Source organism: Magnolia sinica, chromosome 16, assembly GCF_029962835.1.
Source record: "Magnolia sinica isolate HGM2019 chromosome 16, MsV1, whole genome shotgun sequence".
Classification (NCBI taxonomy): domain Eukaryota; kingdom Viridiplantae; phylum Streptophyta; class Magnoliopsida; order Magnoliales; family Magnoliaceae; genus Magnolia; species Magnolia sinica.
The window spans coordinates 67,280,667-67,424,845 of record NC_080588.1 but is presented as its reverse complement, the minus strand read 5'-3'; the positions used below and the strand labels follow the sequence as shown (position 1 = coordinate 67,424,845).

Here is a 144,179-nt window from a genome sequence, read left to right as displayed (position 1 = left end):
CACTTGAAATTGGGAAATGTTTGAATTTTGGTCTCATGCACTAAAATGAACTAAAACGAGCTAAATAATCAAGGAAGAGTGCATATAAGACACATGCATCACTGTAGGCCCCACGAAGTTTACTATTGTGTCCGGTTGTCTCATGTCAACGTGGCAGGCACGTACGATACTTGACTAGCTCCCCCACAACTGTCGCCTAGGGAAAAACCTAGGCCTTTCAACGCGTGTATGCTGAATCAGGCTGCCAGTCGTCCATTTTTCTCAGACAGTGTGGCCCACCGAAAGATATACCTAGGATTATGATGTCGATCACTTACCATCCTTTGCATGTATTGCGTCCCTACTCATGGCTCAGACACCGCATTTTTCAACACTCAGTTCATGGGTTCCAATACTCATGTGGCGCGTGTGAATATGAGTGTATTTTTATTTTTTTATTTAAAAAAAAAAGAAACAAGGAAAAAAAGAAAAAAGAAAAGCCTTATGCTGTTATGCATGTAAAGAGGTTCTCGTTTTGGACGGAGATGCGTGTACGCGTGTACGTTGAACCAGAGCATCAGCCATCCATTTTTCTCCTGTGGCCCACTTGATGATTTCCACCAGATATTCTTTGCATATGTCGAGTGCAGCTTACCATCATTTGAGGCGTGTTAGGGAATCGTTTACACCATCTGATCTACCCCGGTCCTTAAAACACCCAACCTCTGTAGGGCCCTTCATGTTGTATATGTAAATCCAATCCGTCCATCGGGTGGAAAAATTTATTTTAACCGTTCACAAAAAATATCAGCCTGATAAAAGTTTTCAGGTATCCATATTAGTCATAACAATGTAAATTTCTCCTAGAGTTCACGCGGTGTGGATCGTATGAGTTTTGGATCAGTCTGATTTTTGCATTTCGATTCATCCTTTTGAATTAGACCTTATTAACGGATGTGATTAAAGATAAAAACTATGGTGACCATATATGGTTGGCATCCTATCCCCATTGTTCCCCTCGGCGTGTCCCACCTGAGTTTCATATCTGACTGACTTTCAACCCCAGAAACTAGAATCGAGGATAGAACGTCACGGACGGAATGGATTTTACATGGGCACCACAGATCTCAGGCTGCCCAAAACAGGAGTTGCATAGGATTCCGGTCTGGCGCGTTTTGCTGTTTCATTTTACAAAGGATGGCATTTGAGCGATTTTCAGCAAAACAATGGCCTGAGATGGGCATTAAGAATTTCAGGACGTGTTTGGAATTAGGAGAAAAGGAAAGGGTTTTTATGTGAGAAATCGTTTTCCCTTTGTTTTTCTTAATATGGTATGTGGAGAGCGAAACCAACGGAAGCGAGCTTTTCTCAGGAGAAACAAGGAAGGGTTAGTCGGCCTGGCGTGTCCCTTTCTACCGCCGACGCGCAGCCCGCGATTCGTAACATGCGGTCTCCACTCGTTATAATATGCGCTGCTCTTTTCTAACATGCGCGCATCTATACGGTCTCTCCCGTCCCCGCAACATGTGCGGATTAGGTGCTAAGGGTAACGCCTTAGTGGGTGTTTTCACCTTTATGTATGTTTTCTATATCCACGCCGTGCATTAGTTTTTACGTGTCATTTTAGAATATGGTGCCGAAATTATTGCAGATCTAAATCTCAAGTGGACCAGATCACAGGAAACAGTGGTCAATGAACGCCCATCATTAAAAACTCCCTAGGGTACATGTGTATTTTGTCATCTAAGCTGGTGATAAGGTCACTCGGTTCTGGATGAAGGGTAAAAAAAACAAATATAAGCTTTATACAGAACCTTTGTGGCCCCTGAGAATTTTTCAATGGTGACCATTCAATCCATATTGTGTGGTCTACGTGAGATTTGTATCTGTTTTGTTTTTGGGACTATAACATAAAATTACCTGTGAAAACTTATGGACGGCGTGGATATACAACACATACATCAAGGTGGGCTCCACGGTCAGGGAAACAACCACTAACGTGTTTTATCTGGGAAACACCTGATCCGCTCCCTTTTCCGCTAATATACGTCTCCGTGGAACGCTTCCGGACGCGAATTTCGTGCAACGACTGTTGTTGGGAGGCCATGCAACAGAAAGCTACTTGGGACCGAATGGTGTGCGTGTATTAAATCCACTCCGTCCGTCATTTTTTTCGGCTGGTGATAGGAAGTAAGGACAAAATTTAGGCCGATCCAGATCTCATATGGTCAACACCACAAGGGGACGGTGATGATGGCGATGCACACCTTTGAAACCTTTCTACGGCCCAGCGTGGTGTTTAGATGCCATCCCATCCGTTCATACTACGATTCCCAGCAGGATGAAAAGAAAAAGGGAAATACCAACCTGACCCGAAACGTCAGTGGACCCCAGATGGTTTCGATGGTAGATGTCCCCATCTCCTCTTTTCAATATGGTGTGGCCCATTTGAAACTTGGATCTGCCTTTTTTTTTGTAAGACGTTCTATCATGATTTGGCTCAGATGATGGACGGAGTGGATGTTATGGACACTCTACAGTGAGACCCACAGAGCCTGCCTACGGACAATTGTAAGAAATTCACGTCCAGCACGCCACGCTTTTCATGATGAGCATGCACCGGCCCACCGGGGATTACATAATCTTCTTCAACGGGATACTCGGACGCGGATTGCGTACTACCCCCGCCCGTCCCTAGCTCCGAACGGGCAGTTCTGTGGGGGGGCCCACCATTATGTATCCGTGCATCCAAGCCTTCTATCCCTTTTCTAAGATTATTTTAAGGCATCAAAACAAAAATGAGGCATATCCAGCGATTAAATGGATCACACAACAGATGACTCTTGTATTTAATGCAAGAGGTATTTAATGCTTTGTGCATTTTAATGCAGCCAAGTTTATTATTTGGTGTGGTACACTTGAGCGTTGGATCTGCCTCATTTTTGTATTTATACCTTAAAATAATTTGAGAAAAGGGATAGACGGCTTGGATGTACAGATACATCACAGTGGGCCAGCCCACAGAACTGCCCGTTCGGAGCTAGGGACGGGCGGGGGTAGTACGCAATCCGCGTCCGGTATACGCAACGTCGGCTCGGATTATTAGTTTGTGCGGGCGGGTAATGGTTCAGTGATCCGGACCGTCCGTCTTTTGGGCCGCACTCTGGATGGGCCTTGCCCTGAAGTTCTCCCTGATAGGACAATCCTAACCTGTATATAGATGGCTGAAAAGAGAAGAACGGTAACGGTCCACAGTCAACTGAAAAGGATGTTCAAGATTGATGGCTAGGATCTTCTATCTTGGAATGTTTTCTTCTCACGGTGGATCTACAGTGGGTCCAGCAGACCGATGGGCAAATGGCTGAACTTTCCGTGGGAGGCCTTACAAGATCCACAACCCGAGGATATGCATGTAGCCTCCATGGATCAATGATCCAAACCATTGGTCTATTAGGTCCCACCTTAGATGAGCCATCCATCCTCTACGATCTGCCAAACGAAAGATCCTAGCCACCAGTCAAGGACCTGACCTCTCGAACTGGAAGATCACGTGGCAACTGCGATCTCTGTGTACTTGGTTAGCAGCGCTATCAAGTAACTTTTGGGACACTCCACGATGATGGAACACAACAGATCAGTGGTCCAGATCACAGAATTACGTGCCCAACTTGGACAGACTGAAATCCAGAGCATTCGATCTTACATCCTGTCGCAAAGCATGCAAGCCCTCGACGGCAGGAGTTTGTTACGGGCAAATCCCATCACCATCTGATTTACGGTAATTAGAGGTGGACTCCACTTGCTTTAACCTCTCAGAAGCTGGTGATCAAGTGGGGCCCACATTATAGAACGGTCATCACTTGCTGTCGTGAAGAAAAAAAGGACATCACATGCTCTGCACAAGATGATATGTGTAGCGTCCGCAATCTTCTCGATGTGACAATTCTAAAACTTCGACCAATGGGCTGAAAATACACAATTATTAAGAAAATAAATACAACATTGGCCATGTTGAGTTATAAAGGGCCAACGAGCAGATGACTGAGATCTTCCCACGTGGGAATCTTTCGTGGCATGATCTTTTGTTGGTGGGCCCAGGAGATAAACGGCTTTGATCACCGGACCATGCGCTCCGCGGGAATAAATTCAAAGCTGGGGGATTTTACAGAGATGCTCCTTGGTGGATCGTACCATTTCCCCTTTTTTAAAGCTCTTTTGTACGGCCTCACTTCCTTACCGTCCTCGGTACTAGAAAAGCTCCGAAGGCCCAAATACGTTGTACGTGTGGTTTATCGATGCCACTTAACGGGACGCGGATTGCGTCCTACCTAGGGCTGAAAGTTGGGCAGGTTCGGTCGGGTTGGTGCTCAACCCTAGCATAACTCAAGTTTCTGTACCCCAACCCTAACCCAACTCAGCTCAACCCAACCTCTGGTTGGGAATTTTCAACCCAAGCCCATCCCAAACGGGCTCAGTTGGATTAGTCGGGTGGCCGATTGAATATATGATAATATTTTCATTATTACATTAATTTATTGTATTTTAGCATGCATCTTTTTCTTCTTTTTTTTTATATCTATAGTTTTATTAACTATATATAATAAAAAGCTTCATTTATTTTCCTAAACAAACAAGCTAAAATATAAAACAACTAGTTCTTTAAAAGTTATTTTGTGTAGCACATGATATATTTGAGAGAGAAAAATCCTGTATATCTTATTAGCTTGAGTCATCGGAAATAATGTAGACTAATGAGACCCAACAACACTAGAATTTCCTATGCCTTTAACACAAACGATCCACACTCAATTATAATTAATTAGTAACTTATATATTGATCAGGTCGGGTCGAGCAACCTAAGACCTCAAGTCGAGCTCGACCCAAGTTTTATCGGGTTGGTGTTTGTATAGCGCAAGCCCGACATCAGACTCAATACATTCTACCCGAGCCCAACCCAATGTTAGGTCCGTCACGAGTCGGTCGGGTTGAACCCACCCCACTTTCAACCCTAGTCCTACCCCACTTTCAACTCCATGGGGCCCACTATGATGTAATTGTTTTATTGACGCTGTTCATCTTTTTTATTAGATCATTTTAAGGTATGATAAAAAAAAAATGAGACAAGTCCACGTCTTAAGTAGACCACAAAGTGGGGATTGAATTTTCACCATTAAAAGCTTCTTAGGAGATGGAGAAGTTTCGGATCAAGTTGATATTTATGTTTTCACTTCATCCACGTCTACATGACCTTATGAATAGGTTGGATGGTGAAAAAACATTACGGTGGCCCTTAGAAAGATTTCAACAGTGAGTGTTATTATCATTGCAGCTTCCTTTGACGTGGTCCATTGGAGATGTGTACCCGCTTCATTTTTAAGATTATACTTTAAAATGATTCGAGAAAATCTATAAACAACGTGAATAAAACAATTATATCACTTTGGGCCCCACAGAGCCCTGCCCGGACGGATTATCGTCCGATCTAGGGTAGGACACAATCTGCGTCCCATTCAACGTAAACCATGCCATGGGAAACCGCAATGCTTACCCCTTTATAGTTGGGGTTATATCATTTGATATTACACGTGTGAAATGAATCCAACCATTTCAAACACTTCTACATCTTTTCTTACGGACCAACATGAATCCCATCGGCTATCCAAACATGACAATGCATAAATCCCATATAGTTATGAAATCACCGAGGTTATCCAAACATGACTTCTTCGCATCTATGCCTACTGCAAATACACAACAACCCCTTACATATGTGAATAATTGCTTTTATATAATTCCATACCGTGTAATCCTGTTGAATTCGACCTACCAAACATGCCCTTAAAGGGGAGCCATTTGGATGCATCCGAGGTCAATTGATCCATAACTATAGTGCCCACTATGATGTATGTGCATTACATACATTTTGAAAACTAGTTGTAGATAATAAAAAATGAAGCTGATCCAAATCTAATGTGGACTATATTATAGGAAACAATTGTGATTGAATTCACATCATTAAAAACTTTACTGGACCACTTGAATGGTTATTTGCTATCCAACTTGTTCATAAGGTCATAGAGACTTGGATAAAGAGACTACACAAATATCAGCTTGATCCAAAACTTTTGCAATTTATGAAAAGTTTTTAGTAGTCAATTACCACTACTTCTTGTATTATGATCTACCTGATATTCAGATTTGCTTCATTTTTTAGACCATGCCCTAAAATGAGTTTTCAAAATGGATGGATGGCATGGATATATGGTGCATTTATTAGGGTCAGCTCCATGACCAAGAATCCCACCCGCATCCACTCTATGAACAAGTTGGATGGCAAATATTCAACAGTGGGTCCAACAAAGATTTCAAGGTTGGGTATCATTGTCCTCGATGGTGGTGCGATTTGCGGAGGTGGATTAGGTGTGGCTTAGGCCTCACCGAGAGCGAAGTTTGAGTTTGAAATGCCATCTTTATTCTATGTCATCTATTTCGTTCATCCATTTTTCCATATGATTTCAGGGTATGATCCAAAAAAATGAATTAGATTTAAATACCTAGTGGATCATATGATAAAATAGTGATAATTGAATGGCTCGCCATTGAAAACTTCCTAGTGCCCTTCGTAACATTTCATGTGTTATTCTCCATCCTACTCATTGATAGGGTCACACAAACCTAAACAAAGATAAAAAGAAAAAAAGAAAAAAAACTACTTGATCATAAACTTTTGTAGCCGACGGTAAGTTTTTAGTGGCCAATTACACTGTTTTCTATGGCATGGTCAACTTTAAATTTCCATTTGTTTCATTTTAGTAGGCTTATGCCTTAAAATATGACAAGACGGATGGACAATGCAGATATAAGATACACACATCAAGGTGGGCCCCACAGTGAGGGCCACAACATATTGAGTGAGGCTAGGCTGCCCCCAATCAGATCTCCATTTTACTTTACTTTTATGTTTGTCTCATTTTTTGACTCGTGTCTTAAAAAGAACGTATAGAATAGATGGATAGGATTGAGTAAATACATCGTGACAGGCTTGCAGAGCGCCAAGGTTGGTGGTGGTGGAGTCACTATCAAATCTGAGTCCGGCATTGACAAGTAACTGATTTACTACAATACCTGCAACCCAGTACATTCCCAGTGGCAGCACATGGCCCAAGCTCTATTAGGTCATCATGATTGTAGGGTTTAGGGTTTAGAATTCAGGGTTTTTGCACGAACTATTCATTTATGTTTATCAGCTCATTTCAGGCATGAGCTCAAAACAAGGTAGATTCAAAGCTCGTGAACCACACCATAGAAAAAGTGAAAATGATGATGGCCGACTCTTGAAATTTTTCCAAAGGCTACATGAGTACATCACGAAGCGCTCAAGGAGGTTTCGACAACCTGCATTATTGTTTCCACTATTTCCTGAGGTGTGGTCCATGGAGCTTTAGGTCAGCCTCATTTTTTGAGTTTTTGGGCTTGCAACTAATTAAAATAAGCTAACATGGATGGATGGCGTAAATAGAAAAAACATACATAACGGTAAGCCCCATAGAACCATGCATTTGAGTTTTCAATTTTGAATGGGTTAGTCACATGGAGCATCATCGTGGAATGAGAATCGTTGATGTCTTCTCTCTACCACGACAGCTCACTAAAGGGTTAGGATTCTTCCATTAAGGGGGAATTTGTGTCCATCAATTATCCTCAGAGGAGCCCATGATCAAATCCGGACCATTGAATTGTGGCCAGCTTGCCCCACACTATCACTTTTTGGGGTATTATGCAATGTTGGGCCCACTTTGTACTAGTGGGTCCATGGTTAATTGATAGGAAAACATTAGCACAAAGAGACTCGTCACTTCAGGATGACCCATGCACCAAAAATCTCTAGATTCAAATTCAATATTATCTTCCCCACCAACATCCCACTCGTCTGTGACATCTGAGTCATAAAAAAAGGCAGGCCCAACAAGAAGATCACGCGGCATAAAAGTCAGGTCAATTGGATCATTAGACTGGCAACGTTGTTTGAATCAATAGAAAATCAATGGTTTGACTCAACATGTAACAGCGGCTGATCACTTAATAACAATCTATTGGAAAAAGAACAAACTAGTACATACTGAAGGATAGAGGAAAAAGATAACGAAACAATTAGATTTATCAAGTTCAAGGCTTGACTTAAGTAATTAATTTCTTAAAATAGCTTTATTGCTATTTTTCTCTTAAAATAGCTTTATTGTTATTTTTCTAGTGGTTCCAGCAAGTGTAAACAAAAAAAATCTATAAATTATCTTAAGGATATAATGGATTTTCAATCTAAATTTTAACACGAATTTTTGTATATTTAAGTATTGAACTAATCTCTAATTTTGACATCAATATGTTTTTAAAACATTCATGAAAACATAACAAAATCTTATATTCAAGAATGTTACACAGTAAATAATTTTACCTGAAAAATAAATAATACATCTTCTAAATTATAGTGTCCACGGTTTATCACAATTGAAGGATCATATAATTATTCCCAAAGAGATGCTTTTACGTATCTTTAAGACATAACTCATACCAATTGATATCAAATAATTTTCTTCCATGAAATGGTATAACTTTGTCTTACGACAGTTATTTATGTATTGTTTTAGACATAAACAGTTATTTCAACCGCATAAATTTGTAGCTACATGTCATAATTATCATAATTGTTGCCATGTGTGTGTGAAAGGTTTTCATAATTAATATATTTATTTATTTATTAAAAATAATTTTTTATTATAAAAGCATAACACAGACTTTTCATGGTGAAGCCTGCATTTCTGCCGCAAGGACATCTTACGTAAATTGTATGTTCGGGGAAAGGGTGATGCAGCGCCGTATGTCCTGGTTCCTCTGCGAGCTGCTGATACAGCTCTTTTTATTTTTTTTCTATTACTCCTACAGGCAGCATGTGTAGAATATCCGGACCGTGAAAACGGTGGGCCGCACCATGAAGATCAGCTGGGACCACTCATTATCAGGAACAACATCAAAATCAATGAACAGCTGATGGTACGACTTTCCTGGTGTGGTCCACTCAATGAGTTGATCAGCTTGATTTTATCATCATTTGATAATCATAGTCGGCCCACCTTTTAGAGGGAGTGGATTTTCTACACATTGCCTGTTGGCAGAAGATACATATGCACTGTATTCCTGTTCTCAGCCAGTTCTCTGCCATGTGGGAGATTTTTTGGAGCATTCGCCACTCAAAGCGAACCTTGTAAAATCAACGGTCTGGATCATAAGGAGTTGGGCCTCAGTCGTACACGCTGAAAACGAAATGACACCGTACAATCTCTGGCGCTAGGGCTGTACCCTGCTGCAAAACAGAATCGTGCAAGATGCATGTATTAGCTTGGATATAGGCCGTGCCGAGCACGTGAATTGTACATGCTACAACCTACCGAGGTGTGCAGATCACGTGAGAAAAGTTACACGAGCCAATTTCCAAAATCCCAGCCCCACGTGATCCCATCACCTGACAGAGTCCGCTCTACTGTAGACTTAACTCTACGACAGTTTGCATGTGGGTCGTTCAGGTTCGGACGAGTCACCCCAACACACCCGACTCAGGTCGACTCAGTCCGAGTCGTCGACTCTTGAGCCACTGGCTCTGACCATCTCGTGCTTATATTATCTCCATGACGATTGCTCACCATCTGACCATCGATCTGTTCTGATGTAGGCGTTGCTGGTTTTGTATACCATTGTTGCGTATACAGGCCATAAATCTTGTAAAGTTAAGATCATCCATCTGCAGTGGGATGCAACAAACCAACGGTCATGATTACTAGATTATCAGGTCCAGTTGTCAGACTGGAAGGTAGCTGTGCAAAGAGGCAGGTCACTGGTCATATAATTCCCTTGAGCACCGGAACTTGACCAGATCGGGACCCCAACTCAAGCCATACCCAGCACATACACATGAGAAATGTATGAGACACGTGTCAACAAGATTATTAGAACAGAACCTCTGAACTACCAAATGGTTAGAGAAAATGAGTTGAGATGGAAAACTCAATAATCAAGTTGAAACAGTTAAACCGATTTGGAAATAAGACTCATCAAGGGACTCACGAATCTCAACTGCAAGCACCAACTTCGACTTCGACTTCTGACGACAACCTCAATCCTGAATACTGACCTCAACTCGAAACGAAACATACAGAGAGAATCTCACACAATATATAAGCAAGACTACTTAACGAGATCTCAATCGAAGATTACGTCAATCAAAATATAATCGAAGAAATAGTTGAGAATGGATTCCGATTCCAATACGGGCCCATTTAGCATATCTCACAGATCTACTTGGATACGCAAGTTACTTGGCTAACCTATAAATACATCGCCCTCTTCAAAGAAAATGTACACATAATTATTCCAATTCTATTACGCCTGCTATGAGTCCATATTCTTGACTTAGGCATTGGAGGATCCCTGGCTAGCCCGGCGTCCCCAGTATCTCTTTGTTCTCCTTTAACTACTAAACAGCTCACAGGATGTAATGCATGATCGACCAAATTTGAGTAACAACAGTAGTGACAATAGGTTCAATTCAGGCCAAGTTAAGGTTCGCCTAAGCTTGGATTATTTACTAAACAGGCTAAACTTTCTGGCTCAAACCTAACTTGTGACCAATTTCACAATGACCCACGTAAATTTATCAAACCCAAGCCGAAACCAACCTGGTCTATTTTATTGTAATTGGGTCCAGCTTGACCAACCCACCTGAACCCAACACTATGATGCTTGTGTTTGAGAATGGGATATGTAGCTAAAGTTCCGTTAGTGTGGTCCACTTAGTAGAAGCATACAAATATACATATATCATGTGATGAGTTGTATGTATCTATTATTGTCTATTAATTTCCTTGATACTTTGGGTTGAGCCATCAAGCACAACCTGTTGTTAATAGCTGTATGGAGAATTTCAGTTGGGTAAGGTTTAACTCAAGCTTAATTTGTTTACTTGAACAGGTCACATTTTCTAACCTCAGCCTGATCCACTACCGATTTAGCTTCACGCAACCAATCTTAGAAGTAGGTTGGGCCAATAAACCTGTGAGTCGGTCCAACCCATTGCCACCCCTAAAAGTACTCAATTAAGTACATGTAGTATAGACATTTGTTTAATTAATTAATTAAGACTAGGCAAGGGGAACATTAGAAACCGATCTAACATCCAACCAAAGGATGCAGACTGGGTAGTGCCCCTACCTGTACGAGTATCCATTTAGGCACAACGGCGGGACGTGATTAGATTGCAGGCCACTATCAAAGATGGGCCCAATTGAGTATGTACTCTACCAAGCAATTTAAAACATGCTTTGTGTAGGTCTCGTATCCAGCAATTGCTTACCATCCAATCAAACCATGTCACATCATGCTTGTGTAGGCAATATCCAGTCCGTCTCCCAATCTTAAAATTTGAATACCCATTTTGGGTTTTGTGGGAATTATGATGGAAACTTTCATCTAGCAAGAAGTAGTTGCAATTAATTCTCCTTGGAATACTAATTGCACTCTTAAATCTTAGCCAATTTAAACATTAATATAATAAAAAAAATCTAAATATTATTTTTCTGAAAACCTACATGTAATTTTAATACTCAACCCGGACTTGGTCCATGGGTAAATGGGTCTAGTCAGGGTCCTCCTATTGGGCTGAAAGTCGGGCAGGGCTGGGTCAGGTTGGTGATCAACCCTAGCCCAACCCAAGGTTCCTATACCTCAATCATAACCCAACCCAACCTTGGGTTGGGAATTCTCCACCTAAGTCCAACGGGCTCAGTAAGGTAAGTCGGGTAGATATATGCTAATATTTTTATTATTACATTAGTCTATTATATTTTCAATATACGTCTTATTTTTTGTACCTATAATTTTATTAATTATATATGTAGTTATTTATCATAAGGAAGTTCATTTTTTCTAAACAAATTAACTAAAATATAAGACAACTACTCCTTTAAAAGTCATATAGTCTTATTGTGTATCAAGCAATCTATCTGGGAGAGAGAAGTCTTCTGGCGTATCTTGTTAGCTTGAGTCATCGAAAATGACGTGGACCAATGAAACCCGACAGCATTGGAATTTCATGTGCCTTCAATACAGACGATCCACACTCAGTTATAATTAATTTATAAAGAACTTATATATTGATCGGGTTCGGGTTGGGTTGGCCAACCCGGGACCTCAACCCGAGCCCAACCCAAGTTTTATCGGGTTGGTGTTTGTATGGCCTAAGCCCTAGACCAAACCCGATACATTTTGCCCAAGCCCAACCCAATGTTGGGTCAGTCGGGTTGAACCCGCCCAACTTTCAGCCCTACCTCCTGTACCAGCCCTGAGCCATAAAATGAATAAGGCCAAAATTCTAACCTGCTCATTAACCCATTTACCTTGCTAGATTGGAGGGACTATCATTTGAGAGGGGCCCAATCCAAGGCCAATCCACTCATTGGAGACACCAAGCTACACATGGACAGTGGAAGGTCGATTTCCATAATAACTAGCAAGTTTCACTGATAGAAAGAAAAAAGTGGAGGCCCACATTTACTTCACGGCCTAATACTAAATAAGAGGTTTGAAATTAATTCTTTATGGCCCACCTTTTCTCGACATGCAAGTTGACTAATCCGCTTGGTGCACAGCCTGATTTTTTACTGTGCCGTATGATCTTTATGCATGGGCCTTAAAATGGCTTAGATGCTGTGCACACATGGCATGCTGGCATGTGCATGTCACATAGGTGGATATAGCAGTGGCAATGGACTGGCTCAGACTAGAAATATGTTCAGTTTAACTAAATCTGTTGGACTTGGGTTGAACTAAATTGAACCGAACCGAACCGAACCGAACCCATATGGGTTATCAATGGAATGGGGTTAGTCCAGTTGACAGCCAAAGGTCCAAATAAAATAAACAAGAAAAGTATAGATAATTTTTTTAATGAAGGTATCCATTGTTTCGGATGGGTTGTGCATGAGCTTTCCTAAGTAGCAGTGAGCTTTGTCGCTTGACCAGTACGTCGAGCGATCGAAGTCGGCACCTACCAGTAGGCTGGTTGATCGAGTTTGTCTCCTAAAAATATCCATTCTTAAACTTGCATTGGGTCATTGTGGGTTAGGGTGGGTAGCCAAGCCCAACCAATGGGTCAGGTTGAATCGGGCTTAATGAATTTTTTAAGTGGGTTGTGTTGGGTTCGAGGATAATGGGTTGTGGGTCAGGTTTGGGCAAGAATTCGGAGGCCTTTGGCGTGGGGTATTAGATGGGATTAAGAGGGATGGAATTGCATTTGGTCTTGTGCAATTCCATCCAGCATTTGGAGAGGATGGGAAATGTTCGGATTACGTCGGATGGAATTGTATTTAGTCCCATGGAATTGCATTTGGTCCAGGATTTCCATAGATTTTGAAATCCACTTCACATGTGGGCCCCACATTAATGCTCGTGTTTATCCATGCCGTCCATCCATATACACTGTTTACACATGACATTTTGGTTATATATGTGTACAAGTGAATGACATTCGTTGTGAATTTGGTCCATTGATTACAATTCCATGGTCCGCCAAACATGATTTTGCTTAATCCTGAGTTTTTCCATAGCAAAAAATTTATCCCAAACATAGAATTTGATAGCTACAATGCCATGGTATTTCTAGACAAGCAATCATTGAACAATAATATGTTAATCCCATCTAATACCATTCAATTCCAACAGTGGTATTAAGTTGTATTAAATGGGATTGCATTACTAATCCCACTTTAAAATTTGGGATGGCATGTTTGGAAGGAGTGTGAGATGGGATTAAAATTAACTTTGTAGGCTTTGGAAAATGAGCCTTATGTTGGAAGGTGTGAAATGGGATTACTAATCCCACATATGATGGATTTTTGTTGCATCCACGTTCAATCCAAATGCAATTTGAAAGTAAATCATAGGATTTATTTTTTAAGGTATACATTCCAAACAAATCGTTAGAAAGCACGGGATAAACCCAATTCATAGACAATACCTTACACATACATTTATTGTAACTTTTACAATTCCATCCACTTTAATCCCACCTAATACAGCTGGCTAAACAGGTAACATGTATTGGACTTGGGCTGACCTTGACCTGCCTCAGAACCACATTAACACCAGCCATTTGATTTGTTGTCTTGTAAGATCTACCTAATCACTTATTGTAATAAACAAAATTGCAAATACTTGTTCTAGTACCAAATAGGGCTCGCCGGTTGAGCAGACCAGCCCATGGGCTATTTCATCTACATGCTGTGGCCCACTTAGATGATTGTCTTCGAACATGTCGGATTCTGAAGGGGCTGGCATGGCAAAACTCGTGATGATGAATTATTTTATTAGGAGTAGGCTCAAATTCATCATCATCAACTTCAACATTTAAGCCTTGTATCAACTAATTGGGGTCAATGATACAAATCTCATCCTACTATTCTACGGGGATCACATCTACAATTAAACTGCAAGCGATCAAGTTTTTTCTCACTACTTCCACCCTCGTCACTTTGGGCCCTCCTCTTTTATCTTTAATCCCTCAACTTGAACCAACTCACTCTTAACTAGTGCGGTTCTTGGTCTATCGTGCCAAACCATCTAAGTTTACTTTATCCGATCTTACGACACATTGGTGCTACTCTTAAGTTCTCTTGAACGTGTTCATTTCTAATTCTATCTTTTCTTGGCTTGTCACTCATCCATTTCAAAATCTCCATTTTAGCTGCACCATGAATGCAACGAAAGGTGTATATCTCTAAAACTAAAGCCACTGGGAAACCCCAACTATCCAATTGATGGCCATCAAATGCGTTGATGCAGAAATCTGTCTCACCCCCTCTGAGGTCAGAGAATTCACGACGAGCCCTGAATGCCTACCCAGGAGGAGGACAAAGGAGACCCTGGCTAGAGCAGGGGACCCTCCGATGCCAAAGTCAGGCTAGGAATCTGGGTCTAAGTGGTGTGGATGGGGGTTTTGATGAGAGATTTTACATACCTTCTAACGTAGATGAGATTCTTATTTATACCTCCTGGTTGGAGTGACTGTGTCCGTCATTCTCGACATGACTGGAGCCATTAGGCGTGAATGACGCGCATGTTGACATTGGCGGTTATCTCACGATTGTGCGCCAGAAACCACTTCTCACATACATTACTGGAGTTGATTCCTCAACATGATTGTAGATCACGTCCTCATCCGGGTCGACCCTAAAGTCTAGGCCTCACTTGTGATAGTCTGAGCTCACAGGTGTGCTTATACTAATAACTCATCGACAAGGGTTTGGTCGGAGGCAACAAGTGGAATGTGTAATGGCTTCTTTTGGGTTCCTGGCTGATGTGAAAGCTCTACAAAAGAACTTGGAAGCTAATTACAGATGGTTATGACTAGGTCGGGGTAGGCGAGCCACTACTGAGCCCTGGTTCGGCTCATTTACTTTTGGTGTTCGACCTGCTATGGTGAGCTCGCCCGACTGATCGGATCGGACTTTTCTCAATTGGGATCGGGATATACCTGTTTTGGTGAGGCTGCCCAATCGGTTAAGCTGAGTGTACTCCTATCAGGATCGGCTCAGATTTTCCCATAACAGAAGACCCCTACTTTCTGATTTCGAGCTCGAACTCAGGGAATAAATGTCTAGGGAAATGCTTTGTCGTGCCCCTCATGATAATGAGTCGGCAAAGTTGAAATGAATAGTTATAATCATGGCTCTCTATTATCAAGGCGTCATATCGCGGCAGCAGTTGTTTGGGTACAAGCTCGTGATTATCGTACATGTGGCGACGGTGAAACGACCTAGCTATATGTCCTAGAAAGGGAGGGGGGTGAATACGACTATGCCAAGTTAAAATAATAACAACGGAGTAAAAGAGTAAGATAGGCAAATAAAGAAAATCAATTCACAATGCTGAAATAAAAAACAGCCTTAATAATCAAGTATTGAGACGTTGATACACATGTTGTTCTAAGGATAACCTTACACTATAAAAACCAAGGGTTTATGGCAGGACAACCTTATTTGTATAACGTTCTTTGTATTAAGAACTCAAACTGAAAAGGAAATAAAAGAAATAACAAGAAATAAATTTTAAACTATTACAACATTCCCACAATGCTTGAAATGTAAATATTACAACATTCACATCTACACATACATCCCCCAAATCTGAATGATAAAAGATATAGAAATTAAACGAACATTCAAATCACATGTCACAAGAAATTATAGTGATTAGCCCGTGTGTACACCAACCGTTAAACAACAGCCACACAACTACTCCACTCCTAATATCCTCACATAAGGGATATCAGCGTTCACTATCAAAATAGGTTTCACAGGTTCACCTAAAACCTTTACAATTGTGTCTTTTAAATAGGTTTATACAATTCAAAAACCCCTCTTTCTGAGTTTTCTGGCTTTCCTCAAATAACCAGTACAATGAGATTTTTCTGGCGAATCCCAAAAGAAACCAAAAAGAATGTAAATTACGATAATGTAAAATACCTGAATTTCTCATTTTCTTTGAAGCAGCCCGGAAGAACCAATCGGAGTAGAAGTTCAAATATAGAAGTTTAATGTCCAATACTCACTTTAAAATGGTTATAGGTTCTAATTGATTTTAAATTAAACCAGTTGGGCTTAGCTTTATTTGATTTTGATTATAAGAAGACGGAATACAAAAATACATCTTTCAAATCAGATTGGAATGTAGAAACAAAATCAAATGCATAAGTTAACAAAAAGTGAATATTAAATATGCACAAAGTAGCTTAAAATGAACACAAACTTATCTCAGAGTGAAGCCTTGAATTTTCTTGAATTGAGTTATCATTCTTTAAAATTCGTGTTCTATTTATAAATGCAAAAACCTCATCTACGACTGGTCTTGAAAGCACTTCGACTGGTCGTAGAACCAACGACATTTTGAAATTCTGAGTGCTATCTGAAAAAACCGTTCTACGACTAGTCTTAGGATGTCCATGACTGGTCTTAGACCATCCACGACTGGTCGTAGCAGACTCAGGACTGGTCGTAGGAAATAAGGATTGGTTGTTGTTGTTCGAGTTGTAGAACCAGGACTGGTCATGGGACGAGTCGTGCACTGTTCCAGAACTAGTTTTAGAACAAACCAAAATTATATAAAAAGATTCAACTTGAATTATGTATACAAAATGACCTACCTTAAGGTCAAAGTAAGGTCTATCATACCTGGGACATGAAGTATGAACATTGAAACTTCATTTTATCAGAAGATGGTTGACCTTTGAACCTTATGAAGCTTGAGATCTTTACTTAATGTAGCTTGATCTTGAAATCTTCTAAAGCTTGGATTTGTCTTCTTAGGTTGTACTTCATTTTGAGTTGAACATCTTCTTTAGACTTGAACAAGCACTCTTCTTATTGATGTAGTTCTGAATATTAAAGCTTACATAAGATGACCAAGTACATGCCCTTGCATTTCTTGAAGTAGATCACCGTACTTGACTTGAAGCATTAATGTAGTGTCTTGAACATTTATATAACAACAAACTACATAAGACACGTATAGAGGTTTTGGCATAACAAAATTTGACAACCAAAGAAGCATGAGACTATAACAGTTATAGACGGTTAGGGATTCGAATTGCTGGGGCAAACGGGGTGTTGTCGCGTGGACGTCGAGAGGTGGAGAGCAGTCTGCACATTAAATGCTATTCAGTATGAGCGGCGCACGACTCAAAGGATGTGATCCCGAGCTAATGATTTGCCGCCACGTGTATCGTAAAGCTCAGTTTTCTGTCGCTTCAGCTTCAGCAACAGCTGTATGTCATGATTACAAATGGCAGACTAAGGCTATAAAACCCTGTTTCCATTTTCATTTGGATCTTCTTATTTCTACCTCTTAGAGAGTTTGTGTTGTTAGTCATCTTCCGAAGAGCGATTCCTTGTGAGTTCCTCCCTTCCCAATTTTTTTTCCAATTTCCTTTAGTCTTATTATGTCGAACGAATTGAACGAGGTTTGAGAAGTTCAGGCAGTTGGGAATGGCTCCGAGCTGAAGAGCACTGATTCTGGGCGCGAGGGCTTAGAGGGTCCATTCGAGGTAATACCCCTCCGACCTCCTACCAAGAAAACTGCAGGCCCAAAGGCAAAGGCTCATGCCAGAGGGACGAAGAGGATACCCCGCGATCTAGTCGGAAGGGCCAAGGTCAGGCCTTCAGGTGGCAGATCTGAAGTGGTCGTCCCTGGGGGTTTGGTTCTGGTCGAGTCTCAGATGGCTCGGATCCAAGCAAATTATCAGATTCCCGACTCCATACATATCAGAGTTCCTTCCCCTCTCGATGCCCTATGGGACCGGGCTGATGGGGACATCGCAATCTTCATATGTGCCCTCCAATGCGGGCTCCAGTTCTCGATCCACTCCTTTATGCTTGCGATGACCGCACGTCTGAAGCTGATGCCAGGTCAACTCGTCCCCAATGCATGGCGAACTATGATAACCTCCTACATCATTTGGCGTCAGCTCAGAAACCAAGAGTTGACGCTGGACAAATTCATGTCTATGTACCAGGCCAAGCACTACTCATTTGAGCCATGTTGGTATTACTTCTCGGTTAGGAGTCAATGCGCCCTAGGCCTCGTTGCTAGGCTCCTGTCTTCTAATAAGGATTGGAAGAACAAGTGGTTCTGGGCTTTGGGAGAATGGGAAGCACTTGCGTCCGAGCTCAGCAACCTACGGGTCAGAGTGCCCACTAAGTTCTTCAACCCAGGTTGAATCCCTTGAGATATATGCTTTGTTTTGGATTTCTGGTCCATTATTTTTGTTCTGATCTTAGTCTTCTATCTGCAGATTATCCGAAGGGTCCCCTTAAAGTCTCTTCATTCCTCCGAGCCCAAGTCGCCAGGGCCTGGGTGCTTAAGGAAGAGCAGTGCGTCTGGCACAATATCGTCAATCCGGACAACCTTCTCCAATTCGAGCTCTGTAGATTCAAGCCCTCCCCTGCTGCCTTGGGTGAGTTATGCGATCTTCTTATGCATATAGGTTTTTCTTGTGAGCACTCTTCTGAGCTGAGCCATTTTGTTCAGGTATGGCCGGAGCTTCAGGATCCAAGAGGAAGAGGGGGCCGCGTCCCCCCTCTTAGCGTGATATTGAGAGCTGAGCCTCATGTGAAAATCATGGCGAGGAAGAAGAAAGCTACCCCTACCGCGGCTGATCCTGTCGCCGCTCCTGCTCCCGCCCCCGAGATTCCTCCGACTACTCATCATCCGCCAGGGAAAGAGATGGAAGTGGTCGGAGAGACCGTTGCCGTATGCCCCTCTGGCGATAGGCCTTAGAGGGAAAACATAGAAGAAGCCGAGGGCCCTATTTTCACGCAAGTTGATGTGGACTTTTTGGTCGGTAGGATTGACACCTTGGCCAGAGGTGATGATGTGCTCGAGGCTGAACCTCAAGCTTCGGCTGTTAGCGGCGTTAGGGGAGCTGCTGAACTAGTTCCCCCTGTGGAATCGAAGTATATCTTCCAGGCTATCATATGTCTCTCCTGGTCGACTGGGTAGCAAAGCATGCACCCGAGACATCGATTGTGAACGCCCTAACCCGTCGGCCTGAATCGCTCGTCAACGACTTTGCACCAGTCTGTTACATGGTACGCTCTCACCTTTACTCGATTTTCTCGCTCTGTAGCATAACCACAAGTAAAACATCATCATCATCACATATCCACTAATATAATCATTTGAATACAATGATGAAAGGGAAATACATATATCAAAAATCAAAGGTCCAGAAGATAGTTGTACGCTCTAAGCTCAACGCTGCTACAACCTAACGCTACCTGCACGCATCTATCGTGCATAAGCTTATAGAAAGCTTAGAGAGTGGTGAAAGTGTGTGCATAAGATAAGTGCCAAGTATCCAATACAATGCTATAATAATATAATATCGAAAATATAGGCAAGATCATGAATCATACGATATCAGAGTAAGCAAAAATATTGACAAGATCATGAATCATACGATATCAGAGTAAGCGAAAATACTGATAAGATCATTAATCATACGATATCAAAGTATGCAATACAGAACGACTATACAAATGCGGAATAATAGAGAACTAAATATTAGATGCCTGATGATGCAATACAGTTTATAAATTCATCTAAGTTCGTTTAGGCTATATAAGTACAGAAAACATAACAACCCAAAATGCCATATACTTACGGATGCAATATGCGATGTGAATGAAATGACCAAGCTGGAGTGTGAGGTCAGGATGATAGTACGTAGTATCACAGGCTACGGGGTCCATCATAAGAGACTTCTATCCAAACTAGTCTCATACCTAAATTTGGATAGTGAGACTCAATATGGTAAACTCCTAATCTCAGGTTAGTCACGCGCCCAACCGAAATCCTGGCCATACGAAGGTACACGTAACAAATAGTTGCGCACCACCAGCCCGAGTGGATAGTGAATGGATGAGTATGCAATTCCTGCTCAATAAGTCCACATATCAGTACGGTTCCTCTCTGGGATCATCACCGAGGTCTAGTACACTCCACACTGACTGTCGCCTCCCTAGCCGCACAACCCAGCGAGCGGAATAGACCACATTATCTGTCTGATCAGTAGTCTGTCAATACCTACTCGGTTCGTCAATAGTGGACCCATTTGCGAGCTGGTCAAACTTAGCCTAACTTATAGCTCCCTCACTTGGGTGTATAAGGCCACACCTCCTTCCAACTGACTACGACATAGTAGGAGACGTGGCCTACTGGTATTCAGTACTCGGGCGCTCATGTTACACTTGGTCTAGACGTTGGAGCATCTCGTGGCCTCGGAAGTTTGGGGACTTTCACCCACGGACATCCAAAGTACTCGGATGCTCGAACCAAACATTTTTGATGTCCCATCTGGCCATCCACGACATGCTTGTGGAGGCCACAACCCTGATGTCGCTAGGGCGTATAATGATCATGCCACACATATGTGAGATGCATGAGTCACACTATCCAGTCATGCAACAATCCTATGTATACCGCGTGCTCATATGGGTAACTCCCATTAGTGAGTCCCATAAATAGTCTGCCCAATGGCATATGCTATGATCAGTCACTACTCATATCAAGCATACATATGATGCGTATGGGCATGAGTTATGGAATTATACTAAGCATGTTATAAGGTGCTGAACTATCCTTACAACGAAGATGGGCCTAGATGGCCTACACACAACAAGTATGGGCCTATCAATGGGCCCTAGGGAGAGTCATAATGTGGACATTTAACCAATATTATTCTTATAATGTAGAAAACAAATATCATATTGGGCCAAACCTAATAGTCCAAGGGTTTTAATGGTGGACGTTCAAACCCACTGTTTCTACAGTGTGGTCCACGTGATCCTAGGTTGGACGCATCACGATGTGGCCCGCCGTGATGTATTTGAGATCCAACCATTTCATAAGTTAACATAGTGATAGATGAAGTGAAAACAAATATCAGCTTTATTGAAAACTACTGTGGCCCTTAGAACTTTGAACGGTGGAGGTCACTGTCCGCTATTTTAAATGGTGGGATCCACTTGAACTTTAGATCTGACTCATTCCTTGCCTCATATCATGAAATGATATCTCAAAATGGTTGGACAGTATGGATACAACACATTGTATCATGGTGGGCCCACTGTCCAAATAGTGGACGGTGTAGATAAAACACATACATCATTAGGTGGGTCCCACCGTCCAGTGCTGTGGACAGTGTCGATAGAACACATACATCATTGGTGGGGCTAGCGCTGGGACCCACGGTCCCAGCCTCCTTCACGTCACAGTAGCACAGGATGCTGTTGCGTGTCCTCTGGACATTAGCAGTAGCACCTGCTGCATCATTTTTTATTTTTTTAAGAAAAGGGGTTTTCTGCGGTTTTTCCCAAGTGGGGCCCGCATCGGGAGGCCACTCCACCCATTGAATTCTATGGCTCAAGACAGACCAATCAAGCCTAATATTCTACGTGTTTCGGTGTGCAGAAACATTAACGTGGGCCATAGCGGATTTAAATGGTAAAAGTTACTATTTTCTATGCTATGGCCCGCCAGGTAATCAGATTAGCTTCATTTTTCAGCTCAACACCTAAAATGAGCTGAGGAATGGAATGGATGGCATGGATAAGGTTCATACATCAAGGTGGGGCCTATATGAGTGGCTCACTTAAAAGCCTTAAAGTCAAACTGCTTTTTGCTGTGAATACACCTCACTGTCTGTTCACACTTCAGTGAACACATCCAGCATCCCTGGACGTTGTACGGACGTCATGGATATGTCATCAAGGTGGGTCCCACATAGACGTGGCCCACTTGATTTGGATCACTTTAATATTTGTGTTTTCCTAACATCCAGACCCTTCAAGAGGGGTAGCAAAGTGGGTTGGTCCCCATGTTTGGACGACCATGTGGTCCGTTGGATGGACGGTCTAGATATCACATACACTCATCATGTGGGCCATAAAATAAAGGAAGGAGAGAGAGAGAGAGAGAGAGAGAGAGAGAGAGAGAGAGAGAGAGAGAGACGTGATGATGGAGGGCTCCGCCACTATGAGCCCTCCCTTTCCACGCATTCAATCATACATCAAGTGGGTCCCAATACATGTGGACCCACCAAATCAAAAATCAACGGTGAGGATTTCTTCTTCACCAAAATGGAAGGTCTAGATGACCTCTTTTCATGCAAGGAAAGTAAACATCATGATAGGTCCATGGAGAATGATCCCATCATGGAATGATCATGAGAATCAAGGTGGGACATCGGCCACATCTAGGGTCTAAAGTGAGATCCATACCATTAATTGGTAGGCCCCACTTGGCCCATCATCAAAACATAAAAATCTAGGCTTATGAAGCACCCCCCATTGGATCTTCTTGGTCTGATGGAACCTCAGTCTCCTTGTGTCCCTCTTTGATGGAAGATGATGAGAAATGAGGGGCTAGGATAATGGATCTTGGGAGAAGAAATGGGCCACACGCAACACTTTTCTCTCTTGAAATTGCTTAGACGTGCACCTCTTTGGTGTTGCTTGGAAATTGTGAAGAGAGAGAGAGAGAAGGGTGGTTGTAAGAGAGATGATGGATGTGAGGTGATAGTTGTACTTGACATGTATGGGTGTGTAAGAGAGAGAGGGAGAGAGTTGACTTTGGGGTTGCTCTTGTGCTTGACATGAGGTGATTGATTGATTGATTGATTGATGAGACATGATGTAGAGATTCTCTTGGGATTGTAAACACGCGGTGTTTTTCTCGAATTGAACGTGGGCCCACATCTCCTAGCCAAGGTATTGGATCGGTGTGTAAGATGCGGCGTCGGAACTGCAGCGATAGTGCGGTCGCAATGGTACAAGTCTTGGATTAAGCCGACTCAGATCTATGGGATACAACTTAGGGTCGCATGTAAACGTCGATTATAGATCGCAGGTTGCCGAAATTCGACAGGAATGATCGCGGAAGTCGACAAAACAATAAGGCTAGGATACGGGTCTCACACGATAACCTAGATCGAATGAGAGAAAGCCGAGTTAGAGAGGCTCCTAAAGGCCTCGGTCGAGGAGTAGGAGAAGTTGAAGGGTCAGGTAGTGGAGGGCTAATTAAGGGAACTGATGCTTCAAGGAGAGGTCAGTGGGCTTCAGTCCCACTTGGACTCAGCTGAGTCTGAGCTGACGGGGACAAAGGACCATTTAGCATAGGCAACGGCTGATAACACTCGGCTTGCGGCTGAGCTGGGGTTGGCGAAGCTTGACACTACTGACACCTTGGCTGCGCAACGTGCCGAGCTTGAAGCCTCGGCTATTTCTAGAGCTCTTGCCGCAGTTAAGGAGTTCAAGTCTTCAGTGGAGAGGTTTGTCGAGATCGATAAGATCTATTACTATGCCTACAACACCTGCCTGGGTGACATCATGGGACTTTAACTAGATCTCTACCTCGACGCCCTAGCTACTGATGACGCTGATGATGCTCCTACTGACCAGCTCCCCAGCCCTGCTGACGACCCTCCCCCTTGTGCCGATTAATCTCTCTCTCTCTCTCTCTCTTGTAATCAGATATTTTGGTTGATTAATACATTTAGTTGACTTTTTTATTGATGGTTCTATTCGTTGATTATGGATTATGCTTATGAGAGTTATCGAATGATGAGCCAACCTCTTCTTTAAGGGTTAGCTCGTCGAAGAGTTCCATCTCTGCACATGAGAAATGACCCTTCGTAGCGTGCTTGGATGATGAGGCGATCACTTTTTAAGTGATCTGCCCATCATCGGGATTTTCCTTGCCAGGAAGTTCCATGTAGGTCATGTAGAATAACTCGATTTTATGTAGAAAATTGCATCTTTTATTTATAATGCAATCATAAGAAGTAGTCCCGACCCTTGCATTGATTTCGTTAGGAGTAGTAGATCTTTAAGCGCTCGGCGTTCCAGGGATGTGGCAGTGGTCGTCCTTCCAAGTCCTCAAAACGGTAGGAGCCAGGTTTGGCCAAGCCGACTACTCGATAGGGTCCCTCCCAATTTGGTCCTGGGGACCCTATTCTAGGCTTAGTGGTGTTTTGGAACACACGACAAAGGACGAGATCTCTCTTTTGGAACTGCCTCGCTTTGACCCTGGAGTTGTAGAAACGGGCAATTTGTTGGTGTCGGGCCACGATCCGTAGTTCAATTATATTCCTTAGCTCCTTAAGTAGGTCGAGGCTCATTTTCATCTGCTTGGAGTTCTCCTCATGCTAATAGGATCACACTCAAGCAGTGGGAAGTCCTATCTCGACGGTGACAACCGCTTTGGCGCTATGAGAAAGGGAGAATGAGGTTTCCCCGGTTGTTGACCGTGCTGTAGTTGTTATGCCCATAACACGAACGAGAGCTCTTTGGCCCAAACGCCTTTTGCCTTTTCGAGCTTGGTCTTGAGATGACTCTTTACAATTTTATGTACTGCTTCCACTTGGCCGTTGGATTGAGGATGCTGAGGAGATGAGTAGGCGTTTTTAATACCGAGTCCTTGACACATGCCCTTGAATCTATCGTTATTGAACTGCTTTCCATTGTCTAACACAATGGTGTGGGGGATGCTGAACCGACAGACAATATTCTACCAGACGAAGTCTGTCACTTAGTGCTCAGTGATCCTAGTGATAGGCTCGGCTTTAGCCTACTTGGTGAAGTAATCGACTGCTACAATTGCATACTTAGTTTGTCCCTTGCCTTGGGGCAATGATCCGATGATATCAATCTCCCACTAAGCAAATGACCACGGCTTGCTCATGGGATTCAGCTCATTCGCTAGTTGCCTCGGGACGACCGCAAACCTTTGGCATTCGTCACATCTCCGGGTGAAGCCTCTGGAGTCTTCTTGAATTGTTGGCCAGAAGTATCCTTGGCGAATAATCTTTTGGGCCAAAGCTCGGCCACTAGAGTGATTCCTGCAAATCCCTTCATGGGTCTCTTAGATCACGTAATCTACCTCGTTTGATCAGAGACACCTAAGATATAGCAAGGAATAGTATTTCATGTATAATGTATCTCCTATGATTGCATATCGTGTTGCTCTGAGCCTCATACATCGAGCCTCTAGTTTATCCTTAGGGGTCTTGCCATCCTTAATTAAGGTATTCAATTATAGGATCTATCCAGCTTGTGGTTGTCTGCATAGGGTGGACGGTCCCTTGGTCGGGGCGATTGATGCTTAGCTCATTGAGGAATTCTATGGGGACAATCTTTGGAATGTTCCCTTTGGTTGCTGAGGCCAACTTCGCGAGAGCGTCTGCCCAAGAATTCTCAGTCCTTAGTATTTGACTGATGTTGCACCCCTGGAACTTGCTCATAAGTTTCCGTGTTTCGCCCAAATAGGCTATCATTCTGGCTTTCTTAGCCTCATATTCTGCTGATATTTGGTTCATGACGAGCTGAGAGTCGCATCGGACTTCGAGGAATCGAACACCTAAGGCAATTGCTGGTCGAGATCGCACCCGCTCCCAAAATGGAAATATTCTTTCTGCCTTTCCTAGGGCGGAGGTATTTTCGAAAACCGATCATGACTTGGTTTCCACGTCTAGGCATAGTTGTATCCTTCAGAGCCATTGGGCGAACGGATTTGCCAGCTACGGAATGCTGAGACAGATTCTTTCCATCTGTGTATTTCTCTAACACTACATTGCCTGAGGCGCGTTTTGTGCACACGTACGAGCTACACAACGTGAGGTTCGAACGTGGTTTAGGTCGGTGGGACCATCTATAGAAGATGGACAGTTTGGATTTCAATGATGGTACCTGATGGAGGCCCAACTGTGGTGACAGACGGACGACCTCATTTGAATTCGTGTGAGGCGGGAGAAATGGATTGGAGATTTGCATTCTTTGGTCTTTATCGGGTCAAACTCAATTTGTCCATTTCTACGGTCCCATGTGCAGCTGGTTTATATCATTCGAGCACACGTGCAAGATCAAGAGTGGTGCGTATGCGGTGTTTCGGGCGATCTGTACCATTCCTTTGTCATAGTGATTAAACTAACTTTCTTTGGTGAGAAGATTAGCTGGATCTATGGTTTAGATGGTCTGATTTTTCTCTTTTAGTAATTGTTAGTGGTGTTGATTCTATTATTAAGTTAGGATTTAGGGTTTTTGAATATGAGTTGTTACATACTATGTTAGGTTACATAGTAACACTCGACTATTGAAAAGTACGAGGTGTTAAACCCTTCGAGCTCGGAGAATTCGCGACGAGCCTTGAATGCTTGCACAGGAGGAGGATAAAGGAGACCCTGGCTAGAGCAGGGGACCCTACGATGCCAAAGTCAGGCTAGGAATCTGGGTCTAAGTGGTGTAGATGAGGGTTTTGATGAGAGATTTTACATACCTTATAATGTAGATGGGATTCTTATTTATACCTCCTGGTTAGAGTGATCGCGTTCGTCATTCTTGGCATGACTGGAGCCATTAGACGTGAATGACGTGTGTGCTGACATTGACGATTACCTCGCGATTGTGCGCCGGAAACCACTCCTCACATACGTGAAACCACTCCTCACATACGTTATTGGAGTTGATTCCTCAACATAATTGTAGACCACGTCTTCATCCGGGCCAACCCTAAAGTCTAGGCCTCACTCGTGACAGTCTGAGCTCACGGGTGTACTTATACTGGTAACTCATCGACAAGGGTCTGGTCGGAGGCAACGGGTGGAATGTGTAATGGCTTCTTTTGGGTTTCAGGCTGATGTGAAAGCTCTATAAAAAAACTTGGAAGCTGAACACAAATGGTTATGACTAGGCCGGGGTAGGCGAGCCATTATCGAGCCATGGTTCGGCTCGTTTACCTTTGTTGTCCGACCTGCTATGGTGAGCTCCCCCGACTGACCGGGTCGGACTTTCTTTAATTGGGATCGGGATATACCTGTTTTGGCGAGGCCCTCCAATCGGCCAAGCCAAGTGTACTCTTATCAGGATCAACTTAGATTTTCCCATAACAAAATGAATGGTTAATGCTAAAATAACGTGTGATCATGATTTTAAGACATATTTATAGGATGTGGATTGACCCTACCCCATGTTTATGTGTTTGGAAGTTATGCGGGGCCCACCATGATGTTTGTGAGAACTCTACCCCATCCATCCGTTTTGCTTAGAGGCACATCCAAAAATCAACCTAGTCATATGGAAAGAAAATGTGGGGAGGAAAATTTGTAGGAATGAAACTTTCCTGAGTCACTGTGATGTTGGTATGCCATCCAAACTGCTCATAAGGTCATTTACACCGGGTTGGAAAGAAAACACAAAAAATATTAGCTTATCCAAAACTCACGTGGACGTAAAATGTTTCAACAATGGGTGTTCAAACCTTACTATGTCCAGTTGCGTAGCTAGCTGGTGTTTTGGATCCGCCTCATTTTTTGGTTCATTTCTTAACATGAACCGGAAAAATGAATGGTCAAAGGTGGATTTCTTACAAGGCCTCACCTAGCTTTCCACTGCCGGCAATCGCATTCTAGCGAATTAGGCACGACTCTTAGAGTTCGGTAAGCTCATCTTAATGTATTTATTTTATATCATGTTAATGTATTTATTTTATATCAATATTGTCCATCCATTGTCCGGATCATTTTGATGCCGTCCATCCGTTTTTCTAGATCATTTTAGGGCATGAGCTAAAAAATGAAGAAGATCCAAGTAGGAAACGATGGTGATTAAATGCCCTACTGTTAAAAACTTCCTAGGATCCACCGTTGTGTTTCCATAATATTGATTTTTCATCAATCTGTTGACAAGGTAACATAAACCTGAATGAAGGTAAAAAACAAATATCAGCTCGATCTAAAACTTTTGTGGCCCATTATTAGTTAACCAATAACCACTGTTTCCTATGCTATGGTCCACCTAAGAACTATATCCGCCTCATTTTTTGTCACGACTAATCCGGAAAAAAACATATGGACGGCATGGATATATAATTACATACATTACGGTGGGCCCCGCGTTAAGAGCCGCGCCTAATCGGCTCCCTCGTAATCAAGCTGCAGCGATCATCTTCTTCGCGTAACTTTTGGTTTATGCGCTCTAGACAGTTACGTGGATCTCCTTCGGTATATTCCACATGTACGATATTTAATATGATTTAAAGTTATCACATATTCACACGGAGTACGGATTGCCTGTGACCCCGGGGGCTGCTTGGGTCCCACAGAGATGTCCGTGGCAAATCCACCCCGTCCATTTCTTTAAAAAGACATAATAGAATAGGATTCTAATAAAAATCAGGCAGATACAGAACAAATGTGGGCCATACCATACGAAACAGTGAGGATTGAAATCCTGGGGTGACAGAAGTTTTGTAACAGGAAGATACTCGTGCCTACAGTTTATCCGAGTGGTAATGACCAATGAACGGTTTGGATGGCATATAAATATCATGGTCAGATCCAGGAAGGTTTCAACAGTGGGCGTTTCCGTTCCACTGTTTCGTTGGTGTGGCCTATCTGAGTTTGTATCTGCCTTATTTTTGATTCCGGATCTATTGTAGTCTTTCAAAACAGATGGACGGAGTGGATTTGTTACGTATATCTCTGTGGACCCGACACTGCCCCGGGCACAGGTATGTGGCAATCCGCTTCCATTCACATGAATCGAGGAACGTTGATTAGTCTCGGGTCGACACTCGACTGTCCATCAGATATCAACTGATCGACCAATCAATGCACAATTTCAGCATTGTTGTTGTGTCATGAACTGTCTAAAGTGGGTCCCACTATTTGAACGGTTTCCTTTGCCTTGTATATATATGCTGTGTCTATGATTCCTTGCCGACTGCGTATTATCCAACACGCTCTGTCGGAGTATTCGAGTTTTTTCTCAACTCACAAAACCCTCTCCCCATCTTCAACCTGCAAAACCTTCCCATTTCCCAGGTACGGTCTCCCTCTCTCCCTCTCTCTCTCTCTCTCCCTCTCTCTCTCTCTCTCTTCGTGCATCGGAATTGTATGGTTCTAGCATTTTGCTTTCTTTCTGTTGGGATATCAACATTTGCACTATAACTGTAGTGGAAACGAGTTGCGTGGTGCCCACCTTGATGCGTTGATGACATCCACTCGGACCATCTTGCACGCCATGTCTCGTTTGTTTAAGGCCCAAAAATCAGGCCAATTCATGAGTCAGGTGGGCCACGCGAGCAGGAACAGTTGGGAAGGGGACCCTCACCATTGATTTTCGATGGGGCCCACCCAAATTTGTGAATTGCCTGAATTTTTTAGGTGTGCGATCATCTCTGCTAGATGTCCCATACCAACGGATTGGATGGCATATACACAACACGGCGGACCCTCCACGTGAATCAACGGTGGGTGTCCCCTCTCAACCGTTTCTGCTTGTGTGGTCCACCTGAGTTTTAAGAATAGGTGCCAGACTGCTTTGTTAGTTTAGCATCACTTTGAAAATAGTGGTGGCTGATCCTTCCTACATACAGCTCCATACCGTCCAAATTGTGGGTCCCGTTACCACACCAATCAATCAATCCTAACCATCTAATTAATGGCTATCAAAGCGATGGTTAATAGTGAAATAGTGAGTGCTCCAAATTCAAGAGGGAGAAATCAGATGGATAATATTACATCCTCACTGTAATTTTTTTGGTGATTCCCTTCCACAGTCTCTCCAGCTATTTCGACGGTCTGGATTGCCGTACAACTATGCCAGGTAACAGTGGTAGAGTCACCGCCGTTTTGGGGCAGAAGTAAAATAGGAGTCTAGAAGCAATGATAGATATGTGATGTGGAGAAAGAGAGATGAAAAATGGAATACTTTCAATCCAACCCACAATTGCATTGCCAAAACCCAAACATAGAGTTTGAATAGGTATTAGGTGCTGACTCTGTGCAAGTGGGCCAGGTGGTATGGTGATATAGACCGTTGATTTGATTGGCACTAGATTGTAAGATTGTACTTTGTAGCCATCCTATCTTTGGCTTTAGTGGATCATTGCTATATTGTTTTCTTAAATTTCTATCACAAAGGGTTAGGAATTAGGTTATACCATCAGGGATATTTTTCGGCCTTGGTTTATCTATTGATGGGTGTGTCGGATTAATGGTCTAGATCACTCAAAAGTGCGCCCTGGATATTGGATGTCACAGTCTTAGGATACCTGTGGTATTGTATTTTTAAATCTGTTTGTTGAATGCTTTCCCAAGGAATGGCCGAAGTTGAAATTCTTTTGGTTCTTTAGTAAGTGGGAAAGATGACTGAGGTGGTTATGTGGGCAAATGATTGAATTCATGGACTTGCCTTTGTTTGCTTTGATATTAAAATGGAGGCAAAAATGGTCATCGACGACTATATGGCTGATGTTTGGTTCGAAAAAGAGTGAGCGTCCATTTTGCTGAATATGGATCTGGTACTTTGTGAGAACAGTAAACTTGCAAATGAGGTCCAACACTAAGGAACTGGTCCTTAAGAAGTCAAAAGAATGAAGTGTCGAAGATGAAGCTAACGTCCCGTTTGCATCGAGGGAAGGCTGCAGAGGGAGAGGAAGCTCAACTTAAAGAGACTATTATGCCTAAGGAGAGATTACTAGAGTAATCTGATCCTAAATATCAAATGGCTTTGAAAATTGACGAAAGGGAGGTTAGGGAGTATGCTTTTCAATGCCAACCTCGAAGTTGTCTTGTTTGAAGGGGTTGATCATTGGGTGAACTTGAGTTGGGATCTAGCTGGGTTCGTGGAAGGGAACTGGATATCAGAAGAATCTGTAATTTTTATTTGCTCCTGAGTCGTGGATGTGTTGGGAATACATAGTCGTGTTGTTTCTGGATGGTCCCTCAAATCCTTCTGCAGATGGAAGGGCTTTAGGGGCTGTGGCTCTAAGGAGACCTGGCTTTCAGTATTTGGGGTGTTATTGCATGCTTGGAGTAGGAAAATCTTTTTGAACGTCAGATCATATGTGGGCTGAATACTATGGATGATGCCAGCATTCAAGTTGCTTGCATCAAGATGCTTTTTTTGTTTTTTTTTTTTTGTTTTTCCTTTGATTAGCAAGCATCAAGATTCTTGTTGAAGAAGAAATAGAGTGCATTAGCGCATCCATGTTGTTTAATGTCTTGTGAGATTGAAGTTCTTTCAAGTTCTAGGCTATAATCCATAGCTCAAGGAAAATACAATTACATAAATAAAAGAAATGCAAGTAGCAAGGGGTGTAAGAGAAGGAAAATGTAGCTCTACAATATGTAGAAACTTCATAAAAGTGTTTTGTAGGTTCAATTGAGGACCTTGATTATAGATGTTAGTGTAGAAGGAAGAACCTCAAAACCCCTATTGCCTGATTGGTGAGAGGATTGCCTTTGAGAGGTCTAGTAAAGGCTTTAAAAAATACAAATAAAACTTACAGTTTAAAGGATTTGTGATGAGAGGATTCACTTTCACCATTTCTCTTCTCGATTGTTGTAGGAGCAAGTAGACTCACTCAAGTGAGGACATTTCAAGTTGTTTTAAAAGGTTTCAAAATGGAATAATATGTTTTATTGCACTTCCAATTCTCAGATGACACAATCATATTTTATGATGCAGATATGAATTAGATCAATGTCATCAAATCTATCCTTTGGTGCATTGTAGCAGTATCGGGGCAAAAGGCAAATCTAAGAAAGAGTTTGGTCACCATTGTGGTGGCTCCAGTTCCTTTGGCCAAACTTCTTTCTAGGGATTTTGGTTGCAAGGTCGTTTGGTCTTTGTATGCATTATCTCGGCCTTCCACTCTGCACTAATTCTAAAGATCCATTTATAAGGGACCCTATTCTCTAGATATTGGAGGAAAGACTAGTGGCTTAGGAAAAGTGTTTTTCATCCTTAGGAGGGTGAATCAGTCTCGTCAGGTAACCTTTATTATTTTTTTTTTTTTTGAAGGGGCATCATGTAACTTTTGGTAGACCTCCCAATTTTGAGTCAACACTTAGATGTGTAAATCTTCATGTTGAATTTTAGATATGTGAGTTCATTGTACCCTGAAGGTAGTTTGCATCTCATTTCTTTTATACTTAGTGGAATATCTAGAGAAAGGGTAGTAAATCTGTCTTGAGATATTGAGTATTGAAGTCAAGACTTGAACCCGTAAATATGATATTTTCATATCAAATTTCTCTGTTTCCTCCATTTTGTACTACATTTTTTTTTTTCAATAATCAAGAAAAATCTTCACTTTAGTCACAATGGAGGCAATTCATCCCATTCAAGTGATGGATCAAGACTTTGTACGATTAGATTGTTTCAACGGTCAGTTCTTCTGAAGGTGGAAAATTTTCTTTTTGACAATTACCTTTCTCTCACTCTATCTTCAGAATCTCAGTGTCCATCTACTCTGTTTGAGAAATTTAGTGGGACCTTCTTTATAGCTATGGAAATGAGCCATCAGGTCTTAGTTCACTAAACCCTGGCTCTAACTAGGTTAAAAAGGTCTTGGCCCTATGAGGCTAGGCTAGGTTAGGGATGGCCCAATAAGGAAAAGAGTGAAGATCACGGGACTAAAATAAGTCCACTTTAAATTTTTTGAGGCAATCCCCTCTGTCCATGATGAGCCCCATCGTACAAATGATTTTGATCATTGAAACATAACCTGGATCCGAGATTGCTATTGAACTACAAACATATGTTGAATGGAACTGCTCACAAGTTTCTTCAAATTGTGTATTTGTTTTGTATAATGATGACCCACTTGATGATTGGTTTGGGCCGGTTAATTCATCTTTAGTTTGGGTCAAACACAAATTTCAAGCTTGGACCTTGCCTTCGTGCCAAGTTTAGGGGTCCAAGCCCTTCCCCATCATGGCTGGATGATGCAGGACAACTAACCACTTGCTCTAAAAGCTCAAATTGATAGAGCGTGTCAATCCCTTTATCTCATAGCCCAGGCCCAACATCCCATGGGTTAGGTCCTCGGTCGAACCCCCTTGTGGGCCCCACATCACATGGGTTCTGCCTCACACGAGCCACCCACTTCACACGGGCCACCTACCCTGAGTGTGCCCCCGCATCCCATAGGCCACCCCACTCGAGCTCGGTGTGAAAATGCCCCTGCATTACTGGGCAACCTAGCCCATTGCCACCCCTACTTCTTTGGAAGGAAAATTGGATAGTTTTAAGTCTCATCTCATTAAGTGGTAGGAAAATTGGATAGTTTTAAGTTTCATCTCATTAAGTGGGAGGATGTTCCTAAGTGTAAAGTGAAAGGTGGAGTTGGTATTGGTAGTATTTGAGAAAAATTGGCGGTGTTTTCACCAAGAGAAAAACTGGCAGTGTTTTCACAGGATTTGCTCTAGAGGAGAATAATTGCTAGGAAACATGGGAAAAAATTAGGAGGGCGGAACCCAGGGTGTGTTATTGGGTCGGGAGTGTTATTGGAGGCAAGGGTTCTCACATATGGAAAGCATATCAAGTTTAGGTGATTCATCGGTGTGAGAAAAAAAACTGAGGAAGTTAAGAGGTTCTTGGTGGGGTGATGGGAAAGGATAATCTTTTTGGAGGATTTGTGGGCAAGTGATGTTTCTTTGGTGTCGGAATTGCGATGTTGTATGTGATTTCTGGTGACATTGAGGACTTTATTTTCGAAACTTGTGTTATTCCATTGAGAATGACAACAATATACACAAGATCTGGTCAATCGTAATGGGTATAATACATTTGGAAAAAAATAATTCTTAACGGGTATAAATGTATCCATCCATATACCTATGCATAGTATGTACAGCTGTATGTACTCTTAACATGCTCAAACAATTTCGTCCAAAGTGGTACATTTAGGGATTTCTTTGAAATTGTAGGAGGGACTGTGTTTTTTTTTTTGGAGAGAGATAACAGAGAACTTGTATTAAAAGATAGAGAATTACAAGAAGGGGATCAACCCGCTGAGGTAGCGGATCAATTACTGATCATACGAAAACAAATTACAATCCTTGAAATGTAACACATTTGAGGCCCACTCGAAAATATAATAATGGACTCTTCTAACTACGGACCGGACCGAGTTGGATTCCCCCTTGAAACTGCTATTGTGGAAGAGCTCGTGAAATCGCTATGAAGAGCTTGTGTTGATTCTTGGAGGGTGTCTCTACCATGAAACAATTCTAACCATCGGATTTGGACTCTTTTGGCAGACGCTTTATTCTCTTTTAAATCGTTTGCCAAAGCTCTGTGCCCACCTGACCCTCACCCTCCCAATTTTGCTGAAGTTTGGAACTGTCTTGCTCCCCTTGGAGTTGAAGCTTTTTGTTGGACGACCGTGGCAAACAAAATTCTCATCATCGGCAACATTAAGAAAAGGAAATTAGCCCTCTCCAGCATATGTTTTCCTTGTTGGGAAGATGAAGAATCAATTAATCACATTTTCCTTGATTGCAAAATGGCTTGGGACGTTTGGTGCCTCCTTCTGAACCTGTTTGAGATTCATTGGGCCTTTTCAAAATTTCTAGTGGATCTCTTTGAAGGTTGGGGGCTGGTCCGCCCAAAACATGTGGTAGAATCCTTTGGAGAATGCTCTGTCATGCTCTCCTATGGAGTATGTGGAAAGAGTGAAACAGAGGAAATTCTGAAGGTGTGGGGTCATTCCTGTACCAGCATTGAGGAGAAAACAAAGCTTCTTCTTATCGACTGGGCAGATCTGCAACAGAGTTTAAAAGTCTCTCTGTAGTTTTTGGATGGGAAATGGATTGAGGTGATTAATGTTGTAGGTGGCGACAGTTCATGAAATAAATGTACGCCTGAAGTTTTTTAAGTGGCCACGTGTTTATAACATCACCGCCCACCTAATGAGTAGACCAACCTGATTTTTTGACTTGAACATCTTAAAGGTCAGAACCACCTACTGAACAAGCTTGGAAACTGCACCTGTTTGCCACACCAGCACATGTGGTGTCTTGTAGTTACACGTGAGCTCAACAAATCTTTAAAAAAAAAAAAAGTTTAAAATAAAAATGATTCTCTTCTGCAAATATGGTGTTAGAAGCTATTTTGTTCTGTCTGTAAAATGTTCGAAGATCATGTTATTTGCTGTGAATGTGTGGTATCAACTATCAAGTTGGGGAATTTCGGTTCTTTTCCCATTCTTCTTGTGTGGCTTCAGGTGCTGATAAAGGTACATCTTTTTGCAGATACCACTTAAAAATACCCGAGTCAGATCAGACAGGAGACATCAGACATCAAAATGTCACATTTAATCTCGACTTATTGCACCCTAAAGCCTTCATCTATCACAAAACGTTATTCTATACCATCAAATCAATGCTCAATGAAGTGTCTTACTGCCGTCTCATTCCATAATTGTACATCTCCATCCAAAAACCTTGTTTCAGGTGGAGCAAAATCCACTAGACTACAGACTCCCTATGCAACCGCTACCCATCTAAGCCAAGAAGCTGAAGCCCGACCAGAGTCTGGGTCCCACTCCAACCAAGTACATAATGAGTCCTCCAAGCCCAAGCGAGTCATGATCATTGGTGGTGATGGCTACTGTGGGTGGGCCACTGCCCTCCACCTTTCCAACAAAAATTATGAAGTAGCCATCGTAGACAGCCTCGTCCGCCGCCTCTTTGACCAACAACTCGGCCTCGACTCCCTCACACCCATCTCTTCCATCCACACCCGCCTCCGCCGTTGGAAATCTCTCACAGGCAAAAACATCCAACTCTACATCGGCGATATCTGCGACTTTGAATTCCTCTCCGAGACCTTCAAATCCTTTGAGCCCGACTCCGTTGTCCACTTTGGCGAGCAACGGTCTGCTCCATACTCCATGATTGACAGGTCTAGAGCTGTCTTCACACAGAATAACAATGTCATTGGAACACTCAATGTTCTTTTTGCTATCAAGGAATATAGAGAAGAGTGCCACTTGGTGAAGCTTGGGACAATGGGGGAGTATGGAACTCCGAACATTGATATCGAGGAGGGATACATTACGATTACCCATAATGGAAGAACAGACACGTTGCCTTATCCCAAGCAGGCGAGCTCGTTCTACCACCTGAGTAAGGTGCATGATTCGAATAACATTGCATTTACTTGCAAGGCTTGGGGGATCCGAGCCACTGATCTGAACCAAGGAGTGGTTTATGGGCTGAAGACGGATGAAACGGAGATGCATGAAGAACTATACAATAGGTTCGACTACGACGGGGTCTTTGGAACAGCATTGAATAGATTTTGTGTTCAGGCAGCTGTCGGACACCCACTTACAGTGTATGGCAAAGGCGGTCAGGTAAGGTTACTAGACCCTATCTATTTCATTTTTCTCATTATTATTTTGAACTTGGTTTCCTGAACACTAACAAACATCATCGCAACCACACCTGCACCAACGTAAAACTAAGATGATGGATTCCCTAGGTAAAACTACCTAGTTTCCATTCCTGTCAACCTGTTTGGTAGGCAGCTGTATTGGCATGCAGAAGTGTTGAAATCTAAACCAAATTGTTACAGTGTTTCACCACACCGTGACATATGCATACATATCCATGCTATGGTGCTCCATGTCAATCATGCTTAAATGCCTTCCAATTCATTCATCCGATGTGCTTCATCAATATGAAAGAATTACCCAAAAATCACAATATTCCAAAACTCATGTGGGGCCGTGCCAAGTTAAGTTAGAGGTTTTAGGTATAGATTTATGGAGTGGCCCACCTGAGTGTTGAATGAGCCTGATTTTTGGGATTGAGGCCAAACAAGGGGTAGTGTACGTGATGGATGGGGTGGATTCCATGCATGTCAGGTGGTTTCCCCCATTGTTAGGGCATGTTTGTTTTTCTAATTACAATGGTAAATGGCTGGAAATGGGTAATGATTACTTCTGTAATTGTGTGGTGACATCATCTACATTTGACTATAATGATTACATTCCTACTATTGTTTGTTTTACTCAGACATTACTGTAAAATTGGTAGTTTTATAATGTAAAAATGTAACGATTACAATTTCCTTTACATATTTATTTTATAGGTGTATTTGACTCTTGATTTATGAGATGTAATTCTTGTTTAAACAAACATTAGGAAATGCTAATGATGGCTCATTTACTTTGCATTACATAGCAAATTAGAAAACCAAACACACCCTTAAAGAAAGTAATCCTTGTAGGTACCTTGGTGAGGTATGGAAGTGTTTTCCTTTTAACAATTGGAGAAATGAAATGATGTGATGTTGTTTTCAATCCAAAAGGTGGAAAGGGAAACCCATTCGCATGGTTTGCATTCCCAATCAATTGAAACCTTCCCATCTGGGAAAACATATTTCACCCTAATCCAAAAAGGCCCCAAGGAATATGATCTGTTGTATAAAACTTCTAAGGATCACAGACCTGCTTGGGTGGGCCCCTGAAACTTCACCACACCATCTGATTATGATGAGCTGATCACCAATAAAAGCGTTCACTCCACTTCTAAATTCAGCCTTTATTTGTTGGTTATATTACTGTCTTTTCTAATAATTTACTGACCATGTGCTAAAAATGCAGACCCGTGGATACCTTGACATAAGGGACACAGTCCAGTGCGTCGAGCTCGCCATTGCCAACCCAGCACGATCGGGTGAGTTCCGGGTCTTCAACCAGTTCACTGAGCAGTTCTCTGTCAATGACCTCGCCCGGCTTGTCACAAAAGCTGGCCAGAATCTTGGATTGGATGTCCATACCATATCTGTCCCAAACCCAAGGGTGGAAGCAGAGGAGCACTACTACAATGCTAAGCACACAAAACTCATTGAACTCGGCCTGAAACCTCACCTCCTATCTGACTCTCTTCTGGACTCATTGCTCAACTTCGCCATCGAGTTCAAGGACCGAGTTGACATGTCACAGATCATGCCTAGCGTTTCTTGGAGGAAAATCGGCGTCAAGCATAAGACAGTTGCTACCTAGTGGAGTCGATAAAAACACGTCATGGGGATGTGGGATCCTTGCCCTTGCTCGAGTGGTAGACTCTCGGGAGTTTCAACACCCGGTCAAGGGTTCGAGTATCCATAGGTGGTGAAAGCCCACTACGGCGTGAGTGTGTGGGGGTGTGTAAAAAAAAAACAGAAAAAGTCATGGGGATGTGAAATATGAGAAATTCACGTTGGTTCTGTTGTAGTTGTTAGTGTAATGGTCCATCTCTGTTGGTAAAATGTTATTGTTATGCAATTTCAAAGTCTTCAGTGATCACTGGTTTGGAGCATGGCTGCATGGCCCACACATAAATGGGTATGGCTCTACCTTCACATATGGGTGGTGAAAATTGCCAAGTGCATAACTGGCAGCTGTATCTGTATTTTTTCCGTAGTTGTGCTACTATTGACGAGGCATCTTTACTGATTAAAACTATTTTGAAATGTAAACTATTGATTTTTCAGTATGAATTTGCATGGTAGCGGTTGCGTGGGCAGGTCCCAGTCTGGGTACATGTCATGTAGGCAACTGGTTGCTGAAATTCTTCTGAGCTATCATGATAACTAAGCTGACTCGATGATGATTTAGGGTGCCTTATTTCACAAATAAAAGTGCATCTTTCATTGACCTACGTGCATATCCTCATCGTGCCTGAGGGACCGTGGGGGCTTGTGGGTGGGCCAGGCAGCAGGCTGTGTTCTTTTCTTCTTCTTCCAGCTTCGTGTGCTGGATGGATAAAAATAAATTGATAGAAATGTATTATTTCTTGAGGTAATGTCATGGATCCAAACAACTCACATGGTTTGGCCCCAACTTCTCTATTTTATGTGCCGGTGATCTTCCTGGTGGGCCCACTTCTAATGGCACACATGTTACTGCAGAAGTGCAAAAAAATGTTGAGATGGCAAAGTTGTGGCCCCTACCATGATGTATGTATCATATCACACCATCCATTTTTCCATATCATTTTAGGGCACCACACACAATAAAATGAGGAAGATTTAAAACTCAAAGTCGACCACACCACTGGATGCAGTGAGGATTGAACGCCTACCAATAAAAACTTCTCGTGGGCCAAAACCTTCGTGGCAAAACTTCTCGTGGGCCATGAAAAGTTTTGGAGCAAACTGATATTTGTGTTTCGCTGCTGCTTTTTGTGGTGTGGTCCACCTGAGCTTTGGATCTGCCTCATTTTTGGCTCATGCCTAAAAAAAATGATTTGGAAAAATAGATGGATGGTGTGAATATAAGACATACATTATGGTGGGGGAACGGAACCTTGCCTTGTCAACACACCAACAAGGTTAGTGGTGTGTGGCAAACTATGCAATCCGGATATAAGATATACATTGTGGTGGCCCCACGGAACTTCGTGATGTCAACACATCACCGAAGTCAGTGGTGTCTGGCACACGACGCAATCCAAGTCCGAAGAAAATCAGGCCGACTGGCTTACTAGGTGGGCCAAACTTGCATGTTGAATAAGACTGTCAGTTTTCCATTGATTACAATGGTGTGGCCCACCTAGTGTTCGAAAGGCCTGATATTGCCCTAGGTGATCTTGGGGGGTGGATTGGGTACCACACCCACCTAGAGGGATCTTGCTTTTTAAATGATCACTTTTCAGTGGTCCACTTTTTTTACTCTTTATTTTGAGACACGCACGCCCTCGGGATTTCACCATCTACGGGTCTTGAAGCCAAGACCACGTGTTGAAACTTCTCGGAGTCTACCACTGAGGTAAGGACTCTAAAGCTATCTATAAAAATGAATATACTGTGTGGATAAAATACATACATCATACATTATGGTGCATCCCACATAATCCCGTAGAGACCGTTCATACATCATGGTGCATCCCACAAAGTCCCGTAGAGACCGTATGAAACCAAGAACGAGGCAGATAGAGGGCTCATGTGGATGGACGGTGTGATCTTTATACAGGTTTGTTGAAGTGTACTTAAGTGACTGCGCATCAAGCGTCGTACAATGCTGGGTGTGTTTTTTTTTTTTTTTACACACGCACACACACCCACACACAGGCCGTAGTGGGATTTCACACCTTTGGATACTCGAACTCTTGACAGGGTGTCTAATGCCCAGGGATTCAAATTTAATAAATGATTCATTACGCGAGAGTTATTTATTTATTTTGTTATCTTGCGAGTACACCACATTGTAAGTTCACACTTCACTGTTAGCCACCCCACTAGGGAATCGTTACCATGACCTAAATGTTGAAACGTGGTACCTTTCACTTTATCGCTTGAGTTATGGATCAGGGTGTACTCTGGGAGATTTTTTTTTTTTTTCTCAAAACACACGCACACACACGTCCACGCACTCACGCCGCAGTGGGATTTCACTGCCCATGAATACTCGAACCCTCGAGGGTGTTAAAACTGCTGGGAGTGGAAATGGATTGGCCACTCCCCTGCACCAGCCAATGGCTGGTGTTTGGTGCTCTGTGAGACCCACCATGATGTATGTGTTTCATCCATGTCGTCCATCAATTTTTACTGATTATTTTACAATACAAGACTAAAAATGAGGTATATCCTAATCTCAGTTGGACCACATTATAGGAAACAATGTTGAATGAGCGTCGACCATTAAAAACATTCTAGGGGCCATAAAAGTTTTGGATCAAGCTGATTTTTGTTTTTTTCCTTCATCTGGCCTGTACGACCTAATCAACAGATTGATGTCAAATAAACAGTGCAGAGGATTTTAACGGTGGATATCCAATTACTATTGTTTTCATGTGATGTGGTCCACCTGAGATTTATATATATTTTTTTAAGTTATACACCCATGTTAGTACACAACACACACTCCATGTTAGCCACCCCCGCTGGGGATCGATACTAAGACCTCAAGTGTTGAAACGAGGTATCTCCTTTGAGTCTGCCAGTTGAGCTATGGATCTGGGTGTTATTATACGCACGCACACCCCACACACTCATGCTAGTGGATGGCCACCGTGATGTATGAGTTTTACCCACACTGTCCATATACTTCTCCGTGACATTTTACGCAACCGGACCAAAAATTGGGAAAATCCAAAGTTAAAGTGGACCGCACCACAGGAAGCAATGGTGGTGATGATGCTCACCGTTGAAAATTTCCTAAGGGCCGGTGTGATGTTTATTTACCATCCAACCTATTGATAAAGTTACATAGTCTTGGTCGAAGAGAAGACAATACCAGCTCGATCCAAAAACTTCTGTTGCCCCTAAGAAGTTTTCAACGGTAAGAGTTAATCCCCATTGTGTGGTCCACCTGTGTCTTGCATTTGCCTCAGTTTTGGTCCTATATACTGAAATGATACGGATAAATTGATGGACGGTGTGGATAAAACCCACAAATCACGGTGACCACTCAGAGCTCCTGCCCGTTCCTAGCTGCAGACGGGCAGGGGTAGGACGCAATCCGCGTTCCTGAGAATGAGATACATGCCACGTCTGCAATTTCTGACTGACTGCGTATCATTCATCACACTCTGGCAGAGTACCAAGTTTTTTTTTATACTCACAAAACCCCAGCCGTCGTCGCTTCTCTCCATCTGCAACCTGCAAAACCTCCCCATCGCTCTGGTACTCTCTCTCTCTCTCTCTCTCTCTCTCTCTCTCTCTCCTGACATGCGTTGGAATATTAAATTTGGGGGTTTTTCGTTTACCTCTTTCTACAGAAAATATTCACAATCGTTTTTTGTTTTTGTTTTTTTTGCTTTGTGTAATCACTATTCATACTTCCACCCTTATTGATGAATGCAATCGTTTGTACTATTTTATTATCAAAAGTAGGAATAAAGGGTGTATCTATCAACGTGGGTGGTGTAAGTAGTCTCTTCCCTTTTCCTTATATCCCTGCATACTATTAAGGATAGGGGCTCGACTACTTTGTTAGTTTAGCACCACTTTGAAATTTGTGATAGCTCATTTTCCTCACGTTGATATACAGCTATCCAGACCGTCCAAATTGTGGGTCCCATTGTGGATGGAGCATGTCTTTAAAATCACACTTATTGAGCAGTCCTAACCATCTATTTAATGGCTATCAAATGGATGGTTTAGAGTGTAATAGGGAGTGGTCCGAATTCAGATGGTAACTATTCGATTATGCTTCTTCTGCAGTTGTATCAGTGATTTGGACGGTCTGGATTGCTGTATAGCTGGGCCATGTGCATGGTTGAAGAGTCATCACCATTTTCTTTTTAGAATGGTGCGAGGCCAACGGAGGTGTCTTGATGAATAGACATGTGACATCGAAGAAAGATGGAAAATGGAATGATTACAATTCGATGTGCAATCGCATCGAAAGAACCCAACTTTGTTAGCTCTGCTATTTTTATTTTTTATTTTTTTTGGGGGGGGGGGGGGGGAATTATAGGACCCTCGGTTTGGGAATTCAGATTATAGAATCATTGATTTCTTGGAAGAATTATATGACCCTTATATGTTTAGTGTTGTTAGGTGCTGAGTCTAGTATGTGCAAGTGGGTCCGGTGGTATTGTGATATAGACTGTTGATCTGATGGGCACCGGACTGTGAGGTTGTAACAATCTGCTCTTTGGCTTTATTTTCGTTGTACGTGGACTATTTGTGTATTTATTTTTTTTCTTTCTTAGGTTTATAACAGCAAGCGACTGAAGAAAGGGTTAGGAATTAGGATATCCCCATGAGGGATATTTTTGGGTCATGGTTGGGGCCGTAGGAAACTATATGTATTGTATTTTTACTTAACCATTTATTGGTAGGTCACTGAACAAAGGGTTGGGATTTCTTTTGGGCCATGGTTCATCCATGGACGAAGTGCATCAGATTAATAGTCTAGATCACTGAATGGTGTGCTCGCATGTTGGAAGTCGGGGCCGGAAGATACTTGTGCATATTTAAAATTTTCTGATCTGGTTATTTGTAGTCCACTGGAGAGCGGTCAGGATTTCTCCATGAGGGAGAATTTTGCTCCATGGTTCGTCCATTGATGGGTGTGTCGGATCAATGGTCTGGATCACTGAACTGTGCACCCCAAATGTGGGATGTCAGTGCCAGAGAATAGTTGCGTTTTCTAGGCCAAGGCTTGACAATTCCTTTGCTTCTCTCTCTCTCTCTCTCTCTCTCTCTTTCAATTTCTTATGGTTTGTCTGTTTGATTGTCACAGTGAGTTAGATTTGCTTGTGAAGAAAGTATGGAGGGGAACCTTGATTCTTCAGGCCACAAGGAGGCACTAGTGAAGTAAGATCATATTACTGTTATTACATCAATATTAATTGTTTCATCTTTCAGCTAAAGATTTATACTTAATTTTTATGGTTGCTCAGGAGATGGAAAGATTACACTTAATTACTCTAATATCAGCTTTTAAAATGCTCTTTTCTTTTCAGTAGCTGAATTCTGCTGTCATTATCTTCCTTGGCTTATTTAAGATGCTGGTCTAATTTCCTATTTGATTTTATATACTTTAAGGGCATTGTATGATGCCTGGACCAAACAAAAGCATTTTTTTTTCCAACCCAGCCAACTGTACAGGTAGGGCACCTTTAAAAAAAAAAAAAAAAACTAAAAACTGTACAGGTGGGGCCCACGTTTTGGTGATACGGGCCACCCACATGCTGGGCCTGTGGGCCATTGCCCAAGCGTTCATCCATGCGTCGACTTTAACTGTTAAATTAGTAGCCTGCGTATTGACATTTAATGGAATTCCAAACTCAACAAAGAAAAGGAAATCTTCTGATCGTATGGGTTTTAAGGTTTTGTAGGTCAAACAAAAAGACTGTTTATTTTGGATGAGTATTATATATTAGCTTTATTTTTTATTTTTTTCTGTAGAAGTTTTTATTCTGATATTGCCATTGCTTCCAGAGAAGCTCCTCAATTAGTTGCTTTACTAAAAGAAATGAAGGATGGTTTGGATGTGGTGAGGAGTAAAGTGCAAGCGCTAACTGCAAAGGTAAATGTTGAAATCACATATTGATTGTTTTATATCATTGGATGATTTTCTATTGGCACCTTTTCATTTTCAAAGTATTTCAATGTTTGTGTGGGTGATTAGGTGAAAGAAAACCATTTTCCAACAGCGGATGGGATAAGCTACCTTGAGGCCAAGCATTTGCTTCTTCTAAGCTATTGCCAATCGATCGTCTATTATTTGCTTCGTAAGGCAAAAGGGTTCTCTATTGAGGGGCACCCTGTTGTTCGGAGTCTTGTAGAGATACGATTATTTCTAGAGAAGGTTTGTAATGTCTCTTTTTCCATGCTACATGATCAATATGAATACTTGGATTTACTATTCTTACCATTTTTTTTTCTTCAATATGACAGATCCGCCCGATTGATAAAAAACTTCAATACCAAGTTCAGAAGCTCACGAGGGCTGCTGGCAATTCATTGGAGAAAGTAGCCCCCGATGAGAAGGAAAGCAATGCCACTAAGGATCCAGAAGACCCGTTGAGGTATAGGCCGAACCCGGACATGCTTGCTAGCAAATCGAATCAGGCCGCTGAGGTGATTGGAATTTTATTGTTTGTATGAAGCAGCATAATTTCCACTTAGTTGCAAATGTCAAAGCTTTTCTTACTTTATATTCCTGAATGCGTAGGATGGTCAAGGTGTATACCGGCCCCCCAAGTTTGCTCCCACTGCTATGGATGATGATAAAATCTCAAAACGGGAGAGATTGGAAATGAGAAAGGATAAGGAAACTTTGCGGCAGGCTAAACAAAGTGCTTATGTGAAAGAACTCATGGACAAATTTGAAGGGAGACCTGAAGAGGTAGGTTCCTGATCTGTGTTCTCGGGCTCTTCCATAACTTGCTGGCCTTCTCCATCTCTGGTTTAACTGTTATTTTGTTACAGGTGAGAGAAATCGTCGGGTCTGAAAGTAAAGAACTCCTTAGATATAGGGCGAAGATGGAAGAGCGTGCAAGGCGAGAAGAAGAACTCTTCACTCGCGCTCCACTTTCAAAGATGGACAAAAAGAAAGAGAAGCATCTGAGGAAGTCAAGAAACGGGTATTTATTGTCATCCATCAATTATTATTTCACTTAAAAGGAGAAGCTACGAATGACAATTGGCCAAAGCAAGCTTCTCAAATGAACAACTAGAGATTTTTCTCATGGAGGCTTTTGTAGTATGGATTGACAACTCATCCAAGTTGGATGCAACTTGTCCAAGTTGACTCAGACTTGGTTGTGTGTGATCTGGTTTGGCACCATGAATCAGCATTCAGAAAATGGATGACTCAGCCTGATTTGTTTGAACTGTGTTACTCGACATTTTGAATTTCTAGACCTAGCATGCATTTCAAGGCACTATTACATTGATTTTGCAGTAACTCATCTAGTAAAGTGGAAATAACCAAATTGTAAAGTGGATATTATTGATGACTTGTCTGTTTGGTGACAACGATTGGATCTCTTTACCATATGCAGAAGCAACCCAATACCCAATAGGGTAAATCTTAAGAGCTAGCCGAAGAGCCTCAGGTTTTACTGCCATCATGTTGCTCTCAGCAAAACCTCGCCATGTCACCAAGATGAACTATTGCTTGCATCATCAAAGTGTCCTTCAAATCAGATCCTAGCTTTATACTCCTACTAGATGGGCTTCCCATGCACATGAGGTCTCTTGAATTCGTGATGACAACGTAAATTCAACCAGTGGCCTGGTGTTTGTCCTTTATGTCAACATAAGATGTTTGGCTCCATGGCTTAGTGGTAGAAAGACTCTGTTTCAACACAGAGATCATGGGATCGAGTGCCCATGTGGTGTGGGTGGGTGTGTAAAAAAAAAGATGTTTGGCGCTTTGAATTCTGGCACAAAAATCCTTGACATCTTTGATTTCCTCATGCTTATTGTTTGTGATTGACTTGTGTCCTTCATTTGATTATAACAGATTGCTTGGCTTGACGGATGGTTTCTTTGATGAAATTAAAACTCTACCATTGGAAGAGAATGGTACTGAGCCAACATCGGGCTTCCCAAATACTAGCAGGGAAAGGAGAAAAAGTAACAAGCGCAAGGTATGTTGAATTTAAGGGACTAGATTCCGACTCTATACCAAGTTCTATCCTGAAATTTGTGTTAGTCTGATTATACTTTGTATCCTTCATCTGTGAAATTTTGTTTCCTTGGATTGAATTTCTTGCCATGTTGTTTTTCGGATTGTGTCTTGAGGAATTATAGGCTCTGCTTATCCACAAACGTAGAATTTGTTGACATTTGATGACCCGAAGGATTCTGTGCATGAGAGGTGTCGTAGTTCAATGATCCAAACTGTTAATTTGGTGGTCCCCCCCTTGGATGAGGCACGCCAAAAAATATTGCAGACCAGAAGGTCATAACCCTTCAATCAATGGCCCTCTAAAGCAACAGTGCCAATCAGGACATGCCACATGCACACTAAATAGAAGTTTTATGTATTGCGCCCTGCATAATAGCATTCCCGACGGACCGAATTTATTCCTGTAATTCCTCTTGGAGCTGTATTGGGGTGATTGACATCTACTCTACATTTGCAGAGGAAGCACTGATGGTGGCCGAAGCTCCCATGAGAGTCATAAGAGCCAGAGTTAGATTCACTGTGGAAGGTAGCACATGAGCTTTTGTTATCCATAGACCGGCTTTTATAAAGAGAGAATTTGCAGATTCAAAGTTTCAATGGTTGCAAGGAGAGTTCTGAGGAACGTTGGCTGTGGCTATTGTTTTGCTTTGTCATTCAACTATTGATGAGGCCTGTTTGCTAATTAAAATTCTTTTGAAACATAAGACTGTTGATTTGTTGGTACAAATTCAAATGGTAGCAGTTGCACCAGCTGGTCCGAGTCCAGTTTCATGTCATGTGGGCAGCTGTTTATTGGACATCTGCCAAGCTATCATGATAAATAAGCTGACTGACGCAAAGCCATTTAGGGTGCATTTGGTTGCACCAAATAAAAGAGCATCTCTCATACCTACATGCATGTTCTTGTTGCCCCCCTACAGACACAGGGATCACGGCTGCTTGTGGGTGGGCCCGTTGTATGGGCCAGGCAGCTGGAGCTCTTTCTCTTCATCTTCTTCTTCCAGCCTCATGTGCTGGATCGAGAAAAAGAAATGGATAGAAATGTATTATTTCATGAAGGAATGTAGAATACTGGGCCTATAGTCCCCATCATGAACTTGTAAGTTGTCTATTTATGTCCTGACTTCCATTGAGGTGAGCTTTTTTGGGGACCTGTGACAATGTTCGTGATCGGATGAATTGTTTGGCGTAGTTTCCTGATTGCGAACTGCATTGTGTACTCAAGTTTAATCGTTTGTACATGTCTGAAGTGGCGGATCAAAATCGATAGTTATATGTCTGTGAAGTGGCGGATCAAAATCGATAGAGAACTGATCGCATAGGGATAAGGATGCCACTTGTACAGTACAATCTTTCCACCAGCGTGCCATTTATGTACCGGTACCCTGAAAACTTTAGGCCGGCCATGAGAATCAGGAAACCTTCGTTTTGGGAAGCAGTATCCGTACCATTAAAATCAGCATGTTGAGTCAGTTTCCCATATGATTACAATGGTGTGGCTCACCACATGGCAGGTGCGTTGGCAGCTTACTGTTTTGACTGGGCAAGCTGCAGTGGTGGTAGATTCATCAGAGTGGGATTTGTGGCACTCAACTCGTACTTATGTCAGCCCAGTCTGATTTCAATTGGACAAGTTGTCAAACCATTTCAAGAGGAGAACAATTAATATGAATGCACTGGGCCTGTTCGGGTGCACTTAAAAATGTGTTCCATCTCAGATTTCATAATGTAATGGGGACTTATGATAACAACGGTTCTAACACTCACTCAACTTGGAAATTGGTTGAGCTTGCAATTTTGAGCCAGTCTCTTGAAAATGCAATAACACTCGTCAACTTGACTCACTAGCTCACTCCGCTTGATGAAACTTTTGCAAAGCCACTCAACTGTTGTTTTAATAGAAGTAAATTGGAATGTGAGCTCTAGACCCACAACCTGCCCAGGGCTTTTCAGCGAACAAGGGTGCTGCAATTAATGTGGAAGAAAAAAGCAGCTATCAAAGAACTTTCAGTGAAGTTTTTGTAGCTGTCCATTCATTTCTACCATTGTGACCAACACGATGAGTCAACAAGCGTAAGTTTTAGGTTCAGGGCATCCTAGGACAACATTTTTATTTTTTTAAAAATACATATGCTGAGAGACCTGTTGTTCTAGTGAGAGCTAAAATCTTTCACTCGGATGCCAATGGGTTGTGTCCCACACCTCACATTCATTCAGAAGCTGATTGTCACACACAGGCTACCCGTTTAACATATCCGGATATCTTTCCAAACATAGTCCAAGGGCTCATTTGGATCCCTTACAAAACACCGTTAGCTAATGGATTTTCATTTCCAAGTGAGTGACTTGGAATGCCTTTGGGTGTGTTATATTATTATTGGAAATGCTTCTTCCTTTCCTAAAAATTGGAAGCCTTATCTAAGGGTGGAGGGTGACTTCAAAGGAAGAATTAAAAAAAGCTCAAATCCTCATTCTGAACCGCAACCATATTCTGCCATATGCAGCCAAACGCTATATGGATTGGATTTTTAGAGAGAGCATGCTCATAATTTAGAACCTACTTATCATAAGATTCTAGTTCCACCACATGACATTGCTTGCCTCTCCTGTAAATGCTCATGCCGTACAACTTTTTAAGGAAAAGGTTAGTCCAAGAGGTGTCACCCAAGTACAAAGCAACAGTTTCCATGGACAATCTAATCCACACGCCCAAACACAATCCATTTCCTGATTTAAAAACTGGAAACAGGAATCTCATTTCTCAAGTGAGTTTTCAAATGTTCCAAACGAACCATAACGATAGCATCAGGCAACAGGCCTAATGCCACGCTATCGAGAACCAAAATAATAGGAGAAACTGGTTATAACCTCTGCTTTCCCTCTACATCCCCTTGAGACCATTTCGACTGTCTAGGTAGCTGCCCCATGTTGGTTATATCTGGCCTTCGAAGCACAGCATTCCGTACCTATATGCAAAACCCAAAGATACTAAGCTTCGACAGCAGTCCCAATGTGAAGATGAATAAATCCAAAAGCCTCCCAACTCTTTGTTGTAGTACAAGCTATAAAGGTGAGTCCAATTCCCTAACAGTGGGTGCCAATTCTGCCACACTGGAGGTCTTCCGCTGCTTGGCATGTGATGCCAACTGCCACATGGCAACAAACAGATTCACATATCTTAGCTCGGAAACAATCTTCTTAGGCAAGAAGATTTTTTTTTAGCAAGTTACGACTTACAACTACTTGTATCAAAAGACCCACTTTTACTTTAAAAAGAAAAAAAGAATATAGAATGGAAAGGGAGAAAGGAATGAAAGTGTATGTATTCAACAAGTTTCTCTGCAGTGAAGGCCGAAGAATAGTAGAACCTTTGTTGCTTCTCTCACCAAACAGTGTATAAAAACAGCTGAGATTTTAGTATTTGATGACATGGTGGCGTAACCATAGCTCGTACATAACCATGTGGAATGCATCGAATCTAACCGGAGGCGAATGCCACTCGAAATGTTTCTGAATCTAATAGAATATAAGAAAGTAGATCATGAGAACGAAAACAAGCAAGCTTGCTGAACCATAACCAACACCAGTGTGAATATGCTTGAAAAGTGATGTATGAGTTCTTGATTCTTATTTTCTGGTGCAAATTCCTCAGTGATCCAGGCGGACCCACCTATGGCTATGGCAGAAGTGGTGCATTCAAGACTGCTCAAGGCCCCAAAACCGCCATAATTGGATGATCAAAACCCTTCTAGGACCAGAAAAATGGAGGGTGAAACCATTTTTACTTGTGCTGTCCATTTTGCATGCCCTTAACTGGATGGCTTTGATCATCTCTGATCATGGTGATTTTTGGGCTGTGATCAATCCAATGTTGACCCTTGCTATCAAAGGGTCATCGCCGATCACAGATAGGCCAACATGGGGCTCAAAGAGGATTTGTACCAGAACTGGGTAGGGAGAATCCCTACCGGAACATCTGCTCATGCCTATACTAAATAAGCATATTACCATTTCATGAGCTGTGATGTTATTAGTCCCATCTACAATAAGGGACGAGTAGATTATGCATATAGTGAGATTATTTATATCAACAAATCATGAAGTCTGGAGAGAATTTACCTCAACCAATCCCTTGTGCAATGAAACGAATTCTTCATCTGATATGGCCTTGAGAATAGACTTGAGTCGGTAGACATCGTTCTCCGTGAGTATGACAGAAAACTTCCGCCAATCAAGGATGTCGTTGAATGGCAAGTCATAGTAATCAGACAAGATTACTGCAGAGGAAGCCAAACACAGGCACCAAAAACTACTCAGAAAATCCAAATGGAAGGCCGAGCTCTTATCGGAGAGATCCCAAACAAAAGGAATCCTCACCTGGAATACATCCATAATGTATAGAGTCTGCAATGCGAGCACTGTTGACCTGGGAACCACCAGGGCATATGCAAAACTTGGTCCTATAAAATTGCTTTTGGTAGACCAGTTCTCCAATAGCCCTACTTATGCGATTGTTGCTGATAGCAAGTTCCGTGTCATTCTCCCATACACGCGCCAGGATAACTCTTATCTTGGAATTGCGATGTCCAGCCCAGAAACCAAGTACTGTCCTGCAGGTTATTCTCATCATCAATGTCAGCAATGAGTTGTGCAAGAAGAGATTCGGTGCTTCTTTGGATCATTGGATGCTCATTGCTGCCAATGTAATATATTTACTCGCACAACCTCATGCAAGCAGCTAATTCGACATGTTAGAAATATTCAACTATGTTGACCATTTCTCATCATCATTTTAGTCCCCATTCAGTAGACACCTAAAGGTGAGTTCTCATTTTAGTTAACAGTAACTATGTGTTACATTATGAATTCATTTTAGCAGTGATTATGCATTAGAGATCAAAATCTCTAACAGATACATTACTGTTAACTGAAATGAGATGAACTCACTTTCTGGAATCTACCAAACAGGGCCTCAGTTTCTCTCCCAGCAATTTTGAGTAGTTTTTTAAATGGTGGGTAGACAACAGTTCTAAGATTGGAGTACCCAGCAGACATCAACCTTCCTCCTTTACCCAGGGCTCTGGAACTGGGAATGCTCACATAGACACTATTCTCATTTCACTAACACACAAACACCCCATAGGGCGAGAAAGCAATAAGGATCAAGGAGGGGCAGTTGCCAGACAATGATGTTGACCATTTCTACATAAGAAAAACAAGAAAAATGCAAAGTTCTGGCTAAGAAGTGGCTATTTCACAAAGATTCAGCCGCTAACTTAAGATACAGTTATGAAAAAACCATGCAACTTATTGGATCAGATTTCAATATTTGGCATCAGTTTATTGGCCACTAAAGAAGAGATCAACTGGAAGACTTGAGAAACAGGGAAGCTGAACATTTCTTCCCAGTGATTTACTGGAAGAATTGGCAGTTCACAGGCATCCAACAGCATCTGATTTAATACACAGATAGCTTAAGGCTTACCATACTCACATGTATCTGGAAGCAAAGATCCTCCAACACCATGCATTCACTCTTCCATTACATCTCCAAAATAGAGATGTTGAGAAGCAATGCATGACAAATATTTGGTGGGTCAAATAATTGATATGCTACCACTATACTTATTTAGAATTAAGAGGTTATTACAAAATCACCATACAAAGGATCTTAACGACAGGAATTGATGGAACCATTTCACCACTTGAAACAAGATAAAGAAAGAAGGCCAAGCAAAATGGGAAGAAATGGAAGACTCAATGCAGACAATCACCTCTACCATCCCTCAAAATATCCCAATCAACACATATAGTCGATTAAATAGCTGCTATGAAAACCAAATGAGGGCACCACGTCCCCTAAGAGCCCAACTAAAATAATAAATCACTGTAAAAAAATATTCTAAGGAGTAAGGACAATCTCATGATACATAATTTCTACTATATTCAGGTGATGATCCTTGAGAATAGAGAGATTAAGAAGGATAATGTTCTTATTAGATGGGTGGATGAAGTGGAGATGTGCCTTTGGAGATTTATTTGATCGCTTCATACCAATCAAACTGAAGGGGAGATTTTATAGGACAGCTATAAGACCAGCCATGCTTTATGGGACAAAATTTGGGCAGTCAAGGAATGACATGTTCATAGAAAGAGTGTAGCTGAAATGAGGATGTTGTGATGGATGTGCAGCAAGAAAAGGAAGGATAGAATTAGAAATGAACACATTCAAGGGAACCCAGTAGCTCCAATAGGCAATAAGATGTGGAAAAGTAAACTTATATGGTTTAGCATGTGTATTGGAGAGCAAGAACTGCATTGTTTAGAAGAGAGACAGTTCGAGTTGAAGGCTACAAAAGGGCAGGGGGAGGGCCCTAAAGGATGTGGGAGGAGTTAGTAAGAAAGCATTTGATGACTTATTGTTGAAATGTTGATACAGTCCTTATAGACTGTGGAATGGCAAAACGGGATTCATGTAGCCAATCCCAATCAGTTGGGATAAAGCTTAGATAACGATGATGATGATTCGGGTGCTATAATGCCAGTCCAGCAAAGTAGCAATCTACACACTGGTGCCAATTGCAAAAGGCAATTGTTAAGCAATTAGGAAACTTTATTAAAACATCAATAAATGAGTTTGTGGTCAGATGCATGTTGGCAGGATTCTGCTAATTTTCCACAGATAACCAGTATCACATGGAAATTCCTGATATATCTTGCTATAATTCAACTCCTCTCATCCACATTCAAAAGCGCATCTAATCTTTTTTAAGCTATGTTGCTGCCAAACTGCTCTTTAACTAAGTCAGTACATAAAAGGATGCAAATACAATTGCTATACAGACAGTATGACATATATAATGGTCAAGAACAAAGCTAGTCAATGAAAATGTTGTACATGCAGAGAAGTGGTTGTGCAATAATCTTTACCTGTTTCTAGACAAAAGGGACTACTCTATAGCTCATCATACAGGGAGGTTGTGTTACCAAGACATGAATGTCAGAAGCAAGGTATTCCGTAACGGTAACAGTGGCCATAATGGCCACCATCGTTACCTTTACAATATGGGGTGTAATCGCCGTTATGGCCTTGATAAGGGGCATCTTGGTGTGATTCCAAGGATACACCGTATCTCTACGCTGGGGTGGGGTGGCCCACGAGGTGGGGTTTGTGAGATGCAGAATGGCCACGAGGTGGGGCCCATTGTGGGACAGTACAATTCGGGGACTCATGTGAAGCGGGTGTTGCTGACGAAGAAGTCTCATCTGGGAGGGCCTAGATATAGGGATAAACCGGTCCTTCCCCCTCAGCATTGGAGCTTTTGGTGAGCTGGTTAGTTGTCCGATATTAAAATGGTATCAGAGCAGGAGCCCAATGTCCAAGTCTCCTTACCAGCATGGGTGGATGATGCAGGGGCATCTTGGTATGATTCTAAGGATACACCATATCTCCACGTTGGGGTAGGGTGGCCCACGAGGTGGGGCCCATTGTGGAATTGTGCAAAGTAGGGGTTGTCCACAGGGAGGTCTCGCCTGGGAGGGCTTGTATATGGGGATAAACCGGTTCTTCTCTATCAGTTCAGGAGCTTTTGGTGTGTTGGTCGGTTGTCCGCTATTATGCCTCCTTTTTTATTGAAAAAAATCTGAAAAACTTGCATCGACCCCGTAACAATCCATTATGAGGTCGTTATAGCCTTTACGAGGGGCATAATGGGCCTTTACGGGGGTTGTAACAACTTTTACGAACCATTTTTTTTTTCCATAACGGCCATTACGGCCTTTACAACCCCATGATGTGTAACAGTTGCCACCGTTACCCTTACATAACAGCCTTTACGGCCTCATAACGACCTTTATGGCACACCATGGTCGGAAGAAGACATGGACAGGAAGCATCTAATATGGATTTTGCAATGTGGAGATAAAGGAACATGTTATAGGTATGGGACCATTTAATATTTTAAAAAATAGAAATATTTTAAAATGAAGTAAAATGAAATGACAATAAACAATAAATGGCATGTGCACACATCAAATGCCTAACCTGTTTTCTATGTCATTGCCTCCAGCTCGTAGAGCAAATGGCTGAAGTACTTGAGGAAGAGCTACATCCTTGTGTGGGATGAATCCAACATCATAGCTTGGCGAACATACGACTCGAATGGAATTCTTAACGAGAAGTGGAAGTCCTTCAGTAGCCCTCACACCAACATCATGACAGGTGACAAAGAAGTGATCTGTACCAAGTGTCCTATTCCAATAGGGGTACTTGGTTATCAATCCATCAACATAATTTTGGACAATTATTGTCATATTCTCATAAGAAGTGCCCTGCAACCATTAAATACACCACACAACAAATGAGATAGAAAACATGCAACTTGAAGCCAAAAATAAGATATTTGCAATTTATTCTTCAGAAACAAAACTGTGTTGGATGCACGATTTACTTAGAGAATCAAGCAGCATGAGATGGAGAGACATCAACATTGAGAGAGAGAGAGAGCTAAGGCCACATTTGGATACATGGAATCCAAGAGAAATGAGAGGAAGTGGAGAAGGTTTTCCATCCATGCAGCAATATCTTGATGCACGGGTAGCAAAGAAAAGGGAGAATTTCACATAGCAATCACTGTACCTTTTCAAAGTAGTGCAAGAAACTATGTGACTGTTGTCACATAGACGAGGTTTTTACTCGCCATCCAAACAAGATCCCTAGCAGTAGAACTCATTTCTTATTCAGTTGGTGGAAATAATAATTAGTAATAAATTAATAATTAATATTTTTCCTTTCCTTTCCATTTCCAGGTATCCATACATGCCCTAAAATCTACCAGAAAATAAAGTGATCACACCTCTATTGCAACTTAATTATTGCAATTAAAGCCAACTGAATACCCAAATGCAATCTAAATGAAACTGATCTCAGGATCATTCTAAAAAGGCCATCAAATTGCTACCCAATCCTTACTTTTTAGACCCCCATGGAAGCATTTCCAAATGGGAACATGCCCACCTCCATGTGTAGGCACATGTCCTGACAATTACCACACATGTGGCTTGTTGGGATCACATACATGAAACTAGTTCCACTTTTCTTACATCTATCCTAATGAGTAAGGACTGTGCAAATACAACTCAGTTTCAAAAATTCCTCACAAGTTAGTGTTGCAAATTGATGCAACATTTACTGTGAATTCCATTGACATGGAATTACTTCAACTTTACATATTTTTATACTACTAACGAGAGTGAACATGCAACTAAAATTTAAAATATCCCCACAAGTTAACAGTGCTTGGATGCAACATTCATCACAAATTCAATCCCATACTAACATCTATAAGCCTATCACGTTTTGAGGATTATTTGAGAGCCTTACATTTGGGCAGTATCAACAAATTTTCACTTGTCACAAAGCAAATCATTTTTATTTTTCACTATGAAGGCAGAAATCCCACATCCACTGTTCATCCAAACACATACTGAAGAAAAGTTGAGTGATAGATCTCAATAATTTCAAATAATATCAGAAAAAAAAGAAGAGAGAATGCAGTCAATTCCCCAACCAAATTACCATGAAATAACACAATTTCTCCAATCCACTAAACAAAAAAAATCATACCTTCCCTCTCATCTTATGACAAGAGATCGGTATAAAGAAGAGATGTGCCTGATCTGGATCCTCCGTCCGGAACCTGCTCTCCCGAATGTTCTGGAAAAAATAACCTTCACTCGCGTACTTCCCAGTCAGCTTCCTTGGCGTCTGGTAAAACGTCTTCGGATCTCCATCCGGATATATAAAGACCTTAAAATTCCTCTCCATTTCTTCATAATTCTTCCAGAAAATCTCCGGCGTGTGGTAAACAGAGGAGAAAGCTCCGGAATCTCCATCTTCTTCACGATCTCGATCTGCAACGACCTTTAACATCACGATCTGAGTAAAGAGGCTATGAAATCGAGGAAATCGGAGAGAGAGAGAGAGAGAGAGAGAGAGAGAGAGAGAGAGAGAGAGAGAGAGAGAGAGTACCTGATGGGGATTTGGGGAGAGGTATGAGGGAGGGGAATGGAGGGATTTGAGTGAGAGGAAGGTGAAGGAGACTAAGGTTAGAGAGGCGAGAGCGAGGAGAGAGCAGCGGAGAGAAGAGAATGAGGATGACGGAGGGGTTTTTATAGGCATCATCTTGCGCGGGGATCCGCGTCTAGTGAGGTATTTTCAATGGCTGGGATTTGGCGGATGGAGAGGGGAAGGTCTGGCGGTGGCGCTGCTAGTGATGTGGGGAGCTGCAGAGTGAGAGAAGATGGTGTTTTCACGGGAAGAATATCAGATTGCCGGGAAATAAAACGCTACTTGCTAACGTACGCCGACAGCACATCGCGCACGGTTAGCTTAAATAATCGCGAGCAACCTTGGGTTATAAAATAGAACCATGTGGGAGTGTTCATCAGATCCACCCGTCCATCAGGTACGCCACCACATTTAGATCATATACCCTTAAAATATGTCCAATGAATTACTTTTGTGGGCCACACCACAGGGAAAATTGTACAATCATGCCTATAAACTATAATTTCATGTGGTGTGGCCCACCGGAGTTTCGATTTTACTGATTTTTGGAAAATCCACTCATCATGTTGCTTCACGTCAGATGAGTGGATTGGATGGTATATATACACTACAATTGACCCCAATTGCCCATGGCAGAGCGGCATAGCCCACACTTGAGTGTGGAGAGGATTAGGTGTTACTCGGGTAGACGTTAGTGGGTGCTACCCTGAACATATGGAACCCACCTGGATGAATGTTTAGTATATCCATACCGTCCATCCATTTTCCGGATCATTGTAGGATATGGTACCAAAAATTAAGCAGATCCAAATCTCAGGTAGACCACACTAAATGAAGCAGTGGTGATCGAATGCCCACCATTAAAAACTATCTAGGCCCACCTAGTGCTCACTATTAATGTTTATTTTCCATCTAACTTGCGGGATAAATGGAAAAATACAAAGATCAGCTTGATCCAAAACTTTCATGGCCCAATATGGTGGATTAATGTAACTCTTGGGCTAGGGCATCAATACAGTGGTGCCTCTCTAATGGATGGATTGAATCTCGAACCTATGCACCGTGTTGGCAAACGTGTGGTGTTTACAGGATTTGTCTTGCATGTATGTGGGCTTAGCAAATACACCCAGATCCATAACTCAACTGGCAGACTGAGTGGAGATACCTCGTTTCAACACTTGAGGTCTTGGTATCGATCCCTATAGGGGGCGGCTAACATAGAGTGTGTGTACTGACATGGGTGCACTAACAAGCTAACCCCAAAATAAAATAAAATGTGGGCTTAGTAAATCTTATCTTTGATGTATATGACTTTCATACAACCCCACTTGCAGAGTTGTAAGGCCCAACGTGATGAGAGTGTAACATCCACTTCATCCATTCATTTCGCTATGTCATGTTACGGTATGACTCAAAAAATGAGGCAGGTCCAGGACTTTAAGTGGGCCACACCATAGAAAACAAAGGAGATTCAATGCTCAACATTGAAACTTGTTAGGGAAATTATTTCTCTCCTGTTGTGCTTTTTCACATGAGCAATTCTAAAGAATCTTTTCAATAGTTGCTACGCCAAACAAGTCCTTAAGTGACAGTGGTTTCCATAATTTAGTTTGTTTAATTTGAATTTTTATACACAATGTGCACTTCTGAGTGCCCGTGTATCAAGTGCATAATTTGACAGAGTAGCAAAATCGCCAACCGCAGAATCATCCTCGTTCTCCAGTGAGCGTTCTTATGCAACAGAAGGTCCATGTGCCAACCATGTATTAATTTGAATTATCATGCACGTGCCAACAATGTGGTAATCTGAATCCTAAAAATCAAGAGTGATCTGCTTTCAATTCATTAAGTGAACTGAGAAAGAACAATACGAGCAGCAGTAACAATGACTGAATGGTCACCAGATGAACAATGGCAGACGCTTGTTCCATGCAACTTGAGGAAACTGCATACCAGCAGTCCTCTTTTCAAAATGAATAACAGGATCTCCTTCTGTCCTTTCTTTCTGTCCTTCTCTCTTTTTTTTCTCTGGCGGGACAATCACGTGGATAGGCCACATTCCACAAGTCAAGGGGAAGTGGACTGCTAGCCGTCCAATAAATGAGCTGCAAAGGAACGGTTAGAGCAGCAGTTATAAGAATTCGATGTTTGGAGCTGTCCGATCACTGATAAGTACTTGCTCATAGCCCAGTCACACTGTGGCCCACCAGATCAACTGTCCACATCACCATAAACAAGTGAGCTGCAAAGGAAAGGTCAGAGCAGCAGTTATAGGAACTGGAATGTTTGGAGCTGTCCAATCACTGATAAGTGCTGGCTTATAGCTCATTCAAACTGTGGCCCACAAGATCAACTGTCCCTAAAACCATCAACAAGTGAGCTGCAAAGTAAAGGTCAGAGCAGCAGTTATAAGAACTGGATGTTTGAAGCTGTCCAATCACTGATAAGTACTGGCTTATAGCCCATTCAAACTGTGGCCCACCAGATCAACTGTCCTTCTCACCATACATTTGTAACAGCGCACATTTCAGACTAGCATTGCTCTTCACAAGAGGAATACAATCATCCACTGGAATTTGGTCGGCGTGATTTACATAAACCCATCCTATCGGCCAAACAAATCAGGGGTGGCAACAGGTCAGGTTGGCCCGCCTAACCTGCTTCAGGGGCAGGTTGGGACCAAGCTAAATGGTTAGTGGGCCGAACTTGAGCTATTAACGTGGCCTATTTAAGTAAATAGACTGGGTTGGGGTTGAAACCTACCAAACCTGCCCACATAGCTTCTCAATGGGCTAGGCCAGATAATCTGACCCAACCCAAAGCCCAAAACAAATTAATGGACGATTAGCATAGATATATGCACATGCTTCTCCAAAAAAACAAAAAAACAAACAAAAAAAACAAAAAAACAAACAAAAAAAAAACATAGATACATGCACGCACATGGTGCATGCATGTTTACATGTATCCTCTTAATTGGACTGGGCTTTAGCCCATATTCTGCTCAACTTCAGTGGTGTCGTGCTGGGTTGGTCAGGTCAAGCTCTGGACACGACGAATTTTAAGTTAGTGGGGATAGGGCACAGGGCAATGGGCTGCAGGTCGGGGTTTAGGCCATGGGACAATGGGTTGCAGGTCAGGCTTGGGTTGGAATTATTGGTCTGTTAAGAAAATGGATTAGGCTGAGGCTGACATCGACCTGACCCATCGCCACCCCTAACTCAAATCGTCAGTCTGCTGTCTATAAAATCATAACGGCATGCACATGCCCAATTCATACTCGTTACTCAAGGAGACGACATAACAACTACAAATAACGTCTAATTTCTGTGATAGTTACATCTTTCCTTAATAAGCAAAATTCAACCCAAAGAAGTACAAATCACTGAACAACAATGGAATACAGGACCATTGGCTAAAACACCCAATCCAGTTCAATGTACAACAGGATCGACTTAGTCAACTGCAAACACAATCAAACTATTGAAGATCAGTTTGAAAATGCCATGGAGATGTCTTCTGTAAATTGCAGATTAAAATGCTTTTTATACCTCAAAAAATGGATGGATAATATCCTGATCGATGGACTTGAAAAAATATCAATCAATACAGAGCCAGTATAGTAGGATTAGATAACTGGCTCCTGTTATTCAGTTTTGTGCGTAGTCTCAAGCAGGATGCATTGTAAGGCTATGAAAACAATGGATTATTTATACTGTACAAAATGGCGCTAATCTGCCTTGCATTTATCTTCTTGCTAAGGTACTGTATTTATTTAATCTTAACAAGAGCAGGAGTAAAAACCCACATTTTTTAGAGCAACCAACTGGGAAAAAATGCTTAAATACCCCAAAACAATGGAGCACTGTGCATGGCTTTGAATGCTTACAAATCAACTGCTGGATAGGATCCCAGTCCGGAATAATGTTCACCTCCATTGGCATCCAGATTCGAACGCAGCTCCCCTGAATGGGATGACTTTCGGGACCTCAGGTTCTTGGAAGAAGATGTGTATGATGTACTAAAATCAGTACTTGATGGATAGAAAGATGAAGGAAGCCCATGGATCCTCGGCAGCCCAGTTGGGTCGGAGGTGAGACTGTAACCTTTTGTGACTGTTTCCGCTTCAAGAGGCAATTCATCCAACGTCTGGTGAAGGGTTTTTCAAAAAGAAAAGAAAAGAAAAGAAAAGAAAAGAAAAAGTAAAAATAAAGGCTACAGTTCTAGGCCAAAAAAAAAAAAACACAGATCCACATAACGACAACAAAGATAACTAACAAGATGTGCTGCATGTGCACTCACCCGGAAAGCCTGTTGCAAAACTCGAAGTGTTTCTCGAGTACGCTTCCTTCTTGTAGCAACTTCCTCTGGTTCCTGCAGCATTTCTTCAAAAAGGTTCTCCCTGCTTGGACATACAGCGTCATCCAGTAAGAGCATATAAAGCTAGAAACCAGGACTTGGTGGCTAGAGTCCAGTTTGAGGTGAGTAATCGGATTGGTTGTGGCAGTTCAACTAAATATCAACAGAAAGGCAAAGCTCAAAATCAATGAAATGGGGTCAAACTCCAACAGTTTATTGGTCTGTTTATCATGTTACCTGTAGAGTTTTCTAATGAACACATTGTGCAGCTCTCGTTTTGTATGGTTGACCTGGACACCAACGAATTTCTTTTCAGTTACAAAATGGATATATAAAGGCAGATAAAGGGATAAAACAACCAAATCAACATATCTAGTACCTAAACAAATGTTTTTCAGATGGTTAAAAGCATCGAATATGCATGTTTCTTGAGCGAACGATCATAATCATCATAGCCTTGTCCCAGTTGTCTCACGCACGTGTGCGTGCACGCGCACACACAGGGCTGGGGATGTGCAGATGAGAATGCTACCAGGTGGAGTTTAGTACACTAATGACCATTAGATAAAAAAAATGTACATGTTCAAGCAGTTGGCTGGAAAGAATGGCATGGAGCCCAACCAACATGTTGCGGAGAACACTAACATGCCAACACAATCAGGCTCAAACTACAGCGGAAAGTAAACCTTAATCAACTTCAAATCTTAATTATTGATCAACCCACTAAGTTTTAGGCCTAACCACTAACTTTTAGCAATACCAAAACCCCGTAAAATCAATATCCATACTTGTCACTAATACCTTGGCTCAATTTTGAGACCCAAAAACAATAGGATCTCAAAAAAAAGAAGAAGAAGAAGAAGAAGAAAAGAAAAAGAAAAGGAAAAGAACCAAGTGTAATTAGTAATTGTATATGTCAAAGATATCTTTGAAATGATCTAAACACCACCCAAAAGGCTGACAAACATAAAAGAGCATCGCTATGCCTCTTGGAAATTGATTGTTTGGGTTTGATGCCCACAGAGATGACAATTTTGGCCTCTTATCCTAGTGTCTGGAACAGACATGATGAAAAGAGGTCCTCAGCATCCAATATGCATTTTACTGCTCCGTATCTGAATCAGACACAAAGTATTGCTTTTTGGAGATTGGGTGATGCATACTCCAACATTGAGATTCTAGTCCCTGGTTTGTAGTATTCAGTGACATTGGGGTCTAGATCTGACATATACCCCGTAAAATTTGCATGTAGTCTATTCATAACTTCTTTTTCCCATGAAGGGTTAAGGGTTTGGCATAGGTTATAAAGCATTTTGTCAGCTAAGAATAGTTAGTGGACTCTTTCAACATTTTAAAACACAAGCATAAATTAGTAAAACACAAAGAGAAGAGAGCATAGAAAAAGGGAAAAAAAAAAAACAAACAAAACAGAAACTGAATTCCGGAAAATAAATAAGTGGAAATTGAATTCCAGTGTGACATATAGAATTGTTGAGCTAGGCAAATGGCTAATTTGAAAGTCAATACAACCTTAGACTTTTCCAGCCAATGGCATGGCCTGTTGTTTCTTTCTTTTTTTTTTGGAGAACTTACAGAATTTTATTACGAAAGCACCAACAGGCGTCAGAATACAGAAAAAAGAAAAAATCCAACCAGCCCCAAACAGCAGGAAAACCCCAACCTTTACAGCCCAAAATACATCAGCCCCACTCCAGACAAAGCCACAAGAGATCTTCCTATAACCCAATCAGCATTGTGACTTACGTTATGGAAACATCTCCCATTTCTTTCCTCCCAAATCGCCCACAAACCTGCCAACAAGCATAACCGTCATGGGCCTTTTAGATCCATTTCCACCGTAGCGCCATGCCAGGTCATTTGCAAGTCTCCTATAGAGTTCAGCGTAACCCGCAGGACATTGAATCTGGAAAGGGCTCCATTCCACACCTTCGACACAAATGGACAGTGGATGAACAGATGATCGATCGATTCTTGGTTAACCATACATAACAAGTTAGGGAGGATCATCCCCCTCTTTTGAAGGTTATCCACAGTTAATACTCTTCCTCTTCCCGCAAGCCAACAAAAAAGGTGCAACTTTGGGCGGAGCTACTTAGGACCAAACAAACTTGGTATACTTGGCTTCCCCTCCACTTCAGATTTAGCTGGCATAGCATAAAAAGATCTGACTGAAAATCGCCTTGACAGCTCCTTTCTCCATACCAACCTCTCACTTTCCCTGCCAACCTGATTATAAAGCTGAATAAAAGCAAGGCGCAAGGCTAATTTGAACCCTTTTTTTTTTTTTGAAAGATAACAAAATTTTTTATTAGCAACCCACAAAGCAAGAAAAGAATACAATGGAAAGACCAACCACCTAAACAAAAGCGGCCCAACTGGCAACCATCCCTTTAATCCTACTAATGAGATCCTCAAGCCCCACATTTTCATTTCGAAAACACTGGCCATTACTAGGCCCCCAAATAGTCCAAAAACACCCCCATCAAAATCAGCCGCCACTTAGCTTTCTCTGATTTTCCCACTCCCCCACCATGCCAAGCCCACATGAAATCTTCCACCGACCTTAGTATAACCCAAACCACATGAAGCAACTGAATAAAATGGAGCCACACTTTATAGGCACAGGAGCAAGGCAAAAACAAATGATCTATAGATTCCACATTCTCTTCACACATTAAACACATATTCGGCAATAAGCAATGCAAAAACAAATGATCTATAGATTCCGCATTCTCTTCACGCATTAAACACATATTTGGCAATATCATCGTTCTTCTTTGAAGGTTATCCAAGGTGAGAATCCTCTTGCGCCGAACCAACCAAACAAACACAGCTACTCACGGAGGAGCTCGATAAGACCAGCAATAACACTCCCCCGCACATGTGGGGTGGAACTCCGCATAGGAACATACTGGGCAAGGGTATAGGGACACTCACAACTCACACCCGTGTGGAGGAACACACACAATCAAAAGCAACAAGTTTTTTCTTTTTTGAATGATTAGAATGGAAAGTGCATAATTGCTTACCAGAAAGTGCATAATTGCTTTAGGCACAGAATCCTCAACGTTCTTTCTGACTATGTCATAATATGATTTCAATAGCAATTTTGTGACTGTTATTTCAACTGCCTCCTGCTCTGTATTAGTTTCTGAGGGCCGCAAGATAGCTGGGGGCTGAATCATACAATATATCAATCACACAACAGGTTATCATGTAATTAACAATAAAGACATGAAATAATAACCTGATCAGATATTCAATGCATGTTGTGTGCTGTTACCTCTTTCAATAGGATCATAGAGGACCTGTGGTCTATGCTGGGAACAGGTTCACTATATGACTTGTTCACTAAGCTTTCTCTGGCAGAAGCACGGTTTTCACTACCACCAAAAAGTAATGGAATGCCCCAACTTGATCCAGAGGAACTTCCTGATTAACCTTCAAGTTAGTATGTAATTGGGAGAAGTGTACACACAGACACATTACGAATAAAAATTTTATTTTGTTTTATTGAAGGATAACGCAATTTTATTTAAGAACAGAAGCTATACAAAAGGATGATAAGTAAAAAAATTTATTAGTGAAACGAAAGCTAACATGTATCCACCAAGGCAATGGATACAAATTTCCAGCACAAAAGACCAGCTAAGAGACTCAACAGAACTATATGCCAATGAATTAGCCTACCTTGTCACATGCCTAAAGCTAATCACGTACCTCAAAAACTTCAACCTCAGTGTCTCATTCAATAAATGTGCACCGTGGCAGGGAATATTTACCATGAGCCGAAGCAATAGCATTTTTTAGCCATTCCCTACAATGAAAGGTCTTAAAAGACTTCATAATAAAAATTTCCCATCTTTGGTAGCTATTATATTCACAGTTAGAATCTACATCAGCCTCTGGCCCGGAAAAGACTAGAAGAATCATTCCCGTGTCTTCCCTCACCACTCCACAAATCTTAGAATTGCTCTTATTCAGTGTTGTCATATGAGATATGGGACCAATGTTGTCGAAATCGTTCACAAATCATAGAAAAGGGGTTGAATCGTATCGAATCGCAAATTGTAGAAGGGGTTGAATCATATCAAATTGCAAGATTTTTTCTGATTTTAAAATATACATATAAAAAAAAACAAATGAAAAAATATAAGTAAATCAAAAGAGATTAAAAACTCATTAATCATCCATTTCCCATCATGTACCAAAAAAGTAATACATATCATGATATTATCAATTGAGAAAATGTATATGGCATACACGTCACGATATTAAAGGATTCTTGTCTTTTGAAAAAAAATTAACTTAAACAACATACAAGAGTCCTTTAATAATTTTATTGTTTTGTACCTTTCTTAAGTGTAGAATCATGTTAGAAAAAATGGCATTCGATTCCATTGTGAATAGTATCTTGATTTCTTTGCTTTGGGTTTTTTAATATTAAAATCCCTGAATCTCCTCTGGCTTCTCTCTCTCTCTCTCTCTCTCTCTCTCTCTCTCTCTCAAGAAAGAAAAATGAGGATATATTTAATAGGGGAGGCCTTTTTCATGTTTTATGAGCAAAAGGGTACAAAGAAAGAAGAATAAAAATGAATAATTTTTTTTTTTTTTAAAATAAAAAATATTAAGTTATTTTTCGGCCCATTTATGTAATCTACAACTATCTTACGATTCATATGATCATCGTATGATTCGTATGATTATTTGGGATTTGTGATTTGGGTGTATGATTCAAATCGTACACCCTTATGATTCATATCATGAATCGTACGATTTTGATAACATTGTATGGGACCACTCAGCCACATACGATATGATAGCATGTGGTTTTCGAGCCGTTGGGACTTATGCGGTCGCATAGAAAAGAATGTGACTGCATAAGCCATCTTTACTTCTTTTTCCCTTCAAATGCTCTCTCTTTTTTTTAAAAAAAAAACTATAAATAGGCACTCCCACCCCCCCTATTTTCATGACTACATTACTTCTTACTCTCTCTCTCTCTATTACATCTCTAATCTCTCTTAATTCTCTTACTCTCTCTCTCTCTCTCTCACTCTAATACTCTCATCCCTCAATCTCCTTGACTCTCTCTCTCTCTCTCTCTCTCTCTCTCTCTCTCTCTAATAGTATCAACTCTCAATCTCTCTTAGCTCTCTTACTCCCTCGCAAAGACTCTCTCTCTCTAATACTTACTCTCATTCTCTCTTAATCCTCTTACTCTCTTACTCTTATCTCTCATATCCAAGACAACAAGGCTAAGTAGAAGGCGTTTACTCTTTCAAGTTACAACTACAAGCCTAAAACTTTTACAAGTTACAAGTTGCAAAGCTACAAACTCAACACTTACTCTCATTCACTCTTCATTCTCTTATAATCTCATCATTCTCTCACCCTCTCACTCCTATCTCCCATATCCAAGACAACAAGGCTAAATGGAAGGCTTTCACTCTTTCAAGTTTCAAGATTCAAGGCTTACAAGTTTCAAGAATCAAGACTCACTCTTTCAAGTTACAGCTACAAGACAAACTCCTAAAAGTTACAACTTACAAAGCTACAAATTCAAGAATCAAAACTCTCTCTCCATTCCCCTATAGTACAAGGCTAGTCCTACAAGGTGATAAGGCTCAACGCTCTCTTTTGGTATAAGTACAATTAAATTGAATTATTTAATTAAATTTCCCTCAATATCGTTATGTTTTCTTCTTCCCATTCTTCTTCTTTGAAACCCAAGTTTAATGACCCAAGTTGGAAGTATGGGCGCTACTATAGTGCTACCGAAAGTCCAACAAAGCGTGTGACCTTTTTGAAAGTGTCGATAGCAATTGGACGGCACAAGCAACACCTTGCACACATGCTAGGATCAAATAGAAAAACATGTCCCAATATTACTCTAGAGAACTGAAAGGAAATCATAAATACAGAGATAAAAATGGTAGAAGAAGGCGTGACAATGTGGTACTTAAAAGAATAGTTTATGGAACAAGAGGCCAATGAACATATTGATGTTGATTTGGATGTGGATTATCACTCTATCCCAACCCTACATCGACCGGACGCTCTAGAGCATTGGCGCCCAAAAGACCTCATGGCATGGGCCATTAGATAGATGGTGTTGACCACATCCCAAGGATGTAGTTAACCAAAGAACCGCTCAAACAACACTAGAAAATTGTTATAAAAATAAAGATAGGAAAACTATAATTCAATATATTGCTAAATGGTTATACTAAGCCGGTGTTGCTTTCAACACCATTAAATTGAAAAGTTTTAAAGTAATAGTTGAAGGAATATGTCAATTTGGATCAAAACTAAAGCCCCCTTCATATCATGAAGTAAAAGAAACTTGCCTAAAAACAATGGTTGAGTTTAGTAGAAACTTTATCGTCGGTCGAATACAAAGGGGTGTAGAAAACTTCTAGATGTTTCTAATGATCGATAGATCCGGTTGAATACTAATTAACTTTCTCGTAATTTGTCTAGCTTGGACTATGTTTTTTAAGTCAGTAGATACATCAGCCCATTCCCACACGGTTGAATATTTGTTTAAATTATTAAATAGTGTAGGTGAGGAAGTTGGAGAAGAATATGTTATCCAAATTATAAAGGACAACGCAACCTCCAACGTAGGTGCAAGTTGCCTTCTTATGGAGAAACGACGCCATTTATTTTGGATTCTATACATGACACATTGTATAGATTTAATGTTGGAGGATATAGTTAGGTCATATATTAAAGTAATTGCTAAGCCTAGAAGAATAACTATATTTATGCGCAAGCATGCCCTTCTACTCCATAACATGAGAAAACACATTAGCTTTAATTTGTTTAGGCCCGTTGTGCCTGTCATCCAATTTGCAACAATCTTTTTAATACTAAAAAGGTTGTATGTAAAAAATATGAGCTTAGAAGCTTTGCAGTGTAGGTCGATTGGAATAACGAGACTTGGTCAAAGAAAACTACGCAATCATTCTGGACATGCGCACAAGTACTGAAGACATTAAAATCTTCAAACCCTTAGTGTGTTAAAGTTGGTGGACGGTGATGAAAAGCAACAATGGGATACACTTATGATGTGATTGACAGGCTAGATAAAAAATTATAGAACACTTTAATTGTAAAGAACATGATTATAAGCCTGCATTAGATATAATAGATAAAAGATAAGGCAACCAAATGTCATCCCCTTTGTATTTAGTTGCCTACATCCTTAATCCTATTGTATTCTTCGCTTTCGCCAATCAAAGCGAGGTAGAAATAACGCTTATGGGAGGATTTCTTAACGTTTTGGAGAGAATGACATAAGATAAGGATGAATAAGATAAGATATCCAGGCTTTTAGACTCCTACTTGAAGAGTGCGGGGAATTTCGCAAGAGACATAGTCATTCGACATAGAATTATAAAATTACTAAGTATAAATGTCTTAGAGAGTTACTCTAACTTAGAATATTTTTTTGGATGGAATCCCTCAAGAAGGGTTAGAATGGAAATTCCCACTCCTTGGTAGGTACCAAATAAATGATTACTGGAACTGGGGTTTTAGGCATAAAGATTCCACTGACCTATAAAAAGTTGGTCCAACCTTTAGAGATACGATAATACATCTAAGAAATTATTCCATCTGATGTACTACCCCCTTGATCTAGGAATAACAACATAAACTAAATGTCTTGGCCAAGCCAACAAACTTATATAAACATCTTAGAGAGTTACTCTCAATTAGAATTTTTAGTTTTTACACAACTACAAAGTGAAGTCTAACTTACTCTAACTGTTATTTAAATAATTGACTAGTGGGGAATGTATGGAGTGGACCTGAACAGGATCCAACACTGAAAAAATTAGCCACGAAACTCTTGGCCTCACATGTTCTGCAAGCAGTAGCGTGCGCAACTAGCATTCATTCAAGGCGATAAGATTTTAAATTTGAACATATTCAAATATTGGATTTAGAGTGAATATTAAAAGTATCTAATCACTAATTCACTATCAATTCAAATGTTACACAAATTCGAACAAAAAAGGAACCGTTTTGAACAAAAGAAGCTAAATGGCCTAGTTTTTGTCCAATACAACCAACATTTATGGGAACGATTCCTAGCTAGGCGAGAAAAGCCTAATTTCTAATTTCTATGATCTAATCTACCTAGATGATTTGGAGGTAGACAATGAGTAGCATGTAGAGAATGCATTCCATCTTTATAGGTGAGGACCTAAAATCGGCCCAAGTAGAAGATGCTGTATTTGGATCAGCACCTTGAGAAAGTTCAAGTCAAAGGCTAGAAGACGGGTGGGTTGCAGTCAGGCCAAAAAGAAGACGAGATAGAGGAGATACAAGAAGAAAATGATCAACTATTGGATGTGGATGAACGACTAGTAGGAACCAATGATGAAGAAACATAAGAAGCTGAAGTATAAAGCAAAGAAAGAGATGATTCTGATAATGATGATGGTGGCAATGATGGTGGAGATGTGTCACAATGGATTAGGGATTAGTGTATGGCCTATTTTTATTTTTATTTTTTATTTTTGAATTTTTAGAATGTATTTCTACATCAATAAAATTTCAATTTTTTTTGTTCATGTTTTTTACTATATCTATTCATTTATGTACTTGTTAGTTAACTTATTATAGTCTCTAATAGTCTAATAGATGTAATAAATATAACAAAATATTAATGAAATAGGTATATATATATTTTTAAAAAAACAATTCCTCCCTACCCTTCTAGTATTTTTTTTTTTTTTTAATTTTTATATACTTTTTCATAATTTTTTCCATTTTCCCCTTATTTTTTAGTTTTATTTATTTCTTTCTTTAAAATTAAAAAAAAAAAAATAAAATTGTTTAGGGGATCTATGCGATCGCATAAGTGCATAGATCCCAGATCCTCATGTGATTTGACAACATTGATCAGATTGCCCATGGAGCTACTGCCTACATTCAATATCCTAACCTAAGGAGGCAGTTTTAAATTCCAATTTCGTTCTGGGTATATCTCTATTTTTGATGACAGATCCACATCTATTGTCCAACTCGGAAGCTAGAGAACTTTTGAATTCTTTTTCTTTCTTTCTTTTTTTTTTTTTTTTTTGAATGATAGCCTTAAAATTCTTTGGATACAAGGACACTGCACAACTTGGATAATTAGAAGGCATAATAGCTACCTTTTACACTCTCCAGCCATGGCAGATTACCACCATGTAACACAACTTATTACAAGAGGTTTGCAATCAATAAGAAGCTTCATATATGTACTGGAGGCTATCAAGCTCAAACAAGTAGCACAGTTATGAGGAACTACAAATACTTCCAACATAAAACAATAATAGCAACAGAAACTCATTTCAGTTTTTAGTATCGCATGCGGTCATGCAGAAAACTCTTTCTTTAAAGGTGGAACGTTTACCAGCTGACCCTGGCCTCTCGGTATCTGCAACAGATCGTACTCCCTGTTCATCATGCAGAAACAAGCATAACAAAGGAAATTTAAACCACTAAATGGTGCTGCAATAAAGCCAAAACTGTATCACAATAATCTGCAATAAACATTATAAATGTAAAGCCACAATATCTAGACGTTAAATTGCCCTGATACCTGGTCCGCGATTATTCCATTTGCACCAGATCTAGCCAGAATAGCTCGAGATTTTAGACTTTTTTCAGATGCTTGTAATCTATCAGAATCTACCCCATCCTACATCCACAATGTGAGACAATTATAAATTGAATGCTCAGACTCGTACATAGATAAACTACATGAAAAATACTTTGGCATCGCACGGAAGGGACAAAAGTATACCTTTAATTTGGGCAGAGACACAGGTAACCTAGAAGATTTGACTTGCTGCAGCGCAACCTCTACAGCTTTACTCCCACCAATAAAGTTTGGGTGTGAAGTATTTATATAATCCATCTACAAAATCAAATATCTAAATCACACATGGTTCTAACTTCTAACAGACTGCTGAAAACAAATGAAGCTTTTGACAACACTAGTAAATCTGCTGTGACAACCACATGCAAATTTAAGAACTTCCTTAGTGACACGAGAAAGATACGACAATTAGGGGAGAGGCAATGAGGCAATGACAGTGAATGTTTACACTCATCGCCCCTTCTCTACCAAGAGAATTGACGACCTCATCCAACTCTCCTGGAAATGGATTCAGGAAGTAGAAAGGCAGGCAAACAAGAGAAAAAGAAATGGTTAGGCATAAAGACATGGAAACAAATATCCTGGGGGCAATAGTCTAATAATTTGAGCACAATCATGAATATTCCAATAGTGCTATTTTTGTACAAGTTTGCGCAACACATGTAGTCTCAACTAAAGTCACTGAGAACAGCAAAAAAAAATAAAAATTGAGAGGTAACAATTTTTTTTTTATAAACAAAGCGCAAAGGCGAAAGAACTATACAGCAGGGGCCCTAAGGCAGCCACCCAAGAATACAAGAAACAAATAAAACCCACCCACATCTACAAAAAATTACAATCAATATCCCCACCGAAGCACAAAGATCACTCAAAAAACCAGGCCCCTTACTCGCATCTTAACCCAACCCACAGTACAACTCAAATTTCTAAAACACTTTCCATTTCTTTCTTCCCAAATCGCCCAAAGGTCCGCCGATAAACAAAGCCACAAAATGCTTTTCCTCTTCTTATCAATCTCCATCCCGTGCCAACCTAGTAGATGGTAACCAATGGTAGACTATGAACTTTAGGACAAGAAAATTCCAAAGTCTAGAAGCAAAAGGGAAAAGAAGAAATAGGTGATTCACCGACTCCATATCAGCCATATACACAATGCAAATGTTTGGAAACATCATCCCTTGTTTCTGAAAATTATCAACAGTGAGAACCCTCTTCCTTCCAACAAGCCATGCAAAGGCAGCTACTCTCGGCGGCGCTCTGTAAGATCAAACGTACTTAGTGGTAATGATAGCCCCATCCAATCCACAGGACCACAACCATGCATCGCATAATAGGACGACCCACCAAGAAGGCACCTGAATTTTCCCAACGCCAAAACATTCTATCTTTTTCCCCAATGATCGGTCTATAATCCTTTATAAGAGTAAGCAAAGAAGCCAATTCATCAATCTCGTCCTCAGCTAATAGCAACCAGCATGGAGGGGTCCGCACCCTAGATTCACCATTACCTGAGAAACACCTAGCTATTGAGATATTGAGGTACATTGCAAGACGGGCCATTCGCAGAAACAAAACTTCCAAGGGTTCCTCCCCAATCCAAACATCTTCCCAAAAACGGAGATTCTCTCCATCTCCTAGCACGAACCCCACCCCTTGAGAAAATATGCTTTTGACGGAGATAAAACCTATCCAAGCTGCCGAAGCCCTATAAAGAGATGTATCCTTAATGCACCACCCATCCTTGCTACAACCATGCTAGAAAAAATGTCCCTCCAAAAAGCACCTTCCTCGGAACCAAAGCGCCACAACCATTTAGCCGATCATGCTTTATTCATAAAACAGCAAGATCTTTTTTATTCAATCAAATACAATAACATCACCAAGAGAATTGCATCAAAGCAACACTGGCTGGTAGAAAGAGATGCAAAAGTTTCAACTCTTTGGTTTCCTGGAAAGCAAACCTGAATAAAACTCACCACCAAAGTTTCAGACACACTGAGAGCTTAATTGGCTGCTTGTTTCAAATCCTAGCAAACACACATCATGATACAGTTCCATGAGCTCAATAACGAGTCAGACAGGAGTTGGGAGGAAAGGAAAAACATAACATTATATTTTTAAAAAAAATGCAGAACCAATTTCCATCGCCTGCTAGAGGGAAAGTGTTTTATTGAGTTGGGTGATCTTCAACCTTCAGGAGTTGCAGTTGTAAGCAAATCATCAATTGTTGGGCAGAAACGTTCTTATTGTAATGGGCATGATGATCTCTTATTATCTCCAGTGTTTCTAGTAATTTTTCCTTTTCTTTTCTGATAAAATCTGGTTAGCCTTCCAAAAGAGGTTTACAAAATAAAAGTGGGCTGAAAACAACCTGACCAAAGTTTTTAAAGCAGTCAACACGTTTTTAACACAGTGGCCCACTTGATTAGCAATCAGCCTGATTTTAGAGAGAGTATTTATACAACAATCAGACCCACTTGTAAACAGCTTGGATATTCGAACAGTCTGCAACAATGGCATATGTGGTGGCACATAGATTGTACGCCTCATACACATGCACAGGCTTAGCAAACCCACACTCAACCAAACACAGTTTAAAAAATTAGAACGCTCATTGGCATCACCTCCAAGATCTCAATCACAGTCCTCTCTTTAATTCTAATTGATGGTAGGTGAAATTGCACATTTCCACCTCTTTCTAGCTAACAGCTAATTCCTATTTTTTGTTGTTGTTTTTCCCTCTAATGCAGTATTTACCCTTCAAAGCCAAGTGGAAAAAAAAAATAAAATGAAAAAAGCACCAGCAACCGCCATGCCAGACTTGATAAGGAATGAGATTTCATCGTGTTAAGATTGACGGAGGTGAATGTTGTTAGTTTGCAGCCTCTCATGCCCCGACCATTAAAAGCATGTTGATTAAGTATGCGGAGACTCCATATATTGCAAACACTGTTCTAAGCATCCAAATTACAGTGTACCTCCATTTCAATAATGTGTCCAATCATTGTCTCCGAAGGTTCTAGGCCATCTCGTAAAAAATTTCCAATAACTTCATCCATGCGTTTTCTAAGAACGGGAAACCGTTGCAGTTCGTTAGCCAGACAACGGTGGCTCATCTGAATAAAAAAGCGAGAGGATGGTTTAGTGTTCAATAAGCAAAAGGGTGACATCAAATTTGGAACTTGAAAGCAGCCTCTGCATAGATAACAGAGATGTGTCTACCAGAAACAGCCTACCTTAATCAATTCATCATAGATGAACCTTGCACACTGAAGGCTTGGATCTAACAAACGAGCTATCTGTCTTCGGACAAGAACTTCAAATGGCACCTAAAGATGTTAAAAACTAATGGTAAGCTATCAGAATAGAGAAAGCAGAATGAATGGAGAAAGAAAAGGTGACACTTCTACGAATCATATGAACTTTTAAGCAAAAAATCATGAAGCTTATAAGTATCTCACCTCGGGTACAAATAAAGCGCCTTTTGGACCAGTAGCATTTTGTATAGCAGTGCGGATGTCCTCATCAGTTAAGTCATCACATGGATCCACTTCCTGCAAGAGATTGCATACTACATCAGCCCTAGAGGGTTCAAAGCAGCTTCAAAATCACGACATATACTCCTAGCATATTGTATTACCATGTAAGTGCCAAGGTAACTGAGGAGTCTATTAATAAAGTAAATAAACAATTACTGCACTAAATATGTGATAGTTAACAAGAGAAACAGACGCTAAGTCCTTAGACAATGACAGATAAAGATAGAAGCACCAAAAACTCCGACATGGTCGCTGGTCAAAAGCATTCGAGAAGGAATAAATTGACTGAAAAATGACTTCTGCATGTACATGTGAAGGTAAATGATACACACCTCCAAACTCTTCACAAAGATAGATTGAAAAATATAGTGAATTCTTGCTCCACCAGAAAGTTCAGATGTTGACATTTCTTCGTTTTTCCCCTCCACCATTGAAGAAAAAGCTGTGATGAACAGACCATTTATGCATAAATTTCAGCGACATTTTCAAACAAAGGTACAAAGCAAAAATATGAAAAAGAAAACATGTTATGTTCTATTCAATCATGCAAAACTCATAGAAACAGCTTGGTTAGTGAATGGAATTTGCTCAGGTTCCTTGAATAGTGTTAGTGTACACAGCCTTCTGTGTACATGCAGTACGCTATTCTATCGTTAGTGTACAGTCTTCTGCAGACATGCAGTGCAACATTCTGAAAAGAAATCAGATACCATCCTTATGAATTGATTTTATTTCATTGTAATAAATCCTAGCTTATCTCTTGTAATCTTTAAGTCATTATAAACACAGCAACTTTAGGAGAAGGACATAGCAGGCCCTCTCTCCTCTTCTTCTCTCCATATGTTTCTCCCTTCTTCCCTTATTAGTGAATAGAATTTGAGGTTGCCTATTGAATCCTTCGATACTAAAAAAACTGCTCCTAGTCGTGGTCTCCTTTATTCTCAACATGGTCGCTTAAAAATTAGTGGTTTGACTGGTTTCTGTGGTGTTGACTGAGTTGGCTTCACCTTTGATCGGCACTCCACAACAGGTTATTGTACATTTGTTGGTGAAAACCTTGTTACAGGGAAAAGAAAAAAGCAATCAGTTGTGGCTCGTTCCTCCGCAGAAACAAAATATCACGCTATGGCTCAAGCGGGATGTGGATTGATTTGGGCAAAAGCAATTTTCATGATATGGAGATTACTGCACTCTTCTATTCTGCCTCATTGTAACAATCAAGCAACCATACACATTACCTCTAATCCCATCTTTCATGAACGAATAAAGCCTATTTAAGTTTATTATCACTTTGCCATGAGAAGAGGGACAAGACCCTGAAAACTCCCTTTGTTCGCTCTGAAGATCAGTTTTTTTTTTTTTTTTTTTTGAGAGATGCTCTGAAGATCAGTTTGTGGATATCTTCACCAAAGCTTCTTCATCTCTTCGCCTATGGGAAATTATTCGGCAAGCTTGGCATGCATGAGATCCATGTACTAGCTCGAGAAGGAGCGTTAGTGTACAGTCTTCTCTGTACATGCGATACGTCATTCTATTGTTAGTGTACAGTCTTCTGTGGACAATGCAGTGCACCATTCTGGAGAAATCGGAATAAACTCCTCTTGATTTGATTTTATTTCATTGTAATAAATCCTAGCTTATCTCTTGTAATCTTGAAGTCATTACAAATAAAGCATCCTTAAGAGATGGATAAAAAGGTCCGCTCCTCTTCTTCTCTCTACAAGTTTATCCCTTCTTCCCTTATTACCACGATATATATATATATATATATGGGAAAAGGTACTATGCGCTCGACCTCACGAGTCCGTCCCATGAGGTCGAGCTGTGTGGGCCCCACCGTGATGCGTTTCGAACATCTACCCCATCAGTCAGATGCAACATTCCATCGTGGGCCTAGGTCTCAAAAATCAAGTCAATCCATGACTTGTGTGGGCCACACCACATATAGAAGTGGGGAGGGGCCGTGCACCATTAAAACATTCATAATCATTTTTTGGGCCCACAGAGATGTGGTTTGCAAATCCAGCCCATCCATCATGTGTGTCCCACTTTTATGAGGGTTCAGACCAAGTTTCAGCAGCATTCAAAACTCAGGTGGGCCCCACCAAGTGCTTTTATATGTTTTAACGGTGTCTTCACATGATTTTAGATGGTATGGCCCACTTGGGTTCCGTATACTGCTGATTTTTGGGATATCCCATAATTTAGAGGGGACCCATCAAATGCACGGTGTTGATGGTCGACACGCATCACGGTGGGGCCCACACAGCTCGACCTCACGGGAGCTTATCGTGAGGTCGAGCGCATAGTACCTTTTCCATATATATATATATATAAGAGAGAGAGAGAGAGAGAGAGAGAGAGAGAGAGAGAGAGAGAGAGAGAGAGAGAGATTCAGCACAAGTAACTATGTCAATGACATGTCAGCATGACTGTTGTAGTTAGGCCATGTTTGGAAACCATGGATTCCATCCCAAACAATAGAAAAGGAAAAGGGTTTTCATTGTGTTATTTGGATAGCAAAAAAAGTGGATTCCACCAATCAATAATTACACTTTTCCATAATGTAGATTATTGGCACAAAAAACTAGGCGAGTATTGTGAGCAAGGTATTCCAAAACAGTTACATAATAACCGTTATGTAATGGTAATGGTGGTAATTGTTACGTATTATGATGTCGTAATGGTTATTTTGGAAAAATTAACCCGTAACGGTCTGTTATGGAGCCGAAATAGGTTTTTTGCCTCAAAAAAACAAAAAACAAAAACAAAAATCCATAATGGTCATTACAGCCGGTATCGTAATGACAACGGCAGCAGTCGTTACAGCCACCGTCAACAGTTATGGAATAACTTAATTGTGAGAGGAATATGAGGTTACACTTGCCATCCAAACAAGAATTCAAAATTGAAATCCATGTTTCAATAGTTCTCATAGATATCATCAATAGATAATTATTGTTTTTTCAATTCTTTTGCCTTGGATTCTAAGTATCAAACATGCCCATAGAGAAGAGGGCACCATTGTAGAGAAAATGGTTAAATATTACAAGGGGCATATCTTAGGAGGAGGAAATCAATCCATTCAAGGAAAAGAACAAAAAGAAAAAAGACTCAATCTCAAGCACATCACGTATATCTCAAGTAAGAGTTGGCCTAAAAGCAATCCACAAAATTTAGAAGCTACCTTACCTTCAGAGAATTTTGTAAGGATGTTCAAGAGAAGAGCCCCCTGACCAGCCTGCACTTTATAAGACAGAAAAAGGAATAAATAATAAAGTAGGACACATTATCGTGAAAAGTTTGAGTAAAGACTGTCAGAACTTTCTTTTGATAAATAAATGAGATAATTGCAACAATGGGCGTTAAACAAAGAAATCGTCAAATTTGCAAATGTAAAAGCTATATATTACTGGGAAGGAGGAATGGTCACATAAGACGATAAGTTACCGCCCCCTTAGCACACGTGCCAACATGTCTACAACGTGGAATCAGAGTTAAGGAAAAGGTGGGTGCAAGATTTATGTTGAATCAGACTGTCGGCATGGATCGGGTTGATGCACTAATTGAGCAAGCCACGCATTATGAAAAATGTGGACAGTTGGCAATTTTATATAAACCTCCCATTCTCTGCATACTTCGGCACACCCTGTACCAGCCAGAATTTTCTGATGGTTATATTCATGGTGGGACCCACCTTATGCTTCGTTCAGATGCCCACATATGAGCTGCACACATTGGGGCGTGAGGGGCAAGGAAACACCTAGAAAATGAAGTCTATTAATTTACGCTTTATACGGAAATTTGCTAGAACCAATCCTACACACAATCCTCTCTATAAATTTATATACAGCACATCTGACAACCTTGCAAGTGTGTGGACCTGTTGTGAAGATGCCCATGGAAGAAGATTGGGCTCCTGTAGTCCTCAGGCAGGTGATACATGTACATTGATTGGACAGTTGGCAAGTTTTTTAGTCCATCCATTCTTCTCTTTTGGAGCTGGCCCACCTAATCAGAGGACTAGCTTGATTGTGCATAGTCATCTTCGCGTTATGCACCACTCAAGGGTCCAATAGAATCACTAGGCACACTGTGCGTGGGCTTAGCGAACCTCCATTATATGATGACCAATCAAGAGAAGCAATGCTTCTTGGTTCGACCCAACAATGGTATAAGTGGGACGCACCTTTCGAAAGCAAAGTTGTTGATCTACTAGGCCCCATCTCGGGATGGAACTATTATTCCCTAGTATCTCCCATAGCGGATGATACCAAAAATCCCATGAAAATGGGCAATTACAGGTTTACAACAAAAAATTGCATTTAACATATGCTAAATGAGAGCATTGCAATCATTGGATTGGGGAGATTATCGGGTTATTTCCCATGATGAGGACATCCAAGCAACATACCAGAAGAGGGATGAGCCAGTCTCCTTATGGCTAGACAACCATTATATGGGGCCTACTTGACCCAATTCACATTCCTAGCCACGTTGAAGACCCCATGTGCATGTTCATGCACGTGGGCTGCATGTAGGAGCTTGATAAACACATCGTACCATTGGGTCGAGTGGAGACAATAATTGGATAGTTGGATTATCATCATTAGAAATCTTGATCGTGGACCCCCATGGGCCACGAAATAATTAGCTTGTTTAGTTTGTTTACATGTTTCATTATTTTTAGTACATCTTATATTTGTGTTGAGATTAGGGAATTAGGAACAAATTTTAATTCATTAAGTATCTTTATGTTGAGAATCTTATCTGAGAGTACCTTTTTGTAGAATGTCTTTTCTGAGACTATAAAGGGTTGGACGTCCCCACCATAGCCATTATGCATGTTATGAATGAAAGAAATTTCTCACATTTTGCTTTGAGATTGAGCAAAATTTCATCCTGTGATTGGATTGGTGGTGCAAAACCACGGAGCGATTCCCTAATTATCTTTCCTACTTTTCTCTATTCTCCACGAGGTATCATCTTCTCTCTTTATTTTTATTTTTTTCTTTTCTTCCTTCTTTTTCTCTTCCTCTCTCTTTTTTCTTCTTTGTTACCATCCAAAACCTAAATCGACCCATCCCAAGCTTAAACTGACCACAACCGGCCATCCTATGTTGTCCGTACTGACGTACAGACGCACGTACATACGGTTGTCCATACGGACAACCTTGTACAATAGCTCCCTTGTCTCATTATAAATACACTTCCCTTCCCTTTGCTTCCCTCTTCAAAACCCCAAACTAATTTCACCAAATCCTAAACCTAAAATTTCCAAATTCCATATCCCCAAATTTTCCAAACCCAGATCCCCAAAATATGAAAATCCCTAATTCCAATAACCTGAAACCCATATTCTCAATTCTAGAAACCCTAAATTCTAAATCCCTTAAAACAAGAATCTGAAATCCTAACCCGAAACCTCCCAAAACCTGAACCCTAATGTTCCAAACCCTGATTCCTTTAAGCCTAGATAACCCAAACCCATTTCCCACATTTCCTAGCCTTTAAACAACCCTAACACATCAAAACTCTTACTAGTCACATGATTTCCATTGAATTCAGATTTAACCCTATGTTAGGATGGGAGTTCTATCTCCCATAGGTCCCGATTAATCAGTAATTTATGAGATACGCATTGTGGAACTGTCGTAGACTTGAATTTGGACATGTCATGAATATGAAATTACTGAATTTATGGTGAATTAGCTTTATTTTGTCGTTCCATTGCTCTAGTTAATTTATCCTTTAATTTCATGGCATCATATTAGGTCAAATAATTCCGTATTGCATCAACCATCTTATGAATAAGGTGTCGTTTAATGAAGTGAAAAGTAAGCTTTGAAATGTGTTGAATTGAAATTTTGAAATAATTTTAGGGATATTTTAGTCAAAAGTGGAAAGAAATTTTAATGCGCCACCACTGTCAACATTAAGTAAAGGGAGGGGGGCTGAAAAAAAAAGACCCATATTTTCAGTGAAAATTAATTTAAGCACTTAATAATTTGGATTTGCCAAACGATCGGAATTGTATAAAATTACAAAAAATATCAAATTTCAGTGCTAAGTGTTGAAAATAAGTATTTATCAAACAGCCCCTAAGTTGGACCACCAGTAAGTAAGCCTCACAAATATGTTGACTGAGCAATGAACATTTTATCACCTATAACTTCAAGGAAACTGACATTATAGGGTATAATAAATCAATGAAATAAATATAAACTTAAGCACAAAACTGTACCAGTATAGAGTTTAATTTCTCAACCAACTTACACTAAACATTTGTTCACACAGAAATAAAGAACATATTGTCAACTTTAATGGTCCAGAGTTGTGTATACACATCAGCAACATTTCCTGTGAACCATTTTGACAGATAACATACTTTTGATTCAGTGATTTCACCATACGCAGCATGCTCCTTTGCTACAGCAACTAATTGAGTACTTATGCGGGCCTTCAATCCTGGAAGGACAGCCCTGATATGCTGTACCAGAATCTGCAAACAAAAGTTGGTACCATCAGGCATAGATTGAAACAGAACAACATATTTATGTTCATGTTCCACAAGGGATACTGATGGAATTCCATAATGGCATCACCCATCATTTAAAGGTATTCAAAGAACAGCCAAATTTCTAAAACCAATATATGAATACCTAACACAGGGAATTACTGACAATAAATAACAGTGCCAGACTATTCGAGTCTAGTAATTGAAAATAGTAGAATCTAGAACCCCTAACAAGGATCCATTCGTGGGCAAGTCTCGTGCTCGCAGCGACAGCAATTTCAACTTTAACAACGTATATTTAAGTTATTGCAGCCAATGTTTTAAATATCAATGATATCGGCCGATATATCCTGTATCCCACTTGTGCGATGCAAAATGCACAGGTAGTGCTGATATAACCCACATGTTTGATCTGGTGAGCATTTTTAATTTCTGATCCCTTTTTTTTTGTTGAAATTATGTTAAATCAGTGTCAAATGGTTACAAATCCATTGGTTCTTCATGTTTTGCATGAAAATGGTCCTTCGTGTTTTTTTTCAAAATTTTCTTTCAACTACTGTCAATTGAGACTAATTTCGAAGTATTTTGGACTATTTGAAATGATTATCACATACACTTTAATTTCGAAATTTGAGTGTAGGTGGTCCAATTTGGAAAAAAAAGGGAAAAATTCAAAATCTCCCCAGTTTCTCCCAAATTGCTTGCAATGTTGCATTCCAAACATGAAATCATGCATGTATGAGAGCTGATCTACTGATTGTTAAGTCCTTGTCAATTTCAGAAAATAAAAATTATTTTTTAATTTAAAATTAATATTAAAAAATTTAATTTTTTTTTTTCGAAATTTCCCTTGAACTAGTTGTCAATTGAGACTAATTTCGAAGTATTTAAGAGTATTTGATGAAATGATCGTCATATACACTCTAAATGTTACGCATCCAATTTGAATATAGTTGCATTAGTTCAGTCAGACAACGCATAGCTTAGGACCCTATACAAAGGAAACCTATTATGTGCACTTCTTTTTTGAGATATTATGATTTAAAAATGTTTATTAAGTTTTTTATTTTTATTTTTATTTTTATACAATCCGTGAAGTTTCATTGAAAAATTCAACCATTTTCCCAATGTTTCCCCATGTTTCCCAAAAAGTGCGATAAATTACCCGATACAGACGATATATCCCGTGCGATAATCGATACGTATCTGTATCCCAAGGATGTGATACGTAATGTGATGCCGATATTTCGAACACTGGTTGCAGCTTAAAAGCTCAATCATGACTAGCGAGGTTGTCCGACATTGCATGCTAGAGGCCTTGATTGTTTACAAATTTCCCTCCCTTGCTGAATAATGTGCAATAGCTTAGGCCTAAAGCATACTGTTGGACATGATTGTATTGGCATGTCATTGGTGTTTGGTGAACTTGTATTGGTGGGCTACTGACAATTCCATGCAGCCAACTTGAGCATGTCCTAATGTCCTTTCCACTTTTGGTCCAACGATGGAACAATTGTGTGCTTTGTGCACAGTTGGTTGTCTGGTAACTGCCCTCCATGACCCTTCCTAGCTTGCTTGCCCTTTGGGGCATGCATTTAATGGTTGAGCTGGGGGTCAATACTGGGTGGGCCTGTGCTAACATGGGAGTGGTGTCAATGTGACCCTCTGCATGGCTGGTTCAATAGTTATCTTCCAAGAGCCCAGGTAAAAAGGAGGTTGATGTATGGAGGTCAGCTAATCATTAAACTTTTTGCTGACCTACCATTTAAAACCCAACCCCAAACTGCTGGGAGAAAGGCTACGATGATGATGACGACGACAACGACAAAGAAAAAGATGATATAGGGCCATTCAAACAACAAGAGAAGAGGAGTACATAGAGTGCAAGGTGATCAGCAACACACACTCAAGGTGCAGCTGGATAATACTCATTCTAAGATATCATTGGACTAGGACTGCACAGTCCAGCTTCTCAGTGATCCTACCTGATTCAACTTCTTGGCTAACTGAGGAATGCCACATCGATCTGAAAGTCCATGGTATACCTGCAATCAGTACCAACTCTGAATCAACAGGCTGCAAACTAAATGCACAGTAAACCTGTAAATAATCACTTGAAAATGGTACAGGTCATACAGCATTTCTGCGGAAGAAGTCCTCCTCATAGGCAAGTGCTTCCTTAATGCTGCGGTTGTGCATAATATCCTATTTGAGAATAACAGGAAAATGATGGATTAGAATCTTTTCTGACTTGATCTCTTTTACATAACATGCACGTGAAATCTATACACAAGTGTCAATCATCACCAAGTCAACCAAGTTGTAATTTTTTTTTTGTAAAACATAAGTCAACCATGTTGTCGATGGTATTAAATTCATAAAGTGAACATCCATTACCATCAACACAGTTGGTTCCTTGAAACAGAAGGATGGCATTCAAACACCAGAGCACAAATGCATACATAGTTTGTAAATTAATAATAGTGCAGATAGAATGACTGGAAGCAAGAGTAGCTGGATTGACTGCTATGAATAAGATTATGCTCACAGTATCTGCTAATATGAACAGATGAACACAGGTATACAATGTTAAAAGATATGATCTAAATCAAGAAAAAGGTTATCATGAACTTCCAATGTTGACCATATGAGTAAAGGGATTACCTCCTGACTACGATTGACAACACCCACATAACCAAGTTTAAGGGGGATCACATTTCCAAGCAAAAAATTGCGAGCATCAGTACCTCGGTCCATGATATCCAACTAAGACAAAATATCAATGCCACTCCTCAATCAGCAAAGAACTCCAGCATAAAAAATTACTTAAATATCAAAATATACTATAAATTACAAATGGACTATATCAGACAGACCTTTGTGATCACACCAATTGTTCGGGAACCTGTCCAGAAAAATTAGTATATGAAACATCAGAATCATGTGGTACATCCATTTCCCACAGCATCATAAATACTATAGAGCATGTACTATCTCCATTATTTCAGCTGCATGCCTACACAATAACCTACTCATAAAGCATCTTTGTGAAATTACCATCATGATCAGCAACCCTTGCCATCTGAAGTGCATCCGAATTGGCCAAATCGGCATTTGCAGGTGTAACTGCTAAAATTATACAAGTCTCGTGTTTGATGTACGATAATATCATTGTTCTGATTCGTAGCTCAATATCATGTGGCTGGTCACCAACTGGAACCTTTGTTATTCCAGGCAAATCCACCAAAGTGATGTTAAGAACAGTAGGAGAGAACACCTTTAAACGAATTTGTTTGTCAGAAACTGCCTTGTTTCCTCCTGCTTCCCTCTCTGTTTCTGCCTGCAATTTGAAACAATAAGTCTGTTGCAGAACTTAAAGGAAATGACAGCATGTAATCGCACGTAAAAAGGAAATTTAGATTGTTTGCACTTTGCAGTGATGTACACCCAAAAGTTTCAAGTACACCCAAAAGGTGAAACTCTTCTATTTAAGAAATGCGAATATGTACATATAGAAGAAATCGCATTTGTATGCCAACCAATAATGTGAATCTGGAGATTAAGACATCTATTGGTACCAACATTGACAACAAGTTCGACCTAGACCCTCAAATTACAAAGTGATTCAGCAAACTGACTACACGACTTCAGCTATTTCTCACTGAATTTCATTGGGAATGCCGTGCATTGCAAACTATGTGGGCACAACAAATGTAGCAGTAAAAATAATAAAAATAAAACAAAATCTTTGTATCAATAGCAGTTAAAAATCTTTTTAGGAAATTTTGTGGATCCCCATTTGGCATCTTCAAGGCTTCGAGGGGTCTTCATCAAGTAGACCCCCTTTCTCCCTTCCTGTTTGCAGTTGTCTGATGAGGACATCTGAGCAACATACCAGAGGAGGATGGCTGAGCCAGTCTCTTTATGGCTAGACGACCATCACATGGGCCCCACTTAGCCCAATTCATATTCCTAGCCACATTGAAGACTTCACGTGCACGTTCGTGCATCTTTGAATATCCCACACTGGAAAGATGCAGGTAGTCTGCATATAGGAGCTTAATAGACATCAGATTATTGGATCGAGCGGATAAGATGATTGAACCGTTGGATCATCATGATTGGACATCTTGATCGTGGAATCCCATGGGCCATGAAATAGTTTAGCTATTTAGTTTGTTTACATGTTTCATTATTTTGGTACAACTCATATTTATGTTGAGATTAGGGAGTTAGGAACAATTTTTAATTCATTAAGCGTCTTTATGTTGAGAATCTTATATGAGAGCGCATTTTTTGTAAAAGGCCTTTTCTGAGACTATAAAGGGTTGGCCGTCCACAACCTAGCCATTACGCATGTCATGAATGAAAAAGATTTCTCTCATTTTTGCTTTGAGATCGAGCAAAAAAAAATAAAAAAATAAAAAATCATCTTGTGATTGGATCGGTAGTGCAAAACCACGGGGAGTGATTCCCTAATTATCTTTTCTACTTTTCTTTCTTCTCAACAAGGTATCGTCCTCTCTCATCTTCTTCTTTTATTCTTCCATCTCTTCCTTTCTTTTCTTTTTTGTTACCATCCAAAACTTAAATTGACCCATTCCAAGCCCAAACCAACCACAACCGGCTATCCTTTGTTGTACGTACAGACGTACGGACGCACGTACGGATAGAGTTGTACAATGGCCCCTTGTTTCGTTATGAATGCTCTTTCCTTCCCTTTGCTTCCCTCCTCAAAACCTCTAAACTAATTTCACCAAACCCTAACCCTAAAATTCTCAAATTCCAAAATCCCAATTTTTCCAAACCCAAATCCCCAAAATCTGAAGATCCCTTTTCCATATCATAAATCCCTAATTCCCACAATCCGAAACCCATATTCCCAATTCTAGAAACCCCGAGTCCTATAACCCTTAACCCAAAATCTGAAATCCTAACCCAAAACCTCTAAAAACCTCAACCCTAATTCCTCTAAGTCTAGATACCCCAAACCCATTTCCCACATTACCTAGCCTTTAAACATCTCTAACACATCAGAACACTTACAAGACACGTGATTTCCATTGAATTCATATTTAACCTTGTGCTAGGATGGGGGTTATATCTCCCATAGATCCTGATTAATCAGCAATTTATGAGATTCACATTGCGGGACTATCATAGGCTTGAATTTGGACGTCATGAATATGAAATTTCTGAATTTATGATAAATTAGCTTTATTTTGTCATTCCATTGCTCTAATTAATCTATCTTTTAATTTCATGGCATCACATTAGGTTAGATCATTCCATCCTGCATCATTGTCTCTAAAGCTCTCAGTAGGATGCTGAGCAAGGATCGGTCAATGGGCCTCTTCTAGGGGTTTAAGGTGGAGAACGTTGACTAGTGTATATCCCACCTCCAGTTTGTTGATAACACTCTTTATCTACTATGAGACAGACAAAGTATTTCGTAACAACCACCACTGTTACGGCCATTACAACTTTTTTTTTATATTGGAAAAAAACCTTCAAAGACTATATTGGCCCCATAAATTCGTAATGGATCGTTATGGGGCCTTTATGGCCTTTACAGGGGGTGTAACGGGCCATTACGGGGGTTGTAATGGCTGTTACGGGTCATTTTTTCCACAACGGCCGTTATGACCCTATAATGTGTAACCATTACCTTTATGTAATAGCCGTTACAGCACACCATGGAGGCAAATAAGTCGATGGTGGACAGTCTGAGGAAAATCGCCTGGTGCTTTGAGGTGGTGGTGGGGTTGAGAGTCAACTAAGCCAAAAGTGAAATTCTCGGGATCCATTTGTCTTCGAAGTAAGTCATTAGGCTGGCCGAAGTTTTTGAGTGTCAAGCCATGTCTTTTCCTTCTTCATATCTCGACCTCCCTCTCTGCATTAGTAAGCCCACTAAACACTTGTGGGACAAGGTGGTTGAAAGAATAGAGAGGAAATTCACCTTGGAAGAGCAAACTTCTCTCCCTTGGTAGTAGAATCACTCTCATCAAGGCCATCCTTTCAAACCTCCTCCAGTATTTCATGTCGTTGTTCCGTTGCCCGACAGGGTGTCCCTGCCCCTTTAAGGCGAAATTATTCCCTGCAATCACCCGCCAATCACATGCATTGGGTAATCCACGGGGAGGAGAATCGAATTCGTGTCTACGGGGAGCAAACCCATGATCGAAGTCGTTCGCCCAAACCCATGACGGCTTTTTAGAGCCTTTGAGGAAAGAGAAATAACCATTGCTTTTGGAATAGATGTGGCTCTCTCTTGGATGCTATAAGACGGGCTAAAATGTATATTAGGGAGGGGGTGCCCTGATTTTGTTGTTTGTTTCTCAGCTGGCTTTGGCTTGCATTTGTATAGCTTCGGCCTCTTGGCCTTCTTAATAAATACCATTACTTCTCAAAAATAAAAATAAAAATAAAAAAATCTGTGGATGACACCAAGCCAAAACGTGCCACCAAAGATGCAGTTTATAAATTCTATTATTGAGCATTAACACCAAGAGGTTATCTGTTCAGCACACCAAAGCTCCTTATTCTAAGCTCCCACAAAACTTGAATGCATGTGCAACGGTCTGTAATCAGGAGTATTCACAAGCTGGGACAGACCATGGAACAGCCAAGGCAGAAAAGTTTACAGCTGAGTGATCTTAATTGTCCGATCAGTTACATTGATGGTAGAAATGAACTGGCAACAGTCACCATTGTGCAGGAAAAGGTCCAGTGATTAAATCAGTAGGATCACCCAACCCATGCTATCTACTGGCAGAGAAGTGGTATGAACCCAGTGAACAATCCACATGGACCATAGTGCCCTATTGCCTGTGGTATAGTTTAGTGGAATGAGCCAGAAAAGGTAATTTGTTGGCCATGGCTAGTTTAGATGTCCCCATGAGACAAAATTATTTGCCGATAAAACTGATCAGATCCCGCAGTCTCTAGTTCAGCAACCACAGCAAAAAAAATAATTAAAAAAAAATAAAAATCATATACATGTACCATATAGATAATACTGGGTCAGCCACCCAGTTGTAGTAGTTTTTTGGTTACATCTTATAATGGATAACAACCAATCAGACCTCACCGATCCTTTCCCAAAAGAGAGGGAATTCATAGTATCTCGTACTCTTAAAAGACGCCTGTCTTTTATCATGTATTCCGAAAATTTGGAATTGCCTACTAGACTGTAAACATTGCAAGGCTACCACTCACCTAAACAGGGCATTCTTACTTTCCACTGTCCATTTCTCAACCCACGAATTGAGAATTAAGGTTCTATTTGTGCAATTTTCGCACCTTGGCCCATTGACAGTGGATCCTACCAAATGAACCATTCTGGTCATCAATATCAAGCCCTGTGTATGGCGAGCCCAATCAGATAACAGAATGCATTGTGCACTCCAGTTAACTAATAAGAAGGAAATTCTTACCCAATTCCATCCCCACAAGGGAATTATATATATATATATATATATATATATATATATATATATATAAACCTTGTAGTGGTGAAAATAACATTCCCCTAGCAAAATCTACAACACGTTCTCTACTTCCATTTAACCATACTATCAAAACCAACTCAAGCTAGTATTACAAAATGACAAAATCCGAACTTCAATGAGGAAGGGAAAAAAATCCAGAAGCCTGACCTGAATTTCGCGCCGAATTGCAGCGAAATCAAAGAACTTCTTCCCAGGCAAGTGCAAGAACTCCCCCCACTCAGAGTCTTCCCCTCCATCGACTTTCTGCGGCGTGTGCACGAGCTGCAATACCAGCGGCCGCCGCGTGCAGATGTCCGATCCCCTGGGCAGGAAATCCCTACCCACCAGAGCTTCTAAAACGCTGGATTTCCCACTGCTCTGGCTCCCGATGACAGCCACCTGCGGGAGATCGATCGTAGAGGAGCTGCCAAGCTGGGAGAAGATGTCTTGGAGCTTGTTGACGATCGGAATGACGGCATGTCCGAGAGGATTGGAAGGAGGCCGAGGAGGAGATGGCGTTTGAGAGATCGGATCGTCCGCCATGGATTGGATTTGTGTGGGATGGAAAGGATGAAAACTAGGGTTTTTAGAAACCCTAAATTCGTAGAACTGAAATGGTGAGCTTTCCCACTCTTTCTTCTCTACGACTGCGTTTTGAGCAGAGAGAGAGAGAGAGAGTATAATATCCTGGAATTTGATTGAGGGGAGCAGGTTCGGAATTAGGTTCGGCGATATGCGTGTCGGTTGTAGCGGGTGAGGTTCGGGTTCGCACCGTTAACGTGTGGATGTTTGTTGTAATGACTAAAATGCCCCTCATTTGAACTGGACAGGATGTAACGGTGGGTGCGCTCCAGTGGGACCGGTATGTTTACGGTCGTACCGGGAAGATGTGGGGTCCACATGGTGTATGTAACACATCTAATCCGTTCATCGGATGATTCTCCTCTGGATATCATCTTTCACTGAAAATCACATCCATCCAAACTTTGATGGACCATATATCAGGGCACAAGGTGGGATGGGATTTCAACCCTTGATCTAATCTGGTCCCACGTAAGTTTCAATAAAATTATTTTCATCTTAACTCTTCATCGATAGCAGATCAATGGTATGAACGGACTAGATTCCTTATACAGAATATCATTCCCCCACAATTAAATCAAGGGTCTCCGTCCCTTCTCAACTTTTCCCATTCACTGTGGCCCACATGAGTTTCCACTTGTACTGATTTTTTATCCTTGAATTTAAAATGAGGCGAAAAATCTGATGGACAGGTGGGATTTCGTGAAAAAAATCACGTGGGTCCCACTTCTTCGCAGGATCACCGTAGTTTACGTACCGGAGCGCACCCCATGTAACGATGCCTCGCCTTATTCCCGCCAACATGGAAATCAGTACCATCCCCACAGTGAGGATTGAGAAATCCATATGGATCAACGACTCCATAAGCAGCACATGTGCCAACCTGGTAATTATTATGTGAGATGTACGGCTGGTGGGGATGGATAAGGTGGCCCCCACCAGGAAAGGACTGCACAAAAGAACCCGGCTGGTCCACTCGTCCCGTGGATCACCTTTTTACCGAAAAAATGGACGGTTGAAAAGGCTTGCCATGTTCTGCGGTGGAGACACCGTTTACACCGTTCAGATGTCACATGCGCTTGGTAGGTTGACACGTGTGCAGCGGGAGCTAGCTGCTGGCACTATAAAATTAAAGAACCCGCATAGAAGGTTGGAACATCGCGAATTTTCCAGAACGTGAGAGAAACAATCGGAGGAAAATGATGGGAAGCTCGTGAGCTCAAATCCTAAGGCTTGGCGCGGGCTTTTTGGATGGGCATGTTTGGATTAGCCATCCTGTGCTATGATTCCTGTGAATGGGGTAAAATGAAGTGTTTCACTTCATTGATATAAATCTGTCAATATGTGTTATATCGATGCCGTTCATCAATTTTATAATATTATTTTAGAACATGAACTAAAAAATGAGACATATTCAAAGCTCAAGTGAACCACACCACAGAAACAGATGGAAACAATGACATCCACCGTGGAAACCTTCCCGACGCCTATCATGATGTTTCTTTGCCATCCAACCTGTTCATAAGGTCATATGGACGAATGGAAAACACAAATATTAGCTTAATCCAAAACTTACGTGGGCGGTAAGAAGTCTTCAATGGTAGGCATTCAATCCCCCACTGCTTTCTGTGGTGTGGTCCACTTGAGCTTTGGATCTACCTCATTTTTGGGTGCATTCTCTAAAAAGACCTCACACGATGGATGGACAGTATGGATATAAAATGGTGTGATATGGTGATATATGACGATTCATGGTCAAAGCTAATAACAACAGATGATCAACCGTTAGATCTAACATGGTGAAAGATAAATATTTAGATCTAATGATAATTGAAGGTTAATAGTTAGATACCACGATAATGGATGGTCAGCGGTTGGATCTAGTGTGACTTGATGATCAACCGTAGGATGTCCTTATAATCCATGAACAAAGGTCTAACCTCACAACAATCAGCAATCAACAGCTGGCTCTAGATATAATGGATGATCAAGGTAGCTTCTAACGGTTATTAATGATAGAGAGTCAAAAACAGGAATTATTTTTACAGAAGAAGATATTGATGTGGGGCCCACCTTCTGTTGCGGGCAATACATATCGAGGGTGCCAATTTTTTAAGATAATCTCAGTGCTCTGTTTCGATATTAGGAATGGCCAACATATGCTAGTTTAAGATACAATCCATCCATCTCATAGCTCGCATTTGTTCACTTAAAAACCAACATATCCATCCTGTGGCCCATTAATCAAGCGGCTCTCTTTGCACAATCGATCTAAATGTTCTTCCATGGCCCACCCATTAGCAGGATCCCCCAGTTGAAAGGCCCATGTAGTGCAACGTACGCCAAAGCATCCCACAGGAACTCATGCCACTTCTTGGATCATGTGTAATTAGTATGCATCATCATTGCTAAATTGCAATTAGCAGTTAAGTAGTCCAAACACAACACAACAATGAATACTGTGAAATTGTAACCCAAGGTAAATAGGCCAAATGATTATATTAATCTGAAAAAGAAAATGCAAATATTCTAAATTGGTAAAAAATTTATTGTCCAAACAGGGCCTGTCTTTGAGGTGAGGGATTTGTTGTAAGGAACCGTTAAATCCATGGATTTCAAATCTCCTCCGACTTGCAAATTTGCAAAATGAGACTTTATTATGGCCTTGTTTAGGATCCAGAAAATAAGAAAGTGAATTTGGTAAATTCATGAATTTGGCGAGCATTTATTGCATGCTAGAGCATGCATTATGGAATTACCTTTCCTTTTTCTTTTCTTTTTTTTGTTGCTTTTAAAATATTTTAACGATTCACTGAGTCAGTAAATTTTTGCGGTTTTTGACTTATCCCCCAATCTATGGATTTATGGAGGTGTTGATATTTGAAATCCACAGATTTGGCAAATCCCCCCAAAAAAAAAACAAACAGGGAAAATTTTAAATCTGTGGCTTCACAATTTCCTTTCCCCAAAAGGTCCCAAAATGCAATAAATATCATGTCGCCAACTTCCTTAACCTTATGGAAATGGCAGCTGTCAGCCCCTATAAACGGTCTCATGACTTTGCAGAACCTGTGTTTTTTGAAATTTATTCCATTGCTCCAAATGCTTTTGACATATAACTAAATGCTCCCAAGTACAGGGATTTTTAGCTTGATTCCCAAATACTGTACTTTGGGATTGTTTAAATCCAACGCAAATCTTTGAATTTGATAAGTTTGTCAATTTACCGGATTCATATTCTCATTTCCCTGATCCCTAACAAGGCCTAAAGGAACTCATTTCTATGGAATTACAAATCGAGACTCAACATCAACCATAATTGTCAATATCAGGTCAGTGGCATTTCATTTTTCTCTTTCAAATGCATCATACAAATTTTGAGAAGACATGCAATTTTTATGAGCAAAAAGCTCAAACGAACACGGCACACCTTACAAACAAATAGGGCCCGTTGAGAGCAGCACCGAAAGGGGGTTTGAGGCCTAAACCCCGTTTTGAACCAAACCACAGCTGGTGTGGTGTGTTTCCATGAAAAAATTCGCTAACTATGATAAGGCATCATCCGGCCATTTTACATCATAGAAACTCATCTAAGAAATTGATCCACACAGACACATTCTTTCTCCCATGAAAAAATGTGGTTGTGGCCAACCTACCTGTGACTTCCATCCATTAGCCCTTCAATAAAAATAAAACTAAAAAGGGTGGGGGGGGGGGGGGGGGGGGGTTGGGGGGTTTTAATTGAATGGGTTAATTGTACAACATCAGATGGTTTTGGAGCCTTCATCAGCAGGACGAGGTAGATTGTACAGTACCAGACCCAACACCAGAATCGCACTACCGAAGATGAAATATGGGCTCAAGCTTTCGCCTTGGGGCATATAAGGCAATGGCAGCGTAAGGACATAAATAGCAATCGGCACTGCAAACAAAGAAAGTAATAAATGATCAAGTCCCTGACTGCATATGCATGTTAAATTCCAAATGCATGCATGCACCTTGGTTTAAAAACCCAAAAACTCGACTCAATGCTCATTCAGGTTGGGTCGACTCAAAGACTTGACCTGACTCAACTCAATAGGTAATAAGTACAAACAAAAAATAGTGGGAATGGTAGTAAACATCTAACTAGTTATATTTCATATTATAAAATAAGAAAGAAAGCAACAGGTTGTTCCATAGCTTGTCAGTTTGGTGCTTTGTACCTCCAACAGAGGTCACTGGTTGAAATCTTCCCCATAATATTGTTTACCTTTAATAACAAGGAGGCCTGACAAGGCGACTCAGCTCGAGTCAGAGTGAGTTGCATCAATTCAACTGAGTCGGCGAGTCAACTCAATGAGTCTTGCCGTGACTCGGCCGAGTCACAGTCAGATTCGAGTTTCCAGGTGACTTGGCTGGAAATCTCGCTGAGTCAAGTTCACTTGGCTGAGTTTTTGAGTTGAGCCAGCGAGTTTTAGAACTATGGCACGCACATGCTGATGCCCCTGATTATGGTAATACCTGATAATGTTGCTGCAAGCGACGAAACCACCGCAGATGAAATCTTTACCAGATAAAGCACTGAGATGTTGAAAGCCAGGTTGATGGTTATGTAAAGCAGGGGAAGAAGAGGAGCGCCTTCGCAACCTGATGAGTGGTTCAAAACTTCAATCCAAAAGAATTCACCCTAGAACAAATGAACGGTATATGCTTCACTTGAAAGGGGAGTAGAAATTAATAGAATGTGGCGAAATATTATCTGGAGAGAGGAACCAGTGAAATCAATATCATTTAAGGTTCAAGCATTCTGTACCCATGCTCATTGTAAGATTCAGATCTTTCATCTGTGCAGTCCGAAAATAAATTGGGCGTGCCCCCCAAAAATTACACTTGTCAGGTGACCAAACCACTTGTTGGACCCTTGAGGGTAAAAAAGTAGGCAGTTTGATGCTTGATGGGGAAAACATCTCTAATCAATGTATAGGATCATCTGATATTAAATGCTTGATATAATTTAGACATTGTTGTTAGCACTTCATACTCGCTATTATCTAAGGACCTCTGTCTAAAATTGGAGATAGAATATCGAGTTTTTTTTATAGGTAAATTCAATTTGACTCAAACCCAAAACCTCAGTGTTGAAATAGAATATCGAGTTTGCTCCCTCCTTCCCTCCCTCCCTGTACTGTCTATTATCTGAAGGACCTCCATCTAAAATAGGAAATAGAATATCGAGCTTTTTTTAATAGGTAAACTGGCTCAAACCTGAAATCTCAATGTTGAAATTGAATATCGACTTTTCACCCTACCTCCCTCCTTCCCTCCGTGGGTCATGTAATTGCCTGGCCCCTAACCAAAGACTGACATGATGGAGCAATCCTGTCTAATCAATGGAATTCTTTTCCTAATCTAATGCAACTGTATGTTTTGTTCTTAAGTGCCCATTTAAAGTGGCTCCTTACTCATGCCTCAATGGTAGACTCACAAGAGTTTCAACATGAGGTCATGGGTTCGAGTACCTATCATGGTGAAATCCCACTGTGGTGTGAGTGCATGGGTGTGTGTGTTTGAAAGAAAAAAAAAGTGCTCATTTAAAGTCACTCAAGGGGGTGTTTGTTTTTCAATTTCCCCATATAAATACATGTAAAATGGGTAATGATTAATTACCAATGTAATTCTTGCACCTTTTCCTATGATGACAATGACCATTTGCTTTTTTGACACTAAAACCGAGGCGAATGTGAATTTCATGTGGGGTCCACTGTGATATATGTGGCTTATCCACACCATCCATCCATTTCGCGGGATGATTTTAGGGCATGAATCCAAAATTTAGGTAGATCTAAAGCTCAAGTGGACCACGCCACACGAAATAGTGGGTTGAACACCTATCGTTAAAAACCTTTAACAACCACGATTTCCTATGGTATAGGACACTTGAGCTTTGGACCTGCCTCATTTTTGGGCTCATTCCCTAAAATGTTCAGGTAAAATGGATGGACGGCGTGGATATGTCACATACATCACAGCGGACCCCACAGATTAGAATCAACCTTTTCTAGACCAAGTTCCAAGGTGGAAACAGACGTAAATAAAAATTATGAGCTGTTTACAGCTATTTATTGGTATTTACCGAGGAATTGAAAAATTAAACACCCCCTAGGTAATAGTTAGGATCATTGCAGCCAGATCTATGGCCCGCCATTGGACTTGCAGAATGAGCAATTAATATGGCACCCAAATATACTATACACGTGGTAATGATATGAAGAATGCATGGTACCTCCCTGCGGCCGCAGGCAATGGATCAGCTCCCATCATGAAATAAGGAATGACAAGGAAGAACTAAAGAATTATTCAAATAATGAATATCATTCCAAAAGAAGAAAACTTGCCTGTTATATCAGCACCAATATTCATAAAGCAACCAGCACCACTTCTTAGGTACAAAGGGAGCTCACTAAATGGAATTCCTCTCATGCTTGATAGGAAAGGAAGAAGAAGTAACACAAAAAGAGCCTACATGTGGCAAAGAAAGCAATTGGGTTTCAATCACAGTGAAACGATTAACTTCGATTTAGGATAACACTTCAAATCCATTTTCAGAGCAAAGTATCCAAAGAAAACTGATAACTGATTATTGTGTCAAATTTATGAGCTCTGTTGAACCCACACAAAGCCACATGCGCTGATCAGGCACGTAGATGGGACGCCAGAGATGCATCAAGTGGGCCCTTCCACAAAGACAACCTGGACCATAAATCAGGCAGGTCATCAGATGTTCACACATGGACAGTTTAAAAGAAATTGACAATGGTTCAAATTCAACATGTGCGAGCAGCCTGCCTGATGGGTGGACTGACCCGATTTTTGGACCAGGGTATCAAGATGACAGGACCCGCCTGATGTATGAATGGACATCCCACGCACATGCTATGCTGGCACTAATGAGGAGGTGCATGTGAGTTTGGCAGAACTCCAAATTTACAGTACTAAAGGGGTGTCCAAAGGCATGCATTTCAAAGATATTCACTGTGACTTCTCCAAACATGGTTAAAAGACTTGGCAACTTGGATCAACTCAATCAGCCCTGAGTCGAGTCTCGACTCACCTGAGTCGGTGCTGAATCGGCCCGACTTGCAGTAGTCGGGGGTGACTCGGTGGGGGAGTGTCGAACTGCATCGGGTCCCACTCAGCCTGAGTTGACTCGTCTAAGTCGCTCGGATGAGTCTTAAAACCACGTCTCCAAAGCAAATAAAGAATTGGGGGAATTGGGGGGGGTGGGGGAGGAAAGGCTCTGCAAAACAGAAGTCACCCACCTGGAACCCAGACCCAAAAGAATTGACCACAAATATGTCCACAGGCTTCCCCTGCATATATATGTAAGACAATGATTACTGAAAATCCTGATAAGGAATCCATATCAGATACCAGTGCATCTGTGAAAATGAATTCAAAAAAGCACTAGAATTTTCAAGAATTGCATACTGGGAAAGAAGAAAAAAAAAATCATACCTCAAGGCGCTTTTCAGCATCAATGAAAACAAATTCCTGTTATGTACATATCATGCAGTTTAAGGTTGATGGATTGGTTTCCCCAATACAAGAAATACCAGCATAAATAAAACTACAGTTGGCCGTAACCTTGATAATTGAAGCAGCAGCTTGAAATGCAGATGACGCTATCATTAGAGCTGGCCATAGAAATTCCACTTGGGACAGTAATTGAGTCTCATTTGATCCACTGCAATTAAAGTGTACACAAAACATTTAGGAATTTACCAAATCCACACCTCATCACACATACCAAATCCACACATGTAGGTAGGTAAGCTTAATTCCACACATGTAGATCCTGGCACCTCTGCAAACTGCCAATGTGCCAAGCTGGTTGTATGCATGTAATCCCACCATTTGGATTACCTGGCTCATATTTTTTTCTGGTCCACACATCTGGTGGGGTGCAGTGTTTGATAAAATCTTGGGTGTCTTTTTACGGTCCATTGGTTTCCCACATTTTGACCCATCTGATGAGTGGATTGACCTGATTCTTGGCCCATGACATCTACACATATGGTGGATTCACAGATGGATGGCTTGGATCTTGCACAAATGTGCCATGTGGTGTGTGCCGCTGAGGAGATCTCTTATTTTGAGTGCACATGAGAGAGATTTAATTGGCTTTCACAGTCAAAAGTTACTGCAATTGTATGTTGTGGCATTTGAACCAGGATTGTGGCATCACTGGCATGCATAATTAAGCGGAATTCTACCACCATGCTACACATACAAAGCTATAAAGGTTATACTACCATCCTACACCTAAAATAACTGAATCTATAAAAATGAGCATAAGAAGCAACCATTTATTGACACACACAATTGATGCATTATTAGATAAAACTCGTGCAAATACTAACCTGTTTAAATTACATTCACTCAACTGTGGAATTTTTAATTATACCCAAGCAATCGCAGACAGTTTCAACTGGTGAGATGCATGTAAAAAGATTGTCTATGAAATTGGATGAATTTCTCACGACACAAAAGACAAGTAGAAGAGTTTCATATCTCAAAGGTTCCATCAAAGCCTTGTATGGGTAGGTTTCACAAAATAATTTAACTTCCACAAAACTTGGACAACATTTGCAGCTGGCTCACACCTTGATGAAATGCTATCGATAATTTCTCGTGTCATTGATGAATGGGCAAATTATATTGCTTCTGCATTATTTTCTTATCCATCATGTACCCGTATTCAGTTGGAATTTCCATATTATGACTGACTGAATGCCAAAAATTTGTAAGAAACCTCAAAACATCAATCAACATCAAGGCAGACTCACTGGAAAAGAGTTCCAAATAGGATACCTTGCCACTGCAACAACCACACCAGCAGCTACAAGCAAGCAGCCAAGTACTTCATGGAGTGAGTATTGTCTTCCTAAAATGAAGCAAGAAAAGATAAGCTGCCACACCAAGAATGTCTGCAAGAGGGCACATGAAAGTCGTGGTGAGAACGGCGATTCAACTGCTGAAAGATATAATAAATAAAGGAGCACCAATCTACTTGCATCATGTAAGCAAAGTACTTTATTTCACTAAAGCATTGCATAAAGACTCAGACCCTGGATTTAATGTTTAAGTATACTGTTTCCCTACATGTGACCGAGTCCTATTCTTGGTGAATGTGATCCATAGTATTTTCCGGTAAATAAAGGTGAATGTTACTTCCACTCCACAGATCTACATTTCCACCCAACAGGGGTAATTTGGTCAAAACAAGTTCTTTGGTTTAGTACCTTCAACAATTTTGCAGTGACCAAATTACCTTGTGGGTGGGAACTAACAATTACAAGGGTGCAAATAGAAAGGCCCCAAATAAAAGAGAAATATGGCACAGCAGTCCAAAACAGAAAGGAACATAAATATCTCAAGCAGCAACTAACATGACCATCAATCAGTCAGCACCTGCTTTTAAGCAGTCTCAGGAAAATGCATGCACCGTTCTACAACGAACACTGGGGGGGCTGCACTTAATCTGGGTATTGTGCTGGCAAATTTAGGACCAGTACTGTTCAAATGATCCAAACACATCAGCGTTATGACTCGTTTCCAGGCCAGTAGCTGATCATGAAGTCTCGAACTGTTCCTTCCTTTATTTTAAGCTTAAACCTGAGACCTCACTGTTGAAACACAACCTTTCTAGCATTGAGCTACAGGTTGGAACCCAAGCTTTGGTTGCAAATCCAGTTATTTTAATTTTAGGTACCTGTTATTGGGTATAAACAGTCCAAATACATGATAGATAAATTCAGATGCTCTGGTTTTCTACAAAATGAGTCAAAGGCGTAAATATTCAAATTTCAGTTTGGTGGAGACCTTACGTTCAACTACTTGATCTAATACACTCAAAATCAACATCACCTGAGATAAAATAGGTATAGCTGGTCCTGGAAGCATAGCTGTGAACACAAACCAAAAATTAGCATATGGTGGTTATTTCCTGAAATGATTTCAACTTCTTGTGGTTTTATATTCTTACATAGGATGTCGGCTTAATGATCAAATAAGAGTAAGATAAATGCATAACAGGAAGCAAACAACACTTAAATCAAGCAAGAGATCTTATCATCAAACAGTGTCAATGTTTGCACTAATTGAGATGATGTTATGTTAAGAAATTCCAGGGATTATTAATTTAGAGGTGAGGAATATATGATCCTTGACCTCCGATGGCCTGGGGATATGCACACTAACCTGAAGTTTTGAGTATCCACAAGTGGGCCATGCCTTGGTAGTTTAGGCGATTAATCTGATGGGACCCAAGGTGGAATCAAGTGCCCCAAATGTACCCCTAATGAAACAATCTCCTGATTCGATTGGGGGCCTGAAATTAAACAGTTAAGAAAACTTATACAACTGGGTTAATCATGCCGCAAAGAGAAGGCTCATGGTCGGAAGGCTACTATCTTCCAATCTGGGAGGTTTTGGGGGCATGTCCTATCATACTGGGGCCCATCAGATCAACTGTCCGGATCAACAAGGAAACAGCCTCACTTGTACAAATGCAACACTCAGGATATTTAGCAATTACATATCCTCAGGTCGAGGATGATATAATCCCCCCTTAAAGTTTAACATTATGTGCCCTTTGCATATGCAAATCCATTTCTCCTGAGGCAGCACCAAAGTTTCTAGCTAAAAATGATTTTTGATAAATTATGCCAAGCAAATAATCCTTCCAAGTTGCTGTTTCAATATAAGTTTCTTAACATACCTCCAGCAGACATCCCAGCAGCAACTCCAAGGGCTTCTAGAATACCAATGGACATAAAACTGGATTTTGGAAGATCTAGCATTTCTTTAGTTACGACTCCGGCACGATTTCGAAAGTAAAGAATTGAAAAATAGATTATCACGTACCTGCAACAAGAAGTGTCAAAACTTGCTGGTGTAATTGCTAAATTGCAACAGCAACTTGCTTGTATCATTGCTAAATTGTAACACCAACTAGCATGCGTTATTGCTAAATATTAACACCAACTAGCATGAGGTGTTCCATGCAAGAATGAGGTGCCTTATGCCAGCATGAGGTGTCTTCATGCAAGCATTAGGAGTATTCTTTTCTTTGCTGGGCAAGGCTTTAAATCAGTGTATTGGGTATTGTATCGTTCAACAATGGCATGGCCCCATATAGCCCCATATCGGGCTGATTCGGGTGTATCATTCATGGGCAATACTGGTACATATCAAGCAATATGTACTGGTTTTGGATGATACTTTAAACCCCGTGGCTGGCTCATGGGTGTTGTGTGTGTGTGTGTGTGTGTGTGTGTTTTAGCACCTGTTATTACAGGTGTGGGCTGCACTCATCCATTAGCCCACTAAATATATAGATACATGTGCGTGTGTGTAAATATGGGCTCTTGTATATTTTTTTTAAAAAGAATTTTCTTTTTCTTTTTGCAAAGAAATATGAGCTCTTCATCTACAATGTATGAGTGAGAGTTTTCATCTCCATAGACCAGTTGAACTCTCTCTTCAATGGTTAAATAGACTCAAACATCACTCCTTGATTAAAGAGACTTGCTAACATAGTTAAACTTGATTCAAGAGAATTTAATTCTCTACATTCATATGCATGAGCATGACAAGCAACTTTTCCAAGGAAACACTTCAAAAACCAAACATCACTAGAATGACTAAAACAGTAATTGTCAGTGGATTTTTTTTTTATTTAAAGGCAACAGTAACCTTTTTACATCAGAAGTCAAAAAAAAAAAAAAACACACACACACACAGATGAGATATCATTTGGAGATAGAACAACAATGCAAACCCCACCCAGCAATGATTGATTCCCTGTTACATCCAGCAAATTCCTCTTGCCCCAAAGTCCAACTAGCGGTTTTTTTTTTTTTGAAAGGTAAACACTACCGGGGATTGAACCCTGGATCACTCACACACACACTACATTGTCTCTACCAGCTCATTTAACTTGCAGTTCTATTCTTAGTCATTTAAAAAACAACATTCTACGATTTGGCTTGTATAAAAAGTTCTATTATTATGCTCCCTCCAAACAGACCACAAACAAACAAGCATTGATAGGTACCACAAGGCTTCTCTTTTTTCCTTTCGATCTTCCCAGCCATACATGATAAACTCATGAATTCTACTGAGCATCACCATTGTATGATGAACAGGAATAGGGTCCCCCATAATGGAATATCTGAGGCCAAAATAGATTAATCATTTTCCGTGGGCAAAATGTAATCTCAAAGAATGAGATTCTTTTTATAAATGGAAGTTAGGAAGAACTGCTAAGGTGATACCTGTGGGGAAACATTGAAGAGGCAATTCAGGGCACATGTTCCAACATGGCAGACATGTACCAGATCCAGGCCATTCCTCAAGTGTGGGCTGATCACGAACATGCCATGGGCAAAAATTCTAGAAGGTATGTTTGTCAAATGGGTCACATGTGTTTGTTGAATATAGACTCCGTCATTTTTTCTAACCGTCCATTTTTCTTGTGCCAGTGTGGCCGACCTAATGAGTGGAATGGTCTGATTTTTGGGGCAGGGCATTAGTTTCCCAATCAATAACTTAAGACCAAATGTCTTGGAAGTTGGAAAGTACTAAATTTGCATTGAGCACAAATTGCCACTGAGTGAATTTTGGCTGGGTCCCACATTTCGCACAATGGCCATTTCTAGCTGGTTTCACTCCGAAAGTTGAATGCTCATTTCCCAAAAGTGCCAAAATTCTCAGCACTATTCTTTGGGAAATAGGATATCTTAAGTGAAAGAACCTTTAAGAAAGATGAAAACACCCTCAAACCAGATGGTATACCGGATGAGGTTTGGAGGTGCATGGGAGATATTGGGTTTTTTTGGTTGACAAAGTTGTCCAACAAGATTGTAAGATTAAAGAAAACACCTAACGAATGGAGAAAAAGTATTGTGGTACCTATTTATAACGACAAAGGAGACATACAAAGCTACACTAATTATCAGGGTATTAAACTTATAAGCCATACTATGAAACTTTCGCAGAGAGTGACTGAGCAATGACCAAGGCATGAGACGTATTAGAAAATCAGTTTGGTCCCATGCCAACGGGATCTACCATTGAAGTTGTTTTCCTACTTAGACAATTGATAGAGAAATATTGGGAGCAAAGGAAGGATCTCCACATCGTCTCTGTGGACTTGGAGAAGGCATATGATAGGATCCTAGGTGTTGGGAAAGAAAGGATTTTTAAGAGGGTATATCAAGATGATTAAGGATATATATTAGAGAGTGCTAATAAATGTGAGGACCATCGTTGGATAAACGGGTGAATTCCCAATGACTGCATGCTTGCACCAGGGGTCGGCATTAAGCCCTTATTCCATTGGTTATAAACGAGTTAATGAGGCATTTGTAAGAAGAGATCCCATGGTGTATGTTATTTACAGTTGACATAGTTTTGATTCATAGGACAGGGGAGAGCATAAACACAAAGCTAGAGGTATGAAGAAATGCTTCAAAATCTTAGAGATTTAAAATTAGTTGGACAAAAAACATAGTATAGGAAGGAAGTGCAACTTTAATAGCCATAGGAGTGGAAAAAAGAAATTAGTTAGGATTGTTGGGCAAGAAGTATCCCAAAATGACCAATTTCGATATTATGGGTCGATAACTCTTGAGAATGGAGGGATTGAGAAGATGTTGCCCTAGAATTCAAGTTGGGTGGAAGAAGTGGAGATGTGCCTCTGGAGTTTTATGTGATCATCATGTATAACTAAGGGGAAACTTATAAGATAGCTATAAGACCAGCCATGTATTTTAGGATAGGATGTTGCAGAGTTGAGGAATAACATGTTCATAGAATGAGTGTAGCTGAAATGAGGATGTTGAGATGGGTGAGTGGCAAAGAGGAGGAAGGATAGAAATAGAAAAGCATCAATTTGAGGAAACTTAGGAGTAGCACAAATTGATACTGAGATTAGGGAAAGTAGACTTGGATGGTTTGCTCATGTGCAATGTAGACCAAGAACTACGCCGGTTAGAAGGAGTGAGTTGGTGCAAATTGAAGGCTCTAAAAAATGGTAAGGGGAAGGACAAAAAGGATGCGAGTGGAGGTAGAACGAGAAGACTTGAGGACCTAGTCTAACTGAAGTTATGGCCATTGATATAATGGATTGGTAGAACAAAATTTGCATAGCTGACCCCAATTAGTTGAAATAAGGCTCAGATGATTATGATTTGGGGAAGGTCAGAAAGGATGTGGGTGGAGGTAGTGAGAAAAGACTTGAGGCCCCTGATGCAGTGGAGTGGTAGAACAAAATTTGCATAGCCGAGCCCAATTAGTTGAAATAAGGCTTAGATGATGATGATGATTCTTGGGCATTGGAACAGTTAAATGCGACTCTGGATGCCTACCCAAACTGGCCAAGTGGCCTCATTTGCATTCACAATCGCATCATATTACAATAATGGGTCCAATGAAGTTGAAGTGACCAAAATTGTGACTGCCGTCATTGGCATTCATTCATATTGAGCAGCTAGGTTCCAAATTGCTATAAAGTTTACAATCGACTTGGATGCAATAGTTTTAAATTGAGTTGAAATGCAGTAGAAAAGAATGGACGGAAAACTTCTCCAATCGGAAATGTTAGTTCTCTTGATACTATTCCAATGCTTTCCATTTCAAATTGAACTTAAAATGAATGTAATCAAATCTTGGGTCTGGTTATCCATTCCAACCCTGACCAGTTTTAACTACGCTGCGAATCAGCTATCGCAATTTAAATTGATTGACAGAAGAAAGTGTAGAGAAATTGAAATCCTCAGAAACTATTACCCGAAAGTCGTGACTTGGGCCATGAAGAACGGATACTCCTTCATCGGAACAAGCGCGAGCTTGTACAGAACGCGATTCACGACTGCCAAAACGATCGTAATCGCAGAAGCAATGGCGATCTTCCCATTGCGGACGGAGATAGGTTCCTCGCCATCGGGAGGTTGAGATTCTTCCTTCGAAGCGCAGGTTCGGACTACGGGTTTTCGTGGAAGACGCAGCTGTCGGAGGAAAGGTTTAGTGTCAGAAGCTGTAAATTTGCAGGCAATGGAGGGTGAACTTGAAGAAAGGGTGGAGAATCTAGGGTTTTGAGGGAATGGGATGGCGAACATGGATGGGGATTGGATGCCATGAATGGTTTTGTAGATGTGGAGAGAGTGGGATGGCTTGAAATGGAGGGGTAGGGATGTAAATGCCATCAAAATGGGGGTTATTTTCGTCTTTTGTGTTTCGGATTTTGGGCGAGGGGGAGATAAGAGTGGGAGGAGGTAGTTCTGCGACCTTCATGGCGAATACTGTTGTATCCGCTGGTTATGTCACGTGCATCGCACGTGGAGAGGAGGGAGGAAACCCTCGTCGAGAAGAACATTTTTCACGTTTTAAGGGACGCGGATTGGGTACTACCCCCGCCTGTCCAGAGCACAGCACATGCAGGGATCTGAGGGGCCCACCGTGATGTATGGGTTTCATCCACACCGTCCATCTATTTTTTCATATCATTTAACAGTATAATCCCAAAAATGAGGAGGATTAAAACTCAAAAGGACCACACCGCAGGAAGCAGCAGTGAAAACGACGCCCACCATTGAAACCTTCCTGTGGCCCAAGGTGATGCTTATTTGCCATCAAACATTTCATAAGGTAAAAGAGAGCTGGATGAAGGGAAAACAAATATATCATCTTAATCCAAAACTTCGTGGCCTCCAAGAAGTTTTCAACGGTAAGATTTTAATATCCACTGTGTGGACCACTTGAACCTTGGATATGACCAACTTTTTACGTTTTATAATCTAAAATGATACGGAGAAATGGATGGACGGTTTGGATAAAATCCATACATCATGGTGGGACCCTCAGAGCCCTGTCTGTGCCGAGCCCAAGCCAGGCGGGGGTAGCAACCAATCCGCGACCCTTTTTCTATCGGTTTCTGACGTTAGCGGATTCATTGGGGGGCCATAAAATCCATACATACAGGGCGCGGATTGGCTATGACAGGTTGAGTAGCAAGACTGCCACTGAAGTGACATCATTAGGCCCATCCATCTGGAGAGATCATTTTAAGGTAATACCCAAATAATGAGTCACGTGCAAAGCTCTCGTGGACCCACCACAGAAAACAGTGGAGAGAGTGACACCACCGTTGAAAACTTCGAAAGGCCACGGAAGTTTTCGATCAAGCTGATATATGTGTTTTCCCTTTGTTGTATTTTTTTTAAAACTTTTGAACAGGTTGGATTTCGAAAGAACATCCTGGTGGGCCTTAGGAAGGTTTCAACGGTAGGCATCAATCTTCCTGCTGTTTTCTGTGGTGGGGTCCACTAAAGCTTTGTATCTTACTCGTCCTCTAGGTCATGCCTTGAAATAATATGGACGTTGTGGATACGACACATGCATCATAATGGGTCCACAGAACTTGGGGACGTCACTTCCGTAGCGTGTCTCGCTACTCAACCTGCGTCCATACGTCAGGCGGCGTATTGCCCAATCGGGGACCTTTTTTCTGTCCTTTTGTGCGCTAACGAAAGCGGATTGGGTGAGGTCGGGGCCTAAGTTGATTCATGTATTGTGTATCCATGCCTGCCATCTTGTTTTTTCAGACTCATTTTAAAAAGCAGGCTAAAAAATGAAGCATATCCAAATTTCAGGTGAACCACACCCTTGTAAACAATAACCATTGAAGGCTTACTATTACAAATTTCTTAAGGCCCATTGTAATTTTTATTTGCCATTCAACTCGTTGACCTGGATGAAGATAAAATACAAATATTATTTGATCCAAAACTCGATAGCTTAAAAAAAATTTAATTGTCAATCACTGTTGTTTTCTTTATTATAGTATATAAAAGATTTGGAACAGCTTTGTTGTGGGAAACTGAATTGGTCCTCATACGAGCAGTCCACGGATTAAATACTGAACACTTGAGTAGCTAAAAGATTATTAAAGTGACATGGTAAAATCTGATTGGTTGAATACCAACCGTCTTTTCTTTTACAATGAATGTTCTTTTGGTTGGGGTTTCATTAGAAATTTTTCATCGTTTGACTGTGCATGAACTGGACCTGATGTGCACCTAATCCGCTCACGCTCCAGATTCAAAGCTCAGGTGGGCTACGCTAATAGAAACCGTAAAATCATGCAATCTACTAAATCATGTAGTGTGGCTCACCTGAATTATAAAATTTCCTAATTTTCGAATTGGTCCTTCATCCACATGAGACCCACATAATGAACGGGTGCAATGATGTCTAAACAACATAATGAGCCCCTCACATAAACCAACGGTGGGCATCTCCTCTTCACTTTTTTTTTTTCCTTTCTTGTGGCATGTGATAATGCTTCTTCCTCCCATGATCCACACCATTAATATTTTCTCATTTTGACTATCCACGAGAAGTCCTCTGACAAGCTAGTTAAAAGATCAAATCAGTGTGTGTAACTTTAAATTTACGAACCATCTAAACTGGGGTGCACATAATTTGACGGTTTAATTTTAATTACTTGTATGTCAGGTGTACAATTCCTTGGTGCCTACGTATGAACCATCCAACTCTGCTAGACTATCAAAGTCTTTATCTACAAGTAGGGTTCCAACAACTGGAGAGGCCCATACATCACGTGTGTAATGTTATAAGGGTCACGGATTAGGTTGTGTTGTCGGTGTTTTGATGAGCTGGGCGCTGTGGGCCCAACGTGATGAATGTGTTTTATATCCACACTGTCTATCCGTTTTTCCATCTCATTTTAAGTCATGAACCCAAAAATAAAGCAAATCCGAAGTTCAAGTGGACCACACCACATGAAATAGTGGAGTTAATGACAACTAGTGATTGAAACCTTTATAGAGCCATCGTAATGTTTTTTTGTCATTGAACCTATTAACGTAATCATCAGGATTTGGGTATTCCTTGAATTGTTTGATTGATACCTTTATAGGGCCACCTGAGCTTTGTATACAGGGTGAGAGCGGATTAGGTGCACTCCGGGTCGAGTAAGTGTACAACCAAACGGTGGAAGATTTCTAACGAAGTTTCAACTAAATGAGCATTCATTATAAAAGGAAAGACTGTTGGTATCTAACCAATTAGGTTTTGCTACATCACTTCAGTAGCCTTTTGATTACTAAAGTGTTCAATATCTAATCTGCACCCACACAGGAAGAATGACCGTCCAACTACAAGTGATGTGTCTCCAAGCTGAGGTAAACCCCGAGCTAAGGTGGCAACAGATCAAGCATAAGGGCATTGAGGAGAGATGAGGAGTTAATCTAACGCAGAGATGAGCCCTCAAGTTGAGTTGTTCGAAGATAAAGTGTGGTGGGTGATGACTCACGTCACCAGGAATGTCTACGACGCAGATGATGGACTCATAAGGGAAGGAGCTCGAGCCACCCATAAGGGAAGGAGCTTGAGCCCCAAGCTCCCCAACACCCCGAGTTGACCAGGTTGACCACTGCTTGAGGCGGTATGAATAACTCTAAGGGGATTGCGCCCCAAACTCGGGAAAGGTGGAACCGACCCAACCTCAGTAATGATTACGCCGAGAGAGGTGAGCTCGATGACATCTTCGGAGGCAGTTACCCATCAAAACAAAGACTCTCCAACATATCCCATTAATACACGACGGTTTCAGAACCGCTCAAGACCTCTCTCTCTCTCTCTCTCTCTCTCTCTCTCTCTCTCTCTCTCTATATATATATATATATATATATATATATATATATATATATATATATATATATATGCAACTACCCTAAACGAGAAGAGGTAGGAAGAAAAACCTTAGCCTTCACCCTTGATCAAAATTAACTAGCCTAACTTAGGCATCGGAGGGTCCATAGCCAGCCATCGGCACCCCCCGTTATCTACATCTCTCATGTCCTTTATAAGTCCATCAGAGGGCATACTTCTACATTAATCGTATCTGTTGGCCAAAATTCAGCGATAACATACTTCATTTATGGTCTCACATTCTAAAATGATCTAAAAAAATGGATGGATAGCGTAGATGTAAAACATATACATCAAGGTGGGTCCTACGGCCATGGCTTGATCGAACTCAGTCAGCCTTGACCTGATTGAATCAGCTCCCGCAGCTATCGCGAGTAATTTCTATGCCACAAAATCAAACCATCTCTTACTAATACAGTTCCAAACCATCGGTTAGATATGGACCATGTCACTTAGTGGGTCAGCTTGACTTTGATCCCAGGATTAACAAAGTGGATCAAGAAATCGGGGCCATTGATTAGGGCATGGACTGAGAGGCCAAAACATGTATTAGATATTGTGCCATTGATTAAGGCTTACTTATTGAGGGAAGTAGATTGTGTCCGACCTCGTCTGATCGAATCTGCGTGGGGCCCACCATAAATGTATTTGTTTATCCACGCAATCTATCCCTTTTCTCATATCATGCTAAGATATATGGGGTTGAAAATAGATAAATCTAACGTTCTAGTGGACCACGCTAGAGATGACTCTTGCCTTTAGTACTTGTGCATTTAGTGCATTCCAAGCTTATTAATTGGTGTGGCCCACTTGAGGGTTGGATCTGCCTCAATTTTTGGCCCATACTTTAACATGATATGAGAAAAAGGAATGGATGGTGTTATGGGAAGATCCGAGCCCCTTCAATTCCGAGGACCGACATCTCCTTAATCCGATCGGACACATAAAAGTCAATCTAAAATGATAAATACTACTGAAGGGAAGGAAGATTCCCGGCTCGGTCACAGTCGCGCTCCTGCTCCGAGGCAGGTAGTCGGTTCGGAGTGATCTAAGACCGAGACAGTCGGTGTGAAGCTCAGACCGAAGACTTCAGGCCGTCCCACTATTGTCCGACCAGAAATGGATAGCTCGACCACTCACATCTATGTCACCCGTTACGGGAAAACTTAACTCGACAGGACAGGTCCGCCGCCCACCTCGAAGCTCGAAGTGCAGATTTCTGGAATATTCGACAGATAAGTAAGGCCGAGTCCACCATGAGCCCAGGCCGGAGCTTGGTTCGGACTCAGGACGCAGTCTCCGTTGGAATAACTCAATGGCAAAAGCCCATGTGTTTGTTGATCTAGGTCCGAGGCTCAAAGTTAGGACCTCTTTAGCCCGAGATCCCGAGTCGAGGTCGGGATTGGATGTGGACGCTCCATGCGCTAAACTAAGAAACTACCTTAAGCAGACACGACCGATTGTTTCGCCCGCAGATACGCATGATACGCTACACGATCCCTGGATTACGGACAATATCTCCACGATCATAGAATCCCACTGATTGAGCGAATCGTGCCGAGATTAACAAACCCAGACCGTCCGATAGTCAGGTATAAATACAATGAGACTCCATTGCTATAGGTACGCAACATCTTGCACTCTCCTACTACTCCCGAACTTAGACCCAGATTCCCTTGACCTGACTTAGGCATCGAAGGGTCCCCTGCTTAGACCAGGGTCTCCTTTGCTTATTGCAAGTGTGCAGGTTCGAGACATTGAAGTGGTTCGGAGTTTGTAATTCGGAGTGGGGAGTCATCCAGATTAGTCATCAACATTTATGGCATCGTCTGTGGGAATCTGATACGAAAGGTCATGTTCCTATTCTAAAGCATAATGGCAAGAGGAAAGAAGAAAGTAGTAGCTAAGGAACCGGAGCAAAATGATCAGACCCGTTCCTCTTCACTACTTCACATTAAATCAACTCCAAGGCCTTCTCAGCATTCTCACAATCGGGCAAGCAAGTATCGAGCTATGCAGAGCGAGATACAAGCCCTGCGCGATGAAATTAACCAGATGAAGCAGCGACGAGAGTCGCAACCACATCTTACTTAGGAAAACCATGTTCCTGAACCGGCTGGCTCGGTTGTGGAAGCCCATTGCATGCCGAGGAGTATGAGACCCGAAGAGCCCCAACGTCAACTTGCTCGGGCGCCAGCTTCGGTTCAGAACCCTCCCCTGACTCAAATTCGAGTTTCAGCTTCAAACACAGCGACTCGAGCTCTAACGAATGCCTCAATCACCTCGACCTTGGCACCAACAGATCTCCACCATGAGTTGGAAAGGAGGAGGGGAAGGAGAACTCTTGAAATAGAAGACACCCAAAAGATAGTAGCTGAAAATAAAGATCATTGGGAAACACGGTTCGTGGAGCTCAACAACAAAATTCTGACACTAGAAAAGAAGCAGCAGTCGTCATCAGTTTCCACTGCCATTCAGGTAATAATGAAAGAGACCGAGCCTCCCTTCACCTCAACAATCATGAGCGAGGTGATGCCATAGAGGTTCCGGATACCTTCCGTCATCCAATACTCTGGGTCCAGTGACCCATCTGAACATGTGAAGGCTTATCATTCATGGATGCAAATCCAGACAGCGACGGATGCGATGATGTGTAGAGGATTCTCAATCACACTCATGGGATCCACTCGGATTTGGTACCACCAGCTCAAACCCAACTCCATTGGTTCCTTCACGGAGCTTAGCCGATCATTCCTTACCTAATTCATAAGTGGTAAGAAGAGCTAGAAACCAAACACCCACATGTTCACCATCAAACAAGAGCCAAAGGAATCATTGAAAGACTACATCGCTCGTTTCAATGAAGAAGCATTACAGGTGGAGGACTATGACGACAAGATGACGCTCTCTGCAGTGTTCAGTGGTCTAAAAGAGGAGAAGTTTGCCTTCTCCATTAGGAAGAATCCTCCGAAGACATTAGCTGAGCTCATCACTAGATCTCAAAAGTATGCTAATGCTGAGGAATTCTCCAATGCCTGCAAAAATGTTCAAGTAACCAAGCCAACTGGCAAAGGGAATAAGCTAAGGAACGAAGAACCTTAGACACCCAACAAAGGACCAGATGACCGTGCTCCCCATGATCGTCGTCCGAACAGGAAACTAGAGGGTAAATTCCGTTCCTACGCCCCCCTCCACACATCCACCAAGCAGATTCTACTGGACATCCAAGGGCAGAAGCTTCTCAAATGGCCTGTTTGTATGAAGGCTGATCCGGACCATCGAGACAAATGTAAGTATTGCCGTTTCTACCAAGATCACGGCCACAACACAGCCAACTGCGCGGACCTTAAGGATGAGATTGAGACCCTCATTCGCAAGGGTCATCTGCGCCGATATACCAAGGAAGAAAGAACGGCTCAGAAAGAAGAGCGAGAGCAGCCGAACAACACCCCAGAAGAGCAGGCCGAAATCCGCACCATCTTCGGTGGCTCGTCTGGTGGAGGAGACTCAAACCGGGCTCGAAAAGCTCACTCTCGGAAGTCTGATCCGGAGCATTACATCCACATGATCGAGCGGCTTAGCAAGGAAATTCGTGTCAGCCCATGCAGTCTGACCTTCACGGAAGACGATGCGTGAGGAATCCAGCATCCGTATGACGACGCCCTGGTAGTTATTATGACCGTAGCTAACCATAAGGTGTACCGCATCCTAGTTGACACCGGAAGCTTGGCCGACGTGATCTACTCCGAAGCCTTTGAAAGAATGAGTATTTCAAGGTCATGTCTCAGACCCGTGAAGACCTCCTACATGGCTTTGATAGAGAAAGGGTAATCTCTGAAGGAGCCATCTCTCTCCTCGTGACCGCAGGAGAAGGATAACATCAAGCCACCCTCATGGTGGACTTCCTCGTTATCAATGTGCTATTAGTGCACAATGTTATTTTGGGCAAACCTTCTCTCAATGCAATGAGGACAGTCGTTTTCACCTATCATCTGATGATGAAGTTTCCCGCTAAGGGCGGAACAGGTTACCTCCGAGGCGATCAGCGCGAAGCTCGGAGAGGTTACACTATATCAATTAAGAAAGGGTTCGTGAAGCAAGCACTCACTGTCAATGTCTTAGATCCTAAAGGACCTACAGAGGACTCATCTGTGGAAGACCTGGAGAAAGTACCGCTTGATGAAGCAGACCCGAGCAAGATAGTTCAGCTTGGAACGTCATTAAGTTCTGAGCAGTGGTCTGAGATGTTGACTTTCCTATGGCGACATAGGGATGTCTTTGCATGGTCTCATGAGGACATGCCCGGAATCTCCCCGGATGTCATGGTCCACAGGTTGAATGTGGACCCGGATCACAAACCCGTGAAATAGAAGAGGAGATCGTTCGATGCCGAGCGGTATGAAGCCATAGCCGACAAAGTCTTCATTCTGCTCGACGCCGGCTTCATAGAGGAGGTGCACTATCCCGATTGGGTCGCAAACGTGGTCCTTGTCAAGAAAGCCAACAAGAAATGGTGGGTTTGCATAGATTATTCGAATTTGAATAAGGCGTGTTCGAAGGAGAGCTTCCCGTTGCCTTGGATTGATCAGCTAGTGGACAGTACAGTAGGGCACGTACTACTCTCCTTCCTGGACGCTTACTCCGGATATAATCAGATCATGATGCATCCCCCAGATAGGCAGAAGACTACCTTCGTCACTGATAAGGGACTCTACTATTACCGGGTCATGCCGTTTGGCTTGAAAAACGTTGGGGCCATGTATCAAAGGCTGAATCATATGTTTGCTAAACAGATCGGGCATACTAGGAAGTGTACGTCGACGACATGCTTGTGAAGAGCATCAAGGCATCCGATCACTTGACAGATTTCATAGAGACTTTCACCATCCTCCGAGAATACCAAATGAAGCTGAATCCCGCGAAGTGCACCTTCGAAGTCGACTCTGGTAAATTCCTCGGGTTTCAAGTCAACCAGAGGGGCATTGAAGCGAACCCCGACAAAATCAAAGCACTCCTCGATATGAGCTCACTTCGGATTGTCAAGGAGATACAATGCCTCACTAGATGAGTAACAGCGCTCGGACGGTTCATATCCAGAGCCATGGATAAATGCCTCCTCTTCTTTCAACAGTTGAAGGGTCATAAGAAGGCAGAATGGACGTCAGAATGCGAACAAGCCTTTTAGCAGCTAAAGCAATATTTAGGTTCACCACCCCTACTGTCTAAGCTTGAAGAAGGCGAGCCCCCGTTCTTCTATCTCGTGGTCTCAGCCTCAGCAGTCAGCTCGGCACTGATTAGAGAGGTATGAGGTAAGCAGCATCCCGTTTATTATGTGAGTAAGGCTATGGTGCCCACCGAGACGAGATATCCAGCTCTAGAGAAGTTAGCACTCTGTCTCGTCATCTTAGCTCGGAGGTTGCGTCCGTACTTCCAGGCCTATTTCGTCATTTTATTGGCCGATTCTCCCCTTAAACAAGCCCTCCAGAGGCCCAAAGTGTCGAGTTGGCTAACTAAGTGGGCCATCGAACTCGGGGAGTTCGACATCCAGTTCTGACCAAGGACAACAATTAAGGACCAAGCCGTGGCTGACTTCATTGCGGAATTCATCATCCCGAACGAAGGAGAGATCAGTGCCAAACTCAAGTTGACTCCTTTGCCTATTCCTCCAAGTAATCAAAAAGGGGTATCAAAACCAGGATGGGTTCTCTATGTAGAGGGTTGTCCAGTGTCAAGCGTGTCGGAGCAGGAATCGTCCTGGTCTCGCCTGATTCCACATCCATCCAGTACGCGATCAGTCGGTTTCAAGGCCTCTAACAATGAGGCGGAGTACGAGGCTCTACTGGCTGGACTCAGGCTGACAGCTAGCCTGGGGGTCCAATCTCTCCAGGTAAGGTGTGATTCTTAGCTAGTTGTGAATCATATCTCCACCGAATACGAGGCCAAGAAGACTAGGATGATTGCTTACCTAGCCGAAGCAAGGAAATTGATAGAAAGATTTTGGAGCTGCACTATCTATCAGATTCCTAGAGCAAAAAATTTCTGAGCCGACGCTCTAGCGAAGCTAACCTCAGCCACGGAAGGGAAGATCCCGTGAATTATTCCTGTTAAGTTCATAGAACATCCTAGCATCGACCAGGCAGAGAAGAGAACAGTCAACCCAGTAGATGATACTCTGAGCTGGATGGACCTGATTTATGGCTACCTCATGATTGATGAGGTTCCTTTAGATAGGTCGGAAGCAAGACGCCTGAGAGTTAGAGCAGCGCGGTATATAATCCTAAACGGGATGTTGTATAAGAAAGGGCATTCACAGCCCTACCTCAGGTGCCTCCGACCCGATGAGGTAGATTATGTGATTCGGGAGATTCACGAAGGAATCTGCGGAAATCATTCCGGTGGTCGAGCCTTGGCCCTGAAAAATACTCCGACAAGGATATTTTTAGCCGACCGTCAGGGAGGACTCGAAGACATACGTTCAAAGGTGCGACAAATGTCAACGATATGCGGCTGTGCCGAGAAAACCTGCAGAAGAAATGACTCCCATGAGCGGTCCATGGCTGTTCGCTCAGTGGGGGATCGACATCATCGGCCCCCTACCCATAGGAAAAGGGCAAGTCAAGTTCGCCATTGTTGCAGTCGACTACTTCACCAAGTGGGCCGAGGTCGAACCCGTTGCAAAGATCACAGAACAAATGGTGATCAATTTTGTCTGGAAAAACATCATCTGTCGATTCGGGATTCCACGCACTATCGTGTCTGATAATGGCAGGTAGTTTGATAACGACAAGTTCCGAGGAATGTGTCAAGGGCTCGGCATTACAAATGCATATTCTTCGCCTTGGCACCCGCAATCCAATGGACAGGTGGAAGCAGTTAACAAGGTTATCAAGCACCATCTTAAAATAAAATTAGAGAAAGCAAATGATAACTGGGCCGAGGAGCTCCCATTCGTCCTCTCGGCTTATAAGATTACAACTCAGTCATCCACTGGGGAGACCCCATTTTCGCTTTCCTACAGCTCAGAGGCAATGGTGCCAGTCGAAATTGGCCTCCCTATAGCTCGGGTCAGAAATTATTAAGAAAATCAAAACGCCGAGTAGATGACAACCAACCTAGATCTACTTGAAGAAGCTAGAAAAATCTTTAGACTCCGAGTCGCTGCTCGACATCAATAGGTGACACTATTTTACAATTCTAAGGTCAAGACTAGACGGTTCCATCACTTAGTCCTTCGTCGAGTCTTCTATAACACCGCAGAGCCGAGGGCTAGGGCCCTCAGGTCTAATTGGTAAAGGCCTTACCGTGTGGTCTGATCGATGAAACCCGACTCCTACTACTTAGAAGATCTCGAGGGCCGTCAGCTCCCCTACCCTTGTAACGCTCACCACCTGAAAGTCTACTACCCTTGATGTAATGGCCATTGTGGGCTCCCAATAAATGTACGCCTTCGAACGACTAGCCTTTAAGGCACTCAATAAAATTCACGTCTCTTCCTATCTACATGAACGGATTATCTGCTAAGAAAATGTTGTCTCTCATAAGCAGGGGCGGACTCAGCGAATTGATCCCTTAAAGAAGGGGTTAGAACGTTATCCCATGAAAGCTTTACAAGGCATCCTCTCATGATCAAGGAAAAAGCCAATGGGCGACCCGACTCCCTGACAAAGGAGTCAGCTCATCGCCCGACTTACAGATATACTAAAAGTCGCTCGCCAATCGTGGGAGGAGCCGACCCCATAGGGGTTTGAACCTAACAACTACAATACTACAAAGTTTAAAGTTCTACGAGATGACATTTAAAAGAGCTGACCTGTAAAGGAGTCGGCTCAACAATGCCCCAAAATGAACCGACCTGTTAACGAATCAGTTCGACAGTCAATAATTATCATCTAAGAACCAACTACGGATTAACATATAAAAAAATCATCATTCATACACCTTCTCCAGAGGGTAAAAAAATATCATCCATTAAACCATTCGTCAAAAAGATTAAGTTCAAAAAAGTCATAAAAAGAGAGATGCTGAAAAGCTAGTTAGTCAGAGTTGGAGGAGGAGGAGCTTGGGAGCCAGGAGCCTAATTTGGGCGAGCATCTCCGGAGGGTTTCTCCCCATCATCTTCAGGCAGTAGAGGCTCAAGGTTGAGATCCGAATAAAAATCCTGGACCGCGTCAATACAAGCATCGAAACCATAGTTGTAAAACTTAGTAGCCTCAATAGCCTTCTCCTCCGAAGTCTTAAAAGCATCGACCGCGGCAGCAACGGCCGATGCCTGGGAGGCCTCATCTTCAACTCGTTGAGTCTCCTTCGCCTAGAATACTGTTCTATGCAGCTCTTCTGCCGCCTCGTCTCTTGTCCGCTCCAGCACTTCCCCTATTCGAGCATTCTCCTTGGCAAGCGAGTCTGCATGGGATCTGGCTCGGGACAGCTTAGCTACAGCAGCACCGCATTGGGCTTCGAGATCACTCACGACCCCCTATAGTTGGAGCTCTCGAGCCCTCCCGTCATCAAGCTGCCAACGCAGTTCCGTCTGCTCCATCCGGAGGAAGGCGGCCTCGTCTCGGAGAATCCCCGCCTCGCGCCTGACGGTTTTTGCCTCAGCATCATTCTTTACAAACTCCCTTAATCTCTCCCGAGTTAGAAGGAACCTCGGAACGGACTGAATGAAAATAAAAGAATGAGCATTCGAATGCGGCAAAAACTGAAGGTAAGAAAAATAAAAGTACCCGGTAGAAGACGGAAGCAATGTCGGTGACAAAAGACTCGTTCGACTTGTCGAGAAGGCTGGCTATGTCTTCCTCTGGGGCGTGCTTGGATCTGCCTCAATTTTTAGACCATACGTTAACATGATATGAGAAAAAGGAATGGATGGTGTTATGGGAAGATCCGAGTCCCTTCAATTCCGATGACCGACATCTCCTTAATCCGATCAGACACATAAGAGTTAACCTGGAATGATAAATACTATTGAAGGGAAGGAAGATTCCCGGCTCGGTCATAGTCACGCTCCTGCTCCGAGGTAGGTAGTTGGTTCGGAGTGATCTAAGACCGGGACAGTCGGTGTGAAGCTTAGACCAAAGACTTCAGGTCGTCTCACTATTTTTCCACCAGAAACGGATAGCTCGACCACTCACATCTGTGTCACCCGTTACGGTAAAACTTAACTCAACAGGACAAGTCCGCCGCCCACCTAAGAGCTCGGAGTGGAGATCTCCAAAATATTCAACAGACAAGTAAGGCCGAGTCACCATGAGCCCAGACCAGAGCTCGGCTCGGACTTAGGACGCAGTCTCTATTGGAATAACTCAATGGCAAAAGCCCATGTATATGCTGATCTAGATCCGAGGCTCAAAGTCAGGACCTCTTTGGCCCGAGATCCTGAGCCGAGGCTGGGATTGGATGTGGACGCTCCATGCGCTAAACTAAGAAACTACCTTAAGCAGACACGACCGATTGTTTCACCCGCAGATACACACGATACGCTACACAATCCCTAAATTACGGACAATATCTCCACGAGCATAGAATCCCACTGATTGAGTGAATCGTGCTGAGATTAACGGACCCAGACCGTCCGATAGTCAGGTATAAATACAAGGAGACTCCATTGTTACAGGTACGCAAGATCTTGTACTCTCCTACTACTTCTGAACTTAGACCCAGATTTCCTTGACCTGACTTAGGCATCAGAGGGTCCCCTGCTTAGACCAGGGTCTTCTTTGCTTGTTGCAAGTGTGCAGGTTCGAGACATTGATGCGGTTCGAAGTTCGTGAGTCGGAGTGGGGAGCCATCCAGATTTAGTCATCAACAAATGACATGGATAAATCGATACATCATGGTGGACCCCACACAGATATGGTCGGACGGCTTATTGTCCGAGCGGGTTGGATGCAATCTGCTTCCCTTATTGAGGAGATGCCATGGACAAAAACAATGCCGGTCTATTAATTCAGAATCTCTTGAATTCAAGGAACATGTGAAGCTCATGTGAAGAGATTATCAACCTTTTTTCTTTATATGGCATGTGAACTGTCGATTTGGATATCTGACATGTGTTCCACGTCCGCTGCAAAAGTTGAAAAACAATATTTTCTTTGGAAGCGGATTGACTGGTGTACCACACACCAGCTGTATAGCTGGTGTATTGACGTCAGCAAGTTATGTGAGTCCCATCATGAGGTATCTGTTATATCCAAACCGTCCATCCATTTGGTGAGCTCTTCATAAGGCTTAAGCCGAAAAATAAGATAGATCTAACGATCAATTGTACCACACTGCAAAAAGTAGTGGGGGATTGAATGTCTACCATTGAAACCCTTTTGGGGGTCACAAAAGTTCCGGATCAATATGAAATTTGTTTTTACTCTTCATCCATGTATTTGTGACCTTATTAACAGATTGGATGGAAAATTAACATTATGGTGGGCCCTATGAATTTTTTAATGGTGAAAATCATTATCCTCACTGCTATTTTTGGTGTGGTCCATTTGAGGTTTGGATATGATTCAAATTTTTTATCTAATGCTCTAAAATGATCTTAAAAAATGGATGAACGGTATGGATATAATAAATACATCATTGTGGGGACCATGTAACTTTGATTTCCTTTGAACCGTTCGTACAACTCGAGCTCGAGGAGCGTTGGCGCTCGTCTTCGCACGACACCTTCATACACCAGCTATATAGCTGGTGTGTGGTACACCAGCGGATCCGCTTCACTTCACCTGCTAGGAAAAGAGATTATGAGAGGGGAGCGGATTAGTTGTTTCCTGGGTTACACCTTAGTGGGTGTTACCCTTACCGTGGGGGCCACCTTGATGATGTGATGTATATCCACGCCGTCCATCTGTTTCTGCAGCCCATTTTAGATGATGGTATCAAAAATAAAGTGGATCCAATTCTCAGGTGGACCACACCACATGAAACATTGAGTGCTTACAAAATCCAAAGGGCCCATGGTAAGGTTTTCGTAATGTTTATTCACCATCCAACCTTTTGATAATGTCAAGCAGACCTGGATGAAGTTAAAAGACAAAGATCAACTTGATTCAAAACTTTTGTGGACCACAAAAAGCTTTTAATTGTCACTTATCACTTTTTCAAATGGTGTGATCCAGCTGAGAGTTGAATCTTCTTAAGTTTTGGAATCATATCCTAAAATGAGATTTAAAAACAGATAAACGGCATGAATATACAACAAATACGGCCCTACATGCCAATCTGGTACTTATGAGAGACTAGGGAAGGATAGCCTGTACCCTACTCGGGAGAGAAGCGTGTACTTGTTCTACATGCCTCTCTTTCTGGTGTACAAGTCCTTTGTTAGAACAATGGTACCGATTGCAAATGCAATAGTTCTTTTTTATCTTTTATTTTATTTTATTTTTATTTTTACACACTCACATCACATGTGCACTCAATTCCTGGTTTGTGTTGAAACTCTTGTGAATCTATAGCCGAGCTATAACTGTTTAGCTGAGCAAAGAACGGACTTAATCACTATCTTTAAGATAATTTATGCCTTAATTTCAACCAAATCCATTAATCCAATAGGCTTCTAACATGCTATTTTCAAAATATAATATCCTAATGTTGTTTGAAACCTGATACTACCACCACCACCATGCCTTCTTCACACCCCAGAGAGACGAAAGAGACTTCTGCCCTCAGAGAGAGAGAGAGAGAGAGAGAGAGAGTCATAATATACTATAATTATACAAAATTGAGATGCGCCAATTAAGAAAATGACCTTAGAAAGTGTGCCACATCCAATGGTTATAACAAAAATAAGATTAGAAAAGATTAATTAATTAATTAATTAGTTTTTTATTTTTATTTTTAAAGGAGTATTGCATGCATATGCTCAATTAACTAGGTTTTTTTTTTTTTTTAATACAATTTTTCATGTGTGCCGATCTCATGCATGTATACGAACTAGAAACTAATGTAATACTTTTCGAAAGACTGGAAAAAGAGTCATATTGCACTACAAAGATGAGAAAAAACTCTTTGCAATATTTATTTTTCTCCTTTAAAAAAAAAAAAAAAAAAAACACTCTAACAGCCTTTCTCTCTCATCTCTTTAGCTCTCTCTGTCCACATGCCACATAATAGTTTTGAATATAAATTAACACTGCAAATTATATATGAATTGATTAATGTTGTTATTATTGGCCTACATGCCTAATATTATACTATATGCATGCGATCAAGTATGAATTTATACATTGTAATATAAATTTGAATTGGAAACATAATCCATAATGAGATCATAAAGCAATAATTTTGAGTCACTAAGGGGGTGTTTGGATCTTAACTTACTTAAGATAAGCTACTTATGCCTTAAGTAGCTTAATTATCTTGATTTCAACTTATTAAACTAGAAGGATTAAGTAAATTTAAATATAAAAAGGTACTTATAATTGATGATAAACCAAACTTATTTATCTGAAATAACTTACTTATCTACTGATGTAAGTGGAAAAAGAAATTTATTTAGTGGTATTCAAACGGTCTTAAATTTAGTTATCAACATTGCAAATGACTTATAATATGGACTACGCATTCAGAAAGAGAAACATAAGGGGTTTGGTGATTTAGGTAACAATCCTCCAATGTGAAAACCATACAAAACATATTACCTTTTCTTATGTTATTTCAAGAAACGTGTTTAATATATTATGGTAGTTAATTCCTTTTGTTAATCTTTGAGATTGTTGTGAAAGTTGCACTTTCTACTAGTAGAGGAATTTTGGAAGGGCCATCTCAAGCTATTATTTTGTAGAAGTGGAGTAGATAAATAAAGTAAAAGAAAGTAGTAAACAGTAGTACTAGAAAAAAATAAAGATAGTTGTTGCTGACGTGACTACGACATGTGGAATGGAAAATTATTTATATTGAATTAAAATGTGAGAAGGAAAATAAGAGACCAGACAATTTTTTACAAAATATATGGTCAAGTATACATGATTCCAACCCTACTTTGAACTTCAATAGCTTCTTCTTTAGGTTATCTCTTCTTTAATTGTTCTCCTGAGTCAAGCAACACCTTGGTGCGTTAGGAATTTTCAAAGCACTCCGAATCGTCGGACTAGCCTTGGGCTCTCTAAGACCTTACCTTGCTCTCTGTCTAGCTTTCTCTTTTGTCTCTGGCCCCTCAAATTGGTAGCTGTTGGGCAAGATTTATAAACCTTAACCGCTGGCCCGTGGGTGGCCGATAGACATTTCCACCGTCCATCTATGATTTGGCTTACGTAATGCTTAGACAATATGTTTTATTCAGTGAGAGAATGACAAGTGAACCATCGACTTGTGGTTGACCAATGGTCCACTTGGCACATTTTTCCTTTGATAGAATGGTTCCTTGAAACCTATTGGAATGAAAAACAAAAACAAGACTGATGACATCACTATTAGCTTATGGTGAGCCTTGTGATTTATTTTGTTGATTGAGTTCATTAGTTATTTTCAGGAGATGTTGGGAACCTTTTCTACTTGACCAGTTCAGATTTTTTTACGGTTTTTTAGGTTGGCCAGAGATATCTTTATCGAAATAAGGTGTAAATAGGATTTTCAAAGAGTCGTGATGATTGTCAAGGATGGGTTGGCTAGTTTCCTGATATGCCAACTAGGTCCGTCAATCATCCTTGTAATGTGCCAAGGGTCTTGCCCATTTGAACGATTTAGATTTTCAATAGTTCGCGAGTTAACTAGAGATGATTTTATCGAAGTTCAAATAGTAGCTCATTCTCGTTTTGGGTGGGGTGTCTATAGTACGATCCATGTATTCAACAACCTAGATCATTACTATGATATAACTTGTTGTAAATGGACTATGCCTCAAAATCTCCAAACTTGGATGGTCTTAGCCACTTATCTAATGTTGGGCCTTTTTTCAGACCAATGTGGTCCATTATCTTCTCTTCTTTATCATTTGTTCGCAGGGAACTAATTCAAAGGATAGGATTGTCCTTTTAGGACATTTTTTGGGCATCCTATGTCCACATTAGAGCCCAATAGACCAATTGTTCCAATGACAAAACAATGGACCTTATGTAAATTGAAAACCTAAGTGTGATTTATGCATATCATCAATTTGGGAATCATATGCCATAGCTATCATAGCTATCTAGGTAAGGAAAAGAACTTATATTCCCAATGGGCCCTAATTATGTAAATTGAAAACCCAAGTGTGCTTTATGCATATCATCAATTTGGGAATCATATGATTCTTTTCCCATATCTATCATAGCTATCAAGGTAAGGAGGACTTATACTCCTAAGTGGACAAGGCATTTGGTGTGCTAAATTAATTGGATTACTTGTGTGTTGGGTATAACCGTCCATCGCTTTGGCTTTAGATAATCAGCATTTGTAAGTGCAAAATATCTTTTCACTTGTGTCTCCAAATTAGGATATATTATGAAAGTTTGAGAGATAATTATTTCTCTTTGGAGCATAAAATGGTTTTTCCGTGTACTAACAAGAATGAGAGGAGAAATGAAAGAGAATTTCTCTTGAAGAGGACAGTCTTCTCATATGTTGGCAAGGCAGAGGGAAGAAGTAGGATAGTCTTCCCAAAGGTTTTCTTTTCTTGTGTTTCTATAACTCCGCCATCGGGTCAATTTTGTTCCACTTAATCCCTCTTTCCTAACCACCTAACCACATATCTTTTCGGCTAAGGAATGGAAAATATTTCTCTTGTTGCTTGAAAATAAAAAGAACGGTTTTCTCAATGGTTCTCTTGGTGTACCATAAAAGGAAGGGGATGTTTCTTTTATGTTCATTGTACTAGGCATTATATCTATTGTATCTTGTACCCTCTTTAGTGATGGAATTATTAGGCAATGCTTTTCTTGGATATAATTTGTGTCTCCTTCTCTATTTATTTTTATATATGCCCAAATCTACGGTGATGGACCACTTATATGCACGGCCTCAATGTTTTTGCAAGTGGGAACTTAATTCATTTTCCAAATTGGTGGTGATGAGCTTCCGGTGTTCACCGCAACATTGTGAGTCGGGTAGATATACCAAAGAACAAAAGGGAACTCTACATTGTTTGTACCCATTGTTCACTTAAGAGCAAGTTTTTTTTTTTTTTTTTAGGTCATTTGCTACAAAGTTAGGATCTCTCAAACTTAAATATGTATAAGGCATGCCAACCATTAGCTGTGCATCTCATTGTATAAACTATTTGAATCACCAAACATGATCTTAGACCTTTTCATTACCGCTGCAATCTTATGATTTAGTACTAAGTGAGCCGGGTGGAACCTTTAGCTAATGGTGTAAAAATTAAAAAGGGGATTTTTACAAAATACTACATTTTTAATCTGGTATTTACATCCCTATTCCCATTTAAATTGACTTTTCATTAAGCTACTTCATTAATCAAGTTAATTGTCGTAGTTGTACCTTCTACTAGTTTTCTCTAAATTTCATAAAGTGCGTATTTTTCATAATTGAGGAAAATGCTCACTAAAAAAAAATAAAAAATTGTAAATTGATTTTGCTAAATGATAATGTGAGAGGGTGCTAAGAAGATCCACCAAAAAAAAAAAAAAAAAAATCACAAAAAAGAGAGACTTGCAAAATGCCCTGGCCATCTATTGATTTCTTCAAAATCAAGAAGGAGAAAAAGCCTCTCGATCGTAGAAGCTCCTTCGAATGTCCTCTCCTTTTCTCGATTTGTGATTTTCTTTTCTTTTTGGATTTTTTAATATCCCGTTTGGCTATAGGAATTTTTTTTATTTGGATTTTTGAATATCCTATTTATCTATAGGAATTCAAAATACAATTTCAAGGATCGATCCACAAGTACTAAAGTTTGTAATCGCTTCTAGAAAGCGGGCATTTTTATCATTTATGAAAAAAACATGTGACGGAATTTAGCAAAAACTAACGGTAAGGTACCGCTCTGACAATTAACTTGATTGATGAGGTAGCTTAATGAAAAGTTAATTTAAATAAATACTAATGTAAATACCAAATTAATGAGATAGTATTTGGTAAAAATCCCAAAAAAGACCGCAAATCCAACGACTATCATTTCGATCTACCTTTGATAAGATACTGAGCTCAAAATACCATGAAAAATTAAACGGAAAGGAAAATGAGAATTAATCAACTTAAATTTCCAATTTCAAATAAATATACAAAATTTGGAATATTGATTACAATCAAAACAATCATTCATCTCTATAACAGGGATGGCCCTTTGAGAAAGCTCTTGCAGAGCTTTTTCCATGCCTCCTCATCTAGTTCATAGGCCTCCAAGCTTGCCTTCGCCGCTTCAACATGGCAGCTCTGCAATATAAATTCTCTTTTTAAAGTCTGCCTGGATTCATGGAATAAATAGTTTTGGAAATGGTGTAGTTTATCACAAAAAAACATGATTTTTATCATATGAATGTCAGTATGCCAAACCAGACTAAAATTCAAAAATAACAGTTTCAAAGGCCAGATTCCTATGTACAGCTATCTAGACCATCATGTGGGTCCCATCTTGGATGGAATCATGGAGCCCAACTATGGAATAACACTGAAGAAGCCATTCTAACCATCCAATTAATAGCAATCAAATGGTTGATATTATTGGTTACAATACATTCATAGTTGGCCCTGCAATTTGGACGGTCTAAATCGCCACAGATTGCAACCCATATGTAAGATTGCCATTCAAATTGTTGAATATGCCTGTACAACTGTACAAGTAGGGTTGTTGATGGGCTGGGCTGGCTCGCTGCAGGCGGGGCATGAGCCCGTTTGACCCAGCCCGTTTTGGCTTTAAAGGGCATTTTGTTCCATATGTCATGCATAGAGGTGGGCATTGAGTCGAGTCGGACTGAGTTAGGTCCAACTCGACTCGATCTGGTTTTTCCAACTACCTGACCTGAACTTGATCTGACTCGGGACCGAGTCCAGTAGGGCTGACTCGATCCGAACCGATTCCTAGCTGGCTTGACCTGAACCGAGTCAGATCAAGTTGGGTACGATTCGGATCAAGTCTTTTGTTATTTTTTTTTTTTTTTTGAAAAAATTTAAAAAAAATGGAAAATTTTCAAAAACTTGTAAAACCAGATCAAGTTCAGTAGCTAATCCGCGTTCGTCCTGATTGGCCGGACCACCAACGAGCCAGGGCGGGACCCCCCATGAAGTACGGTCCGCCAGCGAGCCAGGGTGGGACCCACCGTGGTGTTCAGTAGGTAATCCACTTCCGTCTCGATCCAGGGCGGGCCATGATCAAGGTCTCGAGCCAGGGTAAGCCACCAGCGGCCTGTGCAGCTGCACTTGAGGTCTCGAGCCAAGGTGAGCCACCGGCGGCTTGCACGATTGCACTCGAGGTCTTGAGCTCGAATCAACATAGAAAAAAAAAACATATAAAATTAACCTACTTGATGAATAGATGGGGATGACCGGTGAAGATAGGAAGAAAATTTAACTTTATAGTACCCGATTCCAGATCGGATTGGGTTTCGGATCGGATCGAGTTGCTACATAACCCGAACTCGACTCGGTCGAGCTTCGGATCCGAGTGGGTTTACTCAATCCGACCCTGGCTTTCGGTTTGAGTCTAGTTGGATCTTGCCCAACTCTAGTCATGCAAGATAGGTGCACCTAATAAACAGCCCAAAACTTCCGCAAAAGTGAGTGGGTGGGTTTGGGCCATGCATAATCATCATGAATGGGCTGGGCTTGGGCTTGTTTGTCTTCTCACGTCAGGAGAATGGGCTAGGCTCAAGATTAGAATTTAGTATGCATTCTAGAGAGGACAGACCTTGGCCAAACATTCTACTCAAACAAGAAGAAAAACACCCCTAATGAGGAAGTAGGGCTTAGGTTTTTAGGGCTTTTGGCGCATTGATTAGGTTCTTAACAATTGCTGGGAGAGAAATATGACAGAAGTTTGGAGAGAGAGAGTTGGGATCCGGAAGATAGGAAGTTTGGCAGGGCATTGTTTTTAAAAAAGCCTTCTCCCATTTTTGAATTGTCAAAGGAGAATAGGATTTAAAAAATAAAATAAAATAAAATTTTAATGTACAGGTAGATTATAATTTATTTATTTATTTTTTTTCCATATGGAAAATTTGTTCACCCAATTTCATCAATTTACAAATTCTTTCTTAACATCTATTGATACAACGAGTATCTTATTGAAAGATTAAATTATTATTAAACAAAGATAAATTATAATTATAAAATAAGAAGGAGAACAATTTAGGTGTGGTGCTTATTTGTTATTATAGTAGATGGGATTTCATTAGTCTAATTCAGGACTCTGGGATGTGAATTTTCAAAAAAAAAAAAAAAAAAGGTCTCCCATTCCTTAAGTTTTAACTGCTCCTACAGCTAATTGCAAGGGTAAATTTTCTTTTTTAGGGTAAAATCAAGCTATTTAAAGGCTTTTCACAAGTAAAATTTGAACTATATTTTATAAATAGTAGCCGTTTAAGGGCTCTTCACTTGTGAAATCTGAACAATATGGCAAACAACATTTACATCTTTCAGTTTCCAAAATACTCGTACGTTCGTTTAAAATGTCTTCCTGTGTTCGTTGAATATCAAGTTTGCTACCCTAAAATGCTTGGATTTTAGGTCTATTAACAAGGAACACAAATGCAAATTCGAGTTTAGCCCTGCAAGTATGCATGGTAAGAAACAATGTATTAAAAAATGATTACATAATAGTAATGGTGGAAATCATTATTGGTCATAGAGATATAATGGCCATTATCAAAAAAATGATCCATAAAAACCATTATAGTCTTTTACAAGATTAATAAAGTTTTTTTTTTTCCAAAGCCCCATCATGCCATAACAGCCTGCTTTGTAATTGTAATTGTTATGGGTAAAATCAAGATGACCCTATGTGTGAGATAGGTGATAAAATGGCAATCAAAGCAAACGCTCTAAGCTACCAAAGGTTTAGAGAAGATGAGCTGAGTAGGGAGACTTGAAGATGAGTTGAGTAGGGAGACTCGATAACTAAGTTGAAATAGTTAACCTAACTAGAATGAGACTCATTAATAGACCTCGACCTCGGACGATGATCTCGACAATGAATGCCGACCTCGAATTTAAATGTTGACATCGACCTTAAATACCGACATCAACCTCGTAATAAAAATTGTAAGAGAATCTTGCACCATATATAAGCAGAATTGTCCAGCGAAATCTTAGTTGAAGATCACACCAATCAATGCATGATTGGAAAAATATTTGAAAATAGATTTCGATTCTGATATGGGCCCTTCTAGTGTATCTTACAGATCTACTCAGAAACAAAAGTCGCCTAATAATACTTATAAATACATTACCCAATTAAAGGGTAAGCTACACATAATTACCCATTAAAGGGGAAGCTATGCATAACTATCTCGATTCTACTATGCTCACTGTGAGTCCATATTTTGACTTACGCATCGGAGGGTATCCAGCCACAATTGGCGCCCCAATATCTCCTTGTTCGGCTAATATGAGGCGGAACACGAACGATCAGATTTGAGCAAAAACAATAATTACAAAGTAATTCTTTATACTTGGACAACTAAAACATACATATATACAAATATACACATGCATAGATAACGGACAATGTGCAATACCTGTATGAGATCGCGTTGGAGGAGGCGGTCTATGAGGTGCATGAGAATGTCCTTCGTGTATTCGGGATGGCCCTGGATGCCCATAATGTGGTCCCCACATTTGAACATCTCGATCCCCGTCTTCTCCGACCATGCCATCACCTCCGCGCATGGTGGCAGCTCCCGTACCTTCATTTATCAGGATTTGGGTCAATCTCGAACTCAAGGATGTCAAAGGGTTCGAGTACCCATACGTGGTGAAATTCCACTAGCGTGAGTGTGTGGGGTGTGTGTGTGCGTGTGTTTAAAAAAAAAAGAAAAAAAGAAAAAGGATGTCAATGTCCGATCACAAATTCGACATGCGATCTCGACTGTCTGATCACTACAAATGTGCATTGATCAGATGGTCCGATTGACATTGTCCCAAAAATCACATTGATTAGATCATCCTAACCATCCAAAGATTTTCAGACCATACAAAGGCCCACTAAAGAATGGAGACATTGATTAGGTCCATCAAATGGATGGTTCAGATCACTCACATGGGCACTGATTAGACGATCATGCATTGATCAGACGGTCCAATAGACATTGTCCCAAAGTTCACATTGATCAGATCATCCTAACCATCCAATGCTTTTCTCACCATACAATGGCCCACTAAAGAATGGGTACATTGATTTGGTTCATCAATTGGATGGTTCAGATCACTCACATGGGCACTGATTAGACGATCATGCATCGATCAGATGGTCCAATAGACATTGTCCAAAAGTTCACATTGATCAGATCATCCTAACCATCCAATGCTTTTCTGACCATACAAAGGCCCACTAAAGAATGGGGACATTGATTAGGTCCATCAAATGGATGGTTCAGATCACTCACATGAGCACTGATTAGCCGATCACGCATCGATCAAAAGGTCCAATAGACATTGTCCCAAAATTCACATTGATCAGATCATCCTAACCATCCAATGCTTTTCTGACTATACTAAGCCCCCATTAAAGAATGGGGACATTGATCTGGTCCATCAATTGGACGGTCCAGATTGCTCACATGGGCACCGATTATGCCATCACAAAGCTACTCATGAATGATAATTAAGTATGAAAAAAAAAAAAAAAAAACAATTTACCTCATCTCTGTGACACTCGATTATGGTCAGAGAGGAAGGGATCTGCAATGCAGCTAGTGATTTCGACGGTGAGAAATTGATAGTCGTCAATCCGATATCCCAACCGTTGATCGCACGGCCCGTCTTTCCGCCCAATGATCGGCACAAAATCTGTTAATAGATAGCAAAATATCTCATTTTAAGAAAGTAATTACAAGCAGATTAAGATAATTGATCTCATCTTAATGATGTCACACAAAGGTTGCCCATACACGTGTGTCATTGTGAACCGTCCATATTTCAGGCGATATATTCGATGGGCTATTAAGTACTGAAAGGATGATCCTGACCACTGATCTGTGAAGCCAAATTACGAACCATCGAAAGCTTTTCTTTTTTCACTGGTCCACTTCCAACAATATATATCAATGGTTAGGATCATCCATACAGCGTAAGCATATTACTTTGGTCGGTCTAAAGTACACCTACAACATGAACGGCTCTGATTGCCCGACCATCTCTGCGTGGACGGTTCTTATATGCAGTACTAGACATGGGAGAAATTGAGAGATGGGAAGGGGATTCGAAGGTCCACATCGTTGGGTGTCCTTAACCACATGCGCACGATAGAATTCCTTTCCAGTTTCAAACATCCAAAACGACGAAAAACCCCGAACGGACACCTGTACACACGTTCATGATGTGAAAGATCCAGGACGTTTGAGCGGTGGTCCACACGCGAAAATTTCGGTCTGACCACTTATCTGATTGGAATCGTATTGCGTACTGAGTAAACTCTTTTGGGACCACCGTGAATTGAATCGTATCCAAAGCCAACAGGAAACAGTGAGAAAAATGATTTCCACCATTGAAACCTTGGTAGGGCCCACAGTGATGTTTATTTGTCATCCCAACTGTTCATAAGACACAGACACGGATGAAGGGAAAACACAAATACCAGCTTGATCCAAAACTTCTGTGGTCCCCAGGAATTTTTCAACGGTATATGTTCAATTTACACCTTTTCCTGTGGTGTGGTTAAATTGAGCTTTGGATATGCTTCATTTTTCGGTTGAAGCCCTAAAATTATCTGGTAAAATGGATGGACGGAGTGGATAAGATACATAAATCACGGTGGACCCCACGGATTACTCCATACGCAATCCGCTTCCATCAGAGTGGGCACGAATGTCCGATGAAATGGGTGGTCAGCTACCGATCTACATTTAATGCGCCCATGTCTCTCTCCTTACCTGACGAGTGAGACAAACACATGCATCGAGGGGACTGAACGTTCGATATCCAGCCACGTGTCACGTCGGCACGTGTTGGGCGCTCGTGTTTGGCACTTGAAATCCACTCCGTTCATCCGTTTTGATGAGATCATTTCAGTACATTCAAAAAAAAAAAAAAAAAAAGGGTGGATCCAAAACTCAAGTGGATAGTAAGAGAGGGAAAACTGAGGAACGAGTTTATTACGAAACATTCGGCATTAAAAGTTGCTTCTTTTGCTTTTAAAATTGCCTCACATTACTTCTCTCTCGAAATGGATCGGGTAATAACAACACAATTTTTAACGTGTGGAATTTCTTTGGCCCATCATAATTTACATGTTAAATCCACACCGTCCATAAACCTCTTCAGATTATTCTAGAGCAAGAGCATAGAAAATGAGGCACATCCAATGCTTAGGTGGGCAACAACCTAGAAAGCGATGAAAATTGAACAATTATAATAGAAACCTTCTTAGGGTTCGCTGTGAGATTTGTTTGCCATATAACTTCTTCATAAGTCACACACGAATAGGGATGAAGGAAAAACACAAACATTAGCTTGATCAAATACTTCCACGCGCCCTCGAGAAGTTTCAACGGTGGGCACCCAATTCTCACAGTTTATGGTAACGTGGGTCTACTCAATTCCGACGGCTGGCATAGATAAAACATGTACATCACAGTAGGCTCCATGTAGGCCGTGACAAGACCCTCCATCTACAGCTAGGTCGTGGTGGGGTGGTACATCTACCTCAGTTTTTATATCATGACCTAAAGCGATGTCGCCAAATGTATGGTGTGAATATAACACATACATTATGGTGGGGCCACAGAACTTGATGACGTCAACACACCACCGAGCATACCATGCTTCTCAGATTTGCGGGGAGCGGTATCGGTGGATCCAGATCTAGACTCAGACTGCCTACTAACACTGGTAGGAGCGTGGTCGCTACTGGACAGTGTTCCGTAAGCTCCACCATGATGACATTGTCTATCTATTTTTTCTAGATCAGTTTATGATAAGAACGAAGAAACAAAAGAAAAAAAAAGAGACATATTCAAGTCTCAAGTGGACCACTCCACAAGAAATCAATAATAACTGATCACTCACCATTAAAAACTTCCTAAGGTCCACTGTAACATTTATTTACCATCAGAGTATGGATTAGGTCACACGGACTTGGATAAAGGGAAAACACATTCATGAGGTTCATCCAAAACCGCTGACGTCTCAAGAAGCTTTTAATGGGTGGGCATTCAATCATTATTGTTTCTTGTGATGCATTCAATCATTATTGTTTCTTGTGATGTGGTCCACATGAGATTTGGATTTTCCTCACTCTTTGGGATCATTCCGTGAAATTACCTAGAAAAACCAATGTTGACATGGATAAAACATATACATCATGGTGGGACCACAAGCCCCTGCCCAATAGCTATAGGCTCTTTTTTTCTTTTCCCCTACATATGCAACTCACACCCCCACTCATGTCAGCAGCTATGGGCTGCGGACATCCTCATCAGGCAATCGTGTCCTTCAATCTACCAATGTGGGTGAGATCTCTGGCTGTGGGGCCCACCGTGATGTATGCAACTACATCCATGCGTATATCTGTATTGAAAGTTCACTTTAAGAAATGACCCAAAAAATGAAGTAGATCCAAATCGAAGATGGATCACGGTACAGGAAACAATGGTAACTAACCAATTTTTTATTTTTTATAATGGCCACAACACTTTTAGATCAAAATGATATTTGTATGGTTTGTTCATTTAGGTTGTTATGACCCTATCAATAGGGGGTCCAATTAATAGATTCAAGATATAATAGATGTTTGTTAATAAATAAATTATTGTAGATTCAAAACTTAATTTTCATACTTATCAAATCATTTTCACACTTCAAGTTCATATTGAAGCTTCATACTTTAGATTTAACAAACAAGCCCTCAGCATGATATGGAATTTTTATGACCGCATAAATGTTTCTAAGGTAGTGAATCCCCACTATTTATATTTCCTCTCATGCGACACAATCTGGTTTTGAATATTGTGAAATTATTTGATTAATATACACACACACACACACACACACACACACACACACACACTATAAGTGTTTGTTAAAACTTGAGGGTTTTTTTTTTTTTTTTTGTGTGCCTTGGGAAGTCCCTTATTGGAAAGGTGTAGAGTACCTTATTATTTGCTCGGTGGATCCATAGAGTACTTGCACTGGAACACATGCGCTAGGGGTGCACATAAAACCGGTAGAACTGGTAAACCAGACCGGAATTGGCCAAACTGGTACAATTTTGAAATACATCGGTTTCGATTCCGGTTCCGAAAATCAAAGAACCAATTAGTTCGGTTTGATGCTTGACTTAGGGTTATGCAGAACCGAACCATGAACTGAAATGAACCGTGAAACCTAACCATCCCAAGCAATAAATATTTTTTTAAAAAAAACCCTAATCCCTAGACCATGATTCATGGTTTATAATGCATCCTTTGATTGTTTTTGTAATTGTATTTTTGCACACCTTATGCAATATCTAAACCATTCATCAAATGAATCACAACACAAATGGACATAGGTTGGATTATTAAAAAAATATGCAATTGAGCTGGATTATAAAAAGCTTATAACTGTAGAACTGAACCGGTTTTTATAGTCCGGTTTTGGTTCGGTTTTAGGGTGCAAACGGTTCGGTTCTAGTTTCGATTTTCCTAGAACTGTTAGGAATGGTTTGGCTTTGGTCTCACTTTAGAACTAGACCGAACTGACCCGCGTGAACCCCTAACACGCGCACGGGCTCGATGCGAGGGCGAAGGCATTGGCATGTGAGGCAGTGTGGTTGTAGAGGCGCTAGTGGCGCGCTTTGCACTTCGCACATACGCATCGTGTCATAGATAGGTTGCTGCCTTGCGAATCGGTGCGACAAAAGTTATGGGTCAGGTGGTTGGAGTGTTGTGGGTAAGAGGTTAGAAAAAGACCAGTCCATCTTATATAGAAGCTAGAACTAGCCATTTAAGAGTGATGTAATTGCTCATGCAATATTAAACCAAACCATGCAAAAACTACTGCATGTAGTTAGTCCAACAATCATAAAACGGCTAACTAAATGGCTAGTTTCTCACCAACAGCCATAAACGGTCATATAGAGTACTTATGACCCTAGATCAGAATGTTCAGCAATCCTGGTCTATATAAATAGTGCCTGAGTGGTTCATTAGACCACCACCAACCACTTGAACCACTATCTCATGCGACCCAATAAAAACAGCTTAAGTGCTCTATGATCAAGTCAGCAATGTTCAATACTAACCTTAGCCCGCAAGTCCTCAAAAAATAGACCAGTGTAGTGGTCTAAGACAGCTATTTACTTTCTATTCTTCTCTTTGATCAGGGATATTTTAAAAAAAATATTTTTATCTACCAGTCAACTGTATATACAGAATTTCATTAGTCATTTATTTATACTTGCTCAAGGCAGAACCATGTACAATCTCGTCATATCCTATAAGTTATTTATCTGCAACCCATCAGCACTCTCGATTATTTTGAGAATGAAAGAATAGTGTTTTAATAATGTGATAACACTCAGCTTATTTTTGATATTTTCGATTTCTATATTATTTTATCAAAACTATCAATACGTAATTTACGCCTAATTTTTGAATGCACATTCTGAGATGATCTAGCAAAACGGTTGCACGGGATTAATTTCTCACAAACGTGACGCTGGCCCCACCTAGCATCCAGCGCAGGATCTTCCTGCAAAAGGCTCTGGCAGGCCCACGTCCGCTCAACCGTATCCCGGTTCTGCCGGCTCGTCCTTATCATCTGCTAATCTCTTATCAATACGTCTCACGTGAATGAGACTCGCAACCGCTCAACTGCGAGCCCCAATTGAGCGTTTGCAAGATCCGAGAGGCTCATCAAACAGATATATCACAACTGTAAGATAGCTGAAAGATCATGCAATGCAACTCAAAGGTGGGCCACACATGTACGCTGAATGTGGACCGTTGGTCATCTTCGTTTTAACCATCCATTTTCTTGTACCCGTCTGATCAGCGTGGCCACACTGCCTTTTTGTCTATAGGCCACATAAAGACCTGCGAAACAAATCAAATCTCTCGTACGTGTGCCTCTTTGACACGTATAGGGCGTGTATATTAAGCGCTTCCAGCTGGGTGTATGCAAGTAGCGTTGCAAAAGGGGGCAAAAAAACAAAAAACAAGAACAAAACAAAACAGAAACTTTATAAATTGAAACAGGCAGCTGTGTATCTAAAAACATGGTAGTCCGGCGGCCCACTCAAATGAAGTCATAGTCCGCTTGTTGGGCCATACTTATGGATAATCCGAACCGTTCAAAAGGTATATCACTCATAAATAAGCCAACCATAATGTAGGATTACTAAAACCATCCCATTAATCTGATCCATCCGTAGATAAAATCACTGAATGGTAGGCCGATATTCAACTCCTTGTTCATGATGGTGGGATCATCTTTAAAGAAAAATAGGACTCTACGGCACATCTATGGTGGGCCCCACCTCATGAATTTGGTTTTAGAAAGACTCTTATGGCCCAGTAACCAGAATAGGAATTTACTTTAAATAGTCCAAGGATTACCTGCGTTTTACCTTTATATAAACCAAAAAAAAAAAAAAAACAATATAAATAATAAAATTAAAAAATTAAAAAAAAACCCATTTTGTAGAAATTAAAAAAAGAAAAAGAAAAAAAGAGAGGCATGGACTGAAAAAACAAACCTGGTGTCCAAAGCAGATTCCAAGGACTTTTTTCTGCAAGGAATGGAGCTTCTTCAGCAAAGCCAACAGCTTGCAGATCCAAGCATCATTGCCATGAGCATCATGACAGCTGCCTGTGACTACGAATCCATCGTAGTCGTTGATCTCTCCGTCATCAGGAAACTCACCGAGGGCCACACGATAGACGTCCCATGTCTCTCCTTCTTCGCTCAGCATCCCAACGAACACGTCGAAATAACCTCCGTACTTCTTCTTCACGTAGTCGGAGTCCTCAGCACATAGAAGCACTGCAAATCTCTTCTTCTCCATTGAAGAAATGCAGCGCTCCTCCTCTCTCTCGATGTATGAGGATTCTAAAGGAGGCTCGGTGTATATATATTGCTGGGGTTTTGAAAATAGTCTCATTTGGAGCTTGAATTACAATTATGCCCTTAGAGTAGGAGCTTTTAATAGGACGCGGATTGGGTATTGGGTACTGTTATGTATGGTTTTATCCGCACCGTCCATCCATTTTCCATATCATTTTAGGGTGGGAGCCCAAACATAAGTTAGATCCAATGGTCAAGTGGACCACACTATAGGAAGCAGCGGTTCTAATCTCACCACCGTTGAAATCTTCCTATGGCCCACCGTGATGATGTTTAATTGCCATACGACCTGTCGGTAAAGTCACATGAATCTGGAAGGAAAAATTCAAATATCAGCTTGATCTAAAACTTACGTGGTACCTATGGCTGGGCACGAGGCGACTCGACTAAGCAAACCCTTTATTTATTTTTTTTTTACACACGCACGCACACCCACGCTCTCACGCTAGTGGAATTTCACCACCTATTGGTACTTGAACCCTAAGTGGAGATACCTCGTTTCAACACTCGGGGTCTTCATATCGATCCCTAGCGGGGGTGGCTAACGTGGACTCTGTGTACTGGCATAGGTGTGTACTAACAAGCTAACCCAAAAAACAAAAAATAATAAATAAATAAAAACATGATTTACTTGTTTAGGCTGGATACAAGCGAGTTGATCCCAACCAAGTAGACTTCGTCCGTTCCAAACTTAAGTTGAGTCAAGTTTGGATCACCCATGACTTAACTTGACTCAACCCAAAATCAAACTCAATAGTGACTCACCTCGATTTAAAACTTAGCTCATGAGTCTCTCTCTCTCTCTCTCTCTCTCTCTCTCTCTCTCTCTCTCTCTATATATATATATATATATATATATATATATATATATATAAGTCATGCTCATGTTCACACATGTACACCTTTGCACATGTGTCATGGGCGTTTAATTCGAACGGTCCATGTGATGCGAAATCCCATGAAACTCCAAGGGACAAATTTTCACTGTGATATAAAATTATGGTGGGTTATAGCATTCGACCATGAAAAATGAAAATATTTTTCTCCCTTGATTTGCCCCCTCTTCACGTCACAGCGTAGCAGGACGTTGCTGCTCATCCTCTGGACGTTAGCAGCAGCACCTGCTGCTTCATATATATATATATATATATATATATATATATATATATATATATATATATATATATATATATATATATATATCGAGTGGACGTTTTAGATATGAGATGCCCTGAAGTTGATAGAGAGGCTACAATTTTGATAAGTGTACCTAGGTTTTGAGTTGTGATTTCATCCGATGGATACACACTGCCCTTGACCCGACTCAACGCCAGCTTGATCCAACTCAGTACTTGTGATCAAGCCGGACTCGGTCCAGATTAGTACAGGCTTAACCCTGTTGGTCAAGCATGTTAGACTTGGTACTGACTCCGGGCTGAGTTCGGATTAAATCTGTTGAGGTCAAAATTTGGACCACGCTCCATTCAATGCCACGGACCTTCGACGGATCCTGGTCCTGTGCAAAAGGGTGAGCAAAGGAGACTCTAGCTTAGTTGGTGGACCCTCCAATGCCTAAGTCAGGCTACGGAATTTTGGTCTAAGTCGAATGTAGAGAGATGGTGTGAGATATTGCATACTTGCAGCAATGGGGTCCCCTGATATTTATACCCGTGGGTTGGACGATCCATGTCAGTTAATCTCGGCATGATTCACTCAATCAGAAAGATATCGTGATTGTGTAGATATTATCAGCAATCTTTGAGTCGTGCGGCGTATCGTGTCTTAAAGGCGCGTATTCTGGGGCGAGATATTCTGTCACATCCGTATTTAGGTTAGTCTTCAAGCTCGGCACATGAAGTATCCTCACCAGGGCTCAGGCTCAACCTCACCATACGAAGCATCCACATCCAGGCTCTGCCTCAGTCTTGGCGTACGGAGTATCCGCACTCAGGCTCGGCCTTCTCAGCTAGCCTACGGTCATTACTTGGGGGTCGGCTCATATTTGACATGGTACCCTCCTTCCGAGGCCTTGTTAACTGGTTCAGATAGCTCAGGCCAACCCCGATTATCCTTGTTCAGATTTTTCTGTAACAAAATCTGTTTCAAAATTGAATCAAGTAACGTCAGCCCTAACTTGGTCTTACTCAACTTAATGCCCAACTGCAGTGGTACCAAATAAGGTTTCAATTGGAAGTGTTCAATCTCAATTGTGTGGTCCAAATGAGCCTTTGAACTGGTTATCTTTGGATTTTGCTCCTAAAATGATAAAATGATATGGAAAAATTGATCGACGGTGCGTGTAAAACCCCTGCATTACGGTGGCCCCTCATAGGCCCTTGCCCGTGTCGAGCTCCGCCGGGCGGGGTAATGCCCTATCTGCTTCTCTTTTATTATACTGCGCTAGCCTGTCTACGCGGAGTCATACCGACGGCCTGACTTGCGCTGACTAAGTGATGTGTTGAAGAAACAAGCATTAGATCCACCCCGTCCATCAGGTGGGCCGGCATATTTCATTGTGGATCTTAAACAAGCATTAGATCCACCCCGTCCATCAGGTGGGCCGGCATATTTCATTATGGATCATTAAATCAGTATAATAAAAAACTTAGGTGGGCCGCACCATAAGCAACGATGTAAAATCATACTTAAAACCTCTAAATTCTGGTGTGGCCCACTTGAGGTCGGTTTTCTGGAACTTCATCTTGATGGGGTGCGTCAGATGAATAGACTGGATGACATATGTACAATACGGTCGACCCCATACACAAATTGGACGATTTTAACGATGGGCGTCTCAACTGTTCCTGTGGCATAACCCACCTGAGTTTGAATCGGCCTAATCTTTTGGCCCCTGCCTAAATACGTGGTGATGCACCCGATGGACGGGGTGGATCTCATCCACATATGTCGTTCCATCTCCGTCAGCGAAAGTCACGCCTGGTGGGACTACGCAAGTCAGGCAAGCGTTTTCCCTTTAAAAGATGGAACCTGTACACGAGTTGAACGAATCAGTTCGACTCGTGCTTGGCACAGCTCGGCTCGGTTCAGCTGGTAGTTTACCTCAACTCAAACTCAGTTCGACTTCGTCCTCAAGCTTGATTGGCCAGCTCGGCTTATTTCGGCCAGTAGCTCGGGCAAATTGGAGGCAATTTCGAGTCCATGCGACACTTTCTCAGATACATAAAGTGAATTCTCTATTTTTTACACAATGCGAAACAATAACAGCATTATATAGTTATTTTATCAGTTACTCGGTGGGCATCATCAAAATTATGATTTGAAGGCAGTTTTAAAATGTGAAGCTTTTTTTAGTGATTTATTTCATATTCAGTCCTTCCTTGCCATCAGCAGATCTCGTAGTAAATATATGCACCTAAAACAACACTTCATTGAGTCATTTCAGTAAATACTTGGCGAGCAACATCAATATCAAAACAATCATGTCAACCAGCCGGTTTGAATTGGGTTTTGATCCAAGTCGTGTCAAGCTTGGCAAGCTCGAATTCAGAAAATTTTTTTTCAGCTAAAAAAATCAGCTTGATTTAGCTCAAACTCAGTTTCAAACTGAGTCAAATCGGCCTTTTTCGAGTCAAGTTGAGTGAGCTAACCGAGCTAACTAGCTTAGGGCGTGTTTGGGCGTTGGGATTGGAAGGGATTCGGTGGGATGGGATTCAAAAAACATAATTACCCTATTGTCATGGGATAAGAATAATTCCATGCTTTGTTGGTGATCTAGTGGTACATTGAATGAATATACTAACCATCATTCGAAGTTATTGAGAATAATATACATGTGTTATATCTAGACTGTTCATTTGTTTTGTAACTTCATTTTATGGCATGGGCCTAAAAATGAGGTAGATCCAAAACTTATATAGCCCCATTGAAGTTTTCAACAGTAAGCATTCAATCCCCGTTGCTTTCTATGGTGGGGTCCACTTGAGCTTTAGATTAACCTGATTTTTTGGCTCATGCTCTAAAATAATCTCAAAAATTGTGTGGACGGTGTGGATCTAACCTACACATCATAGTGGGACCTACACAACTTGCTAACATCGAGTGAAATTGGCATGGGACCCAATGCAATTCCATCGACAGCTTTTCCATCCTCCCCAAACATGGAGTGGAATTGGCACGGGACCAGATGCAATTCCATCCCACCTAATCCCTTCTAATCCCAGTGCCCAAACACGCCCTTAATGTACAACTCTAAATGGAAGTTGTTTGATAAGGCTTGGTACTCAGGCACACTGAAACTGTAAACGCGGCATGCATTAGCTCACCTCGAAACGCGTAGATTGCAGACCAAACTATGGAAAAATCACAACCCCAAAATCAGATTGGATGGATAATCTTAACCTCTGATTCTTGACCAGTTGTTTGTTGGAAATTAGGATCACAGGATATTTTCAACTTTCAACCGTCCAATAAATGTCCACCCATCCAATAACCAGATAATCCGATAAGCGCAATTTTGGTTCAGGATGCATCTAATATTGTGATCCATAATTTGGACAGTTTAATTTTAATTGAATGCGAGCAATGTAAGCAAATTCTAAGTGCCTGCGTATTATCTATCATAATCTGCCAGAGTACCATAGTTTCTGATTCTTTTAAATGGTGGCAGCTTGTCTTCCATATACACATAGACGTCCATCCAGACCGTCGAAATCACAGGCTGCATGGTGGATGGAGAGATGTCTATAAGATTGTCCCTATGGGATGATCCAAAACAATCCAATCCGTGGCTCTCGAATGGACGACTGAGAAGGTAAAAACATAAGTTGTCCACAAACCAACGGCGCGTATCAGATGACTACTTTGATTGATGTGTTTTTCGGAACGTGCTCTGCCGACAATGGACCCGTGATCTGGACAGTCTTGGTTAAGGGACATGAATGCCACGTGCTAAGAAATTGTGAAAAGCCAATGTAACATTCTAGTACTTTACATATATTACCAATCATCCAACGCCACACGTGTCATGCAAACACATCATCTCGACCTTCCAAAAAAATGGGCCCACTTGTGGATGGCACATATCTAAAACGTACCTTCGATTATGCATCAATCTCCATACAATTAGTGTCTATCGAAATGGATGGTTAGAAAGACAGTGACCCATGATCCAAATTCATCGGGTGGGATTAGATGGTTAAGATCATCTGATCAGTGTGACCTCCCAGCTGTACTCAATTCAAAGTGGGGCCCACGATTTGGATGGTCCAGATGGACGTGTATGATATGGGCCTGAGGTGGCATTCTTACTTGGGATTTGTCCTTTTGAATTAAGCCATGGTTTATTGGTGTTGGACTGAGCGGAAATTACCATTCTGCCCCTTTCTTTAGAACCACCTGATAAGCATTCAAAAGCCAGGATTAAAAAACTGGGTGCCACGTGTCTCTACGCGACTCGCTGAATCATTTTCGTTTTTAAATTCTCGGGGGAGTTATTTACTAGTCCGGCTGTGACGCTTGATACGCAGGCACGTCGAAATGGTGAATGTGGCATACATTAAAGAAGTTGCAGCAAAAAAATAAAATAAAATCAGAATATCATCTATCAGTCTGCCAGAGTATTATAGTTTTTTTCTACACATTTTTATATCATATGATAAAACGCGTTAATATAAACCGTCTCCGGTTTCCACGCGTAAACAAGGAAAGGAAAGGAGGAATCGTGGCCGTTGATTATAGGGTTTTGATAGGATACCGTCTACCACGAGTACGTGTGCTTTTCATCCCGTGCTGCACCTTATATGATGATCCAAACCGTTAATACTCTGGATTCTATGCTAAAAGGGCCACGCTAAGAAAGATTTGTTGAAAGGGTGATTGTGTGTGAAGATGGAGTTGGAAAATTGAAATGTGCATTTTTAATGGCTGAATTTCATATCCAAGATTCAAGGGTGAAGATCATCAATTAAGCACGGCCATAAGATTACACTCGACAAGGTAGTAATGAGAAGATGAACGGTTTAGATCAACGTCTAAGATGTACGGGTGAAAACCCACCTCGTACGGTAGCTAGGCATGGGACACCCTATCCTATTGAAACCCTTGAAACGCTACACTAATTTCGTTTCCTAGCTAGATGGTTGGTGGATATTTAATGGTAGTTTGGACGGTCTGATTTAAAGAAAAAAGACAAAAGAAGAAGGAAAAAAAGTGCCCGTTTCCTGCAATTTGAACGGTTTAGTTTTAGTTAATGCTATGCGCGCGTGGGTCTTCGAGTGCCTGCGTGCCAACCATCAGTCTCCAACCGAGTATCAAATGCCAACCACCACACTCCGACCGAGTATTAAATAAGTGGACAAAGATTGCCTGCAGCCCACGGAGTCCGTACTGCCAGAAGATAGTGGCCATGTTTACATCCATTTTTGGTGCACTGACATGGACCACGTATAAAATGCTCTGTGTTGTACCTGTGAATTTAGTATTGGCTAAACTTTATTCACGCTTTAAGATATCGTTTGCCGATTTTCTTTTGGTGATGTAAGTTCTGCTATTAATGTGGTGTCACAAAACCTCATACATGACTTTAGGAGAGTGAAACATCACATGCGAGACCCATTAAGAGAATATCATATCCCGGATCTAGATATAATACACACGGTAAAATCATCTCTCATTATCCTTTTTTAAAATAGGAGACATTCCCAAAGGCATTAAAAGAGATTTTGAAATGATTACAAAGGTTCTTAATATAAAAAAATCAGACCAATATTTGAGAAGATTGGTTGCAACATCAACCCAAATCAAGAGAGGGTAGACACCAACAGATCGGGTCTCTGTCCATACATCAATCGGAATTAAAATAACGGGAGAGTTCGATCTGAAGGGTTTGGCCCCACTAGTTCTACCATAAGATGAATCCAAGTTTGTGGAAAGGTGAACAATGTTGATTGGGTCATTCCGATGCAATGATAGCCTGATCTATTTCAGATCCGGGATGAACGATGGAGATGGATATGATCGATACCAAATTTAGATGCGGTAGCGTCGTGAAGGTCTTCAATATCAGAACATCTATCTAAAAGTTTAGGTATAAAAACTAATGGTTTCAAACTTACGAAAATTTGAATGCATGTCGTATATGCGAAGAATTCTAAACTATCAAGGAAACCTGACGAGGGTTTTGACGCCTCAACAACTTCTAAAATGAGCTAGTGTGCGATGAAAAGTGTGAGGCTCACGCCAAACACAACACACACACACACACACACACACACACATATATATATATAGACACACACACACACATGTTTTATTTAACATATCCTAGTCTTGGCATATATCGCACTGTCCAATGCTACCACTAAAGTACCGTATATTATATTAAACATCCGCAATCGTAAGTTGATGAATCCCGATAAACCAAGTCCTTACTTAGGTAATCATCTTTCTGATCGCATTTTGCTGACCATTCGCCTTGATCATCTGTTCTTACAAATTTATCGAGTATTTACCTCTCATTTTATTTATTTCTCTAATTTATTTGATGTTTTGTCAATTGTAATAAGTTTCATCCAAATAGTAATAAAATTGACATTATTTTATTCTTCTTTTTATTTATTTATTTATCTTTATTTCTTTGATAAATATATTAATTGTGATTATTATTAATTGTGATTATTGGTGAAAGAATAAGTTCTTAAATACAAGGCAAAAAGAATCCATTATAAATGACTCACCCATACCCTTTCGTAACTTGCCTAATCGTTTAGTACAACCGGTGGTTGGCTCGACAGTAGGATTTCCAAATCCGGTCTTACTTAGTCATTTCAGCACGGGGGTCACCAATGTTCAATCAAATATTGAGTCGAGTACAACTCTGGCATGCCCGCACTTCCGCACATGTAACGTGTAGCCTTGTGTTTGATTAAATTACACGAACAGGCTACATTGTAATGTTTGTGTGAAATCCATCTGTTTTGCCAGCAGATGTTAGGACATGAGCTAAAAAAATGAGAACATGAGTTTAAAAAAAAGGCAGATCCAAAACTCTAAGGAGGCCACACGAGGAAAAACTGTGGGAATAAACATTCACTTTTTTACATTTATAGGGCCACGACAGTTTTGGATGAGTTTCTTATTTTTGACGTTTTTAGCTCATCCTAGTGAGAATGACCTTATGAATTGTTTGGATTGCATATAAACATTAAAGTGGATCCTGGGGAGGTTTTAATTGTGAGCATTTCCCTCCCCACTTTTTCATGTGGCCTCATTTTTGGGCTCATGTCTAGACATGAGCGGGCAAAATGGAAGGATGGTGACATGAGCTGGCAAAATGGAAGGATGGTGTGGATTTCACATAAACATCATGGTGAGGCCCACCTGCTTGGAATTGTAAGAACTTGTTGTGATCAAGTCCCCAAATAACTCCCAAAACAAAAATTGAAGGTCTAGATCAATTTTAAACTTATAAGTGTAACAAGGATGACCTTTCCTCATTCAAGGTTAAATGCTATGCATTTTCACTTGTCATGTTGTTCCATCCTTATATTATCAAAAATTAGGCTAGTCCGCTCATTTGGTGGGCCACACCATCGGTATTAATGGGAACCAATGGTTTGACTCAAGATATAAGTTTGGTCTAGCTAATGGATGGAAGAGGCTGATTTTTTAGACCAACCATCTTCATGGTGAGGGCTACCATTTGCACAAGGTCGACTTGTCAAGTTCTTCATCCACAGTGAATATTGGTGATCCACCATACAACATTCATCGATTACACTATTCTTCCATTACAACATTCTTCCATTGATAAAATTCATCCATTCCTCGCATCCATAAAGTATTATAAGGTGGGGCATACATATAACAAGATCTTTAAGAAAATAAAGTACATCGGCCATCAATGGCTGATATCTTAAAAGATACATTCCCACAATGTAGGAAACGGTCATAACTAAGTAAGTGAAATTAGTAGGTTTGACTAAAGCCAATTAGGTTTAATTTAGCCACGACACAAAAGACAAAGTATGGTGCCAAATAAAGCAAAAAGGTCGAAAATTGGCTTTCTTCATTAAAAAAATAAAATATGTATAGAAGATGGTCGAAAGACTACATATATAAAAGAAATGCATCTTAATTTGGCCAATTTGCACTGACTTATATCGAGAGGTGCAATCAGCCATGGTTGCAGCAATCCTAAATAAATTCTCCCTCCACGAAACTGTTTCAACCTCTACTTATTCATAAATGGTAAGTATTATCTCATGGAGCTCTTGTCCCCTAATTAAGACTATTTCGACATCTTTTAAAGTTTTGGCCGTTAATAGTGTTATGCATTGGGTTAATTGAAGCACGATTTTGACTTTATGAAGACGATCTTCGACTTTTAGAAGACGACATTCTCTTCTGATTTGATGTCTCAATATGTTTTTGAGCCTAAAGAGCTATTCGACAGAGTGTCGGGCATTATGATAATCCGTGCAGAGGGCATCTGTGATGGCTTGGTAGGCGTTATTGTATTCTCACATTTGTCTAAGATGTTCCCACGAGCTTGATGAATATGAA

The 144,179-nt window shown here is 41.0% G+C and overlaps 7 protein-coding genes across 15 annotated transcripts; 3 read left to right on the top strand and 4 right to left on the bottom strand.

The window, feature by feature from the left end:
- The first annotated feature begins 29,328 nt into the window (after positions 1-29,328).
- On the top strand, positions 29,329-38,604 carry LOC131228990 (UDP-sulfoquinovose synthase, chloroplastic). The gene is made up of 3 exons (XM_058224840.1): positions 29,329-29,456; positions 35,679-36,784; positions 38,039-38,604. The coding sequence occupies exons 2-3, from the start codon at positions 35,732-35,734 to the stop codon at positions 38,438-38,440; spliced, it is 1,455 nt and encodes a 484-aa protein (XP_058080823.1). The 5' UTR covers positions 29,329-29,456; positions 35,679-35,731; the 3' UTR covers positions 38,441-38,604.
- A 3,324-nt stretch (positions 38,605-41,928) lies between these two features.
- LOC131229297 (uncharacterized) lies at positions 41,929-47,659 on the top strand. Its single transcript, XM_058225207.1, has 9 exons — positions 41,929-42,042; positions 43,610-43,683; positions 44,311-44,398; positions 44,501-44,680; positions 44,770-44,952; positions 45,047-45,220; positions 45,304-45,458; positions 46,343-46,469; positions 46,968-47,659. The coding sequence occupies exons 2-9, from the start codon at positions 43,637-43,639 to the stop codon at positions 46,977-46,979; spliced, it is 966 nt and encodes a 321-aa protein (XP_058081190.1). The 5' UTR covers positions 41,929-42,042; positions 43,610-43,636; the 3' UTR covers positions 46,980-47,659.
- Positions 47,660-49,200: 1,541 nt separating this feature from the next.
- LOC131228605 (probable glycosyltransferase At5g03795) lies at positions 49,201-56,879 on the bottom strand. Of its 5 annotated transcripts, none has more exons than XR_009163019.1 (7): positions 56,541-56,877; positions 56,136-56,447; positions 54,555-54,841; positions 50,888-51,120; positions 50,630-50,787; positions 49,842-50,026; positions 49,201-49,656 (listed from the first exon to the last, which is right to left on the bottom strand). XR_009163019.1 is itself a non-coding variant. In XM_058224376.1 (7 exons), the coding sequence occupies exons 1-6, from the start codon at positions 56,691-56,693 to the stop codon at positions 49,925-49,927; spliced, it is 1,245 nt and encodes a 414-aa protein (XP_058080359.1). In that variant the 5' UTR covers positions 56,694-56,878; the 3' UTR covers positions 49,201-49,656; positions 49,879-49,924. The 5 variants fall into 5 exon arrangements, 4 of the variants coding, with proteins under 4 accessions (XP_058080359.1, XP_058080360.1, XP_058080362.1 ...); XM_058224376.1 differs by having other exon boundaries at positions 49,879-50,026; positions 56,541-56,878; XM_058224377.1 differs by having other exon boundaries at positions 49,897-50,026; positions 56,541-56,878.
- Positions 56,880-59,845: 2,966 nt separating this feature from the next.
- LOC131229834 (dynamin-related protein 3A) lies at positions 59,846-88,923 on the bottom strand. Of its 4 annotated transcripts, XR_009163609.1 has the most exons (22): positions 88,335-88,922; positions 83,734-84,016; positions 83,553-83,581; positions 83,341-83,442; positions 82,813-82,881; positions 82,662-82,721; positions 80,548-80,661; positions 77,352-77,400; positions 74,492-74,601; positions 74,082-74,174; positions 73,857-73,949; positions 73,599-73,736; positions 70,765-70,878; positions 70,561-70,659; positions 70,372-70,414; positions 64,243-64,391; positions 63,989-64,135; positions 61,518-61,606; positions 61,176-61,228; positions 60,882-60,981; positions 60,469-60,728; positions 59,846-60,042 (listed from the first exon to the last, which is right to left on the bottom strand). XR_009163609.1 is itself a non-coding variant. In XM_058225872.1 (21 exons), the coding sequence occupies exons 1-21, from the start codon at positions 88,707-88,709 to the stop codon at positions 60,569-60,571; spliced, it is 2,469 nt and encodes an 822-aa protein (XP_058081855.1). In that variant the 5' UTR covers positions 88,710-88,922; the 3' UTR covers positions 60,258-60,568. The 4 variants fall into 4 exon arrangements, 3 of the variants coding, with proteins under 3 accessions (XP_058081855.1, XP_058081854.1, XP_058081856.1); XM_058225872.1 differs by lacking the exon at positions 59,846-60,042 and having other exon boundaries at positions 60,258-60,728; XM_058225871.1 differs by lacking the exons at positions 59,846-60,042; positions 61,518-61,606 and having other exon boundaries at positions 60,258-60,728; positions 88,335-88,920.
- Positions 88,924-92,483: 3,560 nt separating this feature from the next.
- Positions 92,484-104,158, bottom strand: LOC131229312 (protein CLT2, chloroplastic). 2 transcript variants are annotated; one of them, XM_058225235.1, is made up of 10 exons: positions 103,584-104,157; positions 99,511-99,656; positions 98,658-98,695; positions 97,602-97,717; positions 96,375-96,474; positions 96,246-96,281; positions 96,050-96,100; positions 95,126-95,249; positions 93,252-93,377; positions 92,484-92,670 (listed from the first exon to the last, which is right to left on the bottom strand). In XM_058225235.1, exons 1-10 carry the CDS (start codon positions 103,997-103,999, stop codon positions 92,513-92,515), a joined length of 1,311 nt encoding a protein of 436 aa, XP_058081218.1. In that variant the 5' UTR covers positions 104,000-104,157; the 3' UTR covers positions 92,484-92,512. The 2 variants fall into 2 exon arrangements, with proteins under 2 accessions (XP_058081218.1, XP_058081219.1); XM_058225236.1 differs by lacking the exon at positions 96,050-96,100 and having other exon boundaries at positions 103,584-104,158.
- A 6,172-nt stretch (positions 104,159-110,330) lies between these two features.
- LOC131228909 (uncharacterized) lies at positions 110,331-111,164 on the top strand. The gene is made up of 2 exons (XM_058224747.1): positions 110,331-110,579; positions 110,631-111,164. The coding sequence occupies exons 1-2, from the start codon at positions 110,331-110,333 to the stop codon at positions 111,162-111,164; spliced, it is 783 nt and encodes a 260-aa protein (XP_058080730.1).
- Positions 111,165-123,637: 12,473 nt separating this feature from the next.
- LOC131229409 (gamma-glutamyl peptidase 5-like) lies at positions 123,638-134,646 on the bottom strand. The gene is made up of 4 exons (XM_058225365.1): positions 134,290-134,646; positions 128,253-128,402; positions 127,133-127,300; positions 123,638-123,833 (listed from the first exon to the last, which is right to left on the bottom strand). The coding sequence occupies exons 1-4, from the start codon at positions 134,596-134,598 to the stop codon at positions 123,726-123,728; spliced, it is 735 nt and encodes a 244-aa protein (XP_058081348.1). The 5' UTR covers positions 134,599-134,646; the 3' UTR covers positions 123,638-123,725.
- Positions 134,647-144,179: the final 9,533 nt, after the last annotated feature.

What these genes read in the sequence shown, in the direction of transcription:
- LOC131229312 (XM_058225235.1), bottom strand. Translation starts at nt 103,999, where the DNA reads ATGGCATTTACATCCCTACCCCTCCATTTCAAGCCATCCCACTCTCTC. An exon ending in ATGCTGAAAAGCGCCTTGAG is followed by an intron (nt 96,101 to 96,245) that starts GTATGATTTTTT and finishes ATATATATGCAG; the next exon opens with GGGAAGCCTGTGGACATATT. An exon ending in TATTGGTGCTGATATAACAG is followed by an intron (nt 93,378 to 95,125) that starts GCAAGTTTTCTT and finishes ACCACTCATCAG; the next exon opens with GTTGCGAAGGCGCTCCTCTT.
- LOC131229297 (XM_058225207.1), top strand. Translation starts at nt 43,637, where the DNA reads ATGGAGGGGAACCTTGATTCTTCAGGCCACAAGGAGGCACTAGTGAA. An exon ending in TGCAAGCGCTAACTGCAAAG is followed by an intron (nt 44,399 to 44,500) that starts GTAAATGTTGAA and finishes GTGGGTGATTAG; the next exon opens with GTGAAAGAAAACCATTTTCC. An exon ending in TTGAAGGGAGACCTGAAGAG is followed by an intron (nt 45,221 to 45,303) that starts GTAGGTTCCTGA and finishes ATTTTGTTACAG; the next exon opens with GTGAGAGAAATCGTCGGGTC.
- LOC131229834 (XM_058225871.1), bottom strand. Translation starts at nt 88,709, where the DNA reads ATGGCGGACGATCCGATCTCTCAAACGCCATCTCCTCCTCGGCCTCCT. An exon ending in TTGTCAATCGTAGTCAGGAG is followed by an intron (nt 82,882 to 83,340) that starts GTAATCCCTTTA and finishes ATTCTCAAATAG; the next exon opens with GATATTATGCACAACCGCAG. An exon ending in TAGCCAAGAAGTTGAATCAG is followed by an intron (nt 80,662 to 82,661) that starts GTAGGATCACTG and finishes TTTTGTTTGCAG; the next exon opens with ATTCTGGTACAGCATATCAG.
- LOC131228909 (XM_058224747.1), top strand. Translation starts at nt 110,331, where the DNA reads ATGTTCACCATCAAACAAGAGCCAAAGGAATCATTGAAAGACTACATC. An exon ending in ATGCCTGCAAAAATGTTCAA is followed by an intron (nt 110,580 to 110,630) that starts GTAACCAAGCCA and finishes GAAGAACCTTAG; the next exon opens with ACACCCAACAAAGGACCAGA.
- LOC131228605 (XM_058224376.1), bottom strand. Translation starts at nt 56,693, where the DNA reads ATGATGCCTATAAAAACCCCTCCGTCATCCTCATTCTCTTCTCTCCGC. An exon ending in TCTCCCCAAATCCCCATCAG is followed by an intron (nt 56,448 to 56,540) that starts GTACTCTCTCTC and finishes CTCTTTACTCAG; the next exon opens with ATCGTGATGTTAAAGGTCGT. An exon ending in GGCAATGACATAGAAAACAG is followed by an intron (nt 51,121 to 54,554) that starts GTTAGGCATTTG and finishes AATAACCTGCAG; the next exon opens with GACAGTACTTGGTTTCTGGG.
- LOC131229409 (XM_058225365.1), bottom strand. Translation starts at nt 134,598, where the DNA reads ATGGAGAAGAAGAGATTTGCAGTGCTTCTATGTGCTGAGGACTCCGAC. An exon ending in GAATCTGCTTTGGACACCAG is followed by an intron (nt 128,403 to 134,289) that starts GTTTGTTTTTTC and finishes ATCTATTAACAG; the next exon opens with ATTTTGTGCCGATCATTGGG. An exon ending in TCCAACGCGATCTCATACAG is followed by an intron (nt 123,834 to 127,132) that starts GTATTGCACATT and finishes TTTATATTGCAG; the next exon opens with AGCTGCCATGTTGAAGCGGC.
- LOC131228990 (XM_058224840.1), top strand. Translation starts at nt 35,732, where the DNA reads ATGTCACATTTAATCTCGACTTATTGCACCCTAAAGCCTTCATCTATC. An exon ending in TGTATGGCAAAGGCGGTCAG is followed by an intron (nt 36,785 to 38,038) that starts GTAAGGTTACTA and finishes CTAAAAATGCAG; the next exon opens with ACCCGTGGATACCTTGACAT.